Source organism: Cupressus sempervirens, chromosome 1 (assembly GCF_028749045.1).
Source record: "Cupressus sempervirens isolate cs-2001-9-10 chromosome 1, ASM2874904v1, whole genome shotgun sequence".
In the NCBI taxonomy this organism is placed as follows: domain Eukaryota; kingdom Viridiplantae; phylum Streptophyta; class Pinopsida; order Cupressales; family Cupressaceae; genus Cupressus; species Cupressus sempervirens.
The window spans coordinates 276,351,388-276,495,566 of NC_143118.1; the positions used below are offsets into that span (position 1 = coordinate 276,351,388).

Sequence of the window (144,179 nt, forward strand, 5' to 3'; positions counted from 1 at the left end):
GCTCAATAGATAGCTATATATCAAGTAGAACTTTCTACAATTTTGGGCAATTTAGAAGCATCTTGTAAAAATGTGTCATCACCTTTTGGAAAGCTATGTGATAATTCTAAGTTTACTAAGGAAATAAAGGACAAATTGTCCAAAATAGATGAAGATCTAAAGGCTAGTGCTCAACAGTTGCAACTTCACCCTAGTTTAACCTCTACACAATTCAAGAAAATAAGATTTTTGTTGAATATGCAAGCATAATTTCTTAGAGAAGAAGAAAGGATTAGATCCACATTGATAGTGTTAGTGTTTTAAAATGTTAGGGGTTTTAAATTACCCTGATGAGAATATGGTACATCTAGGGGTAGATAACTTTCATTTTCAACATACTATTGCAAACACTGGGCCAACTATAAGGCTAGACACTTCTTCTACTTCAGGCTCTGCAAAACCTAGGCGGGTGAGCCTCAGATCCAATTAATATTGTACTAGTGAAAAATATATCCCTGGATCTAACAATGTAGATAAAAACCCTTATATCTCCTGATAGCCTATGTAGTAACAAATAAGTGCAGTAAAAAATAAGTGCAGTAACAAATTACAACTCTATGAAATGCACAAGCTGAGAGAGAGTTAGACTATTCTAGCTCTTCAACATAAAATGTAAAGATGATTTGAATTTGATTTTGATTTTATGTGAGTGGGGAAAGTGGATGAAAACCAGGTATGAATAAAAAACTAATGATCCTATAATAGATTAGTGCCTCATCCATTGGGCAATTCACGAATCTCTCTCATGCATTTTGGATATCTAGAACACATCTTATGCCAAGACTCCAGATCTATCCATTTACCTTGTAAATTAGATATCAATGTTCAATCTAAATCTCATTCTTACCAAATATCCTCCTCAATAAACCTGCAACCCTATTGATTTATCTGGAGCATTTACATAATTCCTTGAAATAAAAGCAACAATGAAGCAACATATGGCCTTAAGGGACTACAACTATGATCTAGGCTCTTTTTTCAAAGATCATAAAACATCACAACTCACTAAGAAAGGAGACAAGATTTAAATTGAAACTCAACATTTGTTGTTTTCTGTATTAATTTCTTGCAAATAATACATAAAAATGCATGAAATGAAAACATAAAACACCTAATAGATCTGAACTTATTCTATAATCTGCACTACTACTATTCATACAAGAGAATTATGCTTAAAGGATGGTGTCATAGTGTTGGGAATAGATCAAGACTAGAACCAAAACCTGGTATCACAACAATGAGCAATTTTTCTCCAAAAAATAGGAACTTGTGCAATGAGAAAGAATGATAATGATATAGAGGAAGGGATTCTCAAATTTGTTCTACATCTGACATGTGTCATGTGTCCACTTAGAATTCCCTCTCTTTGCCATGAAAAGACTCTCTCTAGTCTCTCTCTTCCATAGGTGAATCAAATCCTTTTCCATTTTGCCTCCCAAAGACATCAAGTGATTCAGATATTTGATCAGATATTTGATTGGAAAGACTAATTGATTTCTAATGTAAAAGTGAACTTAAGGTAAAAGTGAAAAATTAGCTGAATATGGCCTCCAGAAGATAAGAAAACCTCTTAAAGTCAATTTTCTTCACTTTCACATTTCATGAAGCCTTTATATCTTCCTTCTAACCACTTTTGATGATCAATGATGAATTTAGCTCATTCTGCTAAGAATGCCCTAGGAATCACAAATTAACTTATAACATGAACCGGTGAGCACCTATACAAAAATTGACCTCATAAATGGAAATTTCAGATCTTCTTGATTCTAATTGTATATTAGAGCACCCATTTTGGATATTCTAACCTATGGCTTCTTAGTGTGAGCTACCTCTTTTGATTCTTGGATCTTTGCTTGATCTTAGTTTCTTCTTGGGTGTGGTCCTCTTTGTAATATTGTGCTCCTCTTCAATGTGTGTGGACTCCCCTCAATTTAATATCCCCAAGTTGGCCCCTCTTCTTCAATGCATTGACTATTTTTGCATCCCCTACTCCACTCTCCTTTGACGACTATAAAAGGAGTGCGAGGATGGCAAGATCTGAGGCTCCCAACTCACACAATCGATGGACATATTCACTTGTGTGTGGCTAATAAAACCTTTATCCTGGATGACCTTTCATTGAAAGAGTTATTCAAGAAAACCTCTACAAAAGTCAAATTTAATTAGCATATGAACCCTTCAAATTCTTGAAATACCATTAGATTTATTGTACTCAATGTATGAATCTCTCTGAGCTTAGAAAACATCAAAAGCAACAAAGAAAAGGGAGGTACTCATTTCAAAATACATTTCATTACAAAAGCTTGAATTAGGAGAAAAATTGTTCAAAAATGGTTTGTATATAATTATCCTTGCATATCTTGCACATCCATCATTCAAATTGTCAGTGGATAAAAGACAAAAGCTCTTTTGGAGTGTTCAACTTATGAAGTTGTTCAACCCTTTTCATTTATATACACTTTAACAGTCATAATTGAAGATGATGAGACCGAGCATGTTGAAGTAGTGTCACAGTCTCTTGTGCATTGGGAACCACACCTTGTTGCAAGTTTGTGTGATATGTTGATGTTTGGGTGCATCTTTGGATTTGTTGCTTGTATAGTCAATGATATGCTATGGTACAAAAATCTCCACATCTCGAAAGAAAATGAGAAATTCCTCTCAAATGCTTTTCGCAACACTAAGACCTCAACATGCACCTTCCTGAGGAATTCGATCCAGCTTAGAGACAAGCATATTCATATTTGGCCTATATTTTGATGCATCTTCTAGATGAATATTGAAATTTCCTTCATTTTTACTAGCAATAACTTGTGCAGAAATAATAGCATCCACCCTTGAAAACTTTTCAATTAGATACTGATGTTTTTTATCAATTAGTTGTATCTTCTCTAGGAACAACCATCTTTTGTGCTATAATAGTCCTAGGTTGGCTTTCTCTAGTGAGGGAGCTCTATTCCATCCTCAAGGTTGATGTCTCCAAGGGTGCGATTCTCATATCTACAAGAATATCTTCTAATTATAATGATATTCCTTGTTATTTGTAAACCCTAGTTGCGTCGTAGAATGATCTTTGTTAGAATGCTATTAACCCCCAACTTTCTAATTAGTTAGATGCAATTAGTCGGACCCCCAAAAGTGGGTCTAACTAAAAAGAAAAAAATCATTTCTGAACAACTGAACTAAAAAATTAACTCGTTCACCCTCTAGCACTGATTTGAAGCAAAATCAACTACTAATTTGTCATTAAAAACTCTTTTTGTCACTTTATTTCAACTTATCGACATTGTGCCAAGAGGTCCTTTGACTGGCCTTAAAAACTAATCTGAACCTCTGACTGGGCTCTGAAATCAAATATATTGATTCTCTATTCTACACACTTTTACCATGTTGAATCTCATCTCATGAAGAATTTTGGGTCAAAAGATATTGGCTGTCAAAGTTGACCTCTCAAAACTACCTACAAGAAAACATGTCAGAAAGCATAAATCATGTTTGGATTTGGCTCTAAAAACAAGGCAAACTGACACTTGGCGAGACAAAAACTAGGGTGGTGGTTCATTTTCATGAGAAGAGTATGAGTCTTTGATTTGGGCTCATGATAAATAGTTGGGTGCAAATGGAAAGTGGTCAAAGTGGGCTACTCAAAATTTTGCAAATTGGAACAATGTCGGATGAACAATTTTTGCAAATGGAATTGACCTGGGAAAGTGTGCAAATGGATTTGTCAAGATGTGAAAATTGGCTCACTTATAGTATTTTCAGAGTATAACACAATGGTACAATCCATTTGAAATCACATATCATGGATTTCAAGATATGACATTACAAACAGGGGTTCCGAAAAATTTGCAAATGCTGACACCAGTAAAAAGCTAGAAATTGAATTTGGAATCACATTTGAAAACTAATCAAACATATTCATCATAAGCTCAAAATTGAAATGTAGCATTTCTTTGACCCCTCAAATGAAACAAAAAAATAATTTGAGCATTTTGGTCAACTAGGTCAAAGTTATTATAGGTCAAACAGGGCTTCCCAAAATTCAAAATAAATTGCATCAGCATGACATTGACAAACAACCAACTTTGAGGGATTCAAAACCTAGTCAAACCAATTCGAAATGGCTTAAAATATGAAACATAGGTTCTTTGATATGGAAAATAAATGCTCCCAAAGTAGTGAGTCATGAATAATTTCTGGGTGTGAGGTATTTAGATGCAAACAAGGCCTCCTATGGCTGTTTGACACTTATGTGAAAAATGTAGAATTGACAAATGCTCAAAACAAGACTTCATGAAATGGCTCGGGATGAAGATTTAACTTCACAAAATGAGTGGATAGGCTAAATGGAAGGTTCTAGAAGCATTAAATACCTCTTAGGCCTAAGATGGACAACCAGGTTCATGTGCACAAAAAGCATTTATAGGGCTTGAAATCTCAATGACAATCAAAATTAGGGCTACAATTTTGACTCAATTCTGGTTTTTTATACCTAGATTGGGAGAAATTTATTCTACAAAAAATTAGGCCAATAGTGGCTCTGTCTAGGGATGTATGTCCCTTGTGGGCATGGCAAGGATTTAGATCTTTGGAGGAAGCATACCACTCACAACAACTTCTCTCTTGCGCAACTTTATTGAAAGTAGGAAAAGAACTACCACTCCTATTATGTACAAGTGATGGCCCCGGGCCACCAAAAGGATTTCAAAACTCCTTACCTCTATCATACACTTGATTCTTATTGACATTTTCTTGAGGTAAACTAAAATTATTATTATCCTTTATTTCACCCAACACATTAGCACTTTCAATCACTTTGATAGGAAAAACAAAACTATTATCATCATCTTCATAGTGCATGTACAAATCAGCATTAATTTATTCATCTTGGTCACTATAAACATATGAATTAGCATGATCATAACTACTGATATTTGACTAAAACTGAGCATCACTAACTAACTCATGGACAACTTCAACTGGAAACACAAAATCTTGGTATTCTACTTCATTCAACAAGTTACATGAATTAGATGGTAACTCGCCTTGTGCATCTGGATATGAAGAAAATGTAAAATCTAATTCTCCTCATTTGCAACATCAACATTCCATAAATCAGATTGAACATATGCCGCATTTTCTTCGCATTCCAACAAATGAGTAGATAACAAGTAGCAAGAATCATCATGAAATTGCCTTCTCACAATATGTTGATCCATATCAATGTTTTCTTCCAATAACTCATTAGAGTAAACCATTTCATTACTATTACTTTCCTTTTCATATGAATCATCAACATGTATCTCATCCTCATGAAAACAAGAAGTGAATGAACCAGCAACAAACCCAATCCCTATACCATTCTTTTCAACATAGAAGTTGTCATGTGTATTAATGTATGAACAACCTTCACATACACCTCCAAAACTTGACATAGCATATTATGAAACTACATCTTCTTCAACATCAAATTAAGGGGAAATGACTTCACCATATGGAAATGCAAAACATGGCAAAGCACACATATCCTTGGATAGATTAGCATTCCTTTCAAAATCATGAGCCAAACAATCAAAAATTTCATCAATACTTAACAAGACTTCACTACTAGTTTCTTTTCCTTGGTTGTGATCATTATCTGGATAGCTTGACACATTCATAATAGTAGGCTTATTAGTAATACATTGTGAAAAATCAGAATTCTGACCATCCCATAGATTTTCTTCTTTAGACAATACCTCAACAACCAGTATTGTAACACATTCACACTCAATACTAGAAGAAAGACTAATATTGTTGTTACACTTTTCCTTTTCTTTATACTCATCATCATGAAAATATGAATCCACATTATGCATATCATCCAACTGCTGATTATTATCCTCTGATATATAAAACTAAGAATCTTCATATTCAATATCACTTTCAATAGAATTATTGCATTCATTATCATCAGATTCATTAGCATTCAAAGAACTTTCAATTTCTATGATAAAATCTTGAAATTCAATAATTTTTTCTGACCTTGATTTGGTTGACCAATCAACTAAATGTGGCATAAAAACTTCTAAGAGTACCATTGGCCATGAAGACTTCTTAGGTCTAAAGGACTCATCAAGATTCATAACTACTGATTTGAACTTTATGTAAGTTTGAAATCCATTAAGACCATTAATATTACCAATTGTATTTCTTATGCCAATGATGGTCTTATTATGAATTTCTCTTTTTAGCCAAACAATATTTGCACGAATACTTTCAAGAGCTAGTACATCATTTTCAGGCCTAGATTCTGAATCCATCTCTTGAAATTTTAAAACTCCTACCTCTTTGTTCTAGTGCTGAAATCACTAAATAGAGGCCCTGATTTTGATCTCATAGAAAGAACACAATCTAACAAGTGCTGAAATCTTCAGGATTCTAAAATCCTAATCTCTCAATTTTTTTTATCATAGGACTTATATACATACCTCAACAAGCCTATATTAAAACTACAACAACATTTTCTCTCTCTACTAGTTTTCATACTCAACCATATTCTTTTCAAAATCCAAATTCAAGAATATGAAAACTTATAAAATAAATTCTTTTATATATAGTGTTGATCACCAAATGGAGAATACACTTTTCACAATCAATTTTCATGAAAAGAAAATACATGAAAATGATAATACCTCAAGATTTGGATGGCTGAAAGTTCTCTGCCTACCATTTACAACAACAGACCCAAAATCTTATCAAATCCTTTCTAAACCTTTTGAATCAACACACCACAAATCTTGCAACCTCTTCATATCTATTCTTCTTCTGTAGCAACTAATAACAATTCATGTATAATACTACACTAGTATAGAGATTAACTTCGAGTCACCACTCACATTAAGTGAGACATGAATTGAATAAGATTTGAACAAAACTACAAACTGATTTGAAACAAAAACAAGACACCCTCGTCAAATTTATCTTGAATTTGAAACCTCTATACAAAGCTGAAACATAACTCTCCAACACCATCAGATCCAAACTACACTTCTCTTTTCAAACAAAAATTTCAACAAAAAATTAAGATCTCCCAACAATGTGCTGAAAGCCCTCAACAAAATATACATACAATTAAATGCCACTGGTTGCAGAGATAGAGTCGCCACTCACAATTGTGAGAAATATTTTGAAACATAAATTATTACAGATCTAATTCTGAACTAGACTTTCAGCATGAAATAAACTTGTAGATCCTCAAACATTTTGAAAAGAGGATAAGATACTGATCAATCCTTTGACTCTAAAAAATTATAACAACACTTGCCAAGACCGAATTGATTGAATATAGACTTATAGTATTCATAAAACATAATTTAAATCCAAGTCTCACAACATACTACTATAAAGGGATAAAAACTTACTGGGGTACATGAAATTCAGCAAGGATATGGAAAACATCTCACAACCTTGCTGATATAGCCAATTTTTTCTAACATATTGAATCTTCTTCAAATTCTCAAGGTTTGTCCATCACATAGATTCAATACACTCCCCAACTGAGTCACCATTTTGTTGACGTTTTAAAATATTATAGGTTTTAAATTACCCCGATGAGAACATGGTACATCTAGGGGCAACTAACTCCCATTTTCAACATATTATTTTAGACATTGGGCCAACTATAAGGCTAGACCCGTCTTCTACTTCAAGCTCTACAAAACCTAGGCAGGTGAACCTCAGATCTAATTAATATGGTACCAATGCAAAACATATCCCTAGCTCTAACAATGCAGATAAAAACTCTTATATCTCCTAATAACCTATGCAGTAACAAATAAGTGTAGTACAAATTATAACTCTATGAAATGCACAAGCTGAGTGATGGTTAGACTATTCTAGCTCTTCAACATAAAATGTAAAGATGATTTGAATTTGATTTTGATTTTATGTGGGTGGGGAAAGTGGATGAAAACTAGGTATGAACAACAAACTTATGATCCTATAATAGATTAGTGCATCATCCATTGGGAAATTCACGAATCTCCCTCATGCATTTTGGATATCTAGAACACATATCTTATGCCAAGACTCCAGATCTATCCATTTACCTTGTAAATTGGATGTCAATGTTTGATCTAAATCTCATTCTTACCTGATATCCTCCTCAATAAACCTGAAACCCTATTGATTTCCTTGAGGCATTTACATAATTCCTTAAATTACAAGTAACAATGAAGCAACATATAGCCTTAAGGGACTACAACTATGATCTAGGCTCTTTGTTTAAAGATCATAAAACATCATAACTCATTGAGAAAGGAGACAAGATTTAAACTGAAACTCAACATTTGTTGTTTTTTGTATTAATTTCCTTGAATTAATACATAAAAATGCATGAAATGAAAACATAAAACACTTAATAGATATGAACTTATTCTATAATCTACACTATTGTTGTTCATACAAGAGAATTATGTTGAAAGAATGGTGTCATAGTATTGGGAATACATCAAGATTGGAACCAAAACCTGGTATCACAGTAATGAGCAATTTTTCTCCAAAAAATTGGAAATTGTACAGTGAGAAAGAATGAGAATGATATAGAGGAAGGGAATCCTAGATATGCTCTGCATCTGACATGTATCCACTTGAAATTCCCTCTCATTGCCATGAAAAGACTCTCTCTAATCTCTCTCTTCCATAGGTGAATCAAATCCTTTTCCATTTTTCCTCCCAAAGACATCAAGTGATTAAGATATTTGATTGAAAAGACTAACTAATTTCTGATGTAAAAGTGAAAAATTAGTTGAATATGGCCTCTAGAAGATAAGAAAACTTCTTAAAGTCAATTTTCTTCACTTTCACATTTCACCAAGCCTTTATATTTGCCTTCTAACCACTTCTGATGATCAATGATAAATTTTTCTCATTCTATTGAGAATGCCCTCGGAATCACAAATTGAGTTATAGCACGAATCGGTGAGCATCTATGCAAAAACTAACCTCAAAAATGGAAAATTTAGATCTTCCTGGTTCTGATGGTATATTGGAGCACCCATTTTATATATTCTAACCTATGGCTTCTTAGTGTGAGCTACCTCTTTTGACATGTGGATCTTTGCTTGCTATTAGTTTCTTCTGGGGTGTGGTCCTCTTTGTAATATTGTGCTCCTCTTCAATGCATTTGGATTCCCCTCAATTCAATATCTGCAAGCTGGCTCCTCTTCTTCAATGTGTTGACTATTTTTACATCCCTTGCTACACTCTCCTTTGACAACTATAAAAGGAGTGCTAGGATGGCAAGATCTGAGGCTCCTAGCTCACACAATTGATGGACATATTCACTTGTGTGTGGGTAATAAAAAATTCATCCCAGATGACCTTTCATTGAAAAAGTTATTCAAGAAAGCCTCTACAAAAGTCAATTTTACTTGGCATCTGAACCCTTTAGATTCTTGAAATACCATTAGATTCATTGTACTCGATGTATGAATCTCTCGGAGCTCAAAAAACATTAGAAGCAACAAAGAAAAGGGAGGTACTAATTTCAAAAGACATTTCACTACAAAAGCTTGAATTAGGAGACAAATTATTCAAAATGGTTTGTATATAATTATCCTTTCATATCTTGCACATCCATCCCTCAAATTGTTAGGGGATAAAAGATGAAAGCTCTTTTGGAGTGTTCAACTTATGAAGTTGTTCAACCCTTTTTAGTTATATACACTTTGATAGTCATAACCAAAGATGATGAGACCAAGAACATTGATGTAGTGTCACAGTCTTCTGTGCATTGGGAACCACATCTTGTTGCAAGTTTGTGTGATATGTTGATGTTTGGGTGCATCTTTAGATTTGTTGGTGGTATAGTGAATGATATGCTCCAGTACAAAAACCTTCACATCTCTAAAGAAAATGAGAAATTCCTCTCAAATGTTTTTCATAACTCTAAGACCTCAACATGCACCATCCTAAGTAACTAGATCTAGCTTAGAGACAAGTATATTTGGATTTGGCCTATATTCTAATGCATCTTCTAGATGAATATTGAAATTGCCTTCATTTTTACTAGCAATAACTTGTGCAAAAATATTAGCATTCACCCTTGAAAACTTCTCAATTAGATATTGATGTTTTTTATCGATTAGTTGTATCTTCTCTAGGAACAACCATCTTTTGTGCTATAATAGTTATAGGGTGGCTTTCTCCAGTGAGGGAGCTCTATTCCATCCTCAAGGTTGATGTCTTGAGGGGTGCAATTCTCATATCTACAAGAATATCTTCTGATTATAATGCTCTTCCTTGTTATTTGTAAACCCTAGATGCTCCACAGAATGATATTTGTCAGAATGCTATTAACCCCACCTTTCTAATTAGTTAGATGCAATTAGTTAGACCCCCAAAAGTGGGTCTTACTATAAAAAAAAAATCATTTTTGAACAATTGAACTACAAAATGAACTTGTTCATCCTCTGGCACTAATTTGAAGCAAAATTAAGTACTGATCTGTCATTAAAAACTCATTTTATCACTTTATTTCAACTTGTTGACTTTGTGCTAGGAGGTCCTTTGACTGGCCTTAAAAATTGATCTGAACCTCTGACCAGGATTTGAAATCAAACATACTAATTCTTTGTTTGCACACTTGTACCATGTCAAATCTTGTCTCATGTCAAATTCGGGGTCAAAAGATATTGATCATCAAAATTGACCTCTCAGAACTGGCTGCAAGAAAACATGTCAGAAAACATAAATCACATTCAGATTTGGCTCTAAAAACAAGGCAAACTAACTCTTTGGGAGACAAAAACTTGGGTGTTGGTTCACTGTCATGAGGAGAGTATGATTCTATGATTTAGGCTCATGTCAATTAACTAGGCACAAATGGCAAGTGGTCAAAGTGAGCTACTCAAAATTTTACAGATTCGAACAATGTCAAAAATAATTCTTGCAAATGGAATTAACTTGGGAAAGTGTGCAGATGGATTCATCAAGATGTGAAAATTGGCACACTTATAGTATTTTTGGAGTAAAACATAGTGGTACAATCCATTTGATGTCACCTATCATGGATTTCAAGATATGACATCACAAATAGGGGTTCTGACAAATCTACAAATGCTGGCACCAGTAAAAAGTTAGAAATTGCATTTGAAATTGTGTTTGAAAACTGATCAAATAGATTTTTCATAAAATCAAAATTGAAATGTAGCATGTCTCTGACCCCTAAAATGCAACACAAAAATAATTTCAGAATTTTAGTGAACTGGGTCAAAGTTATTAGAGGTCAAATAAGGCTTCCCAAAATTTAGAATAAATTGCATCAACATGACATTGGCAAACAACCAACTTTGAGGGATTCAAAACCTAGTCAAATAGATTTGAAATGACTCAAAATCTAAAACATAGGTTCTCTGGTATGGACACTAAACACTCCCAAAGCAGCGAGTCATGAAAAATTTCTAGGTTTGAGGTATTCAGATGCAAACAAGGCCTCCTGTCATTGTTTGACACTTAGGTGAAAAATGCAGAATTGACAAATGCTCAAAACAGGACTTCACGAAATGGCTCAGAATGATGATTTAACTTCACAAAATGAGTGGATATGCTGAATGGAAGGTTCCAAAAGCATTAAACACCTCTTAGGCCTCAAATGGATAGTTAGGTTCATGTGCACAAAAAGCATTTATAGGGCTTGAAATCTCAATGGCAATCAAAATTAGGGCTACAATTTTGACTCAATTCTAATTTTTTATACCTAGATTGGGAAAATTTTATTCTAAAAAAAATTAGACCAAAAGATAGTGTTGGATACAATTATCTAATTGTGTGTTGTCTTTGGTATTACGCAAATGTCATATCAATTGTTAGTCAGTGCTTACTGAGCTCTCTTGGTTGGCAAGATAGTTTTGCTTGTCTATCAAGCATTCTTGGAGATTACTCTTTGAAGATAGTATCTACTAAGCTCACTCAGGCATCAAAAGAATTATGGCAGGAAATAGTGTTAACCAATTTCTCGTGATTAACAAAGGAAAGTTGGATAGAGTCAGTGTTTACCGAGTTCACTTGGTTGCCAAAGGATTTTGCAAGTTTGTAGTGTTAACCAATCTTCTATTGGTTCACACAAGAAATCATCTCAGAACCAGTGTTTACCGAGCAGGGTTGACCAATGAAGGATTTTGTTTTTTGACATAAGAACCTTAATTATTTTAAGTATTTTTTGTAGCCAACTATGGTGATGATTATTGGTTATTGTAATTTATAATTGAGCTGACATGGCAATCTAGATGGTATAAATGAAAGGTCAAGTTGATATTTTAATGTGTGTGTAAATGTGCTGATTGAATTGAGAAAGAAAGAGTAAGAGAATACTTGAAGGATAAGAAAGTATCCTTGTGGAGTAGAAAAGTGTTATTTGATTAGGAAGGATCAAGTATGAAGCAAAATAGATATTTGTAATCAAAAATTTAGTTGCATCACAATCAGGTCATTTCATTGTTACTTTCTTACAATTATAGTAGTGATCTAAAATCTCTTAACAAAGTTAGTTTAATAGCCAGTTGTAAATCCTCTAACAAGGTGATAGTTCCATTGAATTGTTTTAAGACCTCTTGCAAGGCCACTCCTTAGATGGTGATTAAATCTTCTAACAAGGTCATACCTAATAGTGTGTTTTATAACCTTTAACTAGATTGGCTCCTAATAGGGCTCACTTCAGAAGAGTGAAAACAGTAACTAGTTATATTGGTGGTTTTTCCCATATTGGGTTTCCATGTTAAATCCTTGTGTCTCATGTGTTTATGTTATTTATTTTATGCTTAATCACTATTAATGTTTTAGGCTTAGTTGAAAGTAAATCACACTTTTCATTTACCGAGTTACAACATTTTTTGTGTGTTTACTGAATAACAATAGCAATCAATTTTATTGTTAACATCCAAGGGATCTGAGATTTATTTTAGTAGTAATTGATTCACCCCCCCTCTCAGTTACTCCTTCTATATTTCCAGGAATTGGTATCAGAGGTTTTGGTGCTTGTAAGAAAGGTTTCAAGGACCTAAGCAAAAGATCAGGATGCCTTACAAGAGAGAGATTCTAAAGCTTACCATAGATAACTTTTCAGCATGGTAGGGACTCATGAGACTTCATCTGGCTTCCATTAATTATTCAAGCTTGAAATACCTTGATGAAGAATACACAACTCCTACTAGTACATTATCTATTGGAGATATTATTCAAGAAAAATACCATAACACCATGATGATTGATATTGCATCTGCTCTTAACTATGATGAATTTGATGAGATCAATGATTGCAAAACTACTTTTGATATGTGGAATAAGCTAAAGGACATCTATGATGGTGATGAAAATGTGAGGAGAGCCAAAGCAAGAAGCCTTCAAGGATAGTTTGATCAAATGAGAATGAAAGAAGATGAAAATGTTGCCAAGTATGTGGAAAGAATCAAAGCTAGTGTTAGTGCAATCAAAGCTTTCGGAGGAGAAATCAAGGAAGAAACTATTATAAGTAAAGTTCTCAAAAAATTGCTTCCTATCTATGCAATTAGAGTATTTTATATTCAAGAAAAGAGGTGTGAGCCAAATCACAAGATAAATTTGGATACCTTAGTAGGAAGATTGACAACTTTTGAACTAGAAAACTATGACAATTATGTTCTAGCTTCCAAGAATATTGAATCTACATTTGAGGCCAAACTTTCACTTAAGGGGAAAGGCAAGAAAATAAAGGATATTTAGTCAAAAAGTGAAGAAGAATCAAAACAAATTTTTTATAGTGATCTTGAAGTTGTTGAAGCTTTACTTGCAAGGAAATATTCTAGATGTAGAGGAAAATACAAAGACAAGTTCCCCTAATATGTTTTTCATGTGAAGAAATTGGTCATATTTTTGCCAAGTGCCCAAACAAAGAAAGAAAGGATGAGAAGAAAAGTCACAAGTGCAATGGAAAGAAGGATTTCAAAAATCACAAATCATTCAAGGATAAAGGTAAGAAGACTTGTTTTATGGCTAAAGATTCTAATAATAGTGAAGATGAAATAGTATATAGTGTTGTGAAAGATGAATATGATGAAGAAAAAGATAAGATGGAACTTATATCTCATTTCAATAAGAATGACACATGGATCATAGATAGTGGATGTTCACATCATATGACTAGAGACAAATCAAAGTTTGAACACTTTGAAGACTATGATGGTGGTAGTGTAAGGTTTGGAAACAATGAACCTTGTTGCATAAAAGGGAAAGGTTGAATCTCATTAACCAAGGAACTTGTATGTGACAATGCCTATTGGGTTGAAGGACTAAAAAATAATTTTTTGAGTGTGGCACAACTAATCAACATTGGATTCAAGGTAGAAATCATGCATGGCAAGCCAAGACTACTAGATGACAAAGGGAATTTGATTAGATCAGGCAAACAAACAAGAGGTAACCTATTTTATCTTGATCTTGGTGATTGTTCATGTTTTATTGCTCAAATGGAAGAAAGTTGGTTATGGCACAAAAGATTATGTTAGGTAAACTTTGATAATATGGTCAAGATAAGAAAATTCAAAAAAGTGAGAGGTATTCCTAGTTTGAAGAAACTAGATGTTGGTTTATGCAAAAATTGTCATTTTGGCAAAATGGGAAAGTCTAGTTTTAAGAGCAAAAACTATTAGTCTAAAGATGTCTTGGAAATTGTGCATACTAACCTATGTGGACCCATTGGAATAGAAAGCTATAGTGGAGAAAAATTCTTTATTGTTTTTGTTGACGACTATTCAAGAATGATGAATTTTATTTATCTTAGAGAAAAGTCAAAAGCATTTGACAAATTCAAATGGTATCTAGCAAGAATAGAGAAGGAAATGTGGAAAGGATTGAAATGCTTAAGATTAATAAATTTTGCATTGAAAGAGGAATTAAAAGATAGGTATCAGCCCCTAGTACTCCCGAGCATAATAGAATAGCTGAAAGAAGAAATAGATCTATCATGGATTGTGCAAGGACTTTAATGATTGAAAATAATGTTGCTATCAAATACTGGCAGGAAGCCATCAACACTATAGTTCATACTTTGAACTAAGTATAGTTGAAGAAGGACTAATATAAAACTCTCTATGAATTATGGTATGGCTATAAACCTAATGTAAGTTACTTGAAAGTATTTGGAAGTAAATGTTATATCTTGAAAGAGTCTAGAAAAGGCAAGTTTGATGTGAAGGGTGATGAAGGTATATTCTTAGGATATTCTTGCAAAAATAAGGCATATAGATGTTTGAATTTGTCTACTCATAAAATCATAGAAAGTGCACATGTGAGAATTGATGAGTATGTAGAAAGGACTGAAGAAAAAAGCAAAAAAGAACTAGAAGATTACAAAAGATTTGTTTACATCGAACCTGATACATTGCTAGACACATCTACTGATAACGAGATTTTAACTCTCGAGTCTTCCTCAGTTACTGAGTTGCAAGAAGTTCAAACTGAGTCACAAGGACCCAAGTCACATTCTGAAGCTACCGAGCCAATGCCTATCGAGTCTGAGCAACTAGAAGTTCTAGAAGTTGAAATTCAAAATGAAGATAGTGCAATTCATTTAAAAGGAAAAGGACCTATATTGGCTAAATATGTCAGAAGGTATCATACACTTGATCAGATTATTGGAGATAAATTAGAAGGTACTATGACAAGATGTAAGCTAAAAGGTACATATTTACTTGTTGATTTTGAACCTAGAAATGTTAAAGATGCATTGGAAAATGAAAGTTGGATTGAGGCTATGAATGAAGAAATAGAGAAAATAGAGAAAATAGAGAAGAACAAAACTTGGACCCTTGTTCCTAGGCCTAAAGATAAAAATGTGATTCGAATAGAATGGGTATTCAGAAATAAGCTAAATGAAGATGGAAAAGTATTAAGAAACAAAGCAAGACTGGTGTGTAAAGGATATTATCAAGAAGAAGGAATTGATAATGGTGAGATTTTTGCTCTTTTTGTAAGATTAGAAGGTGTCAAGACTCTACTTGCATATGCTTCTCATAGATGATTCAAAGTATATCAGATGGATGTTAAATCTACATTTTTCAATGGTACTCTTGATGAATAAGTCTACATTGAGCAACCATAAGATTTTTCTGATCTAGACAAAAGGGACATGGTATGCAAATTACACAAAGCATTATATGGTCTAAAACAAGCTCCTAGAGCATGGTATGAGAGGTTGCACAACTACCTTATACAAATTGGTTTTCAAAGAAGTAATGATAACAATAGTCTGTACATCAAGGAAGGACTAGATAACAAGATTGTATTGGCAAAGATATTTGTGGATGACACTCTATTTACAGGGAATGACATCTGATCCATGCAAAGAATTTTCAGAACAAATGAATAAAGAGTTTTAAATTTCCATGTTTGGTGAAATAAAATTCTTTTTTGGACTTTAGATACAACAAAGAAAGAATAGTATCTACATTACTCAATCTAAGTATATCAAAGAGATACTTAAAAAATTTGGAATGGAAGATTCTAAACTAGTTGGAACCCCCATGTGTACTAGACTAAAGCTTACCAAAGATGATGATTCAAAAGAGGTAGACCATACCTTATATAGATCAATGATTAGAAAATTATAGTATGTAGTTCATACAAGGCCTGATATTGCTTTAACAGTTGGGATAGTGGCAAGGTTCTCAGCTAAACCCAGAGAAAATCATATGATGGCAATCAAATGAATTTTGAGATATTTGAAAGGTACTAAAGACTATGGGTTATGGTACAAACTTGGAGGAAACTTAGACCTAACAATATTCACTGATACTAATTGGGTAGGAAATCTTGATGACAAAAAGAGTACAAGTGGTGGAACATTCTTTCTTGGTAAAACGTTGGTATCTTGGACAAGCAAAAAACAAAACTACACATCCCAATCTGCAACATAAGCAGAATATGTTGCAATAGTAGTGAATTGTTCTAATATTGTTTGTTTTAAATAGTTATTAGAAGGCATGAAAGTTGAGATCAAAGAACTAGTTGTCATGTATTATGATAACACCAGTGCAGTTAACATATCAAAGAACCCAACAATTCATTCCAAAACTAAGCATATTGCTTTAAAATATCATTTTGTCAGAGAATTGGTGCAAGAAAAAGAAATCAAATTGGAATATGTTCATACAAAAGAAAAAATTGCAAACATATTCACCAAGCCATTACTTGAGGATGCATTATCTAAGAGGTAAGTTAGGGGTCATTCCCCTGTCTAAAGCTCACTAAATAAAGGTTTAGTGATGCATCAATAGGAACCAAGTTGAAGATCAATTAGTTGATGTAGCATAAAAAAATACTACATATGAATTAGTACTCAAGGTACATTGATACTAATTTGATATGTGTTGTCTTTGGCATGTGTTGTCAAAGAGGGAGAAGTCTATTATCATATATTTTTGAAATTTGTTTTGAGAGAGAAGTATAGTATCAAAGAAGTTATGTAATTTCTTCATAGAGGGTGATTACTGCACAAGAGAAGAAGTTTTTGGTAAAAATCTAAGAGGGAGAAACTTTCTATTAAAGAAAGTCTTGTTTCCAAATTTCATTGTGCTATGACATGTTGTGTTGCCATCAATGCCAAAGAGGGAGATTGTTGGATACAATTGTCTAATTGTGTGTTGTCTTTGATGTTACAAAATGTCATATTAGTTTTTAGTCAATGGTTATTGAGCTCTCTTGGTCAGTAAGATAGTTTTCCTTGTCTACCAAGCATTCCTGAAGATTACTCTGTGAAGATAGTGTTTACAGAGCTCACTTGGGCATTGAAAGAATTTTGGCAAGAAATAGTATTAACTGAGTTCTCATGTTGGCAAAGGAAAGTTGGACAAAGTTAGTGTTCACCGAGTTCACTCAGTTGCCAAAGGATTTTGCAAGTTCACAGTGTTAACCAAGATTTTGTTGGTTAACATAAAAAGCTTAATTATTTTAAGTATTATTTCTATCTAACTATGGCAATGATTATTGGTTATTGTAATTTGTAATTGAGCCAACTTGACAATCTGGATGGTATAAATGAAAGTTCAAGTTGAGATTTTAGTGTGTGTGCAAATGTGTTGATTGAATTGAGAAAGAAAGAGTAAGAGCGAATTTGAAGGATAAGTAGGTATCCTTGTGGAGTAGAAAAGTGTTATTCGATCAAGAAGGATCAAGTATGAAGTAAGAATAGAGATATATAATTAGCAATTCAATTGCATCATGATCATGTCATTTCATTGTTACTTTCTTACCATTGTAGTACTGATCTAAAATCTCTTAACAAATTTGGTTTTTTTAGTAAATAGTTTTGTCCTTCGAATAGAAATGAAAAAAATGACTCAATATGTTTCAAAAGAAGAACAAAATGCACTAACAATTGGATAGATTATAATTTTATTGATAATCTTCTTTTGAATTGAGTGGTACAACTCCCTCATAAAAGATATTCAATGAATGTGATATCTGATTATGTCTTTAACCTGAAGACACGAAGGGTTTTTTAGACATTTATCCATCAATATGGAATGAATGCAATTAACAGATTGCTAAACTAGAAATGAATAAAAAACTAGTAAATAGCCACATGACTATCTACCATGTTTTCATATTATAGAGAAAATTGAGAAAGAGAGAAAGTTGTAAACATCTTTATGCAAAAATGTGAATACATAACCATAAGACTACATATATCACATCTAACATATTAATAAAGAACTAGATCTAAAATAGAAATTAAAGGACTCAGAATCCTTCTAGATTAGAAACACAAATGTATATGACTATAAAATTAAACACACTTATGTCCCTCTTTATTTCAGAAACATGATAAAACAATAATAGTACTATTCAATCCTCTTATCATAGTCGATCTGCATAGAGAAAAAACTACTTCCCCTATTACAAAATAGAAATATCTTCTCCCTATAGCAGCAACTATAGAACTCTAGCCTAGAAAAAGAAAAACCCTCTCAACTTCCTTTTGCCATCTATTTGTCATCTCTTTTTTGGTAACCCTTCAGTTATGTTTGTAACCAATTCTTTTGTAATATCATGATTTGCATTCTTTAATATTTCATTTTATTTTGAACAATTATATCCTAGGGGCTTCCATACTTTTTCAATTCACAATTAAAAACCTTTAATAAATGATGCTCCATTGGATGTTAATGCCAAATGTCACTTGAAGGGTTTAGCTAGTAAAGACATGAGTCACTATTTCCTTTGGATATATCAACCATTTGTATAGTTGGATTTTTAGAGGCCTGTAACAAACTGCCATACATATATCTTGTCTAAGCCAAAAATATTTATGTTTGTGCTCTTTTACACATCGGCACTTGCAGGCCGCTCCCAAGAATATGTACTACCTTTCCCTTGTTTTCTTGCAGGCATATTTATTTCCTTTTTCCATTAGTTCTCCTTTAGTTATGAAAACCAATTCTTGCAAATCATGTCTTTTTTCTCGTATTTTATTGGGCTAAACATTATATTTGTAAGGTGGTTATGAAGACACCTATACAATTTATTATGTGTATCTTTGGACACGTGGAAAGTGGCTCAACTATTAAGTGTTATCTAATTTGACCTCAATGTCACTTCTTGATATGATGTAGTAAGGTGCCTATTTATATTTCCATGCCCAAGCACTTTGGGAGATGCCCAAGCGACAGTGTCTTGTATGTGTTTCTCAAGATATATAGATTAAAATTCAACCTTGCCTCCCTCATAAATTTGATCATCCCATGCAATACACCTATTATAAAGGGCTACTAGTCTATCATTTGGGTGTATTACAATTTAAGATCTTTTAGAAATTCATATTATCATTTGGATTAGTCTCTGATGTTGATTGAGTCATTTAAAACATGTTTTGGTATGTATCTTATCAGCACTCAATCCAATACATGCACATCATATCCAACAAAAGCCAAAATTATATCTAGTTTGAATCTCTGAGTAGCTGGTGCAATAACTTCATTAAAAATAGCTGATATAGCTTGATCACTAGTGCCTCTATTTTCCCAATACTAGGGTAGCTACCTTCCCGATGTGTTGAGATGAAAAAAATTAAGATCTTCATAGAAAGGATCATTTGTCTCATTTCCATGATGGATATTGAAATCAATTATTAACACACATTGTAACCCATATATTTGTTAGGCATAACGAGCTGCTATAGCCACACTTCCAAAGATTTAGAAACCCATTTGTCCTCTTGGTACAGTATGATGACCCAAAGGTTTGACAAGGGCAAAACCTATGGGAGGATTTTTTGTTATTTTGATGTTGCAACCATAGAATCAACAAAAGTGATGCCTATGCTTGCTGTGAGCATGGCCTCAGAAAAAGTATTTGCAGTGGCATATGTGAGACTAGACCCATCAATTGTTACCAAGTCTTCCTCCCCAATAGTATCCATCACCTTTTTCGAACCCCCTTACATGACAGAGTGAATACCCATGATATCATTGCTAAAAGAAGATTTGAAATTTTGGATTTGAACAACCTCCTTGGAAAGAAACTTTGGAGTCAATTCTAGGCTTTAAAAAGTCTTTAAGATTGCTAGCACTCAAGAATTACATTCAGGATGTGATCCCTTCCTCCTTTGTTCCTGTTAGATATCATCAATTTTGAATATATCTTGGTAGTCTCGATTACTGCTCTTACTATATATTGGAGAACTTTAATATTAGAAACCCCATTGGATAATTCTCCACACTGGATTCTTGCCTATCAAGGGTTGCTTCATTTTCTTTCTAATATCAATTCACTGAGGTTTGGGTTGATTATATTGAGATCTATTTTATTTTCTTACACTTATTGGCATTTTGCTAATAGAAACCCGATAGGATAATTCTCCACACTGGATTCTTGCCTATCAAGGGTTGCTTCATTTTCTTTCTAATATCAATTCACTAAGGTTAGGGTTGATTATATTGAGATCTATTTTCTTTTCTTACAATTATTAGCATTTTTCTAAACAAGCTATAGTCAACCTTAGGTGATATAACTTCATTTTGTATGGATGCAGAGTAGATATGTTCTTTAAAGACCTATTCAAAAAACTGCAAAACAAAAATCTCCAAACAATACTCTGTGTTAGCTGCAAACCCGATCTTTTCCATTTTTGTTTTGGGAGGTTTCTATCACTATCCACTCATAGATTTTGAATTGTGTTTTATCACCCTTTTTTGAATCTTGAAATATGGATTTGCTAATATTGATTACGTGATTAGTGTTGAATTCAATCAAGTCCAATGATTTTCCTATCTTCTTTAGATTGAGCTCAAAAACCACCTTCAAAATTAAGAATGGTAAATTCTTTTCAAGTTTCATCACTTCAAATTCAAATTTGAAGATCCCAACCTTGATTAAATCATAATGAACCTTGAGCTTCTGATTGCCAAGATTGAAACTGAAACTTTGAATTAACATCTTCAATTCTGAACTTGTTAAACCTTTATATCTCTGAACCCCTAAACTGCACCCATAATCATTTCTTTGAACATAACTTAGAATATGAAATTGAACCTCAGACTGGGGTACTCAAACCATTTGAACCTATCAAACCTTTGTACCTTGTTCAAAAGGTACAAAATTTACAAAGGAAATCTTTGAATCTACCCTTGTGATCTTGTATGTTGAACTTGAAGTTGAACTCAAACTTGAAGTTATGAACTTGATAGTTCCAGTTCAACATACACCCACAACAGTATCTTCTTCATGAGTCACAATTTATAAATCATCATTACCAATTAAAACCAACCAAAATTTCCTCTATAGAGTTAGCTTGGAAGTTTAGAATGTGGGTATCAAAAAGCATGGTAACAACTAGCTCTAACTAGGGATGTGGGCCATGAGGGACATAAAGAATCCAGTAATCTATGGTAAAGACCAATGCCTAGCCATTGGACAAAATATTCATGGGAACACAAAAAGGGGGCTACTTGCAAAGAGAGATAACAAGAGACAACACTAAAAACACTAACACTACCAGCACCACAAAAGAAAATAAAGCAAACCACACGTAGTCAGTATATGCAAATCATATTTTTTTGTTCTGATTTGAAAATATCTTATAGATGACATATATAGCTAGGGAACTAAAAATAAATAAATATTTTTGATGTACATTTTCTTTGTTATAAGTGCTCAAACTTGACCTTATTAGAATCCAACAATTTTTTCCTCCCATCAAAACTTCCCTATCAAATCTACACCTTCTTGAAAAAACAATTACATATTCATGAAGAAGACTCTCTCCTCTAGAGATAAATATAATTTTTAATTTTTTTTAATATTATTTACTTTTTTTTCTTTTTTGAGGGAGCATCTTCTGAAATATTTAAATATTGTCTTATAATATTTTTAAATTATAACATATTATAACTAATCAAAACACTCAAAAATTTATATAATGATAATCTTGAATCTAAGATCTATAAAATAATATTTTTAGTTTTTGAAAAAAATTGAGTTTTGATAGAGAAATGAAATTTTGCCAACATAGGTTTTAGTATCCTAAATAGTGACACAGATCTATGCTTTCACCCATAACCTGGGGTGGTTATTATGCTCAACTAGCAATCTATACTGACTTAATCTTTCTGTTGTTCTTCTATCAAATACCACAAAAGACATCAAACATGCTATATTGACACCAATGACAAACTCAGTCATGAATGTAACATATCATCATCAAACCAATCTTAATCTTCCAATACATAATTCTAGTGAAAGTGATGTATAAATAGAAGACTCATTGGAAAGAAATAACATGTTAAAAGAAGAAGTAAGAGCATTGAAGAGAGAACATGAAATCCAATCAATAAGACTATGTGAAGTAACTAAAGATAAAAAATAAATCTCAGGAAGACAAAATCATGATAGAAGAAGAGAAGAGACAAATGACTATCAGACTTGATGAGAGGACATATGATGTGCAGAAGCTCACAAACATTCAATTGAACATGATTAATCAACTACTTCTTGCAAATCAAGAACTGAACAAGAAGGACGTAAAGATTGAAAATTTGAGATCACAAAATGATCAACTAAGGAACGAATTAAGATATGAAAAGGAACTCACTAAATGGATGAGTAAACCTAGCAAAACTACAAGGTACTTTGAAGAACTAATGAAATATCCTATAACACCTAGTGATGCCTCTAGACTAGGATATTCCAACCACTCTTCATCCAGTAAAGAAGGAGAATCATCCAAGAGTGGCAATCAAAGAAATGAAAAGCCAAGGAACAAATATACATGTCATCACTATGGGAAATTTGGGCATATAGCTAATATCTATAGAAGCAAGAATATCAAGTAGAATCCTAAGCCTAAATTCAATGAACACTATTTTATTCATAAGAAATAAGGACAAAAAGCACATCGATGTAGGTGAAAATCTAAAAATACACTAGTTGCACTAGATTTGAAGGTCATTTCTACAAGTCTTAGAAATGTGGACATAGAGATTAGGAATGCATATCCAAAGAAAAATCCAATTGGACAACCTGAAGACAAATAGATGCATCTAAACAAGGTAACTCCTATAACTAAGATTATAAAACATGGTAGAGTTTTCATTACTATGGTGAATATGGTCATATTCTAGAAAAATGTATCAAGGCACAATTTTAGAAGCAAATCCAAGAGTTGGATAAATAGAAGTTTAGTTTGTTATATTTTTTACAAAATTGGACATATGAGTAAGAACTATAGGACCAGTTAATGAGCACATCAAAGGAAATAAAAAAGTTGATGCTGAACAAACAAAGAAAGTCATGAATCAAACTTGGAAAAAGAAGGTACAAGCTAGAAGTACTAGAACTTGTGAAGTTGAGGTCACCCATTCCAATGGATTAGGTGATCACATCACTTCAAACTAAGAAAAGAAGGTATGTAAGGAACTATACATTTGAATGATACATCTTACACCGGTTCCTAACATAAGATATGTTAAAGTCCATATCTACATGAATTGAGATATATTAGGATAGTTTTCGTGAAAAAATGAGCAAAGAAATCATATGCATGATTAATGTCAGGTATCAAAATTAATTTTTATAGTGACTGAGTATTACTATATGAATAGAGATCCTATGCTGAGAAAATTGATACATTAAGCAAGTTGAGCATGGAAATTTTAATGGAAACTGAGTGGTGGTTGTGATCAAATGAATTATGAACAAAGTTTTATGTGACAACATAGCCAGTTGTAATGCACCTACCCATGTACATAGCATTTATTGAAAACTTTTTTTGACCTTTTTGTTGAGATTTGATTAAAAATATTATTATTGAAGAGAGATTATTGAAAGAGGGAGATTGTTGAAGGAGACTATGTTTCAATCATTGTTTTATCACTAATGTCAAACTTGCTATTTTCTAGTAAGACAATTGCTTATAAGATTCAAGTACTGTCACTTAGTTGATTGATGTAGAGAATTTGATCAATAAGATGTAACAAAAGCACCTAGAGGAAAGGTTGAGTTATGATTATGTAATGAAGTACAAGGATCAATTAAGATAGTGATCACATGATGTATTGATAATCTACTTAAGGTTACAAATGTTGGGTATACTAAAAAAGTTTAGAAGAACAAGTTACAAAAAGTTTGTTTTCCAAGATTGACCAAGTGGATAGTAGGTACCAAGAAAAGATAGTGCAAGCCAAGAAAAAAGTCAGTTACAGCCGAGTGAAAGAAAATTCTAGTGGATGCCAAGCAAGAAAGTTGATGATGAGAAAAGTTTAGTTGATGTTAAGCATCAGAAGGTTAATAGATGTCGAGAAACATAGAATGCGTCGAGCATCATAAGGTTGATAATACCAAGTTGTTGCATTCTTTTAAAGATCAAAGATGAATCCGCTAACAAGTTTATTTTCTTGAATTTTGTGAACCAGGTGAAAGATAAGGTTGATGAGCTAGTGGCATAGAATTTGAGGTAAACCATTTTTGAGGCAAATTCAAATGAATTCTAGGTAAAGTTTCTAGAAGATATACAAGATATGGTATAGATACATTGTAACCTACCTAATCCATCCAAACCCTAAATTTTGGATGATGAAAATGAGTGGGAAAGTATCCTAATTTCCTATTTATAGGAATGTCTAGTCATGAAGAAAAGGTTGTCATGTGTGAGAAACTAAGGAAGAGAAGGTGTCAAGGGTTTTCCTTCATCAAGTGATTTAAGAGGAGAATATATATTGGCATGTTAAGAAAGAAGGCTTAAAGAGATGAATTCTTGAAGGGTGAACAAGCTATCAGAGCTACAATGTACGAAGGCCAAGTAAAATGGAGGACTAAATAGAGATCCATAATCTGCTAGAGAAGTTGTAAGTTGTATCAAATCAAAGCTCTATTGTTACTCCCTAACAATTGTATCAGTCTAGGATAAATCCTTTGGAGTAAGGTTGACCTAACAGTCATTTGTAAATCCTTTAACCAGGTGGCATTCCAAGTGAATAGCCTGAAGTCCTCTAACAAGGCTCACTTCTAATAGGGTGATTGAAATCCCTTAACTAGGTCACATTATGTATTGTAACCTTTAAAAGGGTTAGCCTTTCATGTGGCAACACTTCATAAGAGTGAAAAAGATTAGCATGTTACTGGTGGTTTTTCCAGATTGGTTTTCCATGTAAATCATTGTATGAAGTGTACTGATGAATCTATTATGTTTCATGCTTTACATTTTTGAAATTTGATTTGACAATAACCTACAAGTTTTAAGTGATTGCATAATCTTATGGATGCATGCATGGATATGAATTTTTTATGGGTTCACTATGTTGTAAAAAGTTTTTTTTTATACGTGTAGACCTTGAATAAATAATTCATACCCCTCCCCCCCCCCCCCCCCCCCCCCCCAAGTTATTCTAAAGTATTCCAACAATTGGTATCACAGACATTTTCTTAAGAGGACTAGTTTTAAGGTACTAGATGCATAAAGATCGAGATGTCTAAAAGAGAAGTAACCAAGCTCAATAAAGATAACTTTCCTACATGGAAAAGTTTGATGAAGCTACACCTTGAAGGACTTGGAGATCATGTAGAATCTACCATTTTTTGTGGAACATGTTGATCCAGTTGGAGTGCTAACTCTTGAAGATATGGAGAAGAAGAAAGAACACAATCAGGTGATGTTGGAGATTGGCTCTGCCCTAAGCTATGCCAAATTTGATGATATCAATGGTCTTGAAAATGAAAAGAGAATGTGGGATGCCCTAGCCACCATCTATGAAGGAGACAAAAATGTTCATAGAGCCAAATATAATAGTCTTAGAAGTAAGTTTGATGATATGAGAATGGAAGAAAGTGAGAATATTGCCCAATATGTTACTAGAATAAAAGATTTTATTAGTGCAATAAAAGGAGCTACTGGTCATATAGATGATGATACTATGCCAAACAAAGTCTTGAGAAAAAACCTACCTATTTATGCTATTAGAGTTTCTACAATTCAAGAACTGAGATGTATTCCAAGAAATGACCTAACTCTTGAAAGCCTAGTAGGTAGACTCACTAATTTTGAGCTATCTAACTTTGATAATTACAAACCTAAGATTCTTGAATCTACTTTCAAAGCTAAGTTGTTATTGAAGGACTCTGATGAGGTGAAGCAGAAGAAGAAAAAGAGAGATAAAATTTGTGTCTAGTGATAGTGATATAGATGAGGAATATGTTGAGCAACTAGAAGCACTACTGGACAAAATATTCGAAAAAGGTAAAGGCAAGTTCAAAGGTAAGTTACCCATCATCTATTTTGATTGCAATGAGGTTGCTCATATTGTTGCAAGATGTACATAGAAGAAGAACTACAGAGGTGGTGATAGTAAAGATTACAAAGATAAAGGAAAAAAGTCATGCTACATTGTTGAAGAGGAAACAAGGGATGATTCTGATGAACATGATGATGAAGTGGTGTATGTTGCAATGAAGGACACATATAATGAAATGAGGCAACTGCACTTGTGGCTTGTGTGAACAAAAATGATAGATGGATAATTAACAATGGATACTCACATCATATGACTAGAGACAAAAGTAAGTTCATTACCTTAAATTGTTATGATGGAAATAGTGTAAGATTTGGTAATGATGCACCATTTTTGATAAAAGGAAAAGGTTCTATCAAACTCATAGATAAGATTTGATGTGATAATGCTTACTATGTTGAAGGACTAAATTATAATTTGTTGAGTGTGTCACAATTAAACAATTTGGGATGCAAGGTTGAATTTGGAAATAAGACCGCGAAGATATATGATACAAATGGGAAACTAATTGTAAAAGGTGACCAAACTAGAAGTAATCTTTTTTATCTTGATATAGAGGATGCTACTTCTCTTGTTGTAAAATTTGATGATGTATGGCTTTGGCACAAGAGGTTAGGTCATGTTAATTTTGATAACTTGGTTAGTATTAGTAACATGAAGAAAGTTAGATGTTTTCCTAAGTTGAAGAAGCCTAATAATGTAATGTGCAAACAATGTTAGCTAGGCAAAATGACAAAGTTAAGCTTTAAGAGTAAAGCTTATACCTCTAAAGAAATACTAGAGATTGTTCATACCAACTTGTGTGGACCAACTGAAGTGCAAAGCTACAAGGGAGATAAGTACATAATGTTATTTGGTGATGATTACTCTAGGATGATGACAATTATGTTTTCAAAATAGAAATCTAATGCTTTTCAAATGTTTAAGTGGTACTTGGAAAGAGTTGAAAAAGACACAAGTAAGAGTCTGAAATGTTTGAGATTAGATAGAGTAGGAGAATTTACAACAAATGAATTTGAGATGTTCTATAATGATAGAGGAATCAAAAGATAGATATCTACTCTTAGAACCCCTCCACAAAATGGAATAGCTAAAAGGAGAAATAAGTCTATAATGGACTATTCTAGAACACTCATGATGTAGAAGAATGCTGCTTTGAAATACTGGAGCAAAGCTATAAGTACTGTTATCTATACTTTGAACTATATGCAAATCAAGAAAGGTATTCATTCAACACCTTTTGAACTTTGGTATGGATAGCTACCCAATGTAAAATACTTTAAGGTATTTGGAAGTAAATGTTACATTCTTAAATATGTTAGGAATGGAAAACTTGATGCAAAAAGTGAAGAAGGTATATTCCTAAGATATTCCACAAGAAGAAAAGCTTATAAGTGTTTGAATACTAACACTAACAAAATTGTGGAAAGTGCAAATGTAAATTTTGATGAATATACAGAAGTACATGAGGCTGGACCAATGAAAAATCTAGAAGAATACAAATCATTTGTATACTTTTATGAAGGAATGTTCGTTGAAGAAGATGTTACAAATCAAGTCACAAACCAACATCAAATTTCATTGACTATTGAGTCACATGCTGATAATGTTGAGTTGCATTCAAGAACTGAGTTGCATTTAGATGTCGAGTTAAAAAATGAAGTAGATATACATTATAATTTTGAGATTAGTACACATGAAAGAAATGCTGAGATACCTAACAAAAATATACATAGTGATTTTGAAGCTAAAAGACAAAATAAAGAAATAAGAGTTGAACCAAGATTGTCCAAATATATCATGAGACATCATCCTACTGATCAAATAATAAGAGATAAAGATGCAAGAACAATGACAAGAAATAGATTGAGAAGTGAATAATGTTTACTAAGAATAAAGGAACTAGAAATAGTGAAAGATGCATTAGATAATGTGGACTGATACAAAACCATTAAAGAAGAGATTGAAAAATAGAGAAGAAAAAAACATGGAGTCTAGTTCCTAAACCAAAAGACAAAAATGTGATTGGCACCAAGTGGGCATTTAGACACAAGCTAGATGAAAATAGTAAAGTCACAAGAAACAAATAAATATTAGTTTGCAAGGGATATGCACATGAAGAAGGAATTAATTATGGAGAGACATTTTCCCCTATTACTAGAATGGAAGGAGTAAGAACTCTACTTGCTTATGTTGTATACAAAGGTTTCAAAGTTTATCAGATGGATGTTAAATCTGCATTTCTGAATGGCATATTAGAAGAAGAAGTTTATATAGAATAGCCAAAAGGTTTTTTTGATACTAATAATAAGAACATGGTATGTAGACTACACAAAACTCTATATGGTTTGAAACAAGCACCCAGAGTCTTGTATGAGAGACTTCATAATTTTCTTGTGAAGATTGGATTTGAAAGGATTGATATAAGAACAATCTATACATAAAGAAAAATAAAGGCAATAGTATTCTGTTATCTAAAATAATTGTCGATGATATGATATTTGGAGGACAAGATGCTTTATGTAAGGATTTTGTGAATCAGACGAAGCAAGAATTTGAAATGTCTATGTTTGAAGAAATAAATTTTTTTGTGGGTTTGCAAGTATATCAAATGAAATATGTTATATACATCACTTAGTCAAAGTATGTCAAGGAAATATTGAAAACTTTTGGATTAAAGGATTCCAAACTAGTAAGTACACCTATGGTGACATGACATAAGTTTTCAAAGAGTGATGATTTAGTTGAGGTGTATCAAACATTATACAAGTCTATGATTGGGAAATTGCAATATGTAGTACACAACATACTTGATATTGCATTATCTGCAGGGATAGTTGCAAGATTCTCTACAAATCCCAAGGAGAATCACTTAATGGTTGTGAAGAGAATAATGAGATATCTGAAAGGAACAAAAGAGTTTGGTCTATACTACAAGAAAAATGAAAAGTTTGAACTAAGAGCCTACACTAATGTCGATTGGGCTAGAAACATTGATGACAAAAAGAGCACTAGTGGAGAAGCATTTTTCTTAGGCAAGAGACTAGTTACATGGAATAGCAAGAAATGGAGTTATACTTCACAATCTACTACTGAAGCTGAATATGTTGCTACTATAAATTTTACAAAAATTGTATGGATCAAACTGTTACTCAAAGGAATGAAGGAAGAAATCATAGAACCAATGATACTTTATTGTGATAACACAAGTGCTATCAATATATCAAAGAATCCAGTGATACACACAAAGACAAAGCACATTGCAATCAAGTATCATTACTTGAGAGAGTTGGTTCAAGATAAAGAGGTAAAAATGGAATATATCAACACAAAGGAGAAAATTGTTGATATCTTCACAAAACCATTACCTAAGGATGCTCATGAGTATCTAATAAATAAATTAGGGGTGATACCCCTGTCAAATGCTATCTAAGTAACAAGAGTAGTGCCCTACATCAACCAAGCTAATATTCATATGTCACACATTGATGTAGAGGATCTTTCTTTAGGAGCTGCCTAAAGTAATGACAGAACTGAAATTTCAAATCAGTCACAAGCAAGGTGATAGAGGGAGAAACTGAAGAAAATGTAAAAGCCTATATCTACATGTTTTAAGATGACAAGTTTTTTGGTTTATGTCATTGGCATTGTTGTCAAAGAGGGAGAAAGAACATTAAACTAATCATTATCAAAGAAAGTAAATCAAAGGGAAATATCAAGATATTGTTGTCAAAGAGGAAGATATTCCACTAATCAAGAGTTAGAATAGATAGGGAGATAGATCAAAGCCAAAATGTATAATCACAAAGGGAGATACAAGAAGGAATTCAAAGGGAGTTATGAGAAAGACTTTTGTAACCTAATCAAAAGATGGAAGTTGCTGATAGAAGGAGAAATTTTGATATAAGTTTTATTTTTGGTATTGTCTTACTATTTTAACCTAGTTAGTTTGGTTGAACAAGATGCTCATCCTCTGATTGACTTGGTCAATCAATTTGGTTTGCCATCAATGCCAAAGAGGGAGATTTTTGAGATCTGATTGAAAAGATCATTATTGAAGAGAGATTATTGGAAGAGGGAGATTGTTCAAAAAGACTATGTGTTTCAATCATTGTTTAATTATTGATGTCAAACCTGCTATTTGCAAGTAAGACAACTAGTTATAAGATTGAAGTACTATCACCTAGTTGATTGATGTAGAGGATTTGATCAATAATTTGTGACAAAGGCACCTAGAGGAAAGGTTGAGTTATGATTATGTAATTAAGTACAAGGATTAGTTAAGATAGTGATGATGTGATGTATTGATAATCTACGTAAGGTTAAAAACATTGGCTACACTAAGAAAGTTTAGAAGAACAAGTTACACAAAAAAAAAATTCCAATCTTGACCAAGTCGATAGTAGGTGCTAAGAAAAGATAGTGCAAGTTGAGAAAAAAGTTAGTTGTACCTGATGAAAGCAAATTTTGGTGAAGGCTAAGCAAGATAGTTGATGCTAAGAAAAGTTTAACTGATGTCAAGCATCAGTAAACTTTAGTTGATGCCAAACAACATAATATGTGTTGAGCATCAGAAGGTTAATAGATGTCAAGCAATACAGTATGTGTTGAGCATCAGAAGGTTGATAATACCAAGCTACTACATTATTTTTAAGATCAAAGATTTGTTGAATCTGAGTTGACAAGTTTTCTTGAATTTATTGAACCAAGTGGAAGATAAGGTTGATGAGATGGTGGCACATAATTTGAGGTAAACTATTTTTGAGGAAAATTCAAATGGATTCTCGGAGAAGTTTCTAGAAGAGATACAAGATATTGTGTAGATACATTGTATCCTACCTAATTCATCCAAACCCTAAATTTGGGATGATGAAAATGAGTGGGAAAGTATCCTTATTTTCTATTTATAGGAATTTCAGGTCATGAAGAAAATGTTTTCATGTGCAAGAACCTAAGGAAGAGAAGGAGTCAAGAGTTTTGCTTCATCAAGTGACCTAAGAGCAAAATTTGCATTGTCATGTTAAGCAAGAAGGCTTAAGGAGATGAATGCTTGAAGGGTGAACAAGTTACCAAAGTTGCAAAGTGTGAAGGCCAAGTAGAATGGAGGACTATACAAAGATCTATAATCTACAAGAGAAGTTGTAAGTTGTATTAGATCAAATCTCTATTGTTACTCTCTAACAATTGTATCAATCTAGGGTAAATCCTTTGGAGTAAGGTTGACCTGACAATCATTTGTAAATCCTTTAACTAGGTGGCATTCCAAGTGAATGGCCTAAATTCCTCTAACAAGGATCACTTCTAACAGGGTGATTGAAATCCCTTAATCAGGTCACATTTAACAATGTATATTGTAACTTTTAATAGGGTTGGTCTTTCAAAATGCATCACTTCATAAGAGTGAAAAGGAGTAGCATGTTACTGGTGGTTTTTCCCAAATTGGATTTCCACATCAATCATTGTGTCAAGTGTGTTGATGAATCTACTATCTTTCATGTTTTACATTTCTGCAAGTTGATTTGACAGTAACTTGCAAGTTTTAAGTGATTGCATAATCTTATGGATGCATGCATGGATATGAATGTTTAATGGGTTCACTAAGCTATAAAAAGTGTTATTTATACATCTAGACATTGAATAACTAATTCACTCCCTAGTTATTCTAAAGTTTTCCAACACTTTTGAGGGTATATATCAAAATTCAAAGTCTATATTTCCTCACCCAGTGATTAGAAAACTTTCAAGTGATTTAGGAAATTAAACAAAATGATTTGTGTGAAAAAGTTTGAATATTTATATGTATGCCTTCAACAAAATTTAGTGAAGTACTAAAGGAATTGTTGTTGCCAAGTCACCCTAACTATATTTTCAAACTCTAGCAAGAAGATATGGCTGAAAGAACATATATTGAGATGAAGAAGACATGAAAGGAAATCAAGAATGTTCAATTAGTGAGTAACAAAGCCTCTCAACCCCCAAAATTTCAAGCCATACTAGAGATTACATTGAAGGGAGATCAATAAGGCACCTTATCATCAACTCCATCAAAGAGACTTATGATTCATGATGTAAGATTATGTTTTACATGCAAAATTGGTGAAACTAGAAATTGTGAGTTGAGGGAAGCATACAACAAATTGTGTGAAAATAGATTATTGAAGGATAAATACAAAATTATCACTAAGAACGGGTTAGTCCATGCCCTAAATTTTCCTCCTAATTTTGAAATTGAATTGATGAAGATAGTTTTGAGCTAAATTCATGATATGCAAGTATGGTTGGATAATGGACCAATTATGATTACAATTGAGTCATAGGGTATCCTATCCTAGATTGTGTGAAGACCATACATTGACAAGCCAAGAACTTGATTAAAGAAAAAAAAAGGCCAAGTGGAATGAATGGGGAATGCTAATTAATGGCATTGAATATCTTGGCATTGAATTTTTGGATCATTTGATGGTTCGCAAATTCTAGTAGTCAAGATGACTAAGTAGTGTGCCCTATATAGTAGTGGACCTAGGTTACAAGATTATGAAGAAAGACCACATCTATGACCTTGCTGAGTTACAATTGACACACTTAGGTGAGAATCTTGGACCAATTAGGGAGTGCAAAAATACTTCATGTAATATTGGTTCACTTCTTATATGTATAGTCTTCTATGTGAAAAACACTTTTCCTTCTTTTGGAGATGTTGTCTAGAGTACAGACTGACCTGTCCTGAACATATAGGTGATTGTGTTCAATACCTAGGAGCAAAATGTGATAGTGCAATGAATAGTTATTTTGATGCATTTAAGAAAAATATGAGGAAGAGAAGAAAAATTCACATATCTCTAGTGGAGCAATATTACGATGATGTCTATTTTCTTATTGATGTTGATTTCACCTATGTCCAAGATATAATACCAAGGGTACAATGGTTAGGAAATTTACCCTATGAAGTAAACATTGATGAAACATTTGCAGCTATCACAACATTACTAGAAAAGAAAGATAGATGGGAAAGCCAAATCATTTGTTAATTATGAAGAAGGAAAAAAAGAAGATTGCCATTAGTTTGAAGACTACCACCCTAGAGAGGAAAAAGAAGAAAATGATGAAAAATCTTGAAAAGACCTTATGTAAAGGTGAAGAGAAGAATGCACCACTTTAGATTACACAAGGTCAAGGTTAGGACAAATTTGGTGATGACAATGAAAGTGAGGATGAAGAAGAAGTTACAAAGAAGAAAGGAATCGAGATAGTAGTTGCCTAGAAAAAAACAAAGAAACCAAAGCTTATTATTGTTTCCAAGTCATTAGTGAAGGAGAGCTTGAAGAAGACTACCCATCCTAGTACTAGACCATGAACAAGGGCTATAATTGCTATAGCTTTAGTAGAGCTACAAAAGAAGAAACAATGGACAACTAGGGCAAGCTTAGGAAAGGGAAAGCAAGCTCAAACAAAGATGAAGCTGAGTAAATTTGCTAAGAAGACAAAGAGGAGGCTAGTTTTGCAAAATGAGGAAGAAGATGAAGAAAAGACTAATTCACATGATGTCAACCCATTCAAGGTGGCTATATACAAGCATCCAACTAATGTGGATTAAATTTTCTAGAACATTAAAAGTAGTGTAGGTATTTTAGGGTTCAAATCCATCAAGTATAGGAAATTGACTGAATTTGATTAAGCACAAATAAAAGAATCCATATTTGAAATGATGGGAACCTCCAAGATAGCACCGATAGAAATTGGAAATATCATACTTGAGGAACTATATAATATAGTAAATAAACAATGACAATCTACCATAACCACTAAAAATAAAATAAGGGAAGTAACTTTAGCCCAAGTAATGTCTAAACTAACACCAAAGCAAAGGGAAGTTCACTAAAAAATATAGAAATAGATCCAATCCTAGATATAAAGAATCCTCTATATTGAAAAATAAAATTGAAGAAGTTTTTCAACAAAGAAATTTGATTTGGAAAATAATTTTTTGGATTAATGCCAGAAAAAAGATACAAACAAGGATGAAGGGACATTGGGCTAGATAGAACTAGACAACATAGAAGACATGGATGAGCATAGAAGTATGGAGAAGGAGATAAGAAATAAGGTCAAGGAGAGTAAACAAAAAGATTGTATTGCCATTGAGGATACTAGAAGAAAATTACAAAAATGTCAATGTCTTGACAAAATAAGAGCTCAAAAGTGAAGCACTCACTAAGATAACTTCTAATTCACCTCTTCCATGCACTAATCCTATACTTATTCAAAAATAACAACATCGAAAGGCAACAAATTTTTCAACTATGAGCACTATATCAAATAGTTCCACAATGCCAAAAGCTATAGTTGACATGAAATAATATGAAGGGAATCCAATAATTACAATTCAAAATTCTCCTACTGAGGCCACCACTATTATTGACAAGGAAGAAGGAGAAGAGAAAAACCAAGAAGATACATCTATACATTATGCCTCAAGACCTCATGTTGAAGAAGCAAAGGCAGTCAATCAACTAACAATTGAGGAATCTCAAAAGCAATAGGAGGTGATTAAAGCCTTACTACAATTTCCAAGTGATGTGGCAGTATCCACTAATCCATCAATTTCCACAACTAGTCAAGAAATGTGGTGATTGAGTAATTAAGAAAAACCTTAAAAAATATCATTGCCGAGTGCTAGTACTCCAAGGTCAAATAAGTTGAAGAAAAATGCTAAGTCAGCTAGGAGTCAAGTGACATTAGATAATGTCATTGCATTCCAAAATATGACCCTGAAAACATAACATTTGAGAAAATGAAAACTTTGCAAGACTTATTGAAAATAAAGAAAAAATAAGAAGAGATAAGAAGAGAACAACACCAATGATAGCTATTGCATGAGATAAAAGACATTTTTGTAAATGCATTTAATACTTGTCACGTGATTGAGAAAATACCAATTATAGATCAACTAGTTCATATTATTGAAAAGGTAAATAATTATGACATTGAGGCCAATGAAAAATTATTTAAATGGTCTGAAAAGATATTTGAGCATAAAATTTTGGAGAAAGTCTTAATAGAAATAATGATAAAATAAGTTAAAATTTCCACCCTTGTAAATAACTTAGAAGGAGTTTTACATAATGTTTATTCTTTTTATACAAATATTTTTCATGTTGAGTTCTTGAAATTAGACAATCAACAATCTATTGATAAACTTCAAGCAGATTTGAATTCATTAGGGAATTCTTTGAGCATGGACACAATTTCAAGCTCTATTCATTTCAATAGATTAAATTTTTCTCAAGGAAGGCTAGCCAAATTCCAAGCTAAAGATTATAACACAAGAGATAAATTGATCTCTATTCAATCCATGTTGCTACCTCATTTGGAGGTGATGTAAAGAGAATTTTCAGCTACAAAAAATCTAGTTAAGCAAGATCTTCATCTCTATACAATAGATAGTTTTGTTAATCTCACTACATAGCTTGAGCTTAAAATATAGGTTTTGGAATCAGATAGATCTAGTTGGGATGATACATTGGCAATGATATTGAAGGTCCATAAAATAATTTTAGACAAGATAACTTGACCCCTATAACCCCAAAAACCATGAGTTCCAAAAACAAGGGGGAAAATAGAGAAAATGCAAACAAGGGAGAAACAATAAATGTCATATACTCAAGGAAAAAGGTATGAATTAATTTTTGAAGATAGATTTGTGGATATGTGTATATACTAAGTCATAGTCATAGAGGAGTACTTTTTTTGTTATTTTTGAAGTAAAGATAAGTCATGAGAAAGTGTTAAACACTTAGTGATTTCCTAGGAAGAGTTGGTCAGTCATCACTATGATCAAGCCATCTAATAATGGATGAGAAATTGTATAATATAATTGTTCACATTTTAGTTTGAGTTGAGTAGCTCTTTGGTTGTCAAGTACTCTAGTTTGGACTAAGTGACAATGTATGGTGAGCATGTCAAAAGTCATTAAACACCAAATAATGAAGAGACAGTTTATGCGAAGTGAAATAGTGGACACCGAGCTAAGAAATAAAAATTCACACCAAGTTACACTATATTTCCTAAGCATTCAAATGATGAGGGAAAACATGAATATCAGTATGGATAGAGCGTTCAGATATTCAAGTGTTGAGTAAACTAGTTTTGACATATGTGTTTGTGATGTCACAAACACTTATGTAAATAATTTTGGGCCAACTTCTACACTTAATTCATGAATTTTATAGATAGCTAAGAAGGTAATTATACATTTTATCAAAGATCATTGATCCATATGTGGGGTGATCAGCCAATTAGAAAGATGGAAGGACTAAATGAGAAAAGGGATAAATCTAGATCGTTGATTGGTGCAGGAGCACCAGGGCCAAGCACAAGGGCTTGTGAGGAAACTAGGGTCATTGAATAGATCCTAGGGGAATAAAGGAAAAATATGACCTTGAGAGGTCATTGGAATTGTAATAAGACCTTAATGGTCATTTAATAATGTTTTGAATATGTTTTTGATCACTTTGTAAAAAGATCAATATTGTAAGCCTTAATGGCATTTGGGGGGTTAGTATAGGTCTAAATATAAGGATTGAATTCATAAGAGGATATTTAGAAGGAATTTAAATAATAAAAAATGAAAATATACCATGTATGGGTTGATTTGACAAGGGTAGTCAGCAAACTGACAACTTTTATAAACTTGCAAATTGTAAATAGACAATTTTAGACTGTTGTAGGGAGTTGGGAGTTGGTTATTTGGGTTGTTATTGGTTTTTAGGTGTGTAGAGGATCCATTTGATGAGGATCCACATGAGTATGAAGGTAGGAATATTGGAAGGGAGTTTGAGGGATTGTTTGTGTTAAGGAAAGAAATGTAAAACAAAGTTTTGAATCAATGAAATCAAATTCTCTGCAAAGTGATTACTTGCTGCTATAAGGAATAGTCATCCTTCTTGGTATAGTTACAATCTCTTTTCAATATAATTTTGATTGTAAATGGAGTGAAATTTTATTAGTTTAATTTGTTGATCATTTCCATACAATTCTGTGAGTTTTTATGAAGTTTTGAATCAAGGAAAGTCAAGTTTGTATTGACTATTCCAGATTAACTTTGTGTGCAATTGGGAAATTATTTTGAGGATTCTATGATGCCCTATGCTCCCCCACTATTTTTTATAGATACTACTTGTGGAAGAGACATAATACAATGTATTATATGTTCCATTATATGTTTGTATGAAGGGAAAGTTTGATTGAGAAGAAGATGATTATTGATTGAGCAAGTTGAATGAAGGACTATCTCAGAATAAAATAGTCCAAGTACGGAGGCCATATTTCCCTAATGAACCATTGGATCAGGAAAAATTTGAAATATTTTTAGAGGAAAAAGTTTCACCAAATATGACTTTAGTGATGGAAGAAATTTGACCAGGGTAAAAAGCTATGAATGTCTAAGTTCAAGTCTATGCAAGGGACAATGACATGGTTGTTTGTAATGAATTTCCTTCATGAATGTATTGGGAAATTTTTGTGAAGGGAAAAGGTATTGTGTGGGGATAGGAGGAAAATAGTGATTGGATGGAGGGACATTGGGATGATTACAATGATGTAGAGCCTATGGTGGCACAAAACATTGTATTTACACTCTGATAGAGAAGGATTTGATGGGATCAATGAGAAGAATCCTAATGAAGATGCTTGATGGTTGTTGTAGAAGCACTTGGGAAGTCCCTCATAGTATGAATGTTTGCAATTCCACCTAGGGCCTCTACACCAAGTGGTATTAGAGAGAGAGAGAGAGAAAGGTCTTGGATTTGGAGGATTGAAAGCCCTTTGTTGATGCATGGAGTTGAAATATCCTCCTTGAGTTTTCCAAAGTGGTAGCTAGAGATCTAATTAATCCCACATTGGTGAGAAGAGATGGCTTTGACAAGGAGTGAAAGACATATTGTTAAGGAATTGAAGGAGTACCTATATGGCAATAAGAAGGAGAGAGAAGAAAGAGAAAGAAAGAAGAAGGAAGAAGAAACAAGGAAGCATGAAATAGAATGGATGAGGCAAGAAGAGTTGAGAAGCCTAAGAAAGGTTTTGGAATAGTAAGAAGAAGAGAGAAAAGAAAAGATAAAGATTCTAAAGAAATCCTTGGATGAAGGTGAAGAAAGGTTGAAGAGACTTGAGGAGATTCTTAAGGATGTTACAAGTTGGCACTTGAGGTTGAAGAAGAAGATAAGATGGCCTATTAAAAGACTAGTTGCATTAGCAAGGATGAAGAGATGGGAAGATGGTACTAGGATGGATACTCTTTGAGCAGAAGATGCACCTGTGATGAGAGTTGTAAAGGCTTTTGAAGAAGTCTTGGTTGATGTTGGAGGAGATAGCATGGAGGAAGGCCTAGAAAGTCTTGAAGATGAGTTGGATTTATGGAATGAGTTTGTTTATATAGTTGAAGAATGGCAAGGTTATGGAGGTAGTTTGGAGGCACATAAGAAGCCTTCAAAGAGGACACTATGTTTGCAAAGATGGGCCATGAGGAGGATCAAAACATGAAATTTTTTTCTCCTACCATGGAGATAAGATGAGATGAATTAGAAATATTGACTAACATGATGGTGAGAAAGAAGATGCAATATGAACAAATATTGATGATGGATATCAAGCCAAGATGCAAGATGAAGTTGCATAGAGTTACATGGGTCCATGAGGATCTATATTTTCCAAAGGTCAAGATGAAGACCAAATTTTATTTATTGACATATATTTCTTTTGCAGGTTTCCAAGAGGACTTGGAAATATTGTAAAGTTATGGAGTATGGTGCAAGAGCACCAGGGCCAAGCACAAGAGCCTATGAGGAAACTAGGGTCACTAAATATATCCTAGGGGAATAAAAGACAAACATGACCTTGAGAGGTCATTGGAATTGTAATCAGACCTTAATGGTCATCTAATCATGTTTTGAATATGTTTTTGATCACTTTGTAAAAAGATCAATATTGTATGCCTTAATGGCATTTGGGGGATTAGTATAGGTCTAAATATGAGAATTGAATTCCTAAGATGATATTTAGAAGGAAACAAAATAATTAAAAATGAAAATATACCATGTATGGGTTGAGTTGACAAGGGTAGTCAGCAACTTGACAACTTTTATAGAATTGCAAATTGTAAACAGACAGTTTTAGACTATTGTAGGGAGTTGGGAGTTGTTTATTTGGGTTGTTATCAGTTTGTAGGAGTGTAGAGGATCCATTTAATGAGGATCCACATGAGTAAAAAGGTAGGAAGATTGGAAGGGAGTTTGAGAGATTGTTTATATTGAGGAAAGAAATGTAAAAAAAAATTTTCAATCAATGAAATTAAATTCTCTGCGAACTGATTGCTTGCTGCCATAAGGAATAGTCATCCTTCTTGGCAAAGCTTTTGATCATTTTCATACAATTCTGTGTTTTTTTATGAAGTTTTGAATCAAGGGAAGTCAAGTTTGTATTGAATATTCTAGATTAACTTTGTGTGCAATCAGAAAATTATTTTGAGGATTATTTGATGCCTTTGGCTCTCCCACTATCTATTATAGATGTTACTTGTGGGAGAGACCTAATACAATGTATTATATGTTCTATTCGATGTTTGTATGTAGGGAAAGTTAGATTGAGAAGAAGATGATTATGGATTGAGCAAGTGTGAATGAAGGATTGTCTTGGAATAAAATAGTTGTAGTACAGGGGCCATATCTCCCTAATGAACCGTTGGATCAAGCCAAATTTTAAATATGTTGTAGAGGGACAAGTTGCATCAAATTTAACTAGATTGATCAAAGAAATTTGATCAGGGTAAAAAGTTATGAATGTCTGAGTTTAGTTCTATGCAAGTGACAACAACATGGCAATTTGTGATGAATTTCCTTCATGAATGTGTTGGGAAAGTTTTGTGAAGGGAATAGGTATTGTGTGGAGATAAGATGAAAATAGTGATCGAATGGAGAGACATTGGGATGATTACAATGATGTAGATCCTATGGTGGCACAAGACATTGTATGTGCACTCTGATAGAGAAGGAGTTGATGGGATCAATGTGAAGGATCCTAATGAAGATGCTTGATGGTTATTGTAGAAACACTTGGGAAGTTCCTCATAGTATGAAGGGTTGCAAGTCCACCTAGGGCCTCTACATCATTGGTCTTGATCTAGAGGGTTCATCAGTTGATTATTTAAAGAGGGACCCAAACCCTAAATCATAAGGATGCAAGGTGAGACAAAGTGATAGCAATGAAGGAGAAGAATAGAGAATATTAGATGAGAAGATCACATTAGAATTGGAAAGAGAAGATCCATAACCTAACAATAAATTTTTAAGTAAAGGATTAGGTATTGTGACATTCTAATTAATGTCTTAGGGTAAATCTCTTAATAGAGTGGCTCTAACATGCCTATTAAAATCACCTAACTAAGTGCTTACTTAGCTGTAATTATAAATCCTTTAATCAAGGTAGAATAAATAAGTCTTCTAAGCTCCTGACAGGGAAGATCCTTAGAGGATAGATCACCGGAAGTCATCAAACATTATGGCCTTAATAGGAACACTTTATTACTTTAGTAGTAAAGGTTTTTGGGTGTCATCCCCACCCCAGTTCTACCTTAACCTTGGAGGGTTTCTATGTAAAAAAATCTTATATGGCATGTGTCATGTGTTTACATTCACTTTCATTTTTTTGGATGTGATGTATACTTAGATCTATTTAATCATTATAGTTTATGGTTATATGATTGATGATCTAGATATGAGATGGCTTAATGGTGAATGTGTTTGATTTGCTTAAAATAAGTTAATTTTTTTATAGATCTTGATTCAATCCCCCCCCCCCACTCAGTATCTCACTTCCCAATAAGACTTCCAACACTACAATGGGTTACTCTTCGAAGGCTCTTTAGGACTCTAACCCCTATTGCAAGAAACTTCCCAATGTGCATCTAGATAACCTACCCTAGGATCATTAAAAAAAGTATCTCATAGAATAACCATAACCTTATTAGTTGTATAAGGCACCAAAAATATAGTTAGATCATATATCAAAATGTAAAAGGTCATGTCACATGAATAACCACATATGAGATCACATAAAAGAAACTAATTCTCATCGCTAAAACAAATTTGATAGAGAAAATGGGTTTGGAAATAGAGTAATCATGGCTAAAATAATGACACAAAAAAAATCATAAATAACCATTTATAACCTCACAATCCTATTTCTTTTTTATTAGGTAAAAGCAAGTTTGAGGGGGATCCAAAATCGCAAAAAAAAAAAGGAACCAAAGTATGGTTTTGGTTTTATAGCGACCAAAAACCCAAATAATCAAAGAAGAATTGAAAGGTTGATTTTGTAGGGACCAACAAACAAGTCAAGATGGGTTTACATCTACTAGTAACCAACGAAAGTAAACAAAATAGTAATAACCAATAATTTAGAAAGATCCCTGAAAAACCTTAGATCATTTTTTTTATAACACTAGAAATGGTAGTACCTAAGACAACAACCTCCTTACGAGAATCATGAGCATTCTTCAAAGGAATCTAGAGGTCACCTTTCTTAGTTCTTTGTCTAGTCCTTCTTCTTAGACAACCAACCAGCGCCAGGGCTTGACTAGTTGAATTGGCTTCATCTGGAGAAGCTTTCTTAATGCAAGCAACAACAACCAAGATGGATGAAGTAACATCATGCATACCCATCTCACTATCCTTAATAAATATTTTAAAAGAAACTTCATATTCTTTAAGTTTGGCAAGGATTTTCCCAACTAGAGAATCTAGCTCCCTCCTCTTCTAACATTCTGCATCTAGCTTCACTTGTAATAAAAGGAACTTTTCCTACAAAGAAGAAATGGACAAGGGAAGTTTTTTGATTTCATTGCACATCCAGTTGTCCATCTTCAACCCAATATTAGCTCTATATTTAGCTTTATTCAGATATTCTAGAACTTTATCATCACCCTTTAAATCCTAGGTATCCTTAGAATCCACAATTTATTGAACCTTATCCTTCTGGTCCTAAGTTGTGGTCTTTGGCTCATTATCTATACCAGGATCAGTGTAACCATGGTCACATTTGGTTTTAGGATTAGTAGTAGTCATAGGATGATGGGAAAGGGTATTGTTAATAGGGGAAATCTCGACATGCACCAAGTCTTGTAACTAGGTATTCAGGCTTTAAATCACATCTCTTTCATTCTTACTAGTCTCCTTATCTTGCAAGATGACCTCATTCACCAACTTTCCAATATCATCTTTTGTGATTAAATCCTTCAAATCTAGAGTAGAGTTGTTTCTTTTTATTCTTTTATGTTTGGAGGAAGGGACATTATCCATAGCATTACCTGTAATGGAAGGATTCTTACGTCTCTTGCTAATAGACTAGGTGAGGAAAGTGGAGAGTCATGGACCAAGATATCATCTAGGTTGAGAGAAATATCCTTGTTCTCAGAAGAAAAACCATCACTCATAGTCTGAGTAGTGCCATCACTTGGGGGAGCATCAACAACCTCCAAATCATTGGAGCTCTAATCATAGTCTATTTCCATCACCATATCCTACTTGATGTTACCTTTTTTTTTCCTCAAAGAGTCACCAATGTTTTACTTGCTTCTTGGTGTACCTTCCACAACCCTTTTCCATTTACTAATAGAAAGAGAGTGAGTAGGGGTACTATCTTGATAGAATTGAGTGATAAGTAGGATTAGACTCTCTTGGATGATAGCTCTAGACCCCTTATAGGATTTAAGCCCAATTAGGAGAGAATTCACTAAAAAGTAAGGGAAGGAGATTCTTTTCTTGTGATGAAAATGGTTTAGAAAAACAAAGTGGTATTGATGAACCCTAGAAACCCTACCATGCAAAATGAAATACAACCACACACAAGTGAGAACCTCTTGCTAGATATCCTTAATTTGAGAAAGATCATAGAAGTTACCAACCTTTACTAGTCTCACTTCCTCCTTGTCATTTTTGGGAAAATGCTTGACAACCTCTTTCAAATCTTTTTCTACTTGAAAATTCTTATTCCTTCATTTGGTAGCCTAATAACCTTAATATTGAAATTATAATTAATCATAAACTGTTTGCCATAGAGATTAACCATATCACCATCCCAGACTTTGTAGAAACTATCTATCACATGAGGTTTAAATTTTTTATACGTAGCTAGTAACCTTTGCTTTTTCAAGATGATGCCAAACTTCCTTCTTCTTTTTCCAGTAATGGCACTTCTCGGGTTTCAAATTTTTCACTTCCCCACCCATATTTGCAAAAAGAACACAATTCTATATAATGTGATTGAGAAAGCTTAGAGAAAAATGCTAAGAAATGATCAGTGTCTTGCCTTTTGAAAGTCCAAATAATATGCACAAACCATCTAAACTACTGATAAACATGCATTCATGAAATTTTTTCAATTTAAAACAATCAATGAAAGCATTGATGATATGAAAAGTAGACGCTGCAAGCATATCAAATATTAATTTTCCCTTCATGAGATATATTTATTTCATAATTATATTTAGCTTTTATATCATCATCCATGCTTAGGTTGTAATTCCACGTGGTGATATTATTACTTTAAATTGCTAAGTTGGCCATCCAATTAGCCAATGTATTCATCTCAAGGTAGTTATGAGAAATGAACATTTTTTGAAAAAACTTGAGGTCTTCTTCGATTTCATAAAGAAGGTTAGAAATATTCTAGGTAGAATCATTTTTATTGTTAAGGACACTAACAATATTTCTAGAATCCCCTTCTAGCCAAAGGTTCTTGCAACCAATATCCTTAGCCAGCTTGAGCATGTAATGAGTTCCTGCCATCTCATCTTTAGGGCTAGATGTAATCCCAAGAGGGATAGCCATAGCACAAATGATATTATAATTAGAGTCCCTTATGATTCCCCCACAACCAGCCTTACTAGGGTTCCCTTTGGAAACTCCATCAAAATTAGCCTTAATCCAACCATTGGGAGGAGATAACTAGATGGCATTCTCCCTCAAATCATTCTTTTTAACAATGCAATTTTGACTAGGATGCGTCAAATTGAAATTAGACGAGGGCCCATAGTGCGATAAAAAATTCTCCTTAATGTTTCTAATAACTTTTTTACTAATGACCTAGGAGGGTTTACTGGTATCTTTGAAGATTCTATCATTTCTTTCTTTCCACAAGCCCCAACAAATGTGGGGAAAAGAATACTGCCATAGAATGAAAGCATGCTCACCTTTGAAGGGGCTCCTCTAGCTTAAAGAATTGTTAGCAATATTCTCCTAAAAAGTCAATTGAATTTCCCAAAAGTTCAAAATTTCCTTTCAAACATCCCTAACATAAAAATAGTGCAAAAACATATGATTAATTTATTCCATGTCCTTTATGCAAAGACAACACTAGTTGGTTATGACCATCCCTCTTTTTCTAAGATTTTCTATAGTGAGAATTTTTTTCTGTAGAGAAATCCAAAAGAAAATCTCAATCTTAGGAGTTAAACATTTAGTTGAAGATTTAACAAAAGGGAGATCAATTCTCATTTCATGAAAGAGGGAAGAATCTTTGAAGTTACCACTCAGATGTAGAGCCTATATGACCATGTCTTGGGAGTTAATATTGATACAAGAGGGAAAAAGAGAGAGTTGAATAGGAAAAAGGTGAATATCTAGAGAAGATAGGTCTTCCCATCTATTCTTAACCCAATAGTCATTGAATTTGACATTCTAGGTGGCTTTTCAGTACTCAATGATCTAGCCATTATTATTAAAAATAGTTGAAGGGAGAATCCCATAACCAACTATCCTCCTAGAAACAAATAAATTTTCCATCACCCAACTTCCATTTATATCCTTTAGTGAAAATACTCTTCATATCTTGGACAACTTTCAAAATGGAAGGTACATTATCTATATTATTAGTAGAGAGGATGCAGTTCAGAGAGGAAGAGTGCTGAAGATATTTACTCTTCCATATTTTAGTCCAATCCCTATCATCATGGAAAAATTTGTAGCCTTGTTTAGCCATGAGTACTTTATTCATTTCTTTGATAGGTCTAATGCCTAACCCTCCAAGAATCTTAGGTTTGCAAATAGAGTCCCAAGAAATAAGAGGAAGTCTATTTTTATTCTCAGTTCCAAACACAGAAAATTCCTTTGAATTATTTCCATAGCCTCAACATACTTGATCAACATTTTGAATAGACTCAGAGCATAGATAGAGAGACTTTGAAGACAAGATTTAAGAAGAGTGATTTTATTGGCTTGACTTAGTAAATAATCCTTCTAGCATGCAAGTATTTTTTTGTGTTTATTTATGAAAATTTCTCAGAAGGAATTAGGTGCTTTGGAGCCAAGAGGGACACCTAGGTAAAGTCCAAGAAAGGTAGCAATACCACAGCCCAAAATCCTAGAGATTTTATACTATTTCTATAGGGGAGTATTCACAAAGTTGATAGAACACTTTTCCCAATTGATTAATTGTCTAGAGGCTTTAATAGAGAGATTTAAAGCATTCTTGTAACTCTTAGCTTCCTTAACCATAACAATCTCGATCAGAATCATATCATCCACAAATTGTTTATGGGAGCTAGCACTAGAAATAGAAGAGGGGAAGAGTCCATGGTTGAAGCCTTGAGCAATTAGGTGGTTAGTGTATCTCCCCAAACATTCAGCCATAATAAAAAATAAGATGGGGGAGATATTATCCCCCTATCTAGGCCCTCTAAGAGGACAAGAGAAATTTGATGAAGAACCATTAACTAGGACAACCATAGAAGCCATCAAAACAAGTTGAGAAATGAGTTGGATGCATCTTTTCCCAAAGCCAAATGCCTACAAGATCTTAACTAAGAAAATCCAATCCACTCAATCATAGGCCTTAGACAGATCCAATTTTATTAGAAAACCTTGATTTTGAGAAGCCATCATAGAATGAATATTTTCATGGGCAATAATAACCAAGTCCAAAATTTGACAACCAAGGACAAAGCCATTCTACTTAGGGGAGATGATGTCTAGAAGTATAGCAAGGATTCTCAAAGTAAGGACCTTGGAGATGATCCTATTTTGTTGAACTACTAGGTTTTCCCAATAAAACATCTCAACTAACATTTAAAGACAGAGTAATAAATCAACCATCTTTTTTTAAAATATAATTTCATAAGATCGTTTTGAAATTAAGTTTGAGTTTTTTTTGTTTTCATAGTCATGTAGTTTATAGAGGTTTCAAAGCTTAGATCAATCAATGTTTAAATTTCATGTTAATATGTTGCAAGGAGGGAGACAACAACTATGCCCAAAGGCACACCTAGCTATCCAAACCACCCTACAAGAGTTAACACAATGGAAATCTGACACATAGAATCAACAACCAAAGGAGGAAGAGAAAACACTTTCATTGATTCTTCAAATATTCAACACACATGCCCAGTTGCAAGGCCTTATGGGTTATGGTCAAATAAATTACAACTTTCATGTTCACAAACCCAATTTAATTTTGTACTCCTAGATGCATAACTCTTATTCCATCCTCTTCAAGTTCTAATAATCTACCTAAGACTCAATCCTATACCTTCCTTAAATACTTGCTAAAATGACTTACAAAAGATTCTAGAAAATAGAAAGGCCACAAGTCGGCTTGATGCAAATACCAACTAAAAAAGCCTTACGTTAAATGCATAATCAAGCCACAAGTCAACTCACATCAGATATTAATTACCTATACTAGAATGAAATATGAGCAAGGTCAACTCAAACTAGAACCAAACATAGACCACTCGGCAAATGAAAACTTTTCAAAATTGGCACTTGACATCCACACAAGCTTAGCATCTAAAGAATCACTTGGCAGCAACTATGAACACAACATCCTCTAATGCTTAGCAAAAATAGAGAACTCAACAACTAGAGGACCACTTAGCAACCAAAGGATCACTCTACAACCAAAGGAAGCACTTAGCAACCAAAGGATCAATTGACAGTAACTAAGAATGTGGCAACAACTAAAAACTAGTGCTCGACAATAACAGGAGCCTAGTAGCAACTGGTAGAATGAACAAAAGTGCAGGATTAAAAGGCAACCTAGGATCCTCTTGAATCAAACAACTAGGGTTGGAAGAAATTATTCTCCTAAATCATTAAGATGTCACAACCTGATTTGAATCTAACTTAGACTGAGAGATCCATGAGGCATCTTCAATAGGTCTACTCTTCGACTTCACTAGATACTCATAGTAATCTTTTCCTCTTGTACTCTTACCAACTCTCTGATCTAATATCTGTTCAACTTCCTCAATCTTCTTCTTAGGATAATCTACTGATACAACAACTTCATCATTTGACTCATGATACTTATATAAATAAGAAAAATTGAATATAGGAGATATATCCATGTCATCAGGTAACTTAACTTCATAAGGATTACCACTGTCAAACTTCTTCAAGATTTTACAAGGTCCAAACTTCTTCATCTTCAACTTACTATATGTTCAAACTGGAAATCTTTGTTTCTTCAAATAAACCATCACCTCATCACCAACTTCAAAACATGATGTCTTCTAGACTTATTAGCATTCTCCTTGTACTTCTAATTACTTTGTTCCAACTTTAGCTTCACTTCCTTATGCAAAAATTTCATAAAATCAAAAAATTCTTCCCCTACAACACTTCTCTCTTCTTCACCAACAACATCCCTCAAATCTAATACTCCTCTAGGCTACATTCCTATAACAATCCCAAAAGGTGTCTTCCCTATACTCATGTTCATATAATTATTATATGCAAACTCAGCTTGTGCCAATACCATTTCCCAATTACTTGGCTTATCTCCCACTAAACATCTCAGAAAATCACCCAAGCTTCTATTCACAACCTCTATATATCCATCTATCTGCAGATGGAATGTAGAACTAAACTTCAACTTAGTAACCATCTTCTTCCATAAAGTCTTCCAAAAATAACCAACAAGCTTACTATCTCTGTCAGAAATAATACTTCTTGGTAGTCCATGCAATCTCACAATCTCTTTAAAGGAAAGTTCAACAACATGCTCATCATCTAATGTCTTCTTACATGGTATGAAATGAGCCATTTTTGAAAATCTATCCACAACAACAAATATAGAATCATACCCCCTCACTATTTTAGGAAATACAAGAACAAAATCCATACTGATGTCACTCCAAGGTTTCTCAGGAACAACAATAGGTGTATACAAACCAATATTCTGACTTACTCCTTTTGAAACTTGACAAACTCCACAACTCTTTACAAATTTCTAAACATTCTTGTACATTTATGGCCAATAATACTTATCCTTCAACAACCTCAATGTCTTGTCAATTCCAAAATGTCTAGCAAGTCCATCACTATGCTTTTTCTTAATTATATTCAATCTCATAGCACTTCTAGGAATACACAACTAAATACCTTTAAACAATATACCTTCTTGGATAAAATATTTATCATACTTACTGATGTGATCTGTCAGATTTGGTGCTCTGCACTCTCTTCATGCCTCAAAAAAATTAGGGTCAATATCATACAACTCTTTCATTTTATCAAAACCAAGAACTTCAACTTTCATCTCAGTCAATAAAGAATGTCTTCTGGTCAATGCATCAACAACTCCATTAGTGACTCCACTCTTATGCTTAATGACAAATGTGAAACTCTGCAAGTACTCAACCCATTTCATATGTCTTTGATTCAATTTATGTTGACTTCCTAATGATTGTAAAGCTTTATGATCAATATACAACACAAATTCCTTAGGGATCAAATAATGTCTCTACTTTTTCAAAGCTTGAACAATAGCATAAAGCTCTTGATCACACATAGAATACTTCATTTTAGCATCATTCAAATTTTTAATAAAGAAAGCAATAGGTTTACCTTCTTGACTCATTATAGCTCCTATTGTACTATTTCTTGCATCATATTCAACTTGAAATACCTTATTGAAATCAGGAAAATCCAATACAAGCAACTCAATAACCTTTTGTTTCAAAGTCTCAAAACTCTTATGAGCTCCATGTGTCCACTTAAATTTCTTTTTATCTCCTCTCATTGTCTCAGTCATAGCATTACAAACATAATTGAAATTCCTTATAAATTTTTTGTAAAAATTAGCCAAACCATGAAATGATCTTACCTCACCCCCATTCTTAGGTGTAGGCCATTCCAAAATTGCTTTTAGCTTCTCAAGATCCATCCTCAAACCATCAATTGAAATCACAAATCCTAAATATACAATTTCCTCTTGCATAAAATAACACTTTTTCATATTAATCATCGTCTTCTCCTCTTTCAAACTCTGTAATACTTGTCTAATATGCTCAAGATGTTCTTCCTTAGTCTTGTTGAATATCAAAATGTCATCCAAATAAATAATGACAAACTTACCCAAACATCTTTTCCCAACTTCATTCATCAAGCTCATGAAGGTACTAAGTGCATTAGTCAAACCAAAAGGCAATACCAACCATTCATACAAACCATCTTTTATCTTGAAAGTAGTCTTCCATTCATCACCTTCTCTAATTCTAATATGATGATAGCCACTCTTTAAATCCATCTTGGTAAAATATTTTTCTCCAGTCAAACAATCCATTATGCCATCCATCCTTGGCATAGGAAACCTATATTTCACTATGATCTTGTTAATAGCTTTGGAATCAGTACACATTCTCCATTCTTCTTAGGTGCTAATACAATAGGTACAACACATGGACTCAAATCTTTCTCTAATTAAATATTTCTCCAACAACTCATGCACTTATCTATTAAGTTCTTCATTATCTGGGTGTCAATCTATATGGTGATTTGTTTAGAAAAATAGCTCTAGGAATTAGATCCATACAATGACTTGTGCTCCTTATTGGTGGTAAACCATCAAGAATATCCTTAGAAACAATATCTTTATACTCATTCAATGATTCTACAATTTCTTCTAGTACTCAGCTACCACTATCTGTTGCCACTCGATCATTACCAACTTCTTCTGCTTGTTCCTATAGGAACTACAAAAAACAAACTTGATTATTCTTTGCTTTCTTTTCAAATTGCTTTCCATTAACAATGCAAACTTTTATTGTAGTACAACTAGCCTCATCTAGACTTTCAATCAAAGGTAGTAATATTTACTTCTTCCCATTTACCTAAAGAGTATATTGACTCAATCTTCCATCATGTATAGCATATCTTTTATATTGGCATGGTCTACCCAAAAAAATATGACAACAATCCATAGGTATAATATCACAAAACACTTCATCAAAATAATGTCCAATCTTGAACTTCACAATGCATTTCTCACTTACCAATATCTTATGCTCCTCTTTGATCCATGAAACATGATAAGGTTGTTGGAATTATGATATATTTGTCATTAGTTACAACACTTATTTGATTCTGAATGCTTACCGAGCTCATACCGAGCATTCCTTTGGAAATCGAGCTTATGGGCAGTTCAACAGTGTTTACAAAGTTCATAGTGGTTACCGAGTAGAAAAGTGTTCTCCAAATAGTTAGTGGTCACCGAGCTTCGAAGTGTTTACCAAGTTCTCAGTGCTCACCTAGTCATCAGTTGAAATCAGTGTCTATTGAGTGATCAAGGTAAATGAAGGACTTAGTGTTTACCGAGTGATCAAGGTAAATAAAGAACTTAGTGTTTACCAAGTGATCAAGGTAAACAAATAACTTAGTGTTTACCGAGTGATCAAGGTAAATCAAGGAATCAATGTTTACCAAGTGAAGAAGGTTATCAATGGATTTAGTTTTCACCAAGTGACACAATATTCACTGAGTCACCAATGGTTACCAAGTTCCAAGCTAATTAGAGTGATTAGTATGGACCGTACCTCTACTCTTACTAAGTGCATGATGATGCAGTGTATTGTAGTGGATGTTGAGTATCAGAAGGTCACCGAGTTAGTTTGAGGAACCCGAGTTTTCTACTATCTGGCCGACTTAGTAAAGATTTGTTCACTTGTGTTTGGCTGACCTTGCTAGTGTAAATATTGGAATGGTATATATCATTTGAAGAGAAGCAATGTTGTATGTCATTGTTGATAATATATTACAATATTTTGAGAAGAAGAAAAGAAAATCAGCAGCAGAACAAAGGAATACAACAAGGTAAACATAGATGCAGAAAAGTTATATCTATCACATTAGGTGATTAGAGCATAAAGGATCTTATCAGCAATCAGTTGTAACCAGATCCACTGCTTCATTCTAATAGGTGAATTAGTTTGTAAATCCTTTAATAGGGTAGACTTAACAGTCTTGTGTAAATCTCCTAACAAAGTGCATACTTCATTGTATGTTTGTAAATTCTCTAACAAGGTGGATCTAGCAATCCTACTTGCTCCTAATAGGGCAAATCATCAGAAGTGATCATTGTAAGCCTTAACAAGCCAAATTTATACTGCAATATTGAAGTTTTGTGGGCATCATCCCCACCCCAGTTTTACTTTCTAATTGGAAGGTTTTTGGGTCACCAAATTTGTGTGTTCATGTGTTATAAATTTTTATCTTTTCATGCATACAGTAGATTAGATAGATGAATGATGAATATGTTATTATGCAAAATTGATTTAATGTTTTAGAGTTATTGATTCACCCCTCCCCTCTCAGTAACCTTGTTAGTCTTGATTATTTCCAACAAAGGTTTGGGATGTTTTAGCCTTTGCAACTGTAACTTTGTGACCAGGTCTTTTGATGCCTAATTTGATGAACTTCCACTATCAATGATCACTTAACAACATTTTCTAGCCATCTTACATCTAGTCTTGAAAAGACTTCTTAAAATAGGTTCCACATCACTTCCCTTATTACATAAGGTGCTTCTCACCATTAGATTTTCTCTAGCCTTAGGTCCACTTGGTGAACTCTCAATGTCTCCTTGAATCAAAACATTTCTATTACCTTACCTACTTTCAGAGGATCTACATTCAAAAGATCTATGCCCCTCTTTACCACATCTAAAATAATTACCATGAAAACCACCTCTAGAATAAAAATTACCTCTTCCTTGGTAAGAACCAATAACTCCTCAATAAGAACTACCACCTTTCCACTCAGTCTTTTCTTTGTCATCATTTTTCCATTTAGATTTTCCTTTATCATGCACAGAACTATTAGATCTGCCACCTTCACCATAAGATCTACCTCTACCTCTCTAGAATCTACAACCTTTACCTCTTTGTCTTTGTTCATGCTTCTTTGTCAAGTTCTCCTCAGCTTTCAAGGCATATTGATATGCTTCTTCCACACTTTCCAACTTCACATTTCATCTTGAATTCTAGATCTCAATCAATTTATGTACCTTACGATTTTCTCAACATCATCATCCACATGGCCAGATCTGATTTCCAATCTTTAAAATTCTTCAATATACTCTTTCATAGTCATGTCCTTTTGTCTCAAATTTTGCATCTTTCTTAACAAGATAACTTGGTAATCAGTAGGAAGGAACTTGTTCTTCACTTTGTTCACCATCTTTACCTAAGTTCTAATCTTATCGTTTCCTCTCCTTTTTTATCAATTTGTAGATGCTCCCACCATAGTGAGACATGTCCTTTCAATCTAGTAACTACAATATTCACCTTTCTATTATCAAGAGTGTTTTCATACTCAAACAACTTCTCCATTCCAGAGATCCAATCCAACACAACATTAGCATCCAATTTTCCATCATAAGGAACATATTCTACAATAGGCTTTGAATTTTCCCTACATAATACTCTCAACAACCTTGCTTCATATTGGTCTTCTTCAAGTTTAGGATTAGGGTTTAGTGCTATTGCTTCATCATCACTTACATCATCAAGATGTGCTCCTTTCCTTTGTGCTATCTCTATAGCACCTAATCTGACTGCAATTCATCTCAATGTATCTAATATTGCATTATCAACATTTCCTCTACCACAAACCATCTTTAAAAATTAGGTTCCAACAAGATCATAACCCTCTACATGTTATAGGTCAAATCCATAGATCTGCTACCCCACAACCAAATTTACTCAGGATTCTACATGATCCAATCACCACAAGTATGAAACTCAAGCTCTGATACCACCTGGTGCAAGGAAGGAGATAACAACTAGGGCCAAAGGCACGCCTAACTATCCAAACCATCCTACAAGAGTTAACAAAGTGGAAATCTGACACATAAAATCATTAACTAAAGGAGGAAGAGCACAAAAATTCATTAATTCTTCAAATATTCAACGTACATGCCCAGTTGTAAGGCTTTCTAGGTTACAATCAAATAAATTACAACTTTCAAATTCACAAACCCACTTTAATTTTACACTCCCAGATGCATAGTTTTTATTCAATCCTCTTCAAGTTCTACCAATCTACCTAAAACTCATTCCTATACCTTCCTTAAATACTTGCTAAAATGGCTTACAAAAGATTCTAGAACATAGAAAGGCTACAAGTTGGCCTGATGCAGATACCAACTAATAAATTCTAACATTAAATGCATAATCAAGCCACAACTTGACTCACATAAGATATTAACTACCTATATTGGAATTATATATGAGCATGGCTGGCCCAAACTGAAACCAAACATAGACTACGTAGCAAATGAAAGCTTTTCAAAATTGGCACTCGACATCCACACAAGCTTGGCATCCAAAGAATCACTTGGCAACAATTACGAACTCAACATCCTCCAATGCTTGGCAACCACAGACAACTTGGTAACCAAAGGACCACTTAGCAACCAAAGTACCACTCGGCAACCAAAGGAATCACTTGACAACCAAAGGATCACTTGGCTATAACTAAGAACTTTGCAAAAATTGAAAACTGATGCTTGCCAATAACTGGAGCTTGACAACAACTAGTAGAATGAACAAAAGTGTAGGATTACAAGGCAACCTAGGATGCTTCTGCATCATAATAGCTAGTTCATCTATGGTTCCCCAATAACTATGTTATTTAACCCTCAATGATAATCTTGATAATGATATAAAAGAATTGACACTTCAACAAATGCTTCTCTTCTAAAAATAAATAAATAAAGAATACTATAGTTAAATATTATTTATCCCCCCTTTTTTGAAGTTGACATATAAAAGAAATAACAACTAACTATTCATATTTTTAAAAAATATTAAATACATTTAATATTTTTTTTCAAAATCCAAATATGGATTTTTTTTGAAATTATATTTAATAAGTATTAGATTTGATTCTAGAAGAATCAAATTTAATACTATAAAATTATAACAAGAAGAACTTAATTAAATCAATTTTTTGCTTGAATTATATTATATTAAAACTTAATTAAAATTGAATCTAACAAAATTGACAAGCATTAATACAGATACTAATAGTAATAATAATTTATTTTTTAAGTAAAAAAATTATTTTAAAAGATCTTTAAAAAAAAAGAATAGTAATTTTTTATAATAGTCCCAAATAGGGACTAGCTACCCTATGACAACCTTGGCACTACAAATGGTAGCTCCAACTCTCCTCCTACTAGCCTTGAAGTTCCCTTCGACAACTTCTAAGGCCGTTGATGGTGGGTGGGGATTGATGGCCCACTTCCTATCAAAATAATATATTTTATTATTGTTACTATTATTATTTTAAAGAAAAAATAGTAACCTTTCCCTAAATAGCCAGGCACACATGCCAAGAAGGAGACATGAATTTTTTTTTTTATGATTTTATATATATTTATATTACAAAAAGTTCATAGATAAATTATTATAGAAAAACTAAGTTTATTCAACCAATCTTTTCCCACGATAGTTTCAAATTATTTACCAGATCTATGTACTAAAACATAACAATTAACCATGCAAGCATGGAGAAGACACATAATTTTCAAGATATTTTCTTAAAATAATAAAATCAAATAAAACCTTATCTAAATCTAATGCTCAATCCAAAAACAAGTGAAATTTGTATGCTTGTGAATTCATGTCTCCAAAAACTTGTGTCTAGAAATGAGCCCAAAACCCTCTTATATAGGCCTCTACCCACACATAGATTTCTATGTTTCTAAAAATTAACTCCCACCAAAAAGGATACTTTACTTCTTCTTTTTCTTAACTAAGTATTTCATGCACAACTTAATAACTCTAAGTTAGTTTATTTTATTCCCTTAAATTTTGATATATCCTATTTGATTTTAATTTAACAAAATAATTTGAGCTAACTATTTTTTTTAATTCCATACATTATTTAATCCACTTAAAAAAAAAAAAATCTATTAAATAATTATTAAATTGCCAACTTTAACTTTTCCAATGAATTTAATTGCTATAAAATTTCAACTTAGACTTTAGTAACTCTTTTAATATTTAGCATTTTTTTTTTATTGGTAAGAGGTTGAAGCCATGATTGATTATTATGTGTTGTGATTAATTATTACTATTTATTAAGTGTGAGAGCAAGTAGATTCGAACCCAAGACCTTTTCGACAAGAGGCTCACAATTTACCATTGTGTTGTAGGCTCTTGCCTAATATTTAGCATTGTTATTTAATTAATTCATAATTAATTAAATACAATGTAATAATGTTTTCCTTCTTCCAAATTTTGGTTTAAATTATTAATTTAATTAACACATTTGGTTGACTAATTACACATAAAGTCATAGGGTAAACCACATATTCAGAAGAAACTAGGCAATCAGTCAAAACATAGAAATTCAAATCCAAGGCTTAGGTCATCTAATTCATGCCACTTTGACAAATTCAGAGGGTAGAGAAATCAAATACTTATTCTTTACCACAAGACAAAATGACTTGGGGTTTGGATTTGGACATGAAACTATCTCCCCTCTTTTACCATTAAGATACTGCGATAGGGCATACTTAGATATATAAACTAAATAGGCAATGACAGGGAGTGGTACATCGTGTAGATCCTAACAAGAAACTAAATACAACTCCCTCCCTCAACCACATTAGTCATGAAAACTAGAAAAATTAAAAGAGACATACACACCATACACATGCAAGTATGGAGTAAGTATCCATAATAAATATAAAGCATCATCATCATCCTAACTATAATCATTATAATAAATCATTTGACCTCATTACATGAATGACCATGAATCAAACTCACACACATAAAATACCTCAAGTATGAAGTATCTCACCACATTTATAAGAAAATCATGAACATAACATCAACTCATTCAGGTAACCAAGTACAACTACATAAAATAACAAAACATGAATACTCACCTAAAAAAATTTCAATATGATTGAAAGTAAAATGAGATAGGCACAACAAATTGTGTGAATTGTGAAGAAAGCCATGGTTTGAAGTGCTTGTGGATGACTTAGTTGTTGTGGAGAGTTGTGTGACACAATGTTGATGGAAGTAGTAGAATGTGAGATGAATGATGATGGTTGCAGAATATATAGTATGAATAGACGGAGTTTAGGTATTCCTTCATTGTTGTGAGATGCAAAAATATTCAAGATTCAAGAATTTATGTTTGTTGGGTGAGGACATTAATGCTCTCCAAAAGGGAGATGATGGATCAATTCTTTTCAATTTGCACACCTCAAGAGCTATATACCAATATACCTATATTCCTATGAACCTTCACACTTGTGCACCTATGGGACTTTACAATTGTACAAATTTAGAAAATAAAAATTTGTAGAATTTAGGCCCCACTTCTCTTGTTTAGTCATTTTACATGATGACAATGACAAAAATCCTTGCGAATTTCTCTCTTGAAAAGTTGATCAAGTTAACAAATTGAATCTTCAAGATGTTTTTTTTAGGCTGTTAGGTAGCTCAATTGAAGATAAATTTGAGTTTTTAAAAGGAGGCCTTTGCTAGTATCTATAAATCCTATAAAACTCTAGAAGAACTTAAAATAATATATTTTTCTATTTTTCAATTTTATGATGAATGCAAGTTTTATCAATGCAGCTATATGAATACCTATTCTAACCATTTGTTCAAAAGAAAATAACAAAGTTTGGGTAACAAGAAATTAGATTGAATTCTTGAATATATTTCAATATTTTAGGAATTCCAAAATGTCCAGTCAATCGACCACAATGCCTTTCCTTAATCAGATTAATTCTCATAGAAATTCTTGGTATAAAAAATTAAATTCCTTTGAAAAACATACTTTCTTGAATGAAATACTAATCATACTTACTTGGTTGATTTGATAGGTTTGGTGTTCTTCACTCTCTCCATGACTCAAAAAAATCAAGGTCAATATGATACAAATCCTTCATCTCATTAAAGCCAAGAACTTCAACCTTCATCTTGGTCAACAAAGAATGCCTTCTTCTCAATGTAGCTACAACTTAGTTAGTGACTCAACTTTTATCTTTTATTACAAATGTGAAACTTTGCAAATACTCAACCTACTTCTTATGTCTCTAATTCAATTTATGTTGACTTTCCAAATACTTTAAATCTTTATGATCAATATACAAAAAAAACTCCTTAGGAATAAAATAATTTCTCCACTTATTCAAGCCTTATACAATAGCATAGAAATCTTGGTCATATACATAATACTTTTTTTTTAGCATCATTCAAATTCTCACTAAAGAAAACAATAAGTTTACCTTCTTGACTCAATGCAACTCCTATGGTTATACCACTTGCATCACACTCAACTCAAAATAACTTATTGAATTCAAGTAACTCAACAACCTTTTGTTTTAGAATCTCAAAACTCTTATCACCTCTAAGTGTCCACTTGAAATCCTTTTTTAATGTTTTCATTGTCTCAGTCACAACATTACAAATAGAATTGAAATTCCTTATACACTTTTTGTAGAAACTAGCCAAAGCATGAAATGATCTTATCTCACCCACATTCTCATGTGTAGGCCACTCCATAATTGCTTTAATTTTCCCAAGATCCATTCTCAAACCATTAGTATAAATCACAAATCCCAAATATACAATCTCCTCTTCCATAAGGAACACTTCTTCAAATTAATCAATAATAACTTCTATTCTTTTAGCCTCTACATTACTTGCCTAATATACTCAAGGTGTTCTTCCATAGGCTTACTAAATATCATAATATCATCCAAATAAACAATAAAAAAATTACCCAAAAACTTCTTTAGAACTTCATTCATCAACCTCATGAAAGTACTTGGTGCATTAGTCAAACCAAAAGACATAACCAACCACTCATACAAACCATATTTTATCTTGAAAGAAGTCTTCCACTCATCATCTTCTTTGATTTTGATTTGATGATAACCACTCCTCAAATTAATCTTAGTAAAATACTTTTCTCCACTTAAAAATGTCCATTATGTCATCTGTCCTTGGCATAGGAAACCTATACTAGACTTTTATCTTTTTAATATCTCTAGAATCAGTACATATTCTCCATCCTCCATTCTTCCTAGGTGCAAATACAGTAGATATAACACATGGACTCAAGATTACTCTGATCAAATCCTTCTACAATAACTCATGCAAATTTCTACTAAGTTATTTATTCTCTTGAGGTTTCAATCTTTATAGTGCTTTATTTGGAAAACCAACTTCGTGAATCAGATTCATACAATGACTTATACTCCTTATTGGTGGTAAACCATCTCATTGTTTCTTGAACTCATCTATAACTTCAATCAAAGGCAACAACGGTTTCTTTAGCCCATTCACCCAAAGAGTGTATTGATTCAATCTACCATCATGCACAACATGTTGATCATACTAGCAAGGTCTACCCAACATAATATGACAAAAATCCATAGGCATGATATGACACCGAACTTCATCAATGTAGTTTCTAATCTTGAATTTCACAACACATTTCTCACTTACCAACAAATTATCCTCATCCTTGATCAATGAAACATGATACGGTTTAGGGTGTCTCAACCTTTTCAACTAGAATTTTCTAAACAACTCCTCTGGTGCTAAATTTTCTAAACTACCTATATCAACAACCACTTTGCAATATTTTCCTATAATTTTACATCTAGTCTTGAAAATACTTCTCCTTAGGATATGCTCTTCATCAATTCTTTCACTACATAAATTTCTCTTTACCATCAATTTTTCTTCAATCTTAGATTCAATCCAACAAAACATTGGTATCTATCTTTCCATCATAAGGAAAAAATTCTACAATAAGTTTTGATTATGCCCTAGATAAAACTCTCAATAGTCTCTCCTCATCTTGATCTTCCTCAAGTTTAGGATTAGGGTTTGGTGTCATTTCTTCATCATCACTCACATCATCAAGATGCACTCCTCTCCTCTACATTATCTCTACAACATCTAATCTTCCTGCAATCTAATCAACATGTGCAATATGACGTTATCAACATTTCCTCTACCTCAAAACATTTTGACAAATAGGTTCCTTTAAGATCATAAGCCTTTGCTAGTTACAGGTCAAATTTGTAGATCTACCACCCTACAACCAAAATCAATCAGGGTTCTAAGATAAAGATACAAGGATAGATCATATATTGAAGATATCAAAAATGTGAAAGGTTTTGGTATCTATCTTCTTGATAGCATTGTCATGATATTATTTCTTGGTTGAGCAATGGGCTCTTCTAGTATACTTTTGTATTGTAATACCAACTCCTAATAGGGTTTAGTCTTCTAACAAGGCATGATCCTCTAAAAAACATAAATGCACTATATAGATGTAATAGACTGCTAATAGGGTCAATATCTTTTTCAAGATACTTTTGATTAATGAAACATTTTTTGGGTATCATCCCGACTAAGGTTTTTCCTTGGCTAGGGCTTTCCCTAGTTAACAAATAATGATCTTATAAGTTGCATTATCTTATGGGTATGTTGATTTTTAAGTTTTATCCTATATGCATGTTTAAAGTTTCTTAATGATATCCATAGTTGGGAAAATGTTTGTGGAACACTGATGCACCCCTCCCCCTCTTAGTATTCCCTATTTCTAATATTTCCATGCTTTCATAACCTTAAATTTGTATTCATGTTTGATTGACCATTTTAAAAACAATCCTCTCTTACATCATGTACACTTTAAAGATTTAGTATAGACCAAAGATCATGTCATCATGGAATATAATAACAGTAAATATGAGTTTTATTTTATTGTGATGCAGTTAGATCTATGAAATCAAATCCATATTTCTTCTCTTGTTTCTAGTGAATCCATCCTAGTAGTCTATTGGTTCTCTCATATCACCACCTAGGAAAAACTTAAAATATAAGGTTTTAAGCACAATAATTTCAAGAAAATGTATTTTTTATAGGAAAACTAGATTGAATATATATTTTATGCATATGTCCACAAATGACTCTTTGCCCTAATAACTTCCATGCATAATGATGGTGTACAGTATGCACATTAAATTAGTTGTTTCATTATAATGAATATTATAATAAGTTGGCTTTGTATTTGACTCCTTGTGTGACCTAGTTTACATCAATGAATATTCATTGCAAAATAAGTATGTGTGTGTGTGTGTGTGTGTATTATTATATATGTATATTAAAATATTGGTTCTTGATTAATGTGAAAACATTAATGTAGGACTGGTAGGGGAAGCAAGGGCATTCCAATCTCCTAATAACCTACCTAAAGTATAGATGAAAGAAAACACTCAACCTAAAATAAGAACCAAAAGATTTACTATTTTATTAGACAACTCTCATGGTAAAATATAACTCTAGCATCCAACATGTCAAGATGTAAGGCCTTCCGAGTTGTGGTGAGTACAATCAATTACAAAATTAGAGATCCAAACTCATAATCTTACAAATTTCTTGTACCTTCTATATTTATACTTCCTAATTATTAATCTAATTTAAGTTCTTATATAGCTATCAAGACCAACAGTTATACTATGAAATTTACTTACATAATAGGTCCTATCTTGGAGGATAAAACAAAATAACTATCTAATAATCATGAAAAGATCCATGTTCTTAAGGCTAGGTCCACATGTGATCCAAGAGTTCTCCTTTAACCTCACAAGATGTCACATCATCACAAGAAATCACATTGAAATAAATACCACAATGTAGTGTGTTGGGACTCAAAATTTAAGCCTTGATTTTGAGTACGATTCTAAAAATCAAGCCCTATAAAAGCTTTTTAATGCATATGTAACTAGTTGTCCTTTTGAGGCCTAAGAGGTGTTTACTATTTATAACACCTTGCATTCAGTATATCCACTTTTCCCATGAAGATAAATTTCCATTTTGAGTCATTCTGTGAAGTTCTATTGTGAGCAATGTTCCAAATCTGCATTTTTGCCCTAGTGTCAAACAGTGACAAGAGACCCAGTTTGCATTTGAATATCTTGTACCCAATAATGTTTTAGGATTTTCCACTTTGGGAATGTTTAGTATTCCTATTAGAGAAAATATGTTACAAATTTTGAGTCATTTCAATATATTTTGACTAGATTTTGAATCCCTTAAAGTTGGTTGTTTATTGTTGTCGTGCTGATGTAAATTGTTTAGAATTCTGGGAGGCCCTCTTTGTTATAAATTTGACCTAGTTTAACAAAATGAGATAATTACTTTTGCATTAAATTCTAGAGTTTAGATAATCATATTTTTTTTGATTTGAGCTTATGATGAATCCGTTTGATCAGTTTTTGAATGTGATTCATTTATAATATGTAAAGTTTTACTGGTGTCATAAAGTGCAGATTGGTCAGTACCCCTATTAAGGATGTCATAACTCTAAATCTATGATAGGTGAGATCAAATGGATTTTACCATTTTGTTCCACTCTAAACATGCTTTAAGTGTGCTAGTTTGTAAGTCTCAAGAAATATAGCTACACACTTTCCCTAGTCCATTCCATTTGTAAAAATAGCTTTCCTGCCATTGTTCCCAGTTCTGCAAATCTGAGTAGTCCACTTTGACTGCTTGCCAAATGTACCTGATTATTTGTCATGAGCCCTAATCATAGATTTATACTTTCCTCATGATTGTGAACTAATGCCCCATTTTTCACACCCTCACCCATCAGTTTTCCCTATTTTCAAAGCCAAATGTGATTTATTATTTTCTAACATGTTTTTTTGTAGGTAGTTCTAAGAAGGAAACTTTGATGATCAATATCTTTTGACTATGAACTCTTCATGATATGATATTCAACAAGGTAAGAAAATATGGAGTAAAGAATGAATATTTTTATTTTTAGAGCCCAATCATGTGTTTTGGTCAATTTTTAAAGGTTGTCAGAGGATCCCTTGGTAAGAAATTGATAAGTTATAGAAAGATGTAAAATAAGTTTTAAAATTGTTTTGGGTGGACAAATTTGTTTCAAATTAGTGCCATATGGTGAATGAATTAGTTTAAAGGATCAAATGTTTCAAAATGATTTTTTTTTTAGTTGGACCCACTTTGGGGGCCTGACCAGTTTCAGTAGATTGATAAGGTAATTGGTTTTGAAAAAGGGGAAGCAATGTTATAATGGTCTCAATTATTATAATTTCTTGTGTGCATATGCACATATGAGATAGATTGGGTATACATAAGGCTCTGTATATAATGAATAAATTGGTATTGATTGGCAAGTATAGAGTGTGATAGTTATAATCGAGCATTTGAGTTGAATCAAATTATTACTAAGAGTCTTGTTTTCCTTGAGATATGCAACTATTGGATCACATCATAACTGGCAAGGGCTTTTGATCTTCTAATTTATGCTTCCACCCAAGGGTTTTGGACTTGCGAAAGAATTCAGGAATTAACTAGATCTATTTGTTTCTCAAAGATAGTAGCAAGAAATTCATGAAACCACTGATGTGTAACTTTTTTCTTAGGAAATGAGACTACAGTTAGAGATGTCAAAATTACTCATTTTGCATGACTTTGTGACCTTATTTCTTAACTATGCTTCTAACCTAGAAAACTCATGATGGATCCACATTTAGCTTTAGGACCCATTCTATCTGATTACAATTCTATTGACAACTCCACATATTTCACAATAAATTAATTCATATCCAAAGCTTTAATTAAATGATTTTTAGTCGACTCCCATTCTTCCTCTTCGTATGAACTATCTACCATGAGAGGAATGGAGCCGATTCCAAGGTATTTATACATGGAGCAGTAGGAGATAGACTTAGAAAAAATGTGTGTGCCTTACAAAAGAAGAAAAAGGCTATTCCAATGGAGTCTTTTGAATGGATGGTTGTCGATATGTTAGTTTGCAATGCAACTACTGCAAAACTTGCATTTCTAGAGGATTGTAGGATTGGAAATCATCATGCCATGATTCAGACAAACTTGATAGGGGTTGTGAAGACTTGTGGAAATTTATAGTCTCTTACACATGAAGAATGAAGAAGCGGAATTTGTTAAAACCCAATTTCATTTGGAGCTGCCCATAGTCCAAGGAATGCCCAAAGTGTGACGAGGGAGATCTATTAATACAGTTAACCAAGGAGGAGAGTCTTTTAGTTTTAACATCATCTTTATCATTTGTGGATTGAGGGGAGAGTTGGGAGTGAATTTATCCTTTGTGCTAGAAGCAACAGATAAGGAGAAAATCAGAGTTGTGAATCTAAGCAAGTGTTTGATGTGTGAGTGTCTCATTGCATTCCAAATTTTAGACTATGTACCAAGGATGGAGTAGTTGAATCCACAAACTATCTATTCTTGTAGATTTCTATAGATCGCATTACAAAGCATCAAACACAATCCATTAAGAACCAAGCTGATTGGGCCTATTATAAGTGTGTAGAGTAGAATCTAGAAGACTCATGATGATTTAAGGAAGATGTAAAGGCTCAAACCAAATCCCATCTTGGTGTGGAATATAGATTTTCAAAGGAGAAAGGCTGGATTTTTAGTCCCACATTCATAAAGTGGGAGTCTTTTTCTATTTTTAAGTATCAAATCTTATTACCCTTAAGTGTCTTAAAGATGCTACCACTTTTGGAAAGCTTTAAGGCTTGCATTGTGGGGCCTGACCAACTTGGCAAAGTGGTAAATTTTTGAATGGAGATGATGGTGGCAAGATGTTGACTGGACCTGTATGGACCAACTAGGAGGTGACATGTGGCAAGGACCTCTAGAAATGGCACAATAATTGAAGCAGTGATGTGGCAAAAAAAGCCATGTATCACAGAATTTCTATGTCATGGTGACATGGCACTATTCTAAGGTGTCATGTGACATTGTGTTTGATGACATGGAAAGATGAAAAAGTGATGACATGTTACAACTGATAGGGTGATGACATGGATCAAAGTACCACATGTCATGATGTTATGTCATAAAGATGTGGCACCATGCTGAGTAGGATGGCGACATAGTGACCAGTGACATGGCCACCATGCAGTAGGACAATGACCAATGAGATAGTGATGTGTGGTACCTAGGTGCCAAGTGTTAGATGACTAAGTAGGAAATGGATGAATCAAAATGTGACACATGTCAAAGAAAGTCAAACCTAGTTGACCTGGATGGAAATTTTGGAGAGAAAATCAAAAGTTATAAAAATTTATTTTTAATTGTCCTACTATTTATGAATGTGCAATTTTTTCTTTTAATTTTAAAAAGGGATATAAGCTAAAGTTTTAACTTTAGAAGATTTGAAATTTTTGAGAAATGAAATGCAAATCAGAGAGCTAGTATAGGAGCCTACATTTCAAACTAAGATTATGGGCATTTTTGATAAGTGGATATTGCACTATTATATATCACTGAAATCAAGAGAGAGAACTTTCCATTTTTGGATTTTTTTTTTAACAAGAAGTGACTAGTTCAAGTTATGCGTGGATTTGTCTCAGGTATTCATTTTGTAGTTTCATTCATTGGGGTAGTTCAAATTTGATATATGATGAAATAATGAACTAGGTGAATACTATTGTATATGAGCAATGTTAGTATGCTAATAGAAACCAAATTTAAATAAAGCTTCTACAAACTAAACAAAATTCATAAACTTCAAGATAAACTAAGATGAGCTCTCAATTGAGAATATGAGCCATTAATGGACTCTCTCAATAAGAAGCTCTCTTGTTGAGTAGCTTTATCTAAATGGATAGGATGTATGCTCAATATGCTTCCAAAGGCTTCAATGGATGATTGTGGATTTTTGGTGTGGATAGATGGCTTTAGTATGGATTTGGCTTCAAAATAGCATTATAACTTTACTTCATGGATTGTGTTATTTTGCAAAGGGGAAGGATCCAATTTATAGGCAAGAGGCTTGAGGGATTGAGGGCTAAGATGCAAGGATGGGAAAAAGCTTATGGAAGGCTCAGATTGCATGAGAGGAGAGCACATGGATTGTGTTTCCTTATAGCCAATCAAGGAGTGACACATGTCACATGGTGAGAGGATGGAGGAAAGGGCAAGGATGAGTCAACAAAGGAGGCTCAAGAGATAAAATCTTCGTAAAGACCCTCATAATGACTTGTAAGAGCAATAAAAGGGCTTGTAAGAGTCATTTATGACCTAGTGGACTTCATAAAGTTTTATGGTTGAGATATTTTGAGGGTGATGAGAGAAAATTCGACTTGGACTTGATTAGAAATGTTTTAAGCTTGTTTAGGCTTGTGCAAATGATTAGAGGATGGATTAGGATGGTTTAGGATTAGCTTAAGGATAGGCAAGTGGATGGCATTTAATGAGGGTGGGTGAAGGAAGAGATATTTTTTAACTTTGGCTTGGGTTAGTAAGTTTTAACCCATGTTTAGGGAATGTGACAAGGTTAGGAGGGGATTAGGATTAGGTTTAAAGACATCTTCTAGAAGAGTCTAGACTTTGGATGAGGATAAAGACTTTCTAGAATAGTCTAGAATTTCTTAGGATGAGGATGAAGACTTTCTAGAAGAGTCTAGAACTTCTTAGGATGAGGATAAATTAAATTTTTAGAAAATAAATAAAGTTTTATTTATTTCAAGGGTTTGGGTTGAGGAGATATTTATTAAAATATTTTTAATAAACATGAGGATTCATATTTAATCTTAATTAAATATTTTGAGTTGGGATTAGGGGTAGGAAATGATGGGATTAGCCTTTAATCAAAATTAAAGAAGGATTAGAAGATTTTGGAAGAGGTTATTGGTCATAAGGAAATTGGCCAAGTTTTGGGCAAAAAATAAATTTTTTATTTATTTTAGGATTTTTGGTCAATTTATTAATTAAATAATTAATAAATAAGGAAATAATGTTTAAATAAGATTTAAACATTTTTGGGAGAGATTCCTTAATTAAATATTTTTAATTAAGATAATGGCATAAAAATTAATTAATTAATTAAATAATTAATTAATTAATAAATGATGATGTCATCAGGACTTTTTCAAAAAATAAAAAATACTTTATTTTCTAAAGGTTTTTAGGTGTCTACAACTATAGGTAGTAAAAATGTAGTTTGGGGTGGTTTTTCTCACCTCCAAGTTAGTTAAATGGAGATTTTATCAACATTTTAGATATTTTGGCAACACAAGGATTTTAATCATTGAGGAAGAGATATTTCAAGTTTGTTACATAACAATTATGAGAATCACATCAGATTTCAGGGGTAGAAAGATTAGAGATTCTTTACAATAGCAGAGAATGAAGACTCAAGTGGACACATGCCACTTCTAGATCAGATCTAGGATTTCATTCATCTCCTATATCTTTCTCTCTCTGATTCATTGTAAGCATTGGCAATTTTCATTATGAGACTAGGTTGGTCCTAGTTTATCTAAGAGAACACATTGTTGGATAAAGAGTTGTGATTCCACCACATTTTTCAACATATTTCTCTGGTATAAACAATAGTAGTTAAGTTAATATAGCTATTTTTGATCTATTTAGCTATTTTAAGAATTATTTTACATGCATCAGAATTTATAGTTTCAAAGCAATGAATACAAATGAGCTAGAATCTTCTTAGTTTCATTATGATTCTTGTCTCCTATCTCTGTAATCTGCAATATATGTGGTTTAGGGATAACGAACTGAGACCTATTTGCATCCCTGTAAGGTTGTATGTCTAATATGTTTTGCTATTGGAATAAAGAGCCAAGTAAATGGTTGATGTATTTGATAGGGTTGTTGGTTATTTGAGAAGAATATTTCATGAGAGCGAGGTCTTTATGAAAACTAATGTCTGATTCACAAAGTGATAATATAAATTTGATATCTTGATGTATGGAATATATCACTGGTATCATAGATGTATGTCTATAATTTGTGGGATTGCCTAATAAATAAGGCACTGATCAACTACAGAATCAACTTGTTCTTGCTATTGCATATTTGGGTTTTTTCTGAATTCGACATTATAATCATCAATTTCCCTTTATGTTTAAGAGTTGAAAGGATGCCCTCACTTAGATTATCAATTTATTAGGCCATTTTATTAATTATTTCATGTTCAGGATCTTTGTAGAAGTGTTAGAAGATTAAGGGTTTTGTTTTTTTGTTAGATTCAAGTGTATGTTTTAGCACCGGTACCACATAAGTGAATTTGAGGTCCACCTACCTAGTTTTTCTAGAGCCCTAAGTAGAAGGGTCTAGCCTAATAGCTAGCTTGATGTCTAAAAGGGTATGTTGAAGATGGGAATTAGCTGCCCCTTGATGTATCTTGTTCTCATTAGGGTAATTTGAAACTGTGATGTTTCAAATCACCAATGTAGTACATGAATCATATAACAAAAAGTGGGTGAAAAAAGAGGCACACAACTCTAAGAAAAATGATTATTAGATTTCATGCACTTAATGTAAGGCTCACTAATGGGTCCACTATCAAATACCAATTGTACATAACTTGAAACCATGAGCAAAAATGACTACTGCTTGAAAAAAAGAATGGTATAGAAAAAGAAGTAATAAGTTTTTTAGATGATGCAAGATTTCTCATTGACCTAAGATGCTCTTTCATCAAACACTTATGGTAAATAAGGAGCTGGTGTCCACATCAAGAAACCTTGATACTCTTAATTGAATGATAAAGATCCAACTTAGCTTGTCTTATCCATGAACTGTCCTCAACTCATTTATGCTTCCACTAAACAAGGTACTCCAAGTGGCCTTTTCCTTTTGTTCTCTTACTTACTCTACTATCCAAAATATTCCCACCATTGTCGGTCTTCCTCTTAGGATAATCTAGGATATCTTTTAATTCCTCATCTAATTAAAAATATTTAAAGATGTCTATAATATTTAATATTGGTGAAATATCCATATCTTCTAGTAATTCAACTTCAAAAGCATTTCCACTATCAAATTTCTTCAATATTTTACAAGGACCAATTATCTTCATCTTCAAATCACTATAGGTACCAACTATAAATCTATTCTTCTTCAAGGGAGCAACAACTTCATCTCCAGTCTCAAAAGATTTATTTCTTCTTCCTTTATCTTCTCTTTTCTTATACTCTTGATTACTTTTCTCCAAATTCTTCTTAACTTCATGCAAAGTTTTCATGAAATCAATAAATTCCTCTGCTCCAACACTCCTCTTTATCCCTGTACTCAAATCCCTCAACTCAATAGTTCCTTTAGGATACATTCCATTTACTATTCTAAATGATGTCTTCTTAGTACTTCTATTTATAGAATTATTATACACAAACACAACTTCTACCAAAACCAAGTCCCAATTAATAGATTAATGTACAATCAACCATCTCAGCAAGTTACCCAAAATTATATTCACAACCTTAGTTTTTCCATCTCTTTGTTGATGAAATGTAGAACTAAAATAGGTTCAGTATCTAATTTCTTCCAAAGTGTTCTCCAAAAATAAATAGTGATCTTAGTATCCCTATGTGAAATAATAGTCTTAGGCAACCCATGTAATCTTACCACTTCCTTAAAAATAATTAGTCAAACACATGTACTACATTATATGTCTTCTTACAAGGTATGAAATGAGCCATTTTAGAAAATTTGTCAACTACTACCATAATAGAATTGTTATCTCTCTAAGTTCTACGAAAGTAAAGAACAAAGTCCATATCAATATCTTCCCAAGGATTATTTAGTACAAGAAATTGTGAATATAAATGCTAATTCTGATTAGTTCCATTTTTTATTTGACAAATTCTACAACTCTTAACCATTTTTTGCATGTCTTTGTATATCTAAGTGATGCAGGAGCATCTTGACCATTCACATTATAATGAGGTTCATAATATCATAATGTTTGAGTCCTTTTAATTTTGTGGGACCATGTAAAGAAAGGGTTAAAATCCCTAAAATTGCATTGTAATGTGTTAAAAGAAAACATCGTGGGAATTTTTTAAAGAGCATTGTAATTGATAAGCTTGCGGGAAAATAGGCTAGTTTTATAACTATAGTATCTCTTAAAATAAAGAAAAGTGTAACTAAATCAATAAAGAAGAAAAAGAGTGGGAAAGCAAAGAGTTACGAGAGAGAGAGAGAGAGAGCAAAGGATTGAGTGAAGAGTTGGCTCTCTGGCTGAAGGCCAGAGAGCCAGGCATGTTATTTATGTTATATGTATTTTGTATTTTGAATTTTTATAGATCAAAGTTTGTAAAACTCACTCTCTATCTTTTTTGCTTGTTATATATTTGTGCAAACAGTTTTCCTTATGCAATCAATATTTATGAGTTGTTATTTGTGAATGAGGATGAATTAGATCTTGATGATAATGGACATTAAAGTAGACAGATTTACATTTCATTTGTTTTGAAACTATGATAGAATTCAGTCTCAATGCGGGAGCTCTATCTTCCAAAATAACCATTGGATCTTTCTAAGGTTCAAGTATGTTTGTGATAGGCTAATTGCACCCATCTTCACCAGAGCAATCAAGGTGTTTTGATCTCATTCAAAAGTTATACCCCTCTGAATACGTGTCTATCTAGGAGATAGCAAGGAGTCCCAAGTTGGATAACATTAGCCCCAGTACGGGGGGCATAAATTCCAAACCAAAAGTTGGATTTTGATATGTTTTAGATATATCGATAATAACCTAGTCCTCCATAATATCACCAAAACAATCTTCAAAATATTACTTGGTATGAAAGTTATAGCCATTTTAGTGAGGGTCAATAAAACTATCTGAATGTGGATAGTTATATATTGTGTTTGGTCCCTTGTTTCTTGTAGGGTTTTGATGATACAGAATAGTTGGTAAATGGAAGATAATGTCGAGTTGGTGCTACTTTTTTATTGAATAATGAAAGATTATGAACCTCCACTTCAATATCTTTCATGGAAGATCAATGAGATATGTAGATTGAGGAAGGTAGAAAAGAGTTTGTAGTATTGAAAGATTGAATTAATGTAGTTTTACATCAGATTAGTATCAGAGCTAGCAAAAGATCTAGTGTTTTCATGGGTAGAGATAACTAGTGGTATGTGGATCCATCATAGTTGCAAGAGGGATGCATTTTCAATTGCATATGTGAAGATCTCAAGCTGGGATCTTGGTATTGTCTCCATCAAAGATACGTCTAGAGTAGGATGTTGGAGCAACCACTGAGCAAGAGTGGGAAGTGCATCACTGGACCGAGTCTCTTGTTGGGTAAGAAGACAATAAGGTGGTATGAAGAAGTAGCATGAAGCATGATGGCTAGCAGCTAGTCTTTACTCCATTGATGGGAGTCATATGAAAAAGATAGAGTATGCAGAAGAAGCATGAACCTGGTCATAAAGACAAGGAAGTGAAAGATTTGTTTTCAAAACTCTCCACTGCACATTTCCATGGGACATGGAAATCTTTTAAGCTTGGGAGTATGATGCGGGAGCATCTTGACCATTCGTATTATAAGGAGGTTCATAATATTGTAATGTTTTAGTCCTTTTAATTTTGTGGGACCATGTCAAGAAAGGGTTAAAATACCTAAAATTGCATTGTAATGTGTTAAAAGAAAACATCATGGGAATGTTTTAAAGAGAATTGTAATTGATAAGCTTGTGAGAAAATAGGTTAGTTTTATAACTACTTTAGCATCTCTTGAAATAGAGAAAAGTGTAACCAAATCAATAGAGAAGAAAAAGAGTGGGAAAGCAAAGAGTTACGAGAGAGAGAGAGCAAAAGATTGAGTGAAGAGTTAGCTCTCTTGTTGAAGGCCAAAGAGCCAGGCATGTTATTTATGTTATATTTATTTCATATTTTGAGTTTTTATAGATCAAAGTTTGTAAAACTCACTCTCCCTATCTTTTTCACTTGTTATATATTTGTGCAAACAGTTTTACTTATGCAGTCAGTATTCATGAGTTGTTATTTGTGAATGAGGATGAATTAGATCCTGATGATAATGGACATTAAAGTAGATAGATTTACGTTTCACTATTTTTTCAATTCCAAACTATACTACTAGTTCTCTACTATGTTTCTCCTTCATGATGTTATCACTCATAGATCTTATAGGTATGCACAATTGAATTCCTTTCAATAAAATGTCTTCCTAGATGAAATATTCAGTCCACTCATCTTATTTACTCACCATTTGATTCTTACACACCTTCCAAGGTTCTGCAAAACCAAGAATAGTTTTATACAAATATTTTAAATCATCAAAACAAAGTAACCTAACTCTCTTTTTCTAAAAGTCCCTTCTTCTACTCAAAGCATCAAAAACTTTGTTAGATTGTTCTCTCTTATATTTTAATACAAAGGAAAATGTTTGCAAATAATCTAACTACTTCATGTTTCTCTGATTCAACTTATTCTAATTTTCCAAATATTGTGGGGCTTTATGGTTAGTGTAAAAAACAATATATTTAGGCATCAAATAATTGTTGAAAAATGACAAGATGTAGATAACAGTTGCATGCAAATATAACTAGTGTTAGGGAATAATATTGAAGACAAAAAAGAACAAAAGATATAAAGATGCAATGTGGTTCACCCAATCGCTAGGCTACATCCACCAAACAATGAGTCCAATATTTTTATTATCAAGTGATTACAATTTGCAATCCCTTATAGCTCAATCTCATTGTAAGAAGCTACAATCTCATCATACATAATGAAATCCATAACCCTAAGCCATGTTATACAAGATTTTTTGTACTTAAAAAATCAGGGCTAGAATATTTTTTCCAATAGAAAAATAGTATTCAACACATTTTACAATAATAAATATAGTTGAACTTTGTGGGATGCTACCCCTGAAAACCCACACAATGATGTTGCCCCCCGACACCACCCTATACTATGAAATGATGTAAACTTGGATCTTTTCCCAAGTTCCCTACAAAGCGTTTTGTCCATTAACCTTGTATTGGGGGAGTTTCCCTCAAAAAATTGTAATAAAATAGGGGGGAAACCACAGTGATTAGAATATTGAAAATTAACCCTTGATTATAATTAGGCTCTACATAACAATAGTAATATCTCCATTTCTTCAAATCTTGAATGATAGCATATAATTCCTGATCATAAAATTAATATATTTTCTTAAATTCATTCAACTTCTCACTAAAGAAAGCTATAGGTAGATGTTCTTGACTCAAAACTATTGAAAAAAAAATTTCAATTGTATGTTGTCTTTGATTTTACACAAAATGTTAAGCCTTTACCAAGAAAATAGTGATAGCCAATTGAAAGTAGTTTCTTGTATATGTCGAGCATTCAGTTATAACCAAGTTCAAAGACAATATTGACTAAGCTTAGTCAGTTAATGAAGTGAAGTCAATATTATCCGAGTTGGTTTGGTTAACATTAGAACTCCTATTCTAATTGAGTTGAGTGGGTTAATCAAGGGATCCTCTATGTTGGCTGAGTGCTCAATTCTATATTAGCCGACTGTCAACATATTTAGTCTAATAAATTCATTGGCTAATACAAGATAACTAAAGGAATGGAATATTTTTAATTAAATGAGTATACAAGCTGACTTGACAAGGTGAATCATATATATAAAAGGTCAAGTTGAGGATTGAAGTGTGGAACTGAAGAAGATGAACCAAGGAAGAAAATTTGAAGGGTATTTGTAAAGGGCAGAGTATTTGAGTTAATTGAGCTAAAAAGAACATTTTGATCAAGTAGGATAAAGTAATCAAGCTAGAACTAAGATCTAAATTATCAACAAAGGTAGTTGCATCAGCAATCAAGTCAAGTAATTTTTACTCTCTAATAATTGTAGAAATGAATCAAATCTCCTAACAAAGTTAGCCTAATAGCTATTCAACAAATCATCTAAGAAGGTGATATTTCTAAATTGAAGTGTTTGAAGACCTCTAAAAAGGCTATTCATAATAGGTTGAATTAAATCCTCTAACAAGGTCACACCTAACAATGTGTTTTGTAACCTTTAACAAGGTTGGCTCCTAATAGGACTCACTTCAGAAGAGTGAAAAATGATAACTAGTTGTAATTGTTGGTTTTCCCAAATTGAGTTTCTATGTTAAATCTCAGTGTCTCTTGTGTTCATGTTATTTCATTTATGTTTCTGAAACTAATTTAATAAAGGCTAGTCACATTAATATCTTAAGATCCATATTTAGGGTTAACTAAATTACAATAGAATATTCAGTGTTAACTGAGTTACAATAGGATTTGGTTTTATATTGTTTTGACATCTTAAAAGGGACTTGGATTTATTTTTTAGTAACTGATACACCCCTCCTCTCTTAGTTACTCCTTTCCATTTCCAACAATTGTTATCAAAGCTATTGGTGCTTGTAGATAAGGTTTCAAGGACCTAAGCTAAAGGTCAGGATGTCTTACAGAAGGGAAATTCCTAAGTTGAATAGGGATAACTTCCAAGCATGGCAAGAACTCATGAAGCTATATTTGGCAACTATTGGAGACATAGGCCTAAAACACCTAGAGAACAAGTATGTGGCACGTACAAAGCCTTTGTTTTTGGATCAAAGTTTGGAAAACAAGAATCACAACATAATGATGATTGACATTTCTTCTACTCTCAATTAAATTGAATTTGATGAAGTTAAAGATTGTCCTATTGGTGATGAAATGTGGATCAAGCTAAAAGATATATGTGGAAGAGAAGACAATGTGAGGAGAGCTAATGAAGAAAGTCTAATAGGTTAGTTTGATCAAATAAAGATGAGAGAAGATGAAAACATTTCACAATATAGTGAAAGAATCAACACAAGTGTGAGTGCAATCAGAGCCTCAGGAGGGAAAATAAATGATGTGACAGTGGGTAGCAAGGTACTCATAACTCTTTTTCCTATTTATGCAATTAGAGTTTAGTCTATTCAAGAAATGAGATGTGATCCCAAAAATAATAAGACCTTGGATGCACTAGTGGGAAGGCTGACAGCCTTTGAGTTAGATAACTTTGATAACTATATTCCTAACTTTGGTAGCATTTATTCTACATTTCAAGCTAAACTATCACTAAAGAAGAAAGGTGGAAAAAATAAAAGAAAAAATTTTGATAGTAAAGATGAAGATAGTTTTGATGATGACCTTGAAGTCACTGAGGCTTTGCTTTCAAGAAGATTCCCTAAAGGTAATGAAAAGTACAAAGGTAAAAATACCTCTAATCTATTTTTCTTGTAAAGAAGTTGGTTATGTTGCTACAAGTTGTCCAAAAAAAGAAGGTAAAGAAGAAAAGAAGCATGGAAATTACAAAGGAAATAAATATTACAAAAGCTACAAAGACTACAATGATAAAGGTAAGAAATCTTGTTACATGGATAAAGACTCTGATAGTAGTGGTGAAGATGAAATGATTTACATTGCTATTAAAGATGAATCAGATGATGAAAATGATAAGATGGCCCTCATTTTTTATTTTATCAAGAATTACACATGGATTGTTGATAGTTATTGTTCTCACCACATGACTAGTTATAAATTTAAATTTTAGCACTTGGAACATTATGATGGTGGGAGATTCAAATTTGGAAATGATGAACCTTGTTATGTAAAATGAAAAAGTTGCATTAGATTGACTAATGAACTCAGATGTGACAATGCTTACTAGGTTGAAGGACTTAAACACAATCTACATAGTGTGGCACAATTGAACAACATTGGATGCAAGGTAGAATTCATTAAGGGAAAATCCAAGTTGTTGGATGGCAAAGGAAATTTAGTTGGGATTGTTAATTAGACAAAAGGTAATATATTCTATCTACATCTAACTAAAAGTTCATGTTTCCTAGCTCAAGTAGAGGAAAGTTGGTTATGGCATAAAAGGTTGTGTCATGTAAACTTTGATAACCTAGTCAACATAAGAAAGAATAAAAGAGTGAGAGGCATTCCTATTCTAAAGAGACTTGATATGGGGATGTGCAAAAATTTTTAAATTGGGAAGATGGGAAAGACAAGTTTCAAAAGAAAGAATTATCATTCTGAAGAAGTTTTGGACCTGGTTCATAAAAATATTTGTGGACCTATTGGCATAGAAATCTACTATAGATATAAGCATTTCTTCTTATTTTTTTATGATTATTCTAGGATGATGATAGTGATGCACCTAAAAGACAAATATGAAGCCTTTCAAAAATTCAGCTGGTGTCTAGTTAGAGTGGAGGAAGAAATAGGAAAGAAACTAAAATGTCTAAGGTTAGACAAAGGAGGAGAATTCATATCAAAATGAATTCAATGAATTCTACAATGAAAGATGAATCAAAAAAAATGTATCTACACCTGGTACACCTCAGTAGAATGGATAGTAGAAAGAAGAAATAGATCCATTATGGATTGTGCAGGAACATTGATGATAGAGAAAAATGTTGCAATCAAATAATAGAAGGAAATAATTAGTATAGCAGTTCATACCTTAAACCAAGTTCAACTGAAGAAGGACACAAATTAGACACCTTATGAATTATGGTACGACTATAAACCTAAAGTTTTTTATTTCACGGTATTTGGAAGCCAATTTTATATCTTGAAAGAAACAAGGAAAGGAAAATTTGATGCGAAAAGTGATGAAGACACATTCTTAGGATACTCCAACAAAAGAAAAGCATATAAATGTCTGAATCATACTACTCACAAGATCATAGAAAGTGCACATGTAAAAATTGATGAGTTTTCATAAAATAGTGAAGAAAAAAATAGGAAGGAACTAAAAATTACAAAAACTTTGTTCACTTTAAACCTGATACTTTGCCTAAAATTCAAGTAGATGAAATTGGAAATCAATAGTCTTCACCACCCGAGTCCCCTAAATCTCCAATTCAATCCAAGCTGTAACTAGTGCAACCCAAGTCATAGACTAAAGGACCCTAGTCTCGGCTAGAAGGACCCTCCTCTCAAGCTCCAATCCGAACTGCCTTTTACAATGCCAAAAATCTCCTTAAATAGACCCCGGAGGGTTAAGGACTAGGAGTACATTCTAGAAAGTGCTAGTAGGCATCCACCGACAAAATAGAAGGTTCCAAAAGCCACGTTAGAAGTCGGTGCAAATCTAGAAGAATCCAAAAATGGTAGTCGAACTTTCAGGAGGCATAACTTTTGAACCGTAGCTCCGATTGACGAACCGTTTACATTTTCAGAAAGCTCTCGAAGCACTGTATAGCCCTATGGACAAGCTTTGCTCGTCCCCCATTTTTTGACCCTTTTTGAGGTCATTTAATGCCCCAAACCTAACTTTGAAGCATTCTTAAGAGGTCTCCAAAACTCGAAAAAACTGCAATAACTTTCAAACCGTGGGGCCTTCTGACCTGATTCTTTTTTAGGAATGCTCTAAATCTCAATTACATTCATTTGGCCAAGTCACACCTTCTAGGTCACCAAAATGATGGCCAAATTGCATGCTCCTATTTTTTTGGGATTTTCAAATGCACTGATAGTTGAACTATGAGAGTTGGAAACTTTATTTGAGCCAAATGGGTATCCAAAAATGTAAAGACATGAAACAGAAACTAAGTCTAAGTACATTTTTTTTTTTTGGTGACATAGGATTGCCCTTATACCTCTGGATGCTCCTGCATCAGACACACAGGGTAGATTGAAAAGTGACCCTGTCACTTTAGGGATGGTAGAGGAAATCCCAAATGGGAAACCTCAGCTGCTGAAATCCAAGTTGAGTCCTCGATCGATCGTCCTTTCCAATTGACCAAATACTCTTCATACTACCTGTTTCTGGTACTCCTACCCACACGATGATCTAGAATGTCTTCTATCTCCTCCTTCTTAGAAGCAGGAATTGGACATGGCTCTAAAACCAGCTCTTCATTTGCACCATCATCATGATACTCTGTTAAATCTACAATGTTGAAAACGGGAGAAATGTGAATACCATCTGGAAGCTCGACCTCATATGCATTTCCTGAATTATGTTTCTTCAAAATTTTGCAGGGGCCAAATTTCTTCATTTTCAGCTTGTTGTAAGTACCAACTGGAAATCTTTCTTTTCGTAAGTGCACCATGACTAGATTCCCTACTTGGAATTCCTTATGTCTTCTCCTTGCATCAGCCCTAGCTTTATACTCTTGATTCATCTTGATAATGTGTGCTTGAACCTCCTCATGTAGATGCTTGACGTGTTCAGCAAATTCCTCAGCTTCAGCACTTATTCTCTCCCCTTGTTCTATCTTCCTCAATTCTGGCGCAGTCCTTGGGCTATTTCCATATACAATTTGAAATGGTGATTTTCTAGTACTCCTATTTACAGAGTTATTATAAGCAAACTCTGCCTATGGTAGAATCAAATCCCATCCCTTGGGCTTATCTCCAACTAAACATCTTAGCAAATTGCCCAGACTTCTATTTACCACTTCTCTTTGGCCATTAGTCCGTGGGTGATGCGTGGAACTTAATTTCAAGTCTGTTCTCAACTTCTTCCACAATGTCCTCCAGAGATACCCCACAAATTTAGTATCTCAGTTAGAAACTATACTCCTTGGAAGACCATGTAGTCTTACCACTTCTGTGAAAAACAAGTCTGCAATATGGACAGCATCATGAGTTTTGTGGCATGGAATGAAATGTGCCATTTTGGAGAACCTATCAACCACCACGAATACTGAGTCATTACCCCTTTGTGTCCTTGGCAATCCAAGAACAAAATCCATACTTATGTCCTCCCAGGGCCTTGATGGAATAGGCAATGGCTGATATAGGCCAGTATTGTGACTAAACCCCTTGGCAACTTGACAAACCTGGCAACTCTGTACAAACTTCTTCACATCTTGTGTAATTTGAGGCCAAAAATAATGTTCTCTAAGAATGGAAATGGTCTTATCCCGACCAAAATGTCCTGCCATCCCTCCACTGTGTTTCTCCTTAATCAGATTTTCCCTCATGGAACTCCTTGGAATGCACAATTGACTACCTTTGAACAACATGCCATCCTGAATCAAATAGTCTAACCACTTGGTTCTATCTACAGAAACAGGTTCTTTACAAGCTTTCCATGCTTCAGCAAAATCAGGATCCTCGGGGTACAAATTCTTGAGTTCATCAAACCCAACTACTTCAACCTGCATTGTTGTAAGCAACAACTGTCTCCTACTTAAGGCATCTACAACCCTGTTAGATTTTCCACTTCTATGCTTCAACACAAATGTATAACTCTGCAAGAATTCTACCCACTTCGTATGCCTCTGATTCAATTTACCTTGGCTATTTAGGTATTGTAATGCCTGATGATCAGTATACAAAACAAATTCCTTTGGCAATAAATAATGCCTCCATTTCTTTAAGGCCTGAACTATTGCATAGAACTCTTGATCATAAACAAAATACTTCTTCTTTGCATCATTCAATTTTTCACTAAAATATGCAATAGGCTTACCTTCTTGGCTTAATACAGCCCCAATAGCTCTACCACTAGCATCACAATCCACCTGGAATACTTTTCTAAAATCTAGAAGTGCCAACACAGGCTGTTCAATCACCTTCTTCTTCAGCAATTCAAAACTTCTCGCAGCTGCTGTAGTCCATTTGAACTCTTTTCTATCCCTTCTTATTGTATCAGTTAGAGGTGCACATATGCCACTGAAATTCTTAATAAACTTCCTGTAAAAACTAACCAGACCATGAAATGATCTTACCTCAGTAGCAGACCTTGGAGTAGGCCATTCCAAGATGGCTTTTACCTTCTCTGGATCCATTTTGAGACCTTCAAGTGATATAACAAATCCCAAATAGACTAACTCCCTTTTTGCAAAGACACACTTCTTTAGATTAATTAACAGTTTATCTTCCCTTAGCCTTTCAAGGACACTACAAATATGTAGTAAATGTTCTTCCAAAGTCTTGCTGAAAATTAAAATATCATCCAAATAGACAATAACAAATTTTCCCAAGAACTTCTTAAGTACCTCATTCATGAGCCGCATGAAGGTGCTTGGGGCGTTCGTCAATCCAAAGGGCATGACTAACCACTCATAAAGACCCTCCTTGGTCTTGAAGGCTGTTTTCCACTCATCTCCTTCTCGAATCCATATCTGATGATAGCCACTCTTCAGATCTATCTTTGTGAAGTACTAAGCTCCACTCAAGCAGTCCATAAGATCATCCATCCTTGGTAAAGGAAATCGGTACTTGATGGTTATCCTATTTATAGCTCAAGAATCTGTACACATCCTCAACTCTCCATCCTTCTTTGGTGCAAGTACTGCAGGTATTGCACATGGACTCAAGCTCTCTCGAATCAAGCCCTTCCTCAATAGCTCCTAAACCTGTCTATTTAGCTCCTCTGTTTCAGTAGGAGTCATCCTATGAGCAGCCTTGTTAGGCAAACTAGCTCTTGGAATCAGATCTATCTAATGACTGATTTGCCTTACTGGTGGCAATCCATCTGGAACATTATCAGAGATAATATCTCCAAATTCTCCTAGTAAATCTGAAACTTCAAATGGTATTTCACTACTACCTTCTTTATCTTTCCTAGGAATCAAAGCATAGCACATACGCTGATGTTTCATGCCATCTAAAAACTTCCTTCCATCAACAAGACAAATCCTAGCACTGCTACATACCTTTTCACCTTCCTTTTTCATGGGCTTCAATTTGTGGCGAACTCCATCCTTTGTCAGAGAGTATGTGTTTGCATGTCCATCATGTATTGCATGTCTATCAAACTGCCATGGTCTATCCAACAATAGATGGCAAACATCCATCGAAATAACATCCCAGAGAACTTCATCATGGTAACTCCCAATTTTGAATTTTACTAAACATTGTTCACTTACTAGGACCTTATGATCATCTTTTACCCAAGAAATCCGATAGGGCTGGGGATGTTTCTCCCTCTTGAGCTTCAGCTTAGAGACCATCTCTTCGGATACCAAGTTATCAGTGCTACCACCATCAATGATCACATCACAACATTTATCCTCACACTTGCATCTGGTACAGAACAAACTCCTCCATTGTCCTGGTTCATTTTCACCACTTAGTAGGACTCTTTCATTTACCAAGGTCTCTCCTCTTTCTGTATCCTCTGAATGTCATGATTGTGCATCCTCATCCACATGAGCAACCCTAGCTTGGTCCTCAGCTCTCCTATCTGTCCTTCCTTGTCATTGAGGGCATTCAAAGGCATGATGACCTTCTTCATTGCAATGGAAATAGGTACCATGGAAGCCTCCTCTTCCTTGTCCACGTCCTCTACCTCTTCCTCTTTGATTTCCAAAATCTTGATCATGGGAGCGGTTGAAACCCTCATTCCTCTGGTTCCTGCTAGTACCCTCATCTTCATTTTTCTCTTGAGTTTCATTACAGCCTCCAGATGATCTACCGCTTCCCCTTCCTCCTTGACCTCGCCCTCTTTGTCTTCCTTCAAACCTTTTACTCAGCTTCTCTTCAACTCGTAGGGCAAACTGGTATGCTTCTTCAATGTTGGTCATTCTTACCAGACTTAATTCCTCTTGGATGCTAGGTCGTAACCCACTGATATAACGAGCAACCTTCTCCTTATTTTCTTCTGCATGCCCCGCTCTAATCAGGAGTCGGTAAAACTCCTCTATATATTCTTGGACTGATCTTCCTGCTTGCTTTAACCCATGCATCTTCTTAAATAGATCAAGCTCGTAGTCCACAGGAATGAACTACTTCTTCAATTTGTCCACCATGCGATCCCATCTTGTGATCTTCTCCTTTCCTCTTCTAAGTCTTTCCAGTTGAACCTCTTGCCACTAGATTTTGGCATGGCCTTTTAGTTTGGCGTTTGCAAACTTAACCCTATCTGGGTCCCTTATATCCTCATACTCAAAGTATTCTTCCAGTTCATTGATCCAATCGATCAACTCATCTGGTTTCAAATTTCCCAAAAATATACCCACTTCAATTGTAGGTCTTTTCCCAAACCTAGTAATGGCCCTAAAAAGCCTTTCCTCTACAGGATTCAGAACTTCCCCGTCAACTTCCATTACTTCCTCTTCATTGTCATCTGCGGCAATATTTGCTCCTCTACGAAGCTCCTCTTGCAATGCTTGTACCTGTCTCTGGAGGGCTCTAACCTCCTCAGTATCAATAGCTCTAGCCCTTCCGCCACGCTCTCTTCGTGGAGGCATCTTCTAACTCAAACCCACAACCACACAGTCCTGGTGCAAACTGCCTCACAGTCGGCGCTCTGTCTACACACTCAGGAAAACCCGCTCTGATACCACTTGATGGGGACACAACCCAACAACAGAATAGACACAATAAAAAGGGGGAATTATATTAACTGAGAAAATATGCTAGTACAAATAGTGCAGAGAAAATAAACTTCAAAACATGCCCTACAGGCTTACAATAGCATAAATCTGGAGAATATTTCTCCTTTTAGCACCTCCTCTCAAGCTCCAATCCGAACTGCCTTTTACAATGCCAAAAATCTCCTTAAATAGACCCCGGAGGGTTAAGGACTAGGAGTACATTCTAGAAAGTGCTAGCAGGCATCCACTGACAAAATAGAAGGTTCCAGAAGCCACGTTAGAAGTCGATGCAAATCTAGAAGAATCCAAAAATGGTAGTCGAACTTTCGGGAGGCATAACTTTTGAACCGTAGCTCCGATTGATGAACCGTTTACATTTTCAGAAAGCTCTTGAAGTGCTCTATAGCCCTATGGACCAGCTTTTCCCGTCCCCCATTTTTGACCCTTTTCAAGGTCATTTAATGCCCCAAACCTAACTTTGAAGCATTCTTAGGAGGTCTCCAAAACTCAAAAAACTACAATAACTTTCAAACCATGGGGCCTTTTGACCTGATTCTTTTTCTGGAATGCTCTAAATCTCAATTACATTCATCTGGCCAAGTCACACCTTCTAGGTCACCAAAATGATGGCAAAATTGCATGCTCCTATTTTTTCGAGATTTTCAAATGCACTGATAGTTGAACTATGAGAGTTGGAACCTTTATTTGAGCCAAATGGGTATCCAAAAATGTAAAGACATGAAACAGAAACTAAGTCTAAGTACATTTTTTTTTTTTGGTGACATAGGATTGCCCGTATACCTCTAGATGCTCCTGCATCACTTGTTTTCCATCTAAAGCCCTAGCTCCACTCCAACTTATCCAAAATCCAATTGTAAACTGCCTTAAATTTGGCACTCTATCCATACACTCACAACTTCATCACAATCTTGTTGTAAACTACCTCACATTTAGTGTGTTGTCCACAGACTCAAGAAAACTCACCCTTCAACTGCTCCCACACTCACAAATCCTCCTCTGAATGATTCACTCCATGATAAATGCATCAATAAAATACTTCACCACAACCCATAGTTATACAAATTTAAGCCACAAGTTGGCCTAGAATGCCAAAAACTAACATTAAATACTTGAAGAGCCACAAGTTGACCTCCAATAGCAATTAAATGTCCAAAAATTAATACCCAAGAAAAATCAAGATATCTCCAAGCTCTGATTGAATTATAACTTGCGATTTGAACTAATGGTATAAATTTAGGTCCTCTACAGCCCCAAAAATTTTCAAAGGCCAATTCATCAAGGATAAGTGTGCATCCATCTTGAAAGTCATGCACAAAAACTTGTCACACAAACTGCCAAAAATTGATACTATAGGAGAATTGTAATATCTCCCAACTTGTAATGAATTATAACTTGTGCCATTAACTAAAGATATTAATATACATCGTCTTCAGTCCCTAAAATGTGTATTCTCTGATTCATTTTGAAATATTAGTTACATGGCCTACAACAAGCACCCACAAACTAGTAAACACAGTTCCAGCAGCAAGGTAAAAATAGCTCAAACTTCAACTCAATCCATCCAATCTCTATGTAATAATGAGGAAAGGTTCCCCAATGTGTCTCCAACACATCCCTAACCATGAAAATCATAACTCCACAAAAATCCAAGCTCGACCCTCCTACATCAAACTCTCTAGGTAAATAGAAAATAATGTCCCATACTTTGATGCCCAAAGAAAGATTTGCAACCAACTTCATCTTTACCAAAGGTTTCCACTTCATCAAAGTTAATAGAACAAATTTAGAAATCAAACATCTATACTTCATCCACTAAAACATCATAATCAAATACATATTAGCAACCCAATAAGCATGCTCATACCTAAGAACAAACTAAACATAATGCTTCATCATCAAGTCCTCATCCACATCAACAACTAGTGAATCCACACCAACAACAAAAAACTTCACATTGGTAGCAATATGTAAATCTCCATCAATACATGAAAAAATCATAACACCAATAATCTCATTATTTACAACAATATGCTATGTAGCACACAATTTATCACCAACAACAACCAAATCATCCATGACCAAGTGCTCTTCAATTTCCATTTCAGATATGACTAACTAATCATGAAAACCAATGTCCATCCCAATATCAAAAAGGTTAGGAATATCTTTAGCAACAATCTCTAGCTACTCTACAAGTTCTATATTAGACTTCACAAACTGATCAACAAAGCCAACCTCTTCCACCCCAACCTTGTCATGCCATCTTCTCTCATGAACAAATCTCTTAACTAGCCAAACAACTCTCTTCTGGATCAGTAGACTCTAGCTCCACAAACATCTACAAAATGTCTTCCTCATCTTGTCCTTATCTAAATCAGCTGAACTAGTTTCAAATTGAGGAACCACCTTCTTTGTCTGATAATCCAAACTAGCTTCAAACAGATCATACATCTCATAAAAGCTCCTCTCCACCACATCACAAGGATTCACAATCATCTGAGGGTCCAATCCTCTTGGAGCAATCTCCCAAGATCTTTGTAAACCCTTCGTAACAAATCCTTCCCATGCTCCTTGTGATAAAACCAAATTGTTTGCAAGTTAGATCACAACCTAGCACCTCACATGAACAATAAGGAACCAAATCACAAGTCTAGGATCACAGATCTGCAATCCACAAACTCTTTGTGATCATACCTCAACAAGATCAATCTTCCATCTTTGCATCCATCAATCCATCTATAATCCCTCTAAAATTGCAAGTTATAACCATGATCTTCCACCTCACAACCAAGAGATCTAGGACTCTAGAAAGAAAATCCAGTACCAAATCAAGATCAACTTAGATCTACTTCTCCAACACAAGTCTTGGTGCAAACTGTCACAACTCTGGTGATCTGTCTAGACACTCAGGAACAAACTTCACTTTGATAGCACCTGATGTAGTGCATGTAAAGAGTATCCCCAAAAGAGATGTCCTAGCCCCCAACAAATAACCACATAGTGGAAACATAATAACAATGCAAGATCTGACACCAAATTACAATAATTTGTTCATAAAATATAATTGATTACATGCAATGTTCCAAGCTATAAGGTCTTCCTAATTATAGCCAAATACAAAGAAATTATAATAACAATTCTACAAGATAACTTTAGATCCAATCTAAACACTAGCTAGTCAAGATCTGTAACATAACAACAATCTAGAAGAAACCACCAAGGAAATCTAAACTTGTGCTCGCAAGCCCACCAAGCTATCTCTTTGTTTTTTAGCTATAGTCCTAGCTCTGCTCTAACTTATCCAAAATCCAAGTGTAAACTACCTCAAATTTGGTGTTCTTTCCATACACTCACAACTTCATCACAATCCTATTGTAAATAGCCTCACATTCAGTGCTCTATCCATAGACTTAGGAAAACTCACCCTTCACTTGCTCCCACACTCACTCCTCCTCCTCTGAATGATTCACTCCATGATGAATGACTTAATAAAATAATTCACCAAAACCCCTACCTATACCAATCTATTCCACAAGTTGGCCTAAAATAACAAAAACTAACATTAAATACTTGAAGAGCCACAATTTAGCCTCCAATAGTAATTAAATGTCCAAAAATTGATACCCGAGAAAAATCATGATATCTCCTAGCTCCAATTGAATTAGAACTCATACTTAGAAAAAAAGGTATAAATTTAGGTCCTCTACAACCCCTAAAATTTGAAAAGGCTGATTCATCAAGGATAAGTATGCATCCATCCTAAAATTCATGCCCAAAAGCCTATCATGAAAAATGCCAAAAATTGATACTCCAAGAAAATTTTCATATCTCCCAACTTATAAAGAATTAGAACTTTCACCTTTAACTAGAGATATTTCTCTAGACCCTCTTTAATACTCAAAAAGTGCATCCTCACATTCATTTCAAAAAATTAGTTGCATGGCCTACAATAGGCACCCAGCAACCAAAAAACATAGTTCTAATAGCAAGGTAAAAATAGGTCAAACTTCAACTCAATCCATCCAATCTCTATGCAATCATGAGGAAAGCTTCCCCAATGTGTCTTCAACACATCCCTAACAATGAAAATAATAAATCCACAAAAATCAAAGCTTGATGCTTTTGTATAAAAAAGAAAATAATATGATGGCAATAAAAAGAATTATGAGGTATCTAAAAATACTGAAGATTATAGTTTGTGGTATAAGAAGGGAGGAAACTTTGAATTAAAATCCTTCACTAAGGTTTATTGAGAAGGAATTATTGGTGATAGGAAAAGCACTAGTGGTGCAACATTCTTTCATGGAAAGAGGTTAGTGTCTTGACAAGCAAGAAACATAATTGCATCTTTCAATCTACAATAGAAGTAGAAAATGTTGCAATAGTGGTTAATTGTTCCAACATCATTTGGTTCAAAAAACTATTGTTAGGTATGAAGCAAGAAACCAAGGATCCAATAGTTATCTTCTATGATAACACTAGTGCAATCAACATATCCAAGAATCCAATGATGCATACCAAGACAAAGAACAATGCAATAAAATATCATTTTCCAAGAGAATTAGTGTAAGACAAAGAGGTTATATTGGAATATGTGAATTAAAGGATCAAATTGTAGACATATTGACCAAGCCATTACATAAGGATGCATTTTTTTATCTAAGAGGTAAGCTAAGGGTAATTCCCCTATCTAAATCTCACTAAACAAAGTTTAGTGATGCATCAACCAAGCATTTTGAAGATCAGACAAGTTGATGTACTATTGTTAGAGCAGATTGTATATGAATTTGTACATTAGCTACATGGAAAATACATTGCTTCTTGTATTTTGCATGAGATGTCAAAGAAGGAGTTTTTTTTTTTCATATCAAAGAAATTTTCTATCAGCAAGTTTATTATTGCATAAGAAGAGATCAGTAAGGTAGAGGGAGAGATTCAATCAAAGAAAATAATTCTAGAGGGAGAGATTGATTTCAAAGGGAGTTCTCACTAATAGAGGGATTTCTCATGAATGAGAATCAAAATGAAACTAAGGATATTATCCTTAATTCTATTTTCCTCTAAAATTTCTTTATATTATGATATGTTGTGTTTCCAACAATGCTAGAGAGGGAGATTGTTGAAAATAATTATTCATTTGTATGTTGTCTTTGATGTTACACAAAATGTCAAGCCTTCAACAAGAAGTCAATGATAATCAAGATCACTTAGGGATCGAAGGAAGTTTCCTATATAAGTTGAGCATTTAGTTATAACCAAGTTCAGACATAGTATTGATCGAGCTCAACTAGTTAATGAAGAGAAGTCTATATTGACTATGTTGGGTTGATTAACATTAGAACTCATGTTCTAACTAAGTTATGTTAGTTAACGAAGGGATCCTCTTTGTTGACCAAGTACTCAATTTTTTGTTAGCCAATTGCTAGTATATTTAGTCTAATAAATTTATTGTTCAATACATGCTAACTTAAGGGATGCAATTTTTTTGATTAAAATAGTATTCAGACTAACTTGACAAGGTGAATCATAGATATGAAAGGTCAAGTTGGGGATTGAATTGTGGAATCGAAGAAGATGAATTAAGGAAGAGAATTTGAAGGATATCTATAAAGGGAAGAGTATCCAAGTTGACTAAGATGCAAAGAACATTCTGATCAAGGAGGATCAAGAAATCAAGCCAAAATTGAGATCTGAATCAACAAAGACAGTTACATCAGCTATCAATTCAAGTCATTCTTACTCTCTAATAATTGTAGTAGTGAATCAAATCTCCTAAAAAAGCTAGATTAACATCTATTCAAAAAATCCTCTAACAAGGTGGCATTTATAGATTGAAGTGTTTGAAGACCTATAACAAGATCACATGTAATAGGGTGAATTAATTTCTCTAACATGGTCATAGCTAACAATTTATTTTGTAAACTTTAATAGGGTTGGCTCCTAAAAGGGCTCACTTTAGAAGAGTGAAAATTGGTAACTAGTTTCAACTAGTGGTTTTCCCAAATTAGTTTTCCATGTTAAATTTTGGTGTCTCTTCTATTCATGTTATTTCATTTAGATTTCTATAACTAAGTTAATAAAGGCTAATCACATTAATATCTTAAGATCTATATTCAGTATTAATCGAGTTACAGTAGGATTTGGTTTTATATTGTGTTGACATATTAAAAGGGACTTGGATTTATTTCTGTAGTAACTAATTCACCCCTCCCCTCTTAGTTACTCCTTTCCATTTCCAACAAAAACAACTCTAATGGAACTTCCACTAGCATCACTATCAACTTGAAAAGCCTTAGGAAAATTAGGCAAAGAAAGTGCATTTATTTTTGTGACCTCTTGTTTGAATGTTTCAAAACTCTTGTGTGCTCCATTTGTTCATTTGGAATCCTTTTTATCCCTTCTCATAGTCTCTTTCCTATGGAAAATTGGCAATCCATGATATGATCTATCTTGCCCAATATTCTTAGGTGTATGCTAGTCAAGAATAGCTTTTTGATTTTTTAGGATCCATCTTCAAACCATTAGCAGAAATTACAAAACCAAGATGCATAATCTCTTCATTCATGAATGAACATTTCTTCAAATTAATCAACAAATTTTCTTCCTTTCATCTCTATAACACTTGTCTAATATGCTCAAGGTGTTCTTCTTTGGTCTTACTAAATATCAAAATGTCATCGAGATATGAAATCACAAACTACCCAATAATTTATTCAAAACCTAATTTGTTAGCCGCATGAAGGTACTAGGAGCATTAGTCAAACCAAAAGGCATAACTAAACATTCATACAAACCTTCATTCCAATTGAAAATAGTTTTCCATTCATCTCCTTCACTGATTCTGATATGATGATACCCACTTGTTGCAATACCCCTAAATTGGCACATTGGTATTCTAAATAAATTATAGTTTATCAATGTTACTTAAAGTCCTATTGTACTAGGAAATTTTGATTTTCATAATCTCTACTCAAATTAAGTATCAAATATAGAAAATCATTAATTTGTATTAAACACTTACTTTACTTAATTCCTAAATATTAATTGAATTAGCTAAATTAAACCTATTAATTGAACTAATATAATTATAAATCCTAAGTACTTTAATTAAATTAAATCTACCCCTTTAGCTAGTACACATAAAGAAGGAATTAAAATACTTTGGTTTAACTAAATATATGTCATGCTTACTAAAACTAATTATTTATTTAACTATAATATCTAATTATGACCACATGTTTGAATGGATCAATATCCTTTCCTATTTTATCTCACATGAAAAATGAATTAATAATATTGATTAATTCAAATATGTCCTCATAATTGTTGAACCTAATTGATTAATTAATTATAAAATCTAATTATGAGCACATATTTGAATGGGTCATTGTTATCTCCTATTTCCTCTCATTCAACTCCATCAAAAATGGAGGACTCAATCTTATCTTCAATTAGGACCATACCCTCAGATCATCTTGATCGTTGATCAAATTATTTGATTCTATATAAGAAACCTTCGATCTCTCATTTTAGAGGATGCACATGAAAAGTATCAAATTAATACTAATTTGATTACTCAAGTGCCTTGAATTTTAATTTTCTCTTTCTTTAATATGCTCATCATTTAGATTAAAATGCATTCATCTAGTCATTTCTTTTTATTATTCTTAGATTAATTTCAATTCCATTTAGATTAATCTTTGTATATTTTCATTTGAAAAACATCAAAAATGTAGATTATATTGAATTTTCATGCTTTCAAATCCTTCGTGCTAGTTTGGTCTGGTTACTAATCTCTCAATCCTGAGAGGGAATAGAAAAACCCCGTCTAGTTAGAAGATAATTGATCACTTTGTTCAGTCATACCAAATGGACAATCCCATGCTCATTTCAAGATGTTTCTAACATGTAAAATAATTTTGAAGTATATGTGGATTTAGAGGCCCATAATTAGGACTCACTTTTTTGGCACCCACTATGGGGTAGAAAAACCAATTTTATGGCCTCACTTTTTAATTATTTTTGAACATTCAGACTTTTTTTTTGTACAATTCAGCGAATTCTCTCGCGATAATATAAATCCTCATGCAAAGAAACTGAATCTTCGCATTTACCTCTATAATTTCTAGTGCAAAAATTTTTATGCTCGCACAAAGAAAGAAATTTCTCACATGGCACACATTATTTCCTCATGCAAAACCCTACAGAGTCTCGCATAAAATTCAACACCAGTAAAGGAAAACTTGCAATTTACAATTCTATTTTTTACAAATGTCTTTCATCTAACACTTGTTTGTGAAGCATTTGTTTGTGAATTTTGACTTTTCAAGTAGCTTAATAGAAGTTTGCAGATTGAATGTCAAAGACACTTTGATACAAACATACAAACTATACTAATGGTTTGAGTGTAGGATGTTCGTTCAAATATTCACTAGTCAAACAAAAAATTCAAACCTACTCAAATAATGTGTCTATTTCAATTCTTTCTTATACACATTGTTTAATAGGGCTTGTGAGATTTGTAGGGCTTTAGATAAATGAATAGTTGACTATGCTCTTTACTACTTGGAAGTGATGCCTAAGAGTAAATCAGAAACCTAGACGCCTTTGGAAGACAGTAACCAAGGGAGGCAAGAAAGTTGGTGGTTCTCCCAAGAAAATATTTTTATGAAGAGATGATGATTTCCTTTTAGAAAAATAAGAATCTTGGAAAAAGACACATTGGGATTGATAAACTAACTCAGTTATGAACATGTCCTATGTGTTTCGGTAAGGTGACTAAGTAGATGAGTATGCTCTTTACCCTTTGGAAAAATAAAAAACTTTGACCCTTTAATCCAAGCTACAATCTGAGTCAACGTTTAGAGGGCCTACGAGAGAAATCCAACCTCTGAGAATGACCCAAGTGAGCGCACACCTTTCACTAGTGATTCCAACTCACTCTAATAAAGAAGCTTTGGAGAGTGAAAGACTCCAAAGCCATGTTAATTTCTTCTTTTTCATTATGTATCAAATATCAAGAAGAGGTTATGTTTGTTGCACTAGGCACTACCACCCTATTTTTGCTAGTCAAGTGTGTTCACTTATAGATGTTTGCATGGGTTGTTGGCCTATGTAAGCACACAAAAATGGTCACCTTTACTATGTGCCCTAATTTCATAATTTATGTCAAGCTTGAACCAATATTTGCATCATCATTTCCTTTGATCAAATTAAATTATTTGAATTATTCAAATTATTTAATTAATCATTATTATTTTACATCAATTTCGTTGATTAAATTGGAATTCATTTATTTAATTATTTTAAATAAATGGTTTGATCATCTTGATTTTTGTATTATATAATTAAAGGAATTTTATCCCTTTTAATTAAATAAAACTCTTCCTCACTTAATTTTATGTGTAACAATTATTATTTTAAAAGAAATAATTAAATAACCGTCACACACTTTATTTTATAAGAAAAGTGATTATTTTACATTTAAATTAAATAAAAACACCCCTCATCTTATAATCTTTATGGAGTATTACACTCTACATCTCTTAATTAAATGCTAATTGCACATTCTCTTATGTGTGTTATACCCTTTCATTTAATTTTAATTTTCCCTCCAATTTAGGAATGCCTCTTTGGATTGATATACAAAGCAGACCTCTTCCTTAATTTTGACATAATGATTTCTTATGCTACAATTATTATAGATATTTTTGAAACTTTCTTAGAGATTGGAGATATCTTCCATGTTCATGATCATTTTGAATCTTCTATTCATTGGATGTACTTGCGAAGACCAAGACCAATGTTCATATGAGAGCCACCACTTCAAACCTTTGAAGGTCTTCGCATGTTGATGATAGGAAGCTATGATTCTTGAGATCTTGCATTTTCATGGTGTTATTTTGAAGGATTTTGAGTGTAGAGATTCATAGAGGTGTGTTTTCTATTTGTCCATATTTTTCACACACATTTTTTGGCACCCACCATGGGGCAACCCACCTTTACATCTTGGTTTTGAATTTTTTGGAGCTAACCCCTAGTGCAAATTTGCCTGGAGAAGAAACCTCTAGATTTTCAAATATTTGATCATATCTCCCAAACAGCTTGGATTTTTGGTCTGAATTTTCCTTTTTAGATTGGTTACATATCGGAGAAGCTTTGGTAAACAATTGAGAATTTTCTGAGGTATTTTTTAATTTTTATTTATTTTTCTTGAGTTTTCATAAAAATAATTTTGGCACAAATTAGAATTTTTTTGGAAATTTTTACATTTTTAGAAATTCCTAAAAATTATACAAGAGCTCCATTTTTTGTGTTTTAAACTTTAATGCAACATCATAGCTCATTTGGTTGATTTATGAAAATTAGTCCATTTTGGGGAAAAAGATCCCTAGGGCACAAATGAAAAGATCTTTTTAAAATTCTAATCTTTTTAGAAAGCTCTTAGTTTTATAATAGGGGTCTCTTTTCTGTATTTAGGGTTTTGGACCCAAATTCATTCCATATAGGTCCAATCTTATTAACTTGGTCAAAAATCAAAATTAAAAAAATGGGCATTTAATGATTAGCTTGTACTTATTTTCCACATGATTCAATGCATGATATGAGTTTCCATTTGGATTTTTTTTTGTTTATTATTGCTCCTAACAAATTATTTTCATATCTAACCCTAGGGTTTGCATAAGTTGAATATGCATTTCATATCTTGTTTGCTTGTTTGCTTGTTTGTTTGTCTTTCTTGTTGGAGAGTCTATGGCTTGCTTGCATGAAAAGCTCAACAAAAATAAAAATAAGGTAAAATCTACCAAGCGTGTTGCATGGATTACTAGGTTTAAAAAAAAAAATCTCTATAAAATTTGGTTTCCTTTCATTAAAAAAAAGCTCTCGCATATCTTACTTGAGTGATTTCTTGCTTTCATAGATCACATTTCAATTTCTACTCTAAAGGAAAGAAAGAACATAGATTTATTTTCTCACATATCTATTACACATAGTAATTAGTCCCTATGAACACTATTTTTGGTTCTTGAGAGAGTGGGGTTTAGGCTCTTCTTGACAATAGATCCCCCTGTAGGTAGGGAAGGAAGTGATATCATCTCATTGTCCCATTTGGTTTAGTGAGGTGATTTAAAATTAGCATGTCAATTAATCTACTTTCTATGTTTGGATGAGATGAAGAGGCTAGAGGAGTATGATTTTTTCCCTTTTAGGCACATTAGAAATTTGGAACCCTTGAATCTAAGCCAAGTCCCCATGTGGTTCATATTGTGAGTCTTCCTTGTTAGAGAGGATTAACTATAGTGGAAACTCCCTTTATTTGGTAAACTATGTGGACAAAATCTCAAGTAGTGTTAGCCACTTCTTTTGTGGAGCAACAACTGCTATATAAATGTCCTTGTGGAAGAATTTAAGAAATCTCCATGAGTGTGGTCTCCCATTGGGCTGTTAGAATTTCCTTAGCATCTTCGATTGATTAAATTCTCAAAATGTGTCAAAACCCTAGTGCACCAAGATTGGATTTTTACCACTTGAGATTATAAGAGTTGTAGAGTTGACCATTACTAAGAACCATAGTGCTACCAATTTTTTTTTCCTAGGAATATGCACATGATTAGAAAACATTTGGAGAACATACACAGTAGTGCTTCTAGGGATTAGATTCATACTAAGACACTATTCTTGTTCATATGCAAGTTTGCTTTGTCCCTTGCCCATTTCTTGTAAAAATTTTCTTGGATTCCCTAATTACTATTCTATGTGCCTAATTATTATTTATAAATATTAAATTAATCTTAGTTGGTTAAAAGAAAAATCAAAACTAAGTTCCCTAGATCCAACTTTCTAGTTTACTATCTTGCTGCCACCTTGCTTATTGTGAACCTATTTCCTAGTCAACATTCATCATTTGGAGAGTTCAATTCATTAATATGAATCTAGGGTAATCTTATTTTTTCATTCTTGAGTTGATTTGACCATTGTAGACCTAATCTTGAGCACCTAAACTTCTTGTCACTTTGGATCCTTGCATCATAGCTATCTTTTAGTTAGTAAATATTGTATTATCTTGTTGCCAATATCAAAACTTTCAAAGTAGAGATCTCTCTAGTGGAGAAGGTTTTCTTTGGGATTCTTTGATCTCATTCTTGGATTGTGGGTATTCACTTGTCTAAACATATCAATTTATCTCATTTTATTACATTTTTATATTGCATTACAACTCTTGGATATTTCCACAATTGTGAGATGTCTGGGCATATTGTGTTGACCAATCATGAGACCTCTATTGGATGATTGAGTTAACAAGAGTGATAGACAGTTACATTATTACACCTTATTAATTGGGCAAGTGATTACTTTACTACTCAAGAGTGATACCAATGCTTCTTGGAGTCTTCCTCTTTACTAGTGTTTTCCCTCTCATGATACTTATTACTAGGTTTCAATTGAGTCATGGTAAACAACTTCAAGTTTAATTTTGATCAATTACTCTTAGTTATAATTCATCAAAAATATAAAGGAAAAGAACCTATCTTTGATCGATCACCGAAGGGAGAAATATAAATTGAGTTTAATTCTCGTAGTCATCTTAGTGAATTGAACATACCTAGGGCCTCTTCACTTTTTGAGCAAGACATGATATTCACTTGAAACAAAGATAAAAGCATGGATAACATGATGAATGCTAGATTATTGAGGCAACATGGAGTTGAACCTTTGGGACCTCATAGAACTCATGAAATATCTATGGAACTACCTCAACAAATGATTTTGATAGAGATTTTCATAGAGAAAATCAAAACTACTCTCCATTTCTTACTCCTCGTAGATTGTCACCTACATCTTTTCACCCAATTGATGATAAAATAAAACAAGATGAATTGGAAAAGAGAGCATACTTGGAGAAACAAGAGAAACAAGTAGCATAACAAATCAATGAAATTTTGGCTAAATCTCAAGAATTTCTCAACAAAACTCCAAAAATCCCTAATGGTCAATTTAGTAAAGTGGGTAAGATGTATATGAAAGCACAAGATAGAGAAATCACCAAAAATATGGCTAAAGACATGGCTCAACAAATGGTTAATGATAACTTTTCTCAAAGAGGTAATGTTTCTCCACCTCCTAGATCACCTAGAGGTGATGAAGAGAGATGTCTTCCACAAGAAAAATATGCTTACATGGATGCATTCATACAATGTGGAGCAAAAAAGAAAGCTCATGAAATAGCCCATCAGATACTTAATGATATACTTTTTCTTGGTGGTGGTAGTGGTACTAGACATATGTCACCTTCACAATCTCCTAAGGAAAATAGGAGACAACCATCTCCTCCTCCTAGATATTAGCAAAGGAAAATTTCTTCTCCAAGGAATTCACAACAACATTCTCAATTTAGTACACATGGTTTTGATGTGGATTATGATTTTTAGAGAAAGACCCAAAATTTCACAAGTACATGTATCAATATATTCAGACTAATAAGGATAAATACTTCATGGATTTAATCAACAAAGGTGTTCAAGTAACTTATAATTTTGATGTGGGTAAGAACATCAAGAGATAAGATATTTCATTTCAAGAACAAACTGAGAAAAATATGAAGATGTTAATGGATAAACTTACACCTAAGAATATATTTTCTCTATATAGTGTGTGTACTATACATTTTGAGAGGAGTATTCTAGAGGTTGAATTCCCTAGGAAAACAAAATTTCCACGTTATGATAAGTACAATGGGAATGGAGGCCCTAGTGATCATGTGAGACATTTTAATGATTTAAGCTTGGAATTTTCTCATAAAGATGCTTATCTTATGAGATTGTTCCCTAGGAGTTTAAAGGACCAAGCTATGGAATGGTTCACTAAGATTACCAACCCCCCTGCCCCAACCCCCACTTAAGAATTTTAAGGAATTTGTTAAAAATTTATCCAAAAATTCTCTTACAATGTTCAAAAACCAATTTCTGTGTTGGATTTATACAACCTCAAACAAGATCAAGAAGAACCTTTCGTTACCTTTTTACAAAGATGGAAAAATGTATATTCTCGTTTTGTTAGAGAAATTCTAGAATAAGAGAAAATTGATATACTTGTGAGTAATTTGGTTTCTAAATTAGAAATAAAATTGGCAAATGGTGTTTGAGAATTGTCATAATATGGTAGAAACAACTTTTTGTATTAAGGATGTTTTGAGGAATCAAGGAATTATCAAGCATAATAGCAACAAGACTAAACACAACAATGGGAATAAGAATAGGAGTATGTGTTATAAAGGGAATCAACATGTGGTTTATGATGGTGTAGTTGATGCACCTAAGTCTAATGATCAATCAATTTACAAGTTATTAGATAGTGTTCATACTATGAAAATTTAAGCACCTTCTCAGCAAAATAATAGAGAAAATTTAAAAGATAATTCTAGATACAATTATAGAAATTCTCAAGAGAGAAGAACTTTTACAAATATTAGTAGACCTTATAAGGATGTTTTGAAAGATTTGGTTGATAGAAAGATATTAACTTTCATTGAGAATTGGAAATCAACTCCTATAAAGGGTCCATGTTGGGATAATAATGCCTATCATAAATATGATCAGAGCAAATCTGGTCATACTACGAAAAATTGCTAAAGGTTAAAACATGATATTAAAAATTTGATTGATAATAGAAAGTTAAAAATTGATGGTATTAGTCATGCTACTAATAGTAATCATCAAGATTATAAGGATCCATTGCCTATGTATAAAAAGGGTGAATCATCTAGGAATGACAAAGCTCAAGTGAATTATACTTATTCCAATTAAACTTATGTATATTCTAACTTAGAAAACATTTTCAATATGGTTGCAATTAAGGAAAATGATATGGATTTGAATCATCAACATAATCTTGCCTTGCATATTGAAGTCATGATTCACAAAACTCTTGTTAGATGTGTGTTGATAGATGGGGGTGTTAGGTTGAATATTTGTCCATTCAGGATACTTGAAAAGTTGGGATATTTAGAACAAGATATTGATACTAGACAAAAGCTTACTATTAGAGCTTATGATGGAAGTGAAAGATAGTATAAAGGATTGGTGTTTTTTCCTATTCAAATTGAGTTAGTTGAGAGAGATATTCTATTTCATGTGGTTGATACTAGTACCCTTTCTTATAAAATTTTATTGGGTAGACCATCAATACATGAAATGAAAGTTGTTCCTTACACATATCATCAATATGCTGCATTTCCATATAATGGGAATGAGATTTTTTTTTCAGGAGTTAATACTTTGGCTATCAATAATATTTTAGCAAAATCACATATACCTTTGGATAGAGTTTCAGATGAGACAGTTGTAGAATCCGTAGAGTGTGTGATAGAATCCAAGACACTTAACAATGAAATGAAGGGATGTGAGGTTGTTTCTTCAAAAAAATTAGATGAGATATACCAATTTCAAACTTTATGAAGATGAAATTAAATATCTTGGCATAGGAAAGGGAGAATATAGGATGGATTCTATCGGTACTCTTCTAGTTTCACCTCATTCCTATGAGTTACCATTACATGAGATGAAACCTTCTTCTTCTACTAAGACTAAGTGTGACACTTTGGTTGAACCTCTACTTCCTATGGAAGAAGAGGAAGAAGAAATTGTTGTTAGAAATTGCATTTACAAAGAAGAAAATGATGATGCACCCATCTTTGATATTTATGATGATGATGAGGAAGAGTATTGTTGGAAATATAAGAGGAGTAATTGAGAGGGGAGGGTCAATCCGTTACAACAAAAATATAACCTAGATCCTTTAGATGTCAAAATAAATCAAAACTTAGTGTAAACAAAACTCTGATGTAACTTGGAAAATACATAGGCACTCAGTTTACACTAACAAATGTTGAAGCTTGGTAAACATTGAAATAACTAAACAAATACATATCATGGAAATATTAAGATATTATCTATGATTGATCTTACTTTAACTTACTTGCAAACATATAAAATAAATAGCGTGAACACAACTGACACAAAGTTTTAACATGGAAACCCAATTTGGGAAAAACCACCAATTGTAACTAGATATTGGTTTTCACTCTTCTGAAGTGAGAGTTTTTAGGAGTCAACCCTATTAAAGGTTACAAAACACACTATTAGGTGTGAACTTGTTAGAGGATTCGATCACCCTATTAAGAGTGGCCTTGTTAGAGGTATTTAGATAATTCAATAGAAATGCCACCTTGTTAGAGGATTTACAAATAGCTCTTAAGCCAACTCTATTAAGAGATTTAGATCACTGCTACAATGGTTAGAGAGTAATAATGGGATAACCTAATTTTTGATGCAACTGAATTGCCGATTATAGTTCTCAATTTTGGCTTGTATACTTGATCCTTCCTGATCAAATGTATATTTTCATCTCAATAAGGATATCCTTCTTATCCTTCTAATTCACTTCCCCTAAGCATCATCAAATCTTCAATTATGTTCCACACATTCAATCCTCAACTTTATCTTATACTTATATCTTACACATTATCAAGTCAACTTGAATATAACTTAGAATAATTAATATTCATCTCCTCAATCAGCTAGAACCAACAAACAAAACTATTTAACTTAATATGCCAAAACAAGAAAATCTTTTGTTAGCTGACCCTACTTGGTAGATATTAACTTAGAAGTGATTTTCCCATGTTAACCAAGTGAACTCAGTTAGGATTGCATATTCAAAAAATTTCTTTGGTAACCAAGTGAACTCAGCTAACACTCAACTTATGCAAATTTTAATTTATTTCATGAGTGAATTTGATAGGCACTGTCTTCTGAACTATGAAAACTCTAGAATGCTTGGTAGACACATGAAACTATCTTCAATGCTCGAGCGAGCTTGGCATACAGTAAATAGTAATGATATGACATTGAGTGTAACATCAAAGACAATACACAATTAATCAAGTATTTCCAACAATCTCCCTCTTTCGCATTGATAGCAACACAATGTGTCATAATACAATAAAAAATTTAGAGCAAGAATAAAGTAAGGAACATATCCTTAGTTTCATTTTGATTCTCATCCATGAGAACTCAACTCCCTCTATCAGTGTGAACTCCCTCTGCCTTTAGTTTCTCCATATGTTAGCGAAAATCCACCTTCAACATCTTCTTCTAATAGAAAACTATGCCTTTGATATCAGACCAAGTTCATTTTCCTTCTTGGACATTGCTTTCTCTTTATCCTTTTAAAAATTTCTATGAGATGTGATAATAAACTTTGACCTCTTTGATATCTCATGCCAAAGACAATATTTAGTGAATATCAATGTACCTTATGTACTGATTCATTTGCAATGTGTCTTTATCAATATTGCATCAACTAATTGATCTTCAACATACTCTAGTTGATGCATTACTAAAATTCTTCTAGTGAGCTTCAAATAGGGAAACTACCCCTAACTTGCCTCTTAGATACATAAATGCATCCTTAGTTAATGGCTTAGTAAATATATATGCAATTTTCTCTTTAATATTCACATATTCCAATCTTACCTCTTTATCTTGTACCAATTCTCTCAAAAAATGATATTTTATAGCTATGTGTTTTGTTTTAGTATGTATCACTAGATTCTTTGATATATTAATTGTAATGGTGTTATCATAGTATATAAGCACTAGATCCTTGATCTCTATCTTCATACCTGCCAATAGTTTCTTGAACCAAACAATATTACAACAATTAATTGTTTCTCACACATATTCTTTCTCTTCTGTGGATTGATAAATACAATTTTGTTTCTTGCTTGTCTAAGACACTAGTCTTTTACCAAGAAATAATTCTCCACTGTTGTCACTTAGGTTTGCACCCTTGTCCAAAGCCTATGCATGAGGACAACTTAGTGAAAAATGGAAACAGCCTCCAAGCTGTGGGACTTGAACTGTGAGGTTGAGTCTTCGAAGAAAGCCGGCTTCCTCTTACTATCGAGATGCACCTAACTACTCTTGCAGAGGAAAAGGGAGAAGGAGAGCATGAAAGCAAATCTACCTAATCTAATATAAAGAGGTGATGCACCAAAATAGAGTGTTCAGACTAATCTCTGCCCATATATGCACTATTGAACTAGAATGAAACTAAGGATATACACATTCAGACTTGCTTTAATCTAATAATCACATGTAGATCAGAAAAATAGAATGAATGACACAAGGAAAGAGAAGATTCACTTATATATCATTCAGAGGCCAGAAGAGATACAGTCATGCAGATTACAAACTTCCACAAAACAATGGTGAAGGCAAAGAGTTCTTGCACTTTCACACCAATGACTAAAGAAGATAAGGTAGAATATCATTTAGTTGAGAGGCAAAGGGAATTTTTACACTAAAATTGCAGAGCAATAGTAGAGAAAAGATAGAGAAGGATCGACCTTTAAAAAATTTACAAAAATTGCCTTTATAGTTTAGGCATAACTAAGATTTTCCCTCCAAAACTATCCTGCAACCACCGCCATCAAGTCTTGCAGGGAACAATCATGGGGATCTGGAGAAAATCTAATCTAAGTATAGCTATAGGTACCATGAAATCAGACTGTTAACTAAAATAGGGCCTTGAGAAGATAGAGGCGATGCCATTGATTGTCCTAATCAGGTAGATGGATCAACTAGGGGATGATAGAGTGCTTTTCCTTGTTCCGCATTCACTTCTGGTGGTTGGAAATGATCATGAAGATTAGATTCATGCAAAACCTTGATTTCTTATCATTCTTGGTGCGTGAATCAGCAGGATCAACAAGTCAACCTATCTTTGGCACTAGAATGAGCCATGTGGACCAACAGTCTTTTATCTTTTTGCCACCCTACAAGGTCTTCCGAGTTTGACCATGTCTTTCTTTACTAACTGTGCCAACTTGCAAACCTTGACTGTGATAGCTTACAACATAACTACCAGCCCTTAACTATCAACCTTGGTGGGCCCACAAAGACATGTGTCATCTGGGCACTATGTCACTATGGATATCCTCCAAACGCTTTCCCATATCGAGATAATGCCATCCGTGGACCAGATCACATTGGATGGCAAGGACTCATTAAGCACCTAGCTGTGAGGAGGGCAGGTGAATGACATCATTTAGGACATGTTCCCTCCACCCACTTCCCTACATTTTTTTAATTTCCTTGCACTTCCATAATGCAGGAAAGCGTTAATCGTTGATCTCCACAAGATCAATGATCGAGAAACTCCTTTTGTAACTGCACCTATTCCTACCTCAGACCCATCACACATGGTGGCACCTCAGTAATCCATACCATGCCTGGCAACACATGGCGTCCCACAGAGAAACTGGGCCTGCAAAAATGCATGGTGGCTACCTGCTTTACTACATTTTTTAACTTCCTCGTATCTTGATAATGCGAGAAAGCACCAGCCTTTGATCTACCTACATTAGATGGTGATCATAACTTGTACTTTTTAAACCTCTAAGAATATCTGCTGTGACATCACCTGGATGTGTGTCAACAATCCACTTTTCCGCTTTGTCAGAAGGTCTGAAAAAGCTCAAAATGCGAGGAAGTGGGCACCAACTGATCTGCCAGCTCAACCACCACCTGTTCATCTTGTAGCCCATAAGATGAAAATAGAACCACATGCCACGTGTCACAAAAAGGCTTTCCCACATTATTTAAAGATCGTGCATTTTGATAATGCGCGGAAGCGGGGAACCATAGATCAGATCACATTGGACAGCAAGCAAGATGGATCTGACTTTATCAATGTACCAACCAATAGAGATTGGCCATGTGTCAACTCATCTAACAAATCCTTGTTGATGTTTGATGGGGCATGCTTGGGACCCACAAACTTTTTGATGTCGCTGATGTATCATTTTCTATCTGGGCGTTATGTTGCTAACAACGAGGAAAACCAATTTTTCGATAGCACCATAGCACCCTCTGGTGCTGAAACTTGCCATTGAAACCCGACAAATACCCCACGTGATGTCATGTTGTCCACATGTCAGAAAGGGTCATTCTCACATTTTTTAACTTCCTCGTATCTTTATAATGCAAGAATGTGATGATCATCGATTTGGGAAGATCTGAAGGCAAGGAAAGTTGCACGTCGGTGAGGCAAAACATTAAAATACCTTGGGCATCAAAATATCACAAATTTGGTGGGTAGCCATTATATGGGGCAACATTCAAAATTCAAACTCTTGGCAGGGGGGGGGCAAAAATGGGTAACATCTACCACTGGTGCTCTTTCTATCATCAGAACTTCCTACCCAATTAACATCTGTGAATGCTTTCAAATCCAAATTACTTCCTTTTTTATACATAAACCATATTCTAATACCTTTTAGATGCCTCATTATTCTTTTGATTTCCATCATGTGATTTTCATTTTGATTTGCTGAGAATCTTGCCACCATATCTACTGCTAATGCAATATCAAGCCTTGTTTGTACTACATATTGCAAATTTTCAATCAGTAAGCTATATATGTTCTGACCTACCTCCTTGGAATTTTCATTTTTGGAAAGCTTATGTCTAGTAGATATAGGAGTTCCAACCATTCTTGAATCTTCCATTCCAAATTTATTTAGTATCTCCTTGATATATTTGGATTGAGTAATGTAGATACCATCTTTCTTCTGCTAGATCTGCAATCCAACATTGAATTTTATCTCTCCAAACATAGATATCTCAAATTATTTACTCATTTCTTCCAAAAATGTCTTGCACAAGTCATCATTTCCTATAAATAAAGTGTCATCCACGAATATTTTTACCAACACTATCTTCTTGTCTAGTCCTTCTTTGATATACAGATTGTTGTTATCATTTGTTTTTTGAAAAACCAATCTTTATCATGCAGTTATGAGTCTTTCATACCAACATCTAGGAGCTTTCTTGAGACTATACAATACTTTGTGTTATTTTCAAACGATATCTCTTTTGCTGGGATCTATAAAACCTTTAGGTTATTCTATGTAGACTTCCTCATCAAGAATTCAATTCAAGAATACATATTTTATATCTATTTGACAAACTTTGAATTCTCTGTGAGCTGCATATGATAGTAAAGTTCTAACACCTTCTAATCTTGTGATAGGAGAAAAAGTTTCACCATAATCAATACCTATTTGTTTCTAGAAACTTCTCCATCTTCATTTAGCTTTTTTTGAATACCCACTTTGTGTCAATTACATTTTTATCCTTGGGTCTAGGAATAAGACTCCAAGTTTTATTCTGCTCTATCCATTCTATTTCCTCATTCATTGCTTCAATCCAACTTTCATTATCCAAAGCATCTTTAACATTTCTAGGTTCAAATTTAGCAAGAAAACATGTACCTTTCAATTTGTTTCTTGTCATGGTTCCATTTGACTTGTCTCCCATGATCTGATCAGGTGCATGATGTAATCCAAAATATCTTGCTAACATAGGTACTTTGGATTTGGAGTTTGTTTCATTGACCTCTTTATGATCTTTTATATTAAGCTTAGGTACCACTATCTATGACTTAGGTCTATCAAACTCAGATTTCTCTAGGAACAACTTGGTAGCTTCTGATGGTGACTTGGGTCCTTCAAACTATGACTCAGGTTGCATGGGTTGTAACTTAGTAGCCTTTGGAGATTTTGGGGACTTGAGAGGTAAATCTTTTTAACTTCTAGATATATTTGGTAATGTATCAGGTTCATAGTAAAAAAATATTCTATAATCCTTAGGTTTTTTATTGCTTTCTTCTTCACTATTTTATGTAAACTCATCAATTCTCACGTGTGCACTTTCTATGATTTTATGAGTAGAAAAGTTCAAAAATTTGTATGCTTTACTTCTGTAGGAGTATATTAGGAATATGTCTTCATCACCTTTGAAATCAAATTTACCTTTCTTAGATTCTTTCAAGATATAAAATTTGCTAAAAAATACTTTTAAATAACTTACACTAGGTTTTTGCACTACAATATTGATTGCTTCCTTTTAGTATTTGAGGCTTTCTTCACCTATACTATATTCAAGGTATGCACTATAGTATTGATTGCTTCCTTTTAGCATTTGATTGCACCATTATTTTCTATCATCAATGTTTTTGTAGAATCCATGATGGATCTATTCCTTCTTTCAGCTATAACATTCTACTAAGGTGTACTAGGGGCTAATACTTGTCTCTTAATTCCTCTTTCAATGCATAATTAATTGAACTCATTGGAAATGAATTCACCACCTCTATTTGATCTCAAATATTTCAAATTATTTCTAGTTTCTTTCTCTACTCTTGCCAGATACCACTTAAATTTTTTAAAAGCTTCATATTTTTCTTTTAGAGACATTATAGTCATCATTTTAGAATAATCATCAACAAAAAGAATGAAAAAATTATCTCCACTATAACTCTGTATTCCAATAGGTCAACAAAAGTCTATATGTACAAGTGCTAAGACTTATTCATAATCATAGTTTTTCTTTTGAAACTAGTTTTTTCCATCATACCAATTTGACAATTTTTGCATAGACCCACATCAGAATTCCTCAAGCTAGGAATACCTCTTGCTCTTCTATTTTTTCTTATCTTATACTTGAGAAATAAAATATGAACTTTCATTGAGATCTAGATAGAATGGATTACATTTTGTTTGTCTGTTAGATCCAACTAGATTTCCTTTCATCCAATAGTTTGGCCTTCCCATTCATGAATTCTACCTTGAATTCAATGTTGTTCAACTATGCCACACTCATTAGATTATTCTTTAGTCATTCAAACCAATAATCATTGTCACATATAAGTTCATTGGTTGATGAGATACACCATTTTCCCTTTATGTAACAAGGTTCATTGTTTCCAAATCTCACAGTACCACCATCATAATGTTCCATGTGTTCAAAATTTGTTTGGTCTCCATTCATATGATGTGAGTAGCCACTATCAATAATCCATGTATCATTTTTTCCATCATGAGAGATAACTGTCATTTTGTCTCCTTCATCATCAGATTCATCTTTTATAGAAATATACCATTTCATCTTCACTGTTATCAGAATCTTTAGCCATAAAACAAGATTTCTTACCTTTTTCCTTGTAGTCCTTGCACTTTTTGAATTCTTTCTTTCCATTGAACTTATTTCTTTTCTTTTCATCTTTGTCTTCTTTATTTGGGCACCTTGCAGCAATGTGACCAACTTCTTCACAAGAAAAGTAGATTAGAGGAATCTTACCTTTGTACTTCCCTCTGCCTTTGGAATATTTCCTTGCAAGTAGGGCTTCAACAACCTCAAGATCATTGTCTAAACTATTTTCCTCTTCTTCAATTTTTGATTGATTGGATTTTGATTTCTTACCCTTTTTCTTGAGTGAAAGCTTGGCTTCAAATGTAGATTCAATACCATTGGAACTAGGAGCATAGTTATCCTAGTTATCCAACTCAAAATTTGTCAATCTTCCAACTATAGCATAAAAATTTATATTTCTATTTGGATCACATTTCATTTCTTGAATAGTAGACACTCGAATTGCATAGATAGGAAGAAGAGTTTTGAGTATCTTTCTTATAATTTTTTTGTCATCAATGTGTCCTCTAGATGCTTTGATTGTGCTCACACTTGCTTTAATTTGCTCAACATATTTTTGTAATGTTTTCATCTTCTCTCATCTTCATCTAATCAAATTGTCCTCTAAGACTTTTGGCTTTAGCTCTTCTTACATTATCATGTCCTCGATAGATGGCTTTCAGTCTAATCCACATATCATAATGTACAGTGCAACTTTTGATTTCATCAAATTCAACATAATTAATATATTTACAAATTGGATCACTAATAGTTACCAAATGTAACCTCATAAGTCCTTGCCATGCTACAAAGTTGTCTCAGTTCAACTTGGGAATCTCTCTTCTCTAAGACATCCTAATCTTTAGCTTAGGTCCTTGAAACCTTCTCTACAGGCACCAAAAGCTCTAATACCAATTGTTGGAAATATAAAATGAGTAACTAAGAGGGAAAGGGTAAATCAGTTACCACAAAAATATAACCTAGATCTATTATATGTCAATATAAATCAAAACACAATGTAAATAGAACTCTGGTTTAACTTAGCAAATACATAGGCACTCAGTTTACACTAACAAATGTTGAAGCTCAGTAAACACTGAAAAATTTGGCAAATAATTATCATAAAAATATTAAGATATTATCTATAATTGATCTTACTTTAACTTAGTTGTAAACACATAAAAGAAATAGCATGAACATAATTGACACCGAGTTTCAACATGGAAACCCAATTTGAGAAAAACCACCAATTGCAACAAGTTACTTATTTTCACTCTTCTGAAGTGAGCCATGTTAGGAGCCAACCTTGTTAAGGGTTACAAAACACACTATTAGGTGTGACCCTATTAGAGGTCTTTAAACAATTCAAAATAAATGCCACCTTGTTTTAGAAATAGTTGCTAAGCCAACTTTGTTAAGAGATTTAGATTATTGGTACAATGGTTAGAGACTAACAATGAGATGACCTAATTTTTGATGCAACTAAATTACTAATCACAGATCTCAATTCTGGGTTGTATACTTGATCCTTCCTAATTGAATGTATCTTTGCATCTCGACAAGGATATTATTCTTATCCTTCTAATTCACTTCCTCTAAGCATCATCAAATCTTCAATTATGTTCCACACATTCAATCCTCAACTTGACATTATATTTATATCTTACACATTGTCAAGTCAGCTTGAATATAACTTATAATAATTAATATTCATCTCCTCATTTGACTCGAACTAGAAAAAAAAACTATTTAACTTAATATGCCAAAACAAGAAAATCTTTTGTTAGCCGACCTTAAAGGTAGACACTAACTTAGAAGTGAATTTTCTATGTTAACCAGGCGAACTTAGTTAACACTGCATATTCACAAAGTTCCTTTGGTAACCAAGTGAGCTCTGTTAACATTGGTTCCATCCAACATTTCCTTCATTAACTAAGTGAGCTTCGTTAACACTCAACATCTATAAACTTTACTTTGTCACTTGAGTGAATTCAGTAGACATTGTCTTCTAAACTAGGCAAACTCTAGAATGCTTAGTAGACACGAAAAACTATCTTCAATGCCCGAGTGAGCTTGGCACACATTGACTGGTAATGATATGACACTTTGTCAAACATCAAAGACAATACATAATTGGGTATGTGCAGGATAATGGTGTGCCAAAAAGTGGCAATGTGAAAAAAATAGAGTTTGAAGATGTCTAAAAGTGCTTCAAAATTTGCTTTAACTTTTTTTCACCTATCTAGGTACCAAACCTAGAAGGTAAGGCCAAGCCTTATCGGATATCTAATAATTAGCATAATAATATTATAACAATATAATAATTATAATTATTATACTATAATATATTATTATTATTATATTATTATAATAGTATAATATTATTTAATATTATATAATATAATATTTAATATTATAATATATAGTAATTTAATATAATATATATATATATAATATAATATAATATAATATTTAATAAAAAAGTATAATATATTATAAATTATAATAATATTATATAATAATATTATTATATCATAATAATATAATATAGTATTTTATATTATAATATATATATAATATAATATAATATAATATAAAATATAATATAATGTAATATATTATATATAAAATATAATATAATAATAAAAATGTAAGATATTATATGTTATAATTAACATATAATATTGTAGGCATATCAGATATCTGATACCTATGCATAACATAAAATAAAAACACAGACCCATGGGCCCTCTTATTACGTTAATTTGGGGCCAGTATTACAAGAGCGATCAGATTTATGATTCAAGATTGGATATCAGATATTAATGCAAGTTTTTATTTCCCAACTCATTTTTAACCTAAATTCAATATATTGTAGGATGATTTTGTTTGTTTTAGTTGAATCTAGGGTTTTTTTGAAAAAAATGGTTCAAATTAAGGTTTTTTAAAAATATATATTACGTTTTGCAATTCAATAGGAATGGTTGATCAGAATGATGACACTGAGGCAAGGAATAATATTCCTTGTAACCCCCCACCAAATGATCCTCTACCCCCTTAAAACCCTCCTATGAAAATCTCATTAAGTTGAGAGGTTTGCATAGAACATATAATAATGTACCCGCATTTGCTCCTATGTTATCCGCATTAAATACCATAGTGGATAACATTGAAACCCTTACGAACCAACAAAATGCCACTCTTCATTGGTGTGATGAGATGCATGAGATGTTTGATGATGGTTTGGATTATGATGAGGTTGCGGCCCTCAACATAACCAAAGACAATTTGGCTAGCCTTTTTGCGAACCCGAAAATGGGCTTACTAGTTGACCCAAAAAAATCCAAACTATCAATTAAATGGTGCACAAATGGCGCCATACATGCAAACTTTGGGATCATTGGTGGATGGTCTTTGATACCCCTCTACATGGAAATTTAGACATACCATTTTATTTCCTTAGAAAATTATATGTAGAATTTGTGTTGAAACTTAAAGTGAACTATTGGAGCATGAAGCCCAACATGGGCCTAGGACTAGGAGCTCCTCAGGATAGACCCTCTTCCTAGTGGAAGAAAGCTGGCACTTTTGTCCCCCCCACTAATATCTCCCCCCATCCTTGAGTGCAACATCCATATATTATGACAGAGGCTAGCTCTCAGACCATCAGAGCCATTCATAGGCTGAGTAGCCTAATGATATCTCCGGCTAGGTTAGTCCTACCTCCTCATGTTGATGATGCTAGTGCTAGTTCATCATTGGCTAGCTCATCACATGTTTGTGTGCCTCACACTTGCATTACATGCAAGAATATTTTCCTAGGTCCCATAGGTGATCTTATTGAGTATCATTTTGTATTAGATGAGGATACACCAGACACATGCATAGAGGCTACAAACCCTAATGCGAGAGAGGAGGGGAATGTAGAGGCAGGGACTCCTTCAGTGTCGGTATGTGTCTATATATATTTTGTATGACATGTGATTTAAAGTTATTTTTTATAACAGAGTAATTTTAATTTTTAAGCCATATTGACTTTTATATGTATGTGATCTTCATTCATGTTTAGTTGATGACCAAGGAGGAGCTCAGACAGATTGATGATGCCATGCTCTTGGCCATTTCATTTGGCCTTGAGACATCTAGGGTACATTATGTTGCATTCGAATTTTTTTTTCTATTTGATATTTAGCATATATGGTTGCTAATATTTCTTTTATCTTGTAGGTACCACTTTTCCCAAGGGATCAAAGTGCGAGGGGTGAGCTAGCACACATTGACAAAGGAAAGATAATTAGGTGCTTTCTATTTGATTAAATATCGATGCATTCTTGTAAAATGTTTGTGGTAATACCATTTAATTACATTCTTTATTGTATATAGGGCGTGGCTACTAGCAATGAGCCTATACAAATTTTGCACCGTAGACCATCAGGGATTTCCATTTGCACTGAGAGCCCCATTGTATGTATAAGTATCATTTTTTTTATTATCCTTATCTTCATAAATAAATTCAAAACTAATTTCTATGATATTAACAACTACTATTTTGTATCTCATAGGAGACTCCTAGTGCACTGTTGGTAAACAGATTGTTCTTCTTCTAATTCTCCTTTTTAATTTGCCCAATTTTTAATGAAGAACAACTTTACACAACTTTTGGGAAACTATTTATGAGAATAACTAGTTTCCCTCTAAATTAAGGTGTAGCTCCCTATGTGAATAATGTTCAAGGAATTATGTTTGTTCCTACAATCTAACATGGGGTATGCTCTTAACTCAAGAGCAAAAGAGGCAAATCGAATGAAACCTAAATAGGACTTAATCTAGGCAAAGAAATACTTACTAATCTACGAACCAAGTTATAGAATCCACAAATCTTATGAATTTATAACCCAGAAACTAGCTATCCTACAACAAACACTTAATAGAAAAATAAATGAGATGATTAAAGACTTCTAATGAATCTTTCTCTGAATACCCCAAAGCACTTCTTACTGTGGTTAATTCATATCCTCATGAAAAAAGAATAAAACATCTTTTCTCTCCTTCTGTAATTCGGATTTTAAAAGAAAGAAACACAGAAGTGACAATTCCTAACTAAATGGAACAGAAAATCATTAACATAAAATCCTCTTTATTGGCTCTGCAATATCAAGTCTAATACATCAACCATTTTGCCGACCCTCTACATACAATGAAATGAAAAATCTAAACTAAAATGCCCTCCCCTTCCCTTCAGCTCTCTGACTATATTTCGAAAAAAAAAAGAACCCCCCTTTTCATCAAAAAAGATCACCAATAAATAGCTTTCTCTGACCTTTTAGTTTCCTTCTGCCTTTTTGGAATCAATCTTATCATCAAATATTTACTTCCTTTTTATTTCTACTGATTCATATTCCTATCTCCAATGAATGTGGATGATATTCTTCATGTAAGAAGGAAACTTTAAATTTGACACACAATCAAATATTGATTGGAAGCCAATTAGACGCTGTATGCTTTTCTCATCTAATACTCTATTTAGACTCTTTATCTTCTCAAATGTTAATTGTCATAGTACGGTGGCCACCATTGATACCATGGACAACACCAATCCCACACCAACTCTCTGCAAATGTGAAATGGCCATTGTTTTTCCAGTTAAACAGCAGAGCAGAGGCACGAAGGCTTGATCATAGATGGGAATGAGAATCATCATGCTTATTACTAGAATTATAGGCAAAGAAGTCAGTGGTATTGTGAAGCCTTTAATGGTGGTATTCATGGTTGTGGCTTGTCTTACTGAGAATGTCTGCAGATGTACAATGCAGCAATTCATCAGTATTGTGCTTGCAAATATGGGCATTATTCTCATCATTATCTTCACTTCTTCCACCTGATTCACCATGCACAGCTGCCACGCCATCTACTATAAACCCATATCCGTAGACCCCTTAATAAGCATAAGATAGGTTGGCAATATAGATGTCCTTAATTTGCATATACTCCAATTCGTATTGTGTGAGCCATTGATGACATAAAGATCTTTCTAATCATCATTTATATTGTAATACACTTTGGCATAGTCATCAAGACAAGAATCATATCCATCAACTGTCCTCCTCAACATCTTGTTAGTTGAATGCTTTAACTAGTTCTCCCCATGTTTTGTATTTCTTGCTCTATTTTTTTGAATGCATTTGGGAGTACACAGACTATACATGCCTATCTCATTGTATTGAGAAAAAACTTCATTAACTACATTTGTACAAATTTTGTTATCCCAACTTGCTAAAAGACGAACTAGGGAGTGCTTTGATTATTATGAATGGCATCTCCATACTTAGACTAACCAATGCTACTGCTACACTCTCCATATCAACGAGAGTGCAATTAAATTCTTCATGAAGAAATTTTTGTAGGCAACATTAGTAGCAAGAATGTTGTCACTGCATCCTCTTTCTACTTTCACAATCTTTGGTGTGGTGGGTGAGGATGTTGTAGAGTTGATGCATGACTCTAGTGTTACATTCTCCAGTTGATCTACAAGATTATAATAGGCTTGAGATACATTAACCCAAAATGCATGCTTTCTAACCTCTGGAATGCCATTCTTGGGGAAAATCTAATCTGGGTTAAACCAAACATTATTAAGTAGATTATCACAGCCTTTTTTTGTACTATAGTCAACAACATGAAGATACCCAATATCACGAGTGTAGTCTCCATTTGATTCCTAGGCAAGCTCATCGTCCTCCCCTTGGCCATAGGTCTTCTCAATGAAACTACCAATTCCATAGCCTAGTGTGAGCCCATTGGTGAGGAATAGTAACATCACCAGTATGATAGTCAGAATTTACACTTCCAGTAGTTCCATAGTGCACAACTCTTTTTATGTTGAAGAAACTCAAGAGAAGCTAAGTGGTCATTGCTACATTCATCATTGCCAACCCTATCATGACCACAATGACCTTATGAGTTTGTGGCTTTATCCTGTCATGCATTTGTTGGCCTTTTGTATGACCACTCCATGTATGAACCTACTGCTTGGGAATATAGCAGTGATCATTTGTAGCCTTCACATCTTTTGGAGAAGCAACCCATGACCTGCCCTAATAGTCTCCCTCCTCCTTTCCATAGACATGGTCTTGTCTACGAATACCTCTTTCTTAGCAAGAAATCTTTAATACTGAATTGATGCAATGAATTTTGGATTGGGGCATATGAATTTTCACATCTGCACTAGAACTTTGATCTTCATCTTTCATAGAAACATTGTTAAGAAAACTAGAAACAATTTTGGGGAAATCTTTTACGGGGGGAAACTTTAAAAGTTTTTAAAATGGTGTATTGAAAGTGCACCTACATGCACATGAGGTCTGACGGGAGAGTTATGTAGATTTGATGACACGACCACTCTCTCCTGTGGAGGAGCCTACAATAGTAAGTTGTAGTTTGAATTCATGATTAAATATGTTATAAATTTAGCATGCTATGAATTATAATGTTATAGTTGAAATTGTAGATTCATCTGACAAATGTATTTGAACATATTCAACCCATAATCAGAGAGGTACAAGAATTTCTAAGGGCATATGAGAGGACTCCTAATTGGCATAGGAGGTCGACGAGAGAGGTATTTATTATAAAATTTTGATAGTATAAATCTTCATTACAAAAAATATCATTATGCATTTGAGTAGTTCAATGTTAGATATAAAGAATCATATAAATTTAGTAGTCTAACTTTGGGTTTTCCTTTTTTTTTTATGTAGGAAGCATTTGATCCACCTAGTGCAGCGAAGAGGCTACATTTTGAGATGGCATATGCCACATTGTATACATAAACATTGATATTATACACATTCTAATGGCATTATCAACCACATTTTGTATATGGATCTATGTATTTTGATATATATTTGAGTACTTTGTCTATGGATACATGATCTTTGATATATATTTTTGTAAAATTTTGTCTATGGATACATGTATTTTGATATATATATTTTTCATTTATGTGCACAATGATATACATATTAATTTAGTATCTAGTATTGTTCAATTTATCGTGGATCATGTGTATTGTTCATATTTATGGAATATCATTAATTTTGATTATGTTTGTTATATTTGATTCAAATGCAATAATTTTTTAATAACATTTTGACAACCTTTATTATCAAATTTGGATGTATAATTTGAAGTGCTATCATGACATAAACACACTTGTTAACCTCCTACACAAGGTTTAGATAACCCCAAATCTGATTTTAAACTCCACCTTCAACCTTGAAACTAACTCTTGGCTTAAAATATAATCTCAACATAGTTAAGGACTCCACTCCTCAACCATGTATTCTATTCTCAACCACCAAGTCATTCATAGATTCATAATCTTTGATAACTAGCACTTCACTTTGTTACTATCCCCATACTACAACTTTTCAATTTCAACATAACTTCAAAATATCTCAACTTAAGAGACTTGATTGGATAGTTCATCAATAGCCCTCATGAGCTATAAGTTATTTTAGGCCTTAGTATCACTATCCTATAGCATTCAATGGTTCATTGATAGCCCTCACAAGCTCCGAGTTATGACCCTTAGAATATCGACCTCGAAATGCACTTAGAGCACCTTGGAGACTCCTCGATATGGGGTGGCCGCGAATAATGGATGGTCTCTGAAGCTAGAAAAAGGGTATCTCTAAGGTTCACCCACCCACCTAGAGCTAATCGTGTCGACGATTCAATGCCAAGATCAGCAGTTTCAAAGTTACATTGTAGCACACCTATGAACTGAGGCACACTGCAAGTTTTGGCATCAAGTGAGATCATTGTGCTGAATCCAAATAGAATGTGATATCTCTAAAATTAGATAGGTTATTTTAGGTCTCAGCATCACCGTCTTGTAGCATTTGATAGTTCATCTATAGCCCTCATGAACTATGAGTTATGCCCTCAAAAGATCGACCTCAAAACACACTTAGAGCACCTTGGACACTCGGTACAGGGTGGCCACAAATGATGGATGGTCTCTGTGGCTAGAACAAGGGTGTGAATAGGATTCACCCACCCACCTAGAGATAATGGAACTAATTATTCAATTCCAAGATCAGCGGTTTCAAAGTTATGCTATGGTGCACCTATGAACTGAGGCACACTGCGAGTTTTGGCATCGAGCGAGATCACTATGCCGAATCCAAATAGAATGTGATCTCTAAAAAATGAGATAGGTTATTTTAGGCCTCATCATCACTATCATGTATCATTTGACATTTCATTGATAGTCCTCACGAGCTCTGAGTTATGACCCTCAGAAGATCGACCTCAAAACGCACTTAGAGCACCTTGGAGACTCCTTGGTATAGGGTGGTCGCGGATGATGGATGGTCTCTATGGCTAGAAAAATGGTATTACTAGGGCTCACCTACACACCTAGAGCTAATGACACTAATGATTTAATGCCAAGATCAATGGTTTCAAAGTTACGATGTGGTGCACCTATGAACTGAGGCACACTATGAGTTTTGGCATCGAGCGAGATCACTGTGCCAAATCCAAATGGAATGTGATCTCTCAAAAATGAGATAGGTTATTTTAGGTTTCAGCATCACCGTCCTATAGCATTTGATAGTTCATCAATAGCCCTCACGAGCTCTAAGTTATGACCCTTGAAAGATCATCCTCGAAACACACTTAGAGCACCTTGGTGACTCCTTGGTACAATGGAAACCTCACACCATAAAAAATAATGAAATGCATTGATAAGACTTGTAGTAAAAGGCTTACATAATATTAGCATCATAAAATCACTTTTTGTTTCAATGCCTCATTGTGAATGAGTATTCAAACTTATTGACACCTTCCCCAAATTATTTTTTAAGAATTCAAGTATTCTAATTGTTCATCTATACTTTCTAGATTTTTCTTATTTGATTAGTTTGATAAAAATAGTTTTAATAATCATAATGTCAGCTCTATATCAAATAAGAAAAAAGCCAAACTTGTAATAAGATATCCGTAAGCAATTATCTTTCATATAGTTATAAATGCTCTTAAAATTGTCCTTATAGCCTTGTATCACATGCAAATGTGATTTCCAAGAACTTGTTCAATATCTTCCTCTTATAATTCCTTAAAATGAACCTACCAAAATAAAAATTAGAATGTGCAACTAATTTAACTTTCCTTTTTCATTATTACAAAAGCCATATACAAAAAATGTCCCCCCCAACTCTTCATGATGTACCTACATTCCAGTATCATAAAAAAAAGTAACTTATTGTATTAAACAAGATAAGCATCAGTTCATTGAATCATTATGGAGGAAATAACATAAGAAGTAAATATACCTAGTTTAGTGTTCTAGTAGGGTCCTCTCTCTATTCTAGGTTCTCCAATAGGGCTTCATGATCAGCATTAGCAATAGTAAAAAGTTCTTTTACTTTTGGTCTTCCTTGATGCTTCACCAACTTTACATTTTTTTCTATAATAAGATGTGAATATATAAGAATTATTTTGTGCTTTTGATAGTCTTTGAATGTAGGAATTCTATTCCTTCTAAGCATGTATGTCTGCAGCCATCTTCCAGCGACAACCACTGAACCAGTAGGATATGTAAATCCATCATCATCTATGATCAGTTGTGCAAACTTTTGTTTACCTCTTACACAACATGCTAACCAATAATTGGATTTCTCATCATTCCCCTATGGTGCAACCAATACAAAGACATGTACTAGCTGAAGTAGCTCTAATGGATGGTTATGCTCAAGTGAACTTTCCATGTCATCACTTTTGATAGAGGGTATGATAGAAAATGGAGTAAGATAATATGGAGCCCATGTGTCCACCCACTCACTTGACTCACAGTGATCCCAATCACACTGAAAACAACTAGGACAAAAGAAAGCTAGCTGTTGTGTCCAAATGGTCCATGTACTAGAATCAGAGCTCTGGAATGAATGCATTTTTTATGAGTCCCTCACTCTAGAAAAATCTAATCTATTGGCTATGGACCCTTCCTCAACCAACCAAAGGAACCTGCGTACCACTGAATCAAGAGTCCCCCTCTGTGCTAATGCTAAACTACACCAATCAATAGTGCTATGAGCATCAAGAAGCTCTACTGCTGAAATCTTCAATTGCTCCTTAACTAGAGCTCTCTTCACACATGCCCCTGCTCCATCATGTTCCCCTTTTCCATGGCTGGACTCAAAAAAACTCCAAATATGAGCCACCCCTCTCCCTATGTGCACCCTACACAACCAATAAAACATGCGAGTATTCTTGAATTGACCTATATAGTTATCTGACCATATGATATGTCTATCCATAGCAATTGCATGCTCATGTAAGAAATCAAAATAATTCTCGAAACAATGTCGTACAATCTTGTCAGAGTGAGATCTATCATCACTCATATAAAAATGATACTCTCTAATAATCTTTCAATTATCTTCCACACTATCAGGGGCATGTCTATATGTTATGTGAATGAAAATAGCAATCTGAATGGAGTTGTAATACTAAGATTGTGTCTCATTTTGAGGTTACAATGTGTAGTTCTTAGAAAAATCAACAACTAATATAATAGTGTCAATGGGAAAAGTCTCCTTACACATTCTAAATTGTTGATCCAACTATTGAGACCTATGACTATGTCTTGCATACTTGTAAAAAAGATTTGCCTTGAAATCTGAAATAAAACTAGCCACATCGATATCTTTTCCAACCAATTCACATCTAGAGCTCTCACCCCCACTCTTCAATGTGTATTTCACTGTTTCATATACCTTTTTTTCACTATTGTCTTTCCAAGATCTTGTTCGCACACCTCATGGAAACATGTGTCAAACTTGGATAAGCCACCACATTCTGAACACTTCTCATTTAAGAAAGCATTTCTATAAAAGAAACAACCATCAAATCTACGACATAAAAGTTGATCTAGCAAGTCTCTTGATGATTTTGGAAGCCCACTAGCACCACAATCCTCAAACATTTCTTTACTATGAAAAGTAGAACGGATGGAGCGTAATAGTTCATGGTGCATAGAAAGCTCAACATAATATTTGCAACAACATGTATTTCAAATTATGAGTGGCACACAATAAAATGGCTTCAAAGATTCAAAAGCCCTTTGTGATATATGAAGACTTGGATGACCCTCTCTAAATTGTTTAAACAACATAGTTTCACTTACCTTCAAATAGTGTTTAGGATGTGGCGTGTAGTCTCTCGTGCTAGTTCTCAAATTTAACACGTCTTTAGCATTGGGTGATACTCGTGAGCTAGAGTGCCAAAATTGTGTAATTTTCTTCCTTCACATCATCGGATAGCTTCTTATCAAAATGTGGAAGTGTCTCACCAAATGTCTATGTTTCATTTTGAAGAGGATCATCAATTTTCTCTCATCAACTAAGTGCTCTTCTCAAAGTAGTACGATTTAGATTCAAATCAATACAAGTTTGTCTCATATATCTACCCTTTCTCAAATGATGACTTACCAAAGAGGTTGTAATAACCCTTCGAGCAGATTTGTTATCCTTCTCCCTGCTATTTTTCCCAATGCTATTGGGAGCACTAAAAAGATTCTTCACAATAATGGCATTTCTTTCCAATTTTTTATTGACACAAATCTTCAATTTGGAAAGCATAGATCTCATCTTTTGCATCTTTAATAAGTGCATGAAAAGCTGACATTTCTCTAACACTATCTTATTGCTAAAAAACATCTTATATAGTCTTGAAGCCCATAACCGAATGGTTCTTTCTAATTTTTTCCCTTCCAAAATGGTAATAATCATTTCATCAATTTAAATTATATATTTTGGTGTTTTAGAACCTTCATGTCGATTATAATTAGGAGATATGTAAGGTTCTTGTGCATTAGGTTCCTATGCATTGTCATGTTCGACATGGTCAATTAGGCAATTTGCATTATGACCTGGTAGCATTTCATCCTCAAAATTTTCATTCTTTAAATTTTCAATTTTTGTATTATCGTTTTCAATAAGTACATTTTCATTCCCCAACTATACATATTCATTATCTAACTCTACAATTTTACCTTCGACTAATTCCTCATCAACTTGACTAATATTTAACATACCTTGTCTTTTTCTTCAGTGTTCCATTTTGTCCCTTTTCCTATATGCCGCAATGTCTTCATTGGATACCTTCCTTTTGTGTTTAGCCTTTTGACAACTGCTTCTCCCCATTCAGATGATAATATCGGACACCTAGGGTTATATTTTAAAAAAAAATTGATTGGTTTGGCCCCAAAATGTGACTTTTTGTAAAACCCGTGAAAAAAGTATCAAAAACTGATGTTATCGCGTTTGAAGGGACAGGGAATATGTTGGAAAATGATGCCAGTAATATCGAATATCCAATTTGAAATCAAATATCTGATATCAAATCGGATATCCGATTTCAAATTGGATATCTGATATGCTCACAAAAATATTTTTGAGGGAAACTCGAATATAAGAGTTATAGTTTGTGACTTTTAAATTATTTGAGTTATATTACTATGTAAAGATATAACATTTAATCTATTAATATATAATAATATATTATGTTATTCTTATTATAATCCATAAATATAATATATATTATTATATTATATTATTATTAATTTTCCAATATTTTTATTGAATATAATAATGTAATATTATATATATATATATATTATTAATATATATTATTATTATTATGACCTATGTTATTCAAATATCATAATATATTATGTTATTAGTATTATAATCTATAAATATAATATATATATGTTGAAGGGGGTCATGGGATGACCTATGACCCCCTTCAACCCATTACATGATGACATATGTCCCTAGGGGTCCTAGGACCCCTAGGGACATATTAGAATGCTTGTTATGGGTCGAAGGGGGTAATAGGGTGACCTATGACCCCCTTCAACCCATTACATGATAACATATGTCCCTAGGGGTCCTAAGACCCCTAGGGAAATTTTAGAATCTTTCCTATGGCATGACAACATATGTCCTTAGGGGTCTTAGGACCCCTATGGACATGTTAGAATCCTTATTATGGGTTGAAGGGGGTCATAGGTTGACCTCTGACCCACTTCAACCCATTAAATGATGACATATGTCCCTAGGGTCCTAGGACCCCTAGCAACATATTAGAATGCTTCATATGGGTCGAAGGGGGCGATAGGGTGACCTATGATCCTCTTCGACTCATTAAATGATGACATATTTTTATAGGAGTCCTAGGACCCCTAGGGACATATTAGAATGCTTCCTATGGGTCGAAGAGGATCATAGGTTGACCTATGACACCCTTTGACCCATTACATGATAACATATGTCCCTAGGGGTCCTAGAACCCCTAGGGACATATTAGAATCATTTGTATGGGTCAAATGGGGTCATAAGCTAACCTATGACCCCCTTCAACCCATTACATGAAGGCATATGTCCCTAGGGACATATTAGAATCTTTCTTATGGGTCGAAAGGGGTCATAGGGTGACCTATGACCCCATTCAACCCATTACATGAAGACATATGTCCCTAGGGACATATTAGAATCTTTCCTATGGGTCGAAAGGGGTCATAGGGTGACCTATGACCCAATTCAACCCATTACATGACAACATATGTCCCTAGGGGTCCTAGGACCCCTAGGGACATGTTAGAATCTTTATTATGGGTTGAAGGGGGTCATAGGTTGACCTTTGACCCACTTGAACCTATTAAATGATGACATATGTCCCTAAGATCCTAAGACCCCTAGCAACATATTAGAATGCTTTCTATCGATCGAAAGAGGCGATAGGGTAACCTATGACCCCCTTCGACTCATTAAATGATGACATATTTCTCTAAGGGTCTTAGGACCCCTAGGGAAATATTAGAATGCTTCCTATGAGTCGAAGAGGGTCATAGGTTGACCTATGACCCCCTTTGATGCATTACATGATGACATATGTCCCTAGGGGTCATAAGACCCCTAGGGACATATTAGAATCATTCGTATGGGTCAAAGGGGGTCATAGGTTGACTTATGACCCCCTTTGACCCATTATATGATGACATATGTCTCTAAGGGTCCTAGGACCCCTAGAGACATGTTAGAATCTTTCATATGGGTCGAAGAGGGTCATGGGATGAACTATTACCCCCTTCGACCCATTACATGATGACATATGTCCTTAGGGGTCGTAGGACACCTAGGGACATATTAGAATCTTTTGTATGGGTCAAAGGGTGTCATAGGGTGACCTATGACCCCCTTCAAACTATCACATGATGACATATGTCCTTAGGGGACCTAGGACCTCTAAGGACATATTACAATGCTTCCTATGCATCAAAGGGGGTCATAGGGTGACCTATGACCCCCTTTGACCCATTACATGACAACATATGTCTCTAGGGGTCCTAAGACCCCTAGGAACATATTAGAATGCTTCGTATGGGTCAACCTATGACCCCCTTCAACACATTACATGATGGCATATGTCCTTAGGGGTCCTAGGACCCCTAGGGACATATTAGAATGCTTCCTATGGCTCGAAGGGGGTCATAGGGTGACCTATAACCCCCTTCGACCCATTAGAAGATGACATATGTCCTTAGGGGTCCTAAGACCACTAGGGACATGTTAGAATCTTTCATATGGGTTGAAGTGGGTCATGGGGTGACTGATGACCTCCTTTGACCCATTATATAATGACATATTGGTCGAAGGGGGTCATAGGCTGACCTATGACCCACTTCAAACCATTAAATGATGACATATTTCTCTATGGGTCCTAGGACCCCTAGGGACATATTATAATACTTCTTATCGGTCGAACTTTGACCCATTACATGAGCACATACGTCCCTAGTGGTCCTAGGACCCCTAGGGACATATTAGAGTCCTTCCTATGGGTTGAAGGGGGTCATAGGTTGACTTATGACCCCCTTTGACCTATTACATGATGACATATGTCCCTAGGGGTCCTAAGACCCCTAGGGACATATTAAAGTCCTTCCTATGGGTTGACTAGGGGCATAGGTTGACCTATGACCCACTTTGACCTATTAAATGATGAAATATGTCCCTAGGGGTCCTAGGACCACTACAGACATAATAGAATGCTTCCTATGGGTCGAAGGGGGTCATAGGGTGACTTATGACCCCCTTGGACCCTTGAAATGATGACATATTTCCCTAGGGGTGACATATTAAAAATGCTTCCTATGGGTCAAAGTGGGTCATAGGTTGACCTATGACCCCTTTCAACCCATTATATGATGACATATCTAGGACCCATAGGGACATGTTAGAATGCTTCATATCGGTCAAAGGGGGTCATAGGTTGACCTATGACCCACTTCAACCTATTACATGACAACATATGTCCCTAGGGGTCCTAGCTCTCTTAGGGACATATTAGAATCTTTCTTATGGGTTGAAGAGGGTCATAGGTTGACCTAAGACTCACTTTGACCCATTAAATGGAAACATATGTCCCTAGGCATCCTAGGACACCTAGGGACATGTTAGAATGTTTCATATAGGTCAAAAGGGGTCATGGGGTAAAAAATGATCCCCTTTGACCCATTACATTATGAAATATGTCCTTAGGGGTCCTAAGACCACTAGGGACATATTGGAATCTTTCGTATGGGTCGAAGTGGATCATAGGTTGACCTATGACCCCCTTAGACCCATTACATGATGACATATGTCCTTAAGGGTCCTAGGAGCCCTAAGGACATGTTAGAATCCTCCATATGGGTTGAAGGGGGTCATGGAGTGACCTATGACCCCCTTGGACCCATTACATGATTACATATGTCCCTAGGGGTCCTAGGACCCCTAAGGACATGTTAGAATCTTTCATATGGGTTGAAGTGGATCATGGGGTGACCGATAACCCGCTTTGACCCATTACATGATGACATATGTCTTTAGGGGTCCTAGGACACATAGGGACATATTAGAATCTTTCATATGGGTCAAAGGGGGTCATGGGGTGACCTATGACCCCCTTCGACACATTACATGATGACATATGTCCCTAGGAGTCCTAGAACACCTAGGGACATATTAAAATCCTTCCTATGAGTCGAAGGGTGTCATAGGTTAACCTATAACCCCCTTTGACCCATTACATGATGACATATGTCCCTAGGGGTCCTAGGACCGCTAGGGACATATTAGAATGCTTCCTATGAGTTGAAGGGGATCATAGGTTGACCTATGACCCCCTTCGACCCATTACATGATGGCATATGTTTGTAGGGGTCCTAAGACCCCTAGGGACATATTAGAATGCTTCTTATAGGTTGAAGTGGGTCATAAGGTGACCTATGACCCCCTTTGACCCATTACATGATGACATCTGTCCCTAGGGGTCCTAGGAACCCTAGGGACATATTAGAATGCTTCATATGGGTCAAACCTATGACCCCCTTTGACCCATTACATGACGACATATGTCCCTAGGGGTCCTAGGACCCCTAGGGACATATTAGAATCTTTCCTATGGGTCGAATGTGGTCATAAATTGACCTATGAACCCCTTCGACCCATTACATGATGACATATGTTAGAATCCTTCATATGGGTCAAAGGGGGTCATAGGTTGACCTATCACCCACTTCAAACCATTAAATGATGACATATGTCCCTAAGGGTCCTAGGACCCCTAGGGAGATGTTAGAATCCTTCATATGGGTTGAAGGGGGTCATGGGGTGACCGATGACCCCCTTTGACCTATTACATGGCGACATATGTCCCTAAGGGTCTTAGGACCCTAGGGACATATTAGAATCTTTTGTATGGGTTGAAGGGGATCATAGGTTGACCTATGACCCAGTTTGACCCATCAAATGATGACATATGTCCCTAAGGGCCCCAGGACCCCTAAGGACATGTTAGAATCCTTCATATGGGTCAAAGGGGACATTGGGTGACATATGACACCCTTCAACCCATTACATGATGACATATGTTCTTGGACATATTAGAATGCTTCTTATGGGTTTAAGGGGGTCATAGGGTGACCTATGACCCCCTTGGACCCATTACATGATGACATATGTCCCTAGGGGTCCTATAACCCCTAGGTACATATTAGAATCCTTCGTATGGGTCGAAGGGGGTAATAGGTTGACCTATGACTGCCTTCGACTCATTACATGATGACATATGTCCCTAGGGGTCCTAGGACCCCTAGGGACATATTAGAATCTTTCGTATGGGTCGAATGGACAATATTATATTTAATAATCATATTCTATTATATATTTTAATATAATAATAATATATTATTAGATTTAATAATAATAATAATCATATATATTACTATAATATAATAATAATTATAATATTAATGTTCACACATTCATGAAATGTATTTTCTTCTAAAATTGTCTAAAGTTATTCTCTTAAGTTTATTTCCCTTTAAATTTGTGTCCTTGCTAATTTAAAATTTAAAAAAACTTCCCTTTTGAAATTTCCTTCCAAAAATGGGTGGGAACTTATCAAGCCATATCAGATATTCGATTTAAAATCATATATCCAATTAGGCCTGGTATTTACCAAGCCTACCCAGTCAATCAAAAAAATGTGTTTGAGGAGGGTTTCAGTCACACTCAGACTTCAGGTAGCTATCTAACAATGTTATTTTGATTGAAATAGAATAAAACGGAAAGGGTTTTATAATATCACTATTGAAATTTCATCGATATAATTATTGTCAAATTTTGAGTTTGATAATTATTTATTAGTCAATTTTCAATGAAGATTATTGTAAAGTGTTGATTGACATACTGATTGAAAAATAGCTATAACTTTTAAATGGTATAACATTTTTTAAATCTAAAAGTTGCATCACATTCTATGGTTCGCCTAGTATAAGAAAAATAAATTAAAAAATAAATTTGGTAAAGTTTTCTATTAGTTAAGATGGTCAGACATGGGAGTTTTTTTTTCTAAAAAAGTTTTGGTAGAAAAATCATATTTAATTATTTATTTGGAATAAAAATACTAAAAAATATGTGTCACATCTGGGCATGAGTCTACTTTTTATATCTATAATTATATTAAAAAAATATTATCATTTGATTTTGATTAAGGTGGTCAGAAATACACCTACTTTTTATTATTGTCCTGGACTTTTCATAATACTGCATTAAAATCCAAACTTTTGACCAATCAATTATTTTTTTCTCTTGATAAGGCCTAGTAGTTTAGAAACTACATTCAATTTCCTACAGATTATTTTCTTATAAATTTTTGATGTAAAGTACATAACCACTTTAAAATTATGTGTCAAATTGACATAACCTTGATTTTTTGATTTTTCATTGCCACTTAAGGCCATAGTTTGGTACACCATGATCTTGCACATACCCAATTAATCTATTGTTTCTAGTAGTGTATATAGTTGATCAACATGATATATATGATGATTTTATCACTTTTACTAATCTTCTTTGGGGAGACAGACATGGTTCGATTAATGAAGCTTCTACTTCAAAAATTGAAAATGATTAAGATATAGAAAATAATGATGAAAGAACATATTAAAATATATATGAATTGGATTTATTTTTAGAGCGTTCTACAATTGATTTGGGTATTGATGTGATTCATACTTATGATGCTCAACCTAGTACAGTTAATGAGATTTTGAACTCACATATTCTTCATGAGCCAGATTCTCCAATTATTAGACAACTTTATGATTCAAGAGAAATTGAGAGGAACTTGATAGACTCTAATTCTTAAGTTGCTAGTGAAGATATTATTCATATTTACAATCTTGAGTCTTTAGAGTTTGAGATTCCATCGCGAGGGCTACTCTTAACAAATTAGTGACAAATGAAGACTACAAAGTTATGAGATTACAAGAATTTGAGTTACTTGATTAGAACAAAAAGGCTTCTTTTGATCACATGAGAGTTTATTAGAAAAGATTGTCTAAGACTTATAACAAGAAAGTTTTCTCTAGAGAATTTTCTATGGGAGATCTTGTTTTGTGTGAGAATTCTAAGGAAAAAAAAGAGCTCAAAAAGGAAAATTTGAGCCTAATTGGTTCGGTAATTTTATTATTATAGTTTCTTTTGGATCAAGTGCCTATTTGTTGTCTACACCCGAGGGAGATCAGCTCCCTGATCCTATCAATGTGCTTCATTTGAAAAAGTTCTATCCCCGATGTTCGCTCTTGTTGGGGGCATCTGTACATATTTATGGGTCCTAATTTTTTTTTTTAAAGTGATATATTCCAAAAATACAAAAAAAATTATAAAAGAAAATGAAATTTCTCAATATCAACAACGGTGTTCCATAAATATCTTAAACATCAAAATACTGTTTCTCAACACTACCTTGGGAATCTTGTCTTGTGATCCTTGCCTACTTGTGAGATCTTGACCTTTTCCTCTCAACTTAGTGTTGATTATCACACTTTAGTTTATAACTAATATTGAGCTATGCTTTGATAGTTCTTTGTATGTTGACTATTCATTTCTATATATACATGTTTACTGCACTATATCTACATGTTTTTTTATTCCCTCCCTAGTCATTTTTTCGCTAGGGGCATGTGGTTTTTTTTTTTGAAAGTGATTTGATTAGTATTTCTTTTTGATGAGTGTTCTCTCTGGATGCATATCAAGAGAACTATGGACCATGAGACACATTTTTGGTTGATTTCTTGCTTGTGTGATTTTTCTCTCAAGAATTGCAGTGTTTTTCAACACTACTAGATCCCATTCATATCATCATAGTTTCCTTGGTGACTAGTTATGATTGTGGGAGCTTCAGGTCACATTTTTATCTTCAGATTACTTTGGTGACTAGTGATGGTTGTGTGATCTTACAAATAGAGTTACATTCATATCTTCATTGTTCTGACTAGTGAAGGTTGTGTAGCTCGGCTTGATGATTAAAACTAGGATCTTAATCTTGGTCACAATGAGTGAGTACATAGAATGGACAAAAGTGTCATATGGACATGAACATGCATCTTATCCCCTTGTCTTTTTGGAGGTTTTGACTTTTTTTTTTTTTCCTTTTGGAGGTCTCCTTCATCTTTTCTTTACTGTTAGCTCTGATCACGATTATTCTTTTTAGTACACATCACTTGTTCGTAATTTCAATCAAAATTTTATATCTTGCATAGTTGATGATTTTTGAGGAATTTTCCCCTTTTCTTCTTTCCATCTTCTTGTCTTTCATTCACCCTCCTTATTTCTTCTCATTTGGGGCATATTTTTCATGCTTGATTATTTAACCTTGGTTTCTTGATCTATATCTTGCTTATCTCTCATCATGAACCTTTTTCTAATTTGATCATATCTATGTTGTTCTTGCTTAGCCTCTTCATCATTTCAATTTTTATCCTAAGGGGGCAAGAACACTCTATTGAGCTTCATTGTTTGCAAACTTGATTCAAAATATACCCATCCATTTCTACCTAGGGGCAGATAATTATTGTACCTGGGGAAAGTCAATGAGTGATTTGTCATTTTTTGGGTGTTAATATTTTTCTTGTTCTTATGGTTCTTTGACTTAATGTGCTTGTCATGTATGTGGACACACATTAGTCAAAGAGGGGAAAATGTTCCAATTTCATAATTTAATTATTTAATTAATCATTATTATTTTACATCAATTTCCTTTATTAAATTGGAATTCATTTGTTTAATTATTTTAAATAAATGGTTTGATCATCTTGCTTTTTGTGTTATTTAATTAAAGTAATTTGCTCCTTTTTAATTAAATAAAACCCCTCCCTACTTAATTTTATGTTCAACAATAATTATTTTAAAACAAATAATTAAATAACTATCACACACTTTATTTTATAAGAAAATGGATTATTTTACATTTAAATTAAATAAAAATACGCCTCATCTTAAATTTTTGATGGAGTGTTACACTCCACATCTCTTAATTAAATGCTAATTTCACATTCTCTTATGTAGGTCATACCCTTTCAGTTAATTTTCATTTTTCCACCAATTTGGGAATGCTTCTTTGGATTGATATATAAAGGAGACCTCCTCCTTCATTTTGACGTCATGATTTCTTATGCTATGGTTATTATAGACATTTTTGAAGCTTTCTTGGAGACCTAGAGATATCTTGCATATTCATGATCATTTTGAATCTTCCATTCATTGGATGTACTTCGAAAGACCAAGATCGATGTTCATATGAGAGCCACCACTTCAAACCTTTGAAGGTCTTTGCACATTGATTATAGGAAGCTATGAGTTGATTCTTGAGACATTGCATTTTCATGGTCTCATTTTGAAGGATTTTGAGTGTAAGGATTCATAGAAGTGTGTTTTCTATTTGTCCACATTTTTCATACACAACCTCAACTTTATTCGTGAAGCCACTGGGGATTAATATGAATAGAATCCAATTAAAAACTTTGTAGACAATTGCTACCCATTTCACCTTTAAAAGGGGGCATAATCTTTGTGCAAGGAGGGGGAAGAATCTCTCTTGTAGATTTTCACCATAGGCATGTACTTAAATGTTGGAAGGTGGTAGACATTGTTGACCCCTACCAAAAGGGTGCTCATTGAGTGTATATGTTATTGAGTCCTTGGAATACACTAAAAACACAAGCACTCTCTAGTGGGGTGACATGGCTATGTGACATGAATGCATGCACATAACTTGTGAGACAAATATTTTCCCACCTCTACCATTTTTGGTTATAGGGATAAAAGAGGATCTTTTCTCATTTTACAAATTATCCAAATTAGCCAAACAACAAAAGGTCAAGACTCCCTCATCCTTCCAAGTTGCTTTGTCCTCAATTAGATTATTTATGACTATTTTTTACATCCCATGTCTAAAAACAACTATTTACTTGAAAACCAACATGATCTCCAAAATCTAAAAAAATATGTCCATATCTACCTAAAACTTCAAAAGACTCTCAATACTTTGTTTAGAAACTACCAAAATCATTAGAAATCTCTTCAAGTACACTCTGAAATTGTTACTTTTGTCCTTTCTTTGCCTGACATTTTTCAAAACTTCTCATTAGAAAACACCTTTACAACTGTTAATTCACATTTCCTTGTGTGGCTCTCTGTATTTCCTCACATAGGAAGCTAAGAATCCTCAAGCAAGATTTTACCAAAACACTGAATTTTTGGTCAAAAAATAGTCTTTTCTATCAACTTGCCAATTCCTCATGTGACTTTGCCCAAAGTTTTGTCTGAGAAAATTGTTGTCACAAAAGTTTGCATGCTTGTCCAAAGATTTTACCTAAGGACAACCTTGTGAAACATGGAAACAACCTCCAAGCTGTGGGACTTGAACTATGAGGTTGAGTCTCTAGAGAAGGTTGGCTTCCTTTGCTATTAGGATATACCTAACTACTCTTGGAGAGAAAAGGGAGAATGAATGCATGAAAGCAAATATACCTATTCTAACCAAAGGGAAGATGCACCAAAATAGAGTGTTCAAACCAATCTCCACCCATACATGCACACTTGAACCATCATGACACCAAAAGATATACAATTCCAAACTTGTTTTAATCTAACAACCACATGTAGATACAAATTAGAAAACCCAAATAAATGACACAAGGAATAAGAGAATTCACTTATATATCATTCATAGGTCAAAAGGAGATATAGTTATGCAAGATTGTAGATATCCACAATATACTAATGAGAGAAAAATAGGTATTGAGAAATACATCAATGTCCAGAGGGGATACAATAGGATATCATATAGGTTCAGAGGCAAAGGAAATTTATAGTGAACTTGCAGAGCAATATCAAAAAAATAGAGAAGAGTCAACCCTAACAAAATTTACAAAAATTGCCTTTATAGGTTAGACATAACTAAGATATTTTAGGTCATAAACCAAACTCAACCACTACCATTTAAGATTACAAAGAAAAATCATATAGATCCAGAGAAAATATAATCTCAACATAGATTCAAATATAATGAAATCCACATTTTTCCAAAACAAAGCCTTGAGAAGATAAAAATAGCACCATTAAATCACTCTAACCAAGTAGATGGATAAAACCAAAGATGGTGTAGTGTTTCCTTCATTTACTAGGCATTCAATTCATTAGAAAGTGGTTGGAATTGATCATGAAGATCATATAGTGCATTTCAACATCTCAACCCTTGGTTTCTAGCTCATGAGTCAACAAGGTTAGTAGGTCAACCAAGTTCTACAACTAGAAAGCACCATATAGACCAATATTCTTTTGTCTTTCAACCACTTTTCTAGGTCTTCACACATTTGACCATGTAACCTACTAACCATGCCAACCTTCCAACTTAACCATGATGTCACATAACGATAAGCCGTAACTATGACTACCTTTCTTTCAAATTGGGTCCATGAGGACATGTGTCCTTCGGGCACTTCTCCACAATGTCTAAAGTTCTCATAATTTCATAAAGTAAGGATGCAATAGTCATTGATTTGGGAAGATATGATGACATAGATAGAACTAAAAACACGTGGTCCCTGTTAGTACTTGTAGCCAACTAGGAACCACCCATATGCCATCTCACCAGACACATCAGTACAATCACACCATAGCCCACAAAGTAAAACCTAACCCTACCAATCAACATGGCACAATGTCACTTGCCTACATTGTTAGAAGGTCTAATGAAAGACAAAATGTGGGAAAGTCACTACCAATAGAAATCGAATTGTATGCCAACTCACTTGACAATCCATCCACCTTGTCTATGGTGATCTAAAAACAAGAAGAAAGGCCCCACCTCAAATGTGCAAAAGAAGGTTGTTTCGCCACATTCATTAAAATTTGTTCATCTCCATATTGCATGAAAGTGCCCACCATAGATCATCTTTGATCTGACAGCAAATGAAATATGACCCATAAGATGAAAAGGCCTAGCCAAATAATATAACATTAGGTTTTAATATAAATTATTTTATGCCCCCATTTCTTTAAATTTTCAAATATATGAATGTTACAATGTTTGAATTCAAATATGACAATTTTGGCAGGTTGGCAAAAATGACCAACAATTCTAGTGACTCAAGGAGGATGGTAGCCTGCTATGCATAAACCAGTGACCTTATGCATCCATTGGACTATAGAGTCATAAAACATGAAGATCTAAACATAGTAAAATTCATAACCATACCCCTACTTCTCTAAAACTACAAAATATAAACCAAAATCCTTTACAACCTTCAAAACTTCAAAATTCTAAAAGAAACCTAGCCATTCCACAAAGAGACAACCTATGCTTGTGCACTTCCTGGAAAGTAAGAAAAATATTCTAATATGTACAAAAAATCTTTAACCTCCTCTAAAAAATAATTTTAAGGTGAATCACATTGACTAAGATTGGGAGAACTTCACCATCAAGCCTGGATAATTGAAAAAAATTGGCCTCTTTGTAGTTGGTGATAACATATGGGCCACTCCACAAAACATCAAATTTGGAGTGTCTCCCTAGTTTTTCCCTATCTATGTCTCATTTTAATACCAAATCACTCTCCCTAAAGATTATAAACCTAGCCTTCCTATCAAAACTTTTTTTTGCCTACTGCTGATATGTTTCTAGGGTTTGCATGGCCTATTGTCTTTTTTCCTCTGGTTCCATTATTTTAGCCAACTTGACTATTGTAGCATCAACCTTAGCTAGCTCTAATTGATGAGCTAGTTCAAGAGATGGAAAATAAAATGAAATAGGAAGCCTTACTTCCCTTCCATATAATAGCATGAAGGGTGAGTTCTTAATTGCTCTCTTGGGCATGATTCTGTCAACCCAAAGGGAAGTCTTCAACTTAGCATGCCAATACCTCTAATTGTCTTCAATTGTCCTCTTCATTATTCTAATGAGGTTCTTATTAGAGGATTCTACCAAGCTATTCCCTTGGGGATAATAATTTGAGGAAGTGCTCAAATATATTCCATATTCTATAGCCCATGAGCATATATGATTTCCAGTAAAAGATTTGGCATTATTTGATATGATGGTTGATGGAATGCCAAATCTAGTGACTATTACATCAAGGAACTCAACCACTGAAGCCTCTATTACATCTCTTAGAGCTACTACCTCTATCCATCTTATGAAATAATCTATGGCTACCAAGATCCATTTGTGACTAGTACTAGAGGGCAAGTTTATTGGACTAATAAAATCCAAACCCAATTGAGAAAAGGGTTGGTCTACTTGGATGGGATGGAGAGGAAGAACAACCAATCTTTGCTTTCATAAGAAGAAAGAACATTTCTCACATTTCTTGACATGTTTGTGGAAATCATTGAAAAGAGTTGGTCAATAATAACCAACCCTCATTATATTCATTTTTGTAACACTAGTTGATAAATGACCACCAACATGCCCATCATGGAACTCTTTTAATAACCTGCCGATTTGATTTGTTTTGATACACCTCAACATGATCCCATTAGAATCCTTCCATAATAGTATTCTATCCACCAAGACATAAGGGATAGAATGCAATCTAAATTGTCTTCTCTTAGCTCTATTCAGGCCATGTGGATATCTTCCCTCTATGAAGAAAGTAGTCATATCATACAAAGATTCATTCTAATTTTCATTCTTTGCTAGTTGCTCATCCTGTATTAAGAGGGAAGCTATCTTAGGTATCTCAAAAGAAGAGACCATCTACTCACACAATCCCCTGCCTCTCACAAGTTTGGTGATCCTAATATCAATGTCATATTCCATGACTTTTTGATCCATCTAGCTCTTTTTTCATTGATATATTTGTTCAGCAGGAACTCCTTTACACTTGCATGTGGAACCAAGAGTTGAACCTTGTTATGAGACAAAAGATGTTTGAATTTTTTGAGAGCCCTTACAACAACAAGTACTTGTTTCTCTACATAGTTGTATCTTCCTTCATAATCCTTAAGCCCCTCACTAAAGAAAGTAATGGGCTGCTCCAAATTATCATCATTCAGCTGTGTTAGAATAGCTAATATACTTGATTCTCCTCCAAGGGAGTAAAGGATGAAGTCTCTATCAAACTTCGGATTGACAAGATTGGGAGTTGATGCAATTGATTTCTTGATCTCTTCAAAACTAACCTTCCCCTCCTTGGTCCAACTAAACATCATATTCTTTTTCAAAATAGAGCTGAGAGGGTTCACCATGGAGGCAAGATTAGGGATGAACCTTCTTATGAAGTTGATCCTACTAATAAAGCTCTTTAGTCCTTTCTTATGACTAGGAGGTGGGAGAGAGAGAATTGCTTCTACTCTCTCTGGATCTATTGTTAGCCCATTTCTTGACATAATATGTCCTAGGAGCTTTCCTTGGTTAGTGGCAAACACACACTTCTTGGGATTTAGGGACACACCATAGTCTTTGTATCTTTCAAATACCTATCTCAAATGATCAAAATGATATGCTTCATGTTTTGAGAGGATAGTTATATCATCAAGATAGACTAGTAAAAAAATTTGTAGCACACCCTTGAAGGCCATCTCCATTACCTTCTAAAATGTGACACCTACATTGGTTACTCCAAATGGCATCTTACAACAAGCATTGGTACCCCATTTGGTAGTGAATGTTGTCTTATATATGTCTAACTCTTGGACTAGCACCTGATTATAACCTAAAAAACCATCTAAGAAAGAAAACCTTTATGAGTCACTAACCTTGGACAAAATCCACTCCATAGAAGGAAGGGGATGGTAATCTTTAAGAGAAGCCTTATTAAGATCCATAAAATCTATGCACAATCTAATTTCTCCATTCTTCTTTCTAATAGGAACAAGATCGGGCATCAATAAAGAGTGCCTAATAGGAAAGATGATATTGGCTTCTATAAGTTGGATAGTTCCTTTCTCATTAAAGGTTCAATCTTTAGGTTGACTAGCATTTTCTTTTGTCTAATAGGCTTAGCACCATGGTTTAAATCTATAGTATGCTGAAATAAACTTGGGTAAAAACCCTTTAAGTCTTCATATGTCCAAGAAATAACATCATTGAATTATTGACATAAATTAATGAAAACTTCTTATTCAACATTAGTGCATACCTTTCCCAAGTTAAGAGTCTTTCCATTAGCAATAGTGATAGGTGTGTAGTCATCCCTCTTTGTGATCAAGTTTGAACATTTGCCTTTGATCATCAGAGCTCAAAATGCCCTCTAAGGTGACTATACCTTTAGGCAATTTGTTGGAGTTTAGGTTCATAATCTAGTCCCGATACTAACTTTGTAGCTTGGATTGCTTTCTAGTAGAGAACTCTACTTCATTTTGCAAGAAATTAACAATCTCTAAATCTAAATCAAATACTTGCCAATTTGTGCAATTATTTGGGATGAAATACCTTACAACAATTATTATTTCTTTCTTTTTTTCATCAATAACATGCTTTGGTATATCATAATGAGCACCAATGGCTACAAGCCTATCATCATGATTTTTTTTGTTTCTTTAGACACTCTAAATATTGAAAGCCTGAAAGCCTTCAAGTACATCCCAAACTCTATGTTTGTATGATTTAAGAAGGTTTTTCTTCATGACATTCTGATTTCTAATTTGATTAACAACCAACTCACTATCCCCAAATACCTTTAAGAGTTTGATGCCTCTTCTTTGTGCCTATTGGAGACCTTAGATCAAGGCTTCATATTTTGCCACATTATTAGTTTAGCTAAATTGGAGCCTATATCAAAAGTAGTACCTTACTTGTGTAGGAGAAATCAACATCACACCAGCCCCTGATCCATTCTTATTTCTTGATCCATCAAAATACATACTCCATATCCCACTCATATCTTCTTGTGCCTTCATAAGGTTAGGGATAAGAGCATCCTTTTCTAACACATAGTATGTACCAAGACCTATCTCAAGGGTTCTTAATATGGAATCAAATTGATATGCATTAGCCCATTTATCTAAGATAAAATCAGGTATCTCTACTAGAGAAGTGGTAGGTACATTTACTATGTCATTCTCATCCATTTTTAGGATAGTGCAATTCATATTGATAAGATTAGGGGTGTAGGGTTCAATATGATGGAGGGATAGAGGCTCTATTCTAATTGAAGCCTTGGTCCCATATCTTATTTTAAAAAAAATATATGACCAATTAGAAGATATGTAACCACATATTTGGGCAGTAAAGTCTCTTGACATCAAAATAGAAAAATGTGGCTTAACTTTCAACAACTAATATATCTTGAGTTACAGTACAACTAGGGCATGCATGTAGGGACATTTTTACATTCCTAAGGACCCCTATAGCCTTGATAGTACTACCATCCAATTGTAATACATCCCTAACAATGGGCTCATATTTCATTTCTAATGCATTAGCAACACACTTACGTATCATTGAACAACCAGCCCTTGAATCAATCATGCAATTGTGGACTAGTTTATCCCCTATAATTAGAGAAACATAAAATGGAGGAGGTCTATTCTTTTCTTTTTTTTGACCTCCCTTGATGGTTGTACTAGACTTGTGGCACTCTCCATGCTAGGTGGTTGATCCTTTGGTTCAATACTTCCCAACTCCTACTGCAACAACTTCTTTTGCATGGGTATAACAAAAATAGCATCCCGCATGGAAATATTCACATTTGTCTTCTTCATCTAATCTACCACACTAAATAAGGCATTAGGTGCTCTGGTAGAAGCCTCAAGAGCTACATGTATAGGGGGTTGAGTTGGAATAGCTTGGGGGTCATTTACATCCCCTCTAGAACTACTCTATTTTTTTTGTAAAGGAACATTGGGTTGTTCATTTACTGCCTATGCATGGGGCACTACATTTGATGTTGAAGATTGATTTGGAGGAGGAGGGGTAGCATCTTCAATAGCTCTTATTTTTCTCCTAGTGTTGTGAGCAATGGAAGCTTGGTTTACATTACAATTTTCTTCCTCTTGATGATTCATAAAGGAGAAATCACCCTGCCTTTGCATATATGAGGCATCTTTGGAGTGGTTCTCCTTGTATGATTTTCCTATTGTATGCTCTTGAATGGTCAAAGCCAAAAAAGATTCAACCTTCTAACACATCCAATAGGCATAGTAGTAATTTTAGGAAGGACAAAAAATCTTGATCCTAAGCCATATTGTTTTGAGGGACTATGATCCTACTTTGTTTTTCATTTAAAGTAGAGGCATGGCTATTGTACCTACTCTGATTAAAAGGATTATTCCCATAATTATAATTTGGAGGCCTACCATTGCTTGAAGTTTGATATTGCAATTGATGAGCCCTACTACCTTGATCTTGCTGCCTTTCCAAAGTCACCACTTTGTTGCCCACTTTTTGCATCATAGAGAATTTATCTTCCAATGTATTCTCTTGGCCTTGCAATCTTTTATCTATGTTCAACATCATAGACTGCATCATTTCCTTGATTTCATCTATTCCATTTGAAGATGTGGAAGGTTGAGGGACTAGAGAAAGGGATTGTAATGCGAAGTTGTGGGAATAGGGCCCATTGCTAGTTGGTGATTTGGGATATCAAGTAAGAAGGGCATAGTAGGCCTTGGAGCTAACTTTCCTCCTTGTATCAATATATTTTCTGCCCTTATTCCTATTTCATAAGCATCAAGTAAAGTGTCTCCTCCCATGGTTTGGATTATGGTGGAAATGTCACTATTAAAAGCTCTGAGGTAATGTAAGAAGGCATTACAAGGGGTAGGTTTTGCTGAAGTAGGTATTATGCCCCATGTTTTCTAAAATTTGTAATTTAAATTAGTCATGTATTCATGGGGGGCTCTTTTTATGGTAGTTAGCTATTCCAAAAGTGATAAGTAGTCACTTTTATCCTCAAAGTGTTTACACAATCCTACTCCTAATCCATCCCAATTTTTAATAGAGTTATGAGGCAACCCTCTATACCATTGAAGTGCTTTCCCTTTCAAAGATAAAGCTAGAAGCCTAACTGCAACATCATCCTCAGATATACCATGAATATTTAAAATATTTGCAACCTCTTGAATGTGTTCTAAGGGAGAGATAGAAGTTTCACCAGTGAAATCTGGTATATGTTTGAGAGCTGATGTTGGTATGTCATGTCTTTGAGCTAGCAACAGGGGACTTCCATCACTAAAAGTAGAAAAAGCATCAGCTCTAAGTTGTCCCATATAAGCAAGTGATCTATTGATATGAGCTGATGGTATTCTAGATTGAGATCTAACAATAGGAGGAGTGGAAATGGATCTTGTAGGGGTATATATTTCCTCTATACTTCTAATTGGTGATAAAGACAATCTAGTCTTCTTCATTCTAAGATCTAAAAATGAAAGCTCTTGATACTGAAATTTACCTCTAGAAGATGCCCTTGTTACAACTTTAGGCATGAATCATTGCAACTTTGGTTTGGAAACCAGATATGAAGGGTGTATAGTTACCAATTTCTTTGTACAAATTAGCCTCTTGAAAGCTTGGAATACTAAGAGAAACACTATTTGCTCAACATCAACTTGAAATTTTTTCTTTGACACTAGTAGACTTCAAATCTTCTAGAATATACTCACATCGAGCATGCCAAAAATTGTTGTCACAAAAGTTTTCACCCTTGTCCAAAGATTTTACCTAAGGACAACCTTGTCAAACATGGAAACAACCTCCAAGCTATGAGACTTGAACTCTAAGGTTGAGTCTCTAGAGAAGTTTGGATTCCTTTGCTATGAGGATGCACCTAACTACTCTTGGAGTGGAAAAGGGAAAAGGGATGCTGAAAGAAAATCTACCAATTCTAACCTAAGGGGTGATGCATTAAAATAGAGTGTTCAAACCAACCAATCTCCTCCCATACATGCACACTTGAACCATCATGACACCAAAAGATATACACATCCATAATTGTTTTAATCTAACAATCACATGTAGCTGCAGATTAGAAAACCCAAATAAATGACATAAGGAAGAAGAGAATTCACTTATATATCATTATAGGTCAAAAGGAGATACAATCATGCAATATTGTAGATATCCACAATACACTAATGAGAGGAAAATAGGTCTTGCACAATACATCAATATCTAGAGTGGATAAAGTAGAATGTCATATAGGTTTAAAGGTAAAGGGAATTTGTAGTCAACTTGTAGAGAAATATCAAGAAAATAGAGTAGAGTCGACCTTAATAAAATTTACAAAAACTGCCTTTATAGCTTAGGCATAACTGAGATATTTCCTATCTTAAACCAAGATCAACCACTACCATTTAAGATTATAGAGATCAATCATACAAATCTAGAGAAAATATGATCTCGGAATAGATTCAGATGCAATGAAATCCACATTTTTCCAACACAAAGCCTTGAGAAGATAGAAACAATGCCATTAAATCACTTTGACCAAGTAGATGGATAAAACTAGAGATGATGGAGTGTTTCCTTCATTTACCAGGCATGGCATTCATTAGAGAGTGGTTGAAATTGATCATGAAGATTGAATCATGCAAGAAAATATTTTTTTCCTTGGTTTTTTGCTCATGGGTCAGCAAGGTTAGTAGGTCAACTGAGTTCTACAACCAGAAAGCACCACATGGACCAATATTCTTTTATCTTTCTACCACCTTGCTAGGTCTTAATGTGTTTGATCATGTAACCTACTAGCTGCGTCAACCTTCCAACTTAACCATGATGACACATAATGGTTAGACTTAATTGTGACTGCCTTTCTTTCAAACTAGGTCCACAAGGACACGTGTCCTTTAGGCACTTCCACACAATGTCTACAGTTCTCTCAATTTCATAAAGTGAGGATGTGATGACCACTGATCTAGGAAGATCTAACAACACAAATAGAAATGAAAACATGTGGTCCTTGTTAGTACTTGCAACCAACTAGGAACCACTCGCATGCCAGCTTGCCAAACACATCAACACAATCACACTATGGCCCACAAAATAAAACATGATCCCACCAATCTACATGCCATGATGTCACTTTCCTATATTGTGAGAAGGTCTGACAAAGAAAAAATGTGGGAAAGTGACTACTAATAGAAATCTAGTCATATGCCAACTCACCTAATAGCTCATCCACCTTGTCTATGGTGGCCCACAAACAAGAAGCAAGGCCACACCTAGGATGTGTGGAAGAAGGTTGCTTCCCCACATTCATTAAAATTTGTTAACCTCCATATTGTAAGAAATTTCCTACCATAGATCATATTCGATCTAATGACGGATTAAATATGACCCATAAGATCAAAAAGAATAGCCAAACAATATAACATAAGGTTTTAATATAAAGTATTTTTTGCCCCATTTATTTTAATTTTCAAATATGTGAGCGTTACTATGTTTGAACTCAAATATGGCAATTTTGGTGGGTAGGAAAAAATGACCAATAAAAATACTTGCAAAATTATTGTTCTAAATCCTCACTTGGTTCACTTTACTTCCTTGCATAGGCATATATGAATCCTTGCATGAAATCTTCTCTTAAAACTATTAAAGTTTCTTTGCAGAGGTGTTTCCTCACTTGGTTGTCTATATTTCCTTTCCTTGATGTCATTTCCTCATGTGAGTCTATCCAAAGTTGTCCAAAAATAGTGAGCTATTTTGAGCTCTCTCATCAAAACTTGATCCAAGTATAATCTATATCTAAAAACATTTAATCATTCCTCTGTCTAAAATAGTGTAGAACTCCAATTTCTTTTTTATTTGATCACTTGTGATTCACACACAAACTAGTTTCCTTACTTGGTTATCCTACTTTTATCTCTTGTCTTTGTTATACCTTGCATCACAATAGTCAAAACTCTCAACTCTTCTAGCCATTTCTCAAACTATTCCTACCTAGATATACAACATGCTTACTCACTTTGAGACAATGTTCTAGTGTGATCCTTGTTCAAACTTTTTCTTAAGTCATTATCTATGACTATTGCAACAAGGAGTGGAAACATTTTTACTCCCTATAGACAACAACATGGTAGAGATAGACATAGAAATCACAATAGAGGTTGCTCCCAAGTTTTCATATAGTCTAAATTCAGTGAAGGGTCCTCACAACCCCTTTCACTTGTTGGTCCATCTAGTGCTTGAAGAATACTTTTCATCAACTTGTAGTAAAATAGGAATCCATTATATCATGAACATTTGGATATTGATAGAACACCTATGTCTTTGAATGGAATATCTGAATATTTTGTTTCAAACACCTATACAACTGACACATACTAAAACCTTCTATACTCCTAAAATGGCTTATCAAGATTAATAAATAGGAGAAAATAATAGGAGACAATAAAAACAAGACTAACAAAGAAATGAAACAGTGAAAGAACCTTATAACTACACGAATTAGTATGGGGATATTGAAGAGATACCCCTAGAAGACATAAAGAAAATTTTTAAGGATAAAAAATTTCAGAAAATGATGGAGATCTTGCTTCATGATAAGAGAGAAAATTATTTTCTCAAGCTTTCTCAAGAAGGAGCAAAATTACCTCAACATTTCAATGTTGAAACAATTGTCACACAAGAAGAAGAAACTAAATCATCTAAGTTACACAAACAACTTCAAGTAATACAAGAGAAATTTTCCCAAATGATGCATGACAAGGATAAACCAATTAAAACATACACGTTAGACACCATTTGTCCATTTCCTTTCAACAAGGATTTGAATATGCCTCCTATTCCAAGAGGATTTGAGTTACCCAAATATGACAAAAACCTAGGAACATTTGATCCCCAAGATCATTTGAGGGTGTTTGGCACTTTGTCTATGGAATTCATGCACAATCAAATCTATTTCATGTGTTTGTTACCATAGAGTCTAGGTGGTCAAGCCATGGAATGGTTTTCAAGATTGCCTCATAGTATTAAAACATTTGATGAGATTGTTAATATGTTTATTCAAAAATACTCACACAATACACAACATCCAATAAAAATATGCAATTTATGTAATCTTAAACAAAAGGTTGGCGAACGTTTCCTCACATTTCTCCAAAGATGGTGACAATTTTATACCAAATACTCACAATAAATCCCTTAAACAGAAAAACTTGATATCTTCATGGATAATAGTTTTTTTTCTTTTGGGTATAGAATTCAACTTCAAGGTCCACACACCTTTGAAGATATGATTGCATAAGCTATATAAATAGATGATTTTATGATTACATAATATTACTGCTAAACCCTCTAAGATGGTTGAGAAATCTACTCCCAATAACAAGATATCTGGGAACAAAACAAAGAACTCATCTTGGGTTACACGACCCAAACATGAGTATACATGTATTGGTGAACCTCTACATGTGGTCTATAAAACCTTACTTCAAAAATTACTCCATTGGATAATTGTTTTCCTTATGATCCATAGTCATGACCCACATGGTGGAATAATAATGCATTTTTTGAATACCATCAGAACAAGGGTCACAAAAGAATAATTGTATCAACCTATGTCATAAAGTTTAGGACTTAATTGATGATGCTGAGATCATTGTGGGTTGACATAATAAGAATTTAGACCACAAAAATTTTAAGGAGCCATTTCCACATTATGACAAAGGAGAAAACTCTAAATAGAAAACCAATAACAAGGTCCATTATACATACACCATTGATGATAATGTGATCAACATGGTTGAATGCTTGGACTTTGGGCACTATGATGTTATTAGGGTTAAAGGCAATCATGATAATACAAAACCTAAGACTCCATTTTTCTTAAGAGGTACTAAATCTATTACATCTGATCGAGAACACTCACAATCTTGTACTAATGTTGTTACATGTTCTTGAGGCAAGATAGTACTTAAAATCCTTATGCCTTCTACTCCCAACGTAGATCGAGATAAATAAAAACCTATTTTTGGTCCATCTAGAAAAAGTGTGAAAATTTCAACATTTTCCAAAGTTACCAACTATAGTATCCTTGACCGATTGCAACAGAAAAACGTTCAAATAATGATATTTGAATTATTTAAAATCTCGCCTTCTCATAGGTAGATTCTTGATAAAGCACTTAATGAGGCGAGCGTACCTCAAGATCTCAATCTTGATAGGTTTAAATTTATGGTTGATCACTTGACCTTACTTCATTATTTTTCCTTTTCTGAAGAGGATGATAATTCATTGAGTCATTCTCATAACCAACTATTACACATTGAAGTTATGATGCATCAAAAACATGTTTGTCACATGCTCATTGATAATGGAGCTCATCTAAACATACATTTTACTACTTTTCTCAAACAATTAGGTTATTCTAAAGAGTCTATTGATCCTTGTCACAAAATAACCATCAAGGCATATGATGAAGTCAAATGTAAACCCCTAGGTCTTGTTGTGTTGCCACTTCAAATTGGTCCAGTAGAAAGGGATGTTACTTATCAAGTTCTTGACAATCCATTAGCATGCAATATCTTGTTAGGGAGACCATGGATACATGAAATACAAGATATTGCATCAATGTACCATCAATGCATCAAGTTTTAATTCCATGGCTCTAAAGTTACTATACTTGCTAATACTAGTTACACCTATAAGATGCTAAAATCTACTAAAAGATTGTTACTTAGTAATAGAGAATCTATGGATCATCATGTCAATAAGCTAAAAGAAATGGAGAAGTCACTCAAGTTGACAAAAATTGGGATGGGTGAGTATCACATTGAACCTATTTTATCTTTGACATCTCTTCCTAAGTCTCCCTATCATTATGGGAGACCATATGAAGTGAAGAGACCTTTTGTATTATCACCTCAAACTAAATTCAATGGTGCCTTTGTCAAAGCTACTATACCTCTAGAAGAGGAATATGAAAATAGAGCCATTTTTGCATGGTTATATAAAGAGGAAATCCCAACTAATCTCACATAATAGTCTTTTGATATTACTCCTGAAAAGTACGGTCTAGGTCTTAATATAATGAAATTCTTTGGTTACAAAGGAATTTTTCTAATTAGGTGTAACAACATTGGCTTGATTGATCCTATCAAAGAAATATCTAAAAGGTCTTCGGATACAATAGGCCTAGGCTTCAAGAGGGTTCCCTTTCATCTAGGGATCAATAAATTCATACAAGAATCTAAAAGTTAATCTAAACATGAGTCACAAAATGAATCAGATAATCATGAGGATATATCTAATGATGAGGATACTTTTCTCTATCCAATTCCTTTAGATCTTCCTAAATTCTTCACAAAACTAGATGACTTTGTACCACATGTTAGTACTATGGATGTTGGCAATGATTCTTTTGAAAAAACTATTGATACTCCCTATATTCAACAAGAACAAGGAGATTCTAGTCATTTTGTAGTTGTTGAGAGACCTTGTAAAAATCAAGATGATAGTGAAAGTGGAAAATTGGTTCCCATCATTATTTGGGAATTCTACAATCCCACTCCATGTACCACAAATTCTTGAGAGTACAAATTTGATTCTCTCTTAGAAGAAACTTCAAAAAAAGATGTAGATTAAGTTCAGGCATATGAAAATTAGTTTGAAATAGGTGAAAAATCTAGGGTTCGATCGAATGAGTCTCATCCTACTATTTTTAGAAAGTGTTCAATTAATGTCATTAGAACTCAAAGGCATTTGAATACACCTTTAGAAAAAAATCACTTTAGGTCTCAATTTACTTGTCCAAGCATTTGATGACTATATTGTGAATGTCATCAAACTTGCTACATCTCTCTCACTCACTTATCCCATGTTAATAGACTAGAATTCCAATACTACATCTAGTAAAGTCTCTATATTCTAGAATGACTATACTCTTGCTCATTATTCACATGTTGTTGAACTAGTAACATCCTCCATGAGTGAACAAACTATCAATATGACTAAAGCTAATATCAAATATCTTAATCACACAATTAAAAGAAAAATAAATAGATGGTTCGATGGTGAAAACCACAGTGTGGTAGTATCAAAACCTAAAATAGTAAAAACAAAAGATGTATCCAAAGGTGAAAACCTCTTTAAGGCACCTAAGAATGAGATATTTGATGCACTTCCAAGTCATTTGCATGAGAGAAAATCAATGTTGATAGAGCCAACACAACCAATAAATTTGGGAACAATGGAACATACTCATATGATACACATTGTAGAATCTTTATCTACAATAGAAAAAGAGGAATTTATTGCATTCTTTCAACAAAAAAAGATTAATTTTGCATGGACTTACTCAGATGTGCTAGGCTAAGATGATGAGCTCATAATGCATCATTTATCTATTACACCAGGGGTAAAACCTATCAAACCAAAGCTCAAGGAAATGCATCCTCATGTGGCATTACTTGTTAAAGATAAACTAGAAAAACTTTTAAAAGATGGTTTTATCGGTGCTATTGATTATGTTTAATGGATCTCAAACATTATTCTAGTATCCAGACATGATAAGTCTATCCATGTTTGTATAGATTTTTGAGATTTAAACTTAGCATGTCCAGAAGATGACTTTCCACTACCCAATATTGATATGATAGTGGATATGAAAATATTATATGAAATGTACTCTGTCATGAATAGTTTTTCTAGTTATAATCAAATCAAAATTACACTAGAAGACTAGGAGAAAACTACTTTCACTTGTGCATGGGGTACCATCTATTGAAATGTGATGTCGCTTGGTTTGAAAAATAATGGTGCGATGTATCAAAGGGTAGTTACAAAAATCTTCCATGATATGATTCGTAAAATGAGGGAGGATTATGTCAATGACACCTTGGTCAAGAGTACATAGTGCAACACTCATCTTCAAGATTTCAGACCAATCCTAAATTGTATGGTGAAATTTAATCTCAGATTAAATTGCAAGAAATGTGCATTTGGTGTCACATCTTGGAAGTTACTTGGCTATAAAAGTATCTACAA

The 144,179-nt window shown here is 33.8% G+C and overlaps 2 pseudogenes; both read right to left on the reverse strand.

Annotated features, from left to right (window-relative positions):
* Positions 1-19,949: 19,949 nt before the first annotated feature.
* On the reverse strand, positions 19,950-111,258 carry LOC149577188 (histone deacetylase 14, chloroplastic pseudogene; annotated as a pseudogene).
* A 352-nt stretch (positions 111,259-111,610) lies between these two features.
* LOC149577189 (bark storage protein A-like) lies at positions 111,611-112,336 on the reverse strand (annotated as a pseudogene).
* Positions 112,337-144,179: the final 31,843 nt, after the last annotated feature.